Source organism: Meleagris gallopavo, chromosome 15, assembly GCF_905368555.1.
Source record: "Meleagris gallopavo chromosome 15, MGAL_WU_HG_1.1, whole genome shotgun sequence".
NCBI lineage: Eukaryota > Metazoa > Chordata > Aves > Galliformes > Phasianidae > Meleagris > Meleagris gallopavo.
Window position 1 is genome coordinate 9,293,595 of NC_139418.1, and position 144,179 is coordinate 9,437,773.

The following is a 144,179-nucleotide window of genomic DNA, read 5'->3' on the forward strand; positions in this document are numbered from 1 at the left end:
CTCATCTCTGTCGAGGGATGGAGAATCCTTGTGCATTTGTATGTGTCTTTATTTAATGAAGTAATTATGTGTGCTAACGACATTCTTCGAGAAACATCCTATCTAAAGTTTCCCACCATTCTTGCACTGGTAGTTTTCCCCCTTCCCTCCTCCTTTCCCTTATTAATTTATGAAGCAGCTAATTATGATCCCTCCAGGCTAAATAACTGTGCAGTTAGAGATGCACTAGATGAGTGGGTATGGCAAGGCAATGCAAAGCATTTTTCTCTTCGCCTATTACATGTATTGTTTTAGGTAATTAACATCCACTTTGTAGTGGCAACACAGACGCCTTGCTGTCTGTACAGCTTCTTGGCTCAGATCCTTTCAAATACTCCCTGGTACACTCCTTGCAAAACCATGTGAAGTGTTATATAATTCTCTAGGTTGAAAGGCAATTGTGTACATCCAGGTTATTAAAGGGATCTATATATATGTACAAAGCTAACATTTCAGGTACCCTTGGCTTATGGTCAGTGCAAATGACTAAAAACGTTCAATAAAACCTAGGGAGGCTTGCCCCCTTCCTCTTTTGCCTGTCCCTTCAGTAGTCTCAAGTTTATACCTAGGAATACTTAGGAAAATATTAACACAAGTGTTACGTGTTTCAGGTCAACACTGACAGCTTGCTCAGCTCTGGACGGTAAAAAAAAAGCCAAAGGCAGTCCTCATCTGCGAGACATTCCCTCTCCTAAAAACATAGGGACATAGAAACTAGCCCAAACTTGGAGTTTTAGCAGTGGGGCACCTTTGTGTTCTTGTAACTGCTCTTCCTAACCTTGATTTAGTTTGTTGGAAGGAGAGAACGTGGTGGATTAGCAGAATGGGAAAGGAAAGACATGAAGCCCAAGGATAGATAAAAAATGTGCTAAGCTGTGAAGACAGGGCCTGACAAAGTCAGGATAAAGACAGTTATGGAAGCATTAAGAAATCCAGCTATACTGTTGGCAGTGAACACTCAGGTACACTGGAATAAACAGTACTTGGGAAAGGAACAATCTGTGGGCACCTACCAAATAAGATTATTATTATTATCAATGGAGTTTGTGTACCTCTTTTGCCCTTACAGACTTTTCACAGTCCACTGCCTGGGACAATCAGTGCTGTCTCTAAGCTGAGTGAATACCCAGAAGTGCAATAAAAGGCCACAGTGAAAGAAGGTCTCTTTCTCCTTTGTGTTTGCACAAACATTCATTCTGCTGCTGTTTCATATCTGCACAGAAAGCCAGCAGCTCCTCTTGACTTTAATCTGATTTTGCGAGTTAGCAAAGAGAGGTAGAGACCAAAACTCAGGCCCAGAAAGATTTTACTAAGAGGACCAAACACAGTCTTTTTTTTTCATTTCCCTTTCCCTTCCAATCAATAGTGTGTGTCGATGTGGTTGCTCATAAAGTCAAGAATCAGATAGAGCTGTTTAGAGTGTGGGCTGGTGCTCTGCAACCTTAATTGCACAACTTTGCTCATGGCTGCTGACCTGCAGCACTCACAGTATTTGAGCTTGAGCAGGGCCATCCAGTTCCAGCACAGGATGCCAGCAGAGCCAACCAAGCTCACATGAGTGGAGGATCTTGCCCAGCAGGTAGAAGGACAGACAACACTGAGTCAGAGCAGAAACATGAGTCCCACTCCTAGATTGGACTTGAAAGTGGCTCTCTGATGCCCTCCATCCTTGCACAACATCTTCCTCTCCAGTTTGTCACCAGGGCATGAACTCTGTGTTTTGATTTGGATGAAAAAATGCTCATCAGCATTTTTCAGACTTGTGAGTATCATTTGCTACTCATCTCTGTAAGATAGAGATCCATCCCCTCCCACCAGATATGAAATTATTAATTGCTGCTGTAAATCAGCAGAGTGTGCTTTAAGCCAGCCTATATCCTGGGGAGCAGCTATGCAAACAAGATGGTTGATAAAAACAGAGGAAGAAATACATGTCAAGATGTGGAATGGAAAGATAAATACTTTTTTTGTAAAAAAAGAAATACAGTACTTGATGGGCAACCTCAAAGCATAACCTTTCTATTTTACTTTCGTGAGTGTAAATTGGAAATGTACTTGGTGAGAGTTTTTCCAAAGGCAGTAAAAGAATCAGTGGAAGGTATGAAAATAGGATATAATGAGCAGCCCCCAGGTAAAGTGTGTATGTAAGTGGGGAAACTCTGAGAAAGCCAAAACATGAAGACAGCATGAAGTTTTCAAGTCAAGATGCATCAGGTTGGGCAAGATGGAATAAAAGGTTTCCATAGAGATAGTTGAAAATGGGCTGTGCTGGTAACCAAGTGAGAATGAAGAAACAGGACAAAAAGGTGTAATACAAATAAGGATACTGGGGAGGGTCTGGAGGAATGGACCTCTGGGACAATTAGACCAGGAGGATGTGCAAGATGCAGCTGTGGGTCACAGGTTCCTGCAGTGCAGTGGGAGAACTGTGTAGGTCACTCCAAAAGTCATGTCTCCCGTTTATTTCCATGGGAACTACTACAAGTGTAAAGAGCACAATAACACTATTCGATAGAGCAAGTTCTCAGTTAGAAAAAAAACTTTTTTTTTTTAATAGTCACCACTATTATGCATTTTTGCCAGTGATGTGGCAACAAAATGCAACGGAATATTGGTGGGAACATTCAGCCTCACTGCCATCCCACCAACATCCATCTCTGACATCATGGGCCAACATCACAAAACAGGAGGCATTACTTTTGGAACTTCTCTCATACAGTGGAGAAACCAACGTAACTGCAGTCCATGCAGTGTTGCTCTAGCCAGTGCTATTAATAGTTATTCTCATTCATGAGCTTCAAATTCACTAACAAATTATTTTAGAAAAATATATCCTCTCCATCTGTTTTCCAGCTTCTTTACCAAAATTCTAATTTAAGACATTAACTAAAATGGAAAAAGATTTTCCTTTCATTAACTTTGAGTGTATCCAATTTGTGTTTCATGTGTTTCCATTTTTTTTTTTCTTCCTGAAGGGTTTGTTTTTCTGAAGCACAATGGAAACACCACACTTATTTCCTTTTTTTTTTGAAACCATTTCTGAGACTTAAGAAGGTGCACCTACATCTTATGAACCTGTCAATGACTCTGGCCACCTTCCAGGTCCCCTGGGGCAGGTATAAGGTAAGCAGTGGTATCTAGAAGAGGTACCATTATGATCTAGGCCTATTCAGACCTTAATTATATATCTTAGGACTGACACCTGACAGTAAATACAGAACATTCAAAAGCTCTCAGAAATGGATGCATCAGTTGCACGTTTATCCTTTTTAAAAAAACGTTTGTAGTTGTTCTTCTTAGAACTATCCAGTTCAAAATGGACATTTAGCAGCTTTTCATAAACACACTTTGTCCTGCTAATGATATACATGAAAGTGCTTTTCTGCACGTTTGATGTTCTGAGAGCTCTTGGTTTGGCAGGCACCCACTCTGGTTTGAGATATCTCTAAGCCACTAACAGCTGGAGGCAGAAAGCAAATCCTGAGGAAGAATCACCACGTGCTTGTCCTCTTCACTGGCCATGGTTGGAGACCAGCTTCTGGTCTAGGCAAACCTCTAGCTTCACCCAGTGCAGCTGTGCTTGTGTTTTCTGTGCCATACAGATCAACTACTGAAAAAACTGAGTGCAAAACAAAAGAACCGTAAGTGCTGAGTGATGACAACTTACCGAAGGCACTCATGTTTCTCTGCCAGTTGCAAGTAATGCAGCCATCCCAGTGCCATGCCTATAAAAGCATCTTACCAAAGTGATATACATTCCCTAGGCTCACAAACTGAAGCTCACAGATTAAAATTAATACTTTGAAGTGTTATGTAAAAAGCCCAGCGACTCTTTTCTGGAAGATGAAAAATAGCTTGGCACAAAGAAAAGAGGCAGCAATTGCCAAGTTAAATCAACATGCATAGGTAGCTTTGAAAATAATGCCTCCTATTTATTTCCATGGAAACTACAACAGATACAAAGAGCACAATAGCACTACTTGATAGAGAAGTTCTCAGCTACAAAACACTATTTTTCAACACAGTCACCACCACTAGCTGTGCATTTTTGCCAGTAATGAACAAGAGCTGTATGCCATGCATGTAAAAATTTGCACCAGTGGAGGTGACCCTCTGTTACTGTCCCCACTGCTGAAAAGCACCACCCGCCGCTTCACTGTGCTCACATCCACTGTTTGGTCTCCTTAGTTGTTCAGCAAGCATCAATGAATGTCAGAGGGTGCCATTTTTTCTTCATGGAGGAATTCAATTCCACTCTTTTGCTTCATACACACTTCCATTTCAGATGCCATGATGTCAGACATGGATGACATGTTGTCCCTCAGCTGCCATCTGCCACACAGCAACAAAATGTAACAGAACACTGGTGGAAAGGTTCAACCTCCACTGTCATCCACCAACATCTGCCTCTGACATCGTGGGCCAACAGAATAAAATAGGAGGCATTACTTTTGGAGCAGCCATTGAAATTTTAACCAGGACACAGCATAAATTATGCTGTTCTAGTCTGTTCTATAAAAACTATTCCTGTTTTACAAGAAAGCAGACACAATTCAATTGGCTGGATTTTTCCTGTATATTCTGAAATTTTATTTTATTTACTAATGTAAATGCATTCCCTTTCCAGACTCAGTCCAACATACATATTGATATAGGAGCAGCACTGCCTCTTTTCAATGGGTAATGATGATTTATGCAAAAAGCTTACTTTGTGGGAAAATGAAGCTTTGTAGGTTTACATTTCATGCATTTGTTCTTTTCATGTTATGAATAACTGCTGTTTCCTTGAACTAAGTTATTACTATGGGCATATGAGTATATTTTCCTAAAGGCCAAATCTGCTGCTATTGTCATTGTGCCATTAACATTAATGTGTCCTGAAGTCAGTGAAACTGTATAAACTTAGGCAGAGAGTTCCTCCAAAAATAAAAAGGAAAATAAGATAGCAATCTTTCATTTTGAAGCTCCTTTTGCTGTTTCTTCCATTTGGAGGGTGGTTTCTCTAATGAAGCTGATACGCATATTGTGTACCATTCTGTGAAATGCCAGCTGAAAACCATTTTTGTAGAATTAACATCTGCCTAGCACAGAAACTGCAGTATGTCTGAGATTAACTGGTTTTGGCAAGAATCTGTTGCTGAAATTATTTACAGTAAGGGAGCTGTACTGTAGTCACGCTGATGGTGTTCAGATTGGATCGTTCTTCACAGTTCTAATGTCCTACATTTCAGATGCATTGCTAAACTTCGTGTGACACCACTGAAACCCTCCAGAGTGTTTTGGAACTTGTATCCCCATGCCTTATTGCCAATAGAATACAGGGGATATTTTCTCAAGGCGTGAGAGGTGTTCACACTTGATTTATTGCATCCATACAACGCAATTGTAAAGACTGAACCTCCTCTCAAGCTGTGCTGAGCGCCTGCTGCAGCTACCTCCAAGTTTGCAGAAACCCATAGGAACTCAGCTATTTAGGGTTTTCAGAGTTTCACCTTCAAAGTTATTCAGTCCCAGTTTCCATGTCAATGAACTAACTCAGAAACTCTCCTCAGATTTGCAAGAATTTTGTCAGTTCTAGGGAAAGTTTCCCTGTCGCAGTGCAGTTTTTCAGTTGAATGGAATCTATGTGGCAATAGGGGAGGGCTTCACAATGAAAAATTCTTCCAAGGCTGTACTGTAGAGTACAAGCGGGAGGTTAGTCCCACGTATTTCCTCATCCTCACACACATACACAGGCAGCTCCTCGTAAAACGTGGCATAAGCCTCCTCCAAGCTCACACAGAGAACATGCTGGACAAAACAGCTTTTTATCTAAGCTCTGTGGGCCACGTAGGTGAAATAAAGTTGCCAAACACAAATTAATGTGTAATTATTTTTCTTGCCTGAATCACTTTCTTTCATGTGTCATAACATGCAGAGTAAATAGCACCACACCTTTTTACTTTAATTGTGGTAATCTGATCTCTCAGCCACAAGAAAGCCTTCCCTAATGCCTTCTTTAGAATGGACTTTCAAGGCAAAGTGAGAGCAGTAACTGTAATAATCACCTCTTCTTTTCTTTTGCTGTCAAAAGGCAGGGGGGGGGTTGTTAAACTAATCAGGAACCAGGACCACACGGCAAAAAATAAGTGCCCTAAAAGACAAGTGGAGGTAAGTGTTTGGCAGGTAATTTAAGGTAATGGTGGGATTTAAAATCCTTTCTTTCTGATTTGTGTGGTGACTAATTATTAATGTGGTAAGCATAAGACTCTCCAGTTTTATAGCAATACCATAATGGGAAATATGTTGTACCATTTATCTGCTAGAATCGTCTCAGAGTTTTGAAGAACAGAATCTAGTAGTGGAACGTGTCATCTTTGTTTGATCATCAAGAATCTTCTGGCCCCTGAGTATCATTATGACAAATAGAATTTCAGTAGCTGGGTTTGACCCATGTCTTGTGTTGGATCCTTGGAAAAGAAAGGAGATAGGGGTTTAGTTCGGAGCAGAAATTCCTTTTCTCCTTATTTCATATCACCTTCATTCCCTGATTAGCCGTAGTTCCGAAATAAGACCCTACATCCAAACCTCATCTTGTAAGAAAAGTAAGTCAGAGAGAACACCAAGAAGAGTTCCCTATCCAGTATCTCATACTGTTGAAGTGATAGAAAATCTTCCCAGAGATGCTGGTCTGTGCTGAGTTAGGTTCTAGATACTCACAGAGGTCTTAGGGGAGTCTGAGCATTTGTTATAGAAGTCAGTGCAGTCCTGACCCAGCACAGTGGAGGAGTTTGCCCAGGACAGCATTCAAGCTTTCATAGTGCTAGAGTGAAAGACCCTGCTGGCTGCTCTGTTAGCTCCAGAAAAATCATTTCTTTCTGCTGAGATAGAAAACAGTAGGGACAAGTAATCTGAGATGGTGGGCAATCATCCATCATTTGTGGCTAAGCAAAGTACATTGTGAGTCACCTCACGTTCTGGTGGTAAAGAGGAGAAACCTTGGACACTGGCTGGGGTGCCCAAGTAGATAACACAGGAGGGGAGAAGGGAGTAAGATGATGCAATCCACACACTCTCTTCAGTACACAGGAAAAAGCATTCACGCTTTTCAGTTAGCAGTATCGTTTGACATGGTTATTTCTAGGACAACCTAAAACTTCAAATCACATCAGCATCCTTCTGTACTAAACATAGGAGAAAGTCCTTCTCACATGGCTGTTGCATCATGTGAAGTGCTTTTAGTGTCTTCTTAGGGCCCACGGTATCCTGGACACCAAACAATCCCCCACATGATAGAAATGCAAAAAGGTCATAGATAGAGATTACAGACCCTCCTCTGTATTCCTTCATTTTGTAGCAGAGACACTGAGGTTTTTCTTTGCAGATCACAGAGATCTGGCAGAAACTTAGGCCATCCTTATGTGTGTTGTGTGTCCTTTCTCCTGGTAGCTCCCTGGTAGATTCATGCTGCCAGAGGTTTGGGTTGGCCTTCCACTTAGGTAAGAGTCTAATTACATACTTGCTGCTTTTGCTAGGTTTGTTGCTAACTAGTCATGCTGAAAGCTCTGCAAGTCATCACATGCTAATTCAAGTTAGTCTCTTGACATGTGTCTAGCATTATTTGTTCCCAGAATCCAAGAAGCAGCTCATTATCTCTTTCATCTGCACCATTCTTCCCCAGCAGAAGGCAATGTCCAGCAGTTATTTAATTAGAATTTTGTTGGGGAAAGCTCTGGAAAACCATGCCTTTTCACAACTCAGCACACTATGTCTAGAACCATGTACACCAATCTGTCCTACAGTATACCTGGGGATAAGCTAAGAATCAGTTCATATATCTTTATATAATTTCTACACCAACAACATTGTTGAAGTCACAAAGATCTTAGAAATCTTATCAAACTCTTTGATGTCAGATTTATCCAGTTTAGCAAGTGGTTTAACCAAACATCCTCATCACCCAATGCCAAAACATCCTCCTCATAGTCTAAACAAATTCTGCTAGCACAAATTAAAACATGACAAGGCCTTCTTCCCTGAATGGCAAAATAAGAGCCTTCTTCTCTGCTAGAGGTATTAGACCTAACATCCTGCTCCTGTTTCTGCTGAAGATCTCTCTATTAAAGATTACACTTCTTCCTCTATCAGTCACCAAAAGATCTCAAATTGTCAATAATCCCTATAGTAGATGCAATTGTCTGTGTTTTTTGTTCTCTACTGACAGCCAGGAAGGAAAAAAAGAAAGGACAAAAGAAAATATTCTGTATTATCCCAGATAAGGATTCTTACTCTTGCAGTCCCACGAATGAATTAGTGTTACCAGGCTTTGTACACGAGATGCAAGATAGCCATTCAGTTTATGTTCTGAGGACTTCATTGCTTATATAACATGCTTGCCAAATACCACTGGTTGTTTCTATCTACCCCCCAAAAAACACCCCAGAAGGTGTTGCAACAGGTCATATTTTATAGAATTTAAAATGGTAATGTTAGATGACTACAGATGGTGCTAATGCAGTATCAAACCCCACTGTGCTGGGTCTGGCTACTACAGTGTTTCTTTCCATTTTATGGGTGTAAAATCTACCCATGTAGCTGCACCCATTATGGGATGTTTTATAATAAGTGTCGCTTTCATCTAAACTAATCAAAGCCATTAGTGCACAGGAATCAGAGTATCTGGAGTGATGCCTCCACCTTTTATGTAAGAGCAGTCTGTTGTAGAATCAAGCAGGATGGATGCTGCATATAAACATTTAAGCGAATAAAAAACTGCAAGGAAAACAAAAGGAGTTATAAACTACTACCACCCAGAGGGCAGATGTAACTTTCACAAGGAAATTTTGTGTGCTTATTACACACTGTGCTGTGTATTGGGAAGAGTTGAGCTATTGAGCAAAAAATATTTAACTCAGAATTGCATCAACCTACAAAACATTTCTAAAGTTTGCTTCATTGCATGGGATCACTTCATTTTTTACACTGCGAGCCTGGAGTACATATTAGAGAGAGCTGAGCTTCACAAAAGGCACAATGGTCTGCTGCTTTTTATTGTTTTCTTAATGTTTAGAACCTCCACACCCTATCGGAGTGACATTAGAAGGGATGACAGTGATGTAATAAACAAATCGAACATCACTTGAAAGTAAATCTATTGTTGAACAAGTACATTCTCTGACCAGAAAAGAAGACCAAAGTCAACTCTGTCTCCAACCTGATGCTTTATTTCAGACCCATCTCTAAGATCAACAGTAGCAGCAAGAGTCGGAGAAATAAAAAACAAAGTGAAATAGAGAAGCACAAACAATATGCAGTACCTACATATTAAAAAGATTCTTTCTAAAGGGCATGCACTCAAGATTTCTATTATATGCCTAAGACCTTCTGGATTAGGGAGCCTGTATTTTTATTTTAAATTGAATATGTATAGAATATATATGATATGTATAAAATATATGGAATAATTTAAAATATATAAATATTTCTATCTTCATCCAGCCCAGGTGATTGAGATGCACATACTTCCTATGTATTATTCAAAGCCAGTGAAAATTTTGCCTTAATTGAAAATCTCTTGTATAAATGATACTGTTGGTTATTTTAAGTCATAAAGAAGCAGAGAAGTTTGTCTTCCTGGGTTAAGAGTGACAGACAATGTTCAGAACTAAGCTGCACCTAGACAGAGGATGATTGCAGCTCCTTTGCCTTTGAGGCTGCTGGGGCCAGCTGGATCCTCTTCCCCTGTGGCATTGTCATGAGGACAACATATGATAGAAGAATCAGACACACAGGCACAATTTGTGCATGGTGTAGTCAGGGAGAAGAGCCTCGATTCCCTCTGTCATAGTTTTTTTTTGCGGCTTTTCCAAAGTTCATAGCTCTGGGTGAGTGGTAAAAGCTGAGTGGCCCAGTATTTGAGATATTTTACCCCACCTGAAATAATCTGCTGATTGAGACTGCTGATCCCAGATAGGGACAGATAGATCCCTATCACCTGGAATCTAAAAATGTAGAAGTATTTCATTGTGGAAATTAAGGTTTTTCTTCTATTTACTATTCAAAATAAGATTTATTTAGTGCAGCTGGACTTCTTGTGTGCATGTGATGGTGATGAAATGTTGTTTTACCTCGCATGCATTGTTTGGAAGTTACAAGAATTAGATACATTTCAGTGATTTAAAGTGATGTCTCCAGATGGTTTTGCAATGCTCTTTACCTTACTCTGCCTGATGTTCCTAGACTTCCATAGCTACCAGGGCTGTTGGAGGATGACAGATCTGGTATCACACTACTCAAGGTTCTTCCTGTGAATTCTGTAAGGATGGTACAGTTGTAGACCATGTGTAGAGGATATTGTTTCTACATACAGATGATTTCCTTATGTGAATAAGGAGGAATTAGATCTTCCCTTTCTCTGATGAGAAATGGCGAGGGAATGAAAAAATGACCCCACCCATTACCAAATTCCTCCCTCACTTCCTAGGAACCTGAAACCATTTTCCAGAAGTCCTCCTCATGGCTGCCAAATCTCATTGATGTTTCTGTTGGGTAAGGATTTACTGCAGGCTCAAGACAGGCTCCTACCATAGTTTTTTCCACCCCACCCTTCCATTGTGCATACACATAACAAGGCAGTTATTCATGGTCTGAGCAGAAGATGAGATGGAAACTCTTGAAGCTGTAGATGGGATTCAGACAGGCTGGAGAATGTGGCTTAGGAAAGAAGTTGACCAAGACATAAACGTCTTGCAGAAATTGTTCAGCTGCCTGTTGTTCTGGTGGCTTATTTTTAGATTGGTGTGGTGCAGGATGCATTCTGCCATCCCAGTTTTCTCCAAGGATGGAAGATGAATTCTGCAGAGCAGAACAGTAGCTAATAAGCTGAACCTGAAGAAGTAACGCAGACATTGGCATAAACCATTTATGTGATTCTTCTGCAGCAAACAGATCATAAAGTCCAAACAAGCTAGGTGGAATGCTGAACAGCAGCAAAGCTCAACAAGTTATAACACCCAGGACAACTTGATGTGAGTCAGTTTGTGCACTTTTGTATCACATAGGAACAGGAAAATCTTTATGTATTAGACAAAATGAAATGTAATAAAGGGAAGTGAGGGAACAACATACAGCATTTAACCCCCCCATGGATCAAATACGGTGCAGAAATACACTTCAAAGCTGCGAGGTCAAATTTGGAATCTAGACAATCCCCAAATCCCCCCAGAATAACTCCTGAGAAAGTAGGTGAATCTCTTTGCAAGTCAGTAGTTCTAGAGGAAGAATGCTGGAGGTGAGGGCCAAGAACCTTGTTCTTGGATGGTGAAAGCCATGTATAGGATATATTTTCCATTCTTGTGCTTGTTATTACAGTTGGAACACAAGTCTGATTTTGTCTTTGATCTCAGCTGTGGCTTCCAGGTGCAGTAAGTATATAACAACAATGTCATCATCAGTCTCATGCCCCATGTGTTCTTGGGGTTATCATGTACCAATAGCAGCATTCCTCCTTCCATGTGGAAAGATCAGACTGGAGATTATCTGCCTCTCACTAATGCACAGACCTCTTTCGAGACTTTCAGTCCCACTGCTAAATCTTCTTGCAGTCTTTAATTTATCCCACCCTTCTTAGTAGGACAGGATTCCTAATTCAGGTATTGAAAGAACACTTGGCAACTTCTCCTATTTTTTTCCAGTTATCACACAAGGAGCCAAAGAGCAAGCTGAAAGCTATCTTCTTACACAAAGTCAAGTATGAGGAAGGCATGGTGCAGGAAAATGTGAGAGAGAACTCTGGGAATCAAATTAGGTTCTTTAATATAAGCACTTAACGGGAATCTGAGAGTAGGAATCGTAGCAAGTCTACAAATCACTTCCCTGAATACTGAAATTCAGGTGAAGATTCCCATCACGAATAATTTCAATACATATAAGGTATGTGGCTACACCCATCAGCCAGTTTTCTCTTCCTGCCTCTCAAAGTTATACCCATGATCCAATTTTTCAGTTTTAGATTTCCTGCATCTCACTTCTTGTTTTCTCACTTCTAGTTCTGAAGTAGCCATGCACTGAGCTCTGTGATAGAACCCAGGACAGAGAATGGCTGAATGGCCAGAGAAGGCTTTTGCAAGATCTGCATGTTTGACTGCTTATAGCAAGGCTTCAAATGTGAGTTCTAATTTCCATACCCAAATCTGGTTCTCCTATTTGGTCATCCTAGAAGGCAAGGCTTCTAGCTAAAGAAGCCTATCACATTCTTGTGCCTCTAATGGGAAGGAATCCTTTGACATAAGATTTTTTCAGGATCTGAAAGCTGGCTGAAGTTTGGTTTTGAAGAGGGAGGCATCATCTTCACTATCATCATGTAACACTTACTGAGATGAAGCACCTAAAGAGGAAATTTCCACACCTCCAATCTGTAATTTTCTAAGTTTATTTCATGGAACACAAGAATTGACTTCAGTTTTCTGTATGTCAGATATTGACACACTGACAAGGGGACCCATACAGCTTTGACCTTATCTGTTCTTCCAGACTTTGCCTTTCCCCAGTTTTCAACCTCTCCACTGGTGAGGATACTGTTTCCTTAAGGAACACTCCAGAGTCAATTCCTTCTGTTAAGTAGGACCTCTGTGATGAATGTAATATTATGCAATTAAATAAATTCAATGCTGCTCTGTCCTTCAAAGTTTGAAAGATGAGAAACTAATAACCAGAGGAAGATGGACATTGACTAGAAAGTTTTCATCATGTATTTACATACTGTATTCTTTGTGAGTCTTATGGAAGGAAAAGGTTATTTTAAAAGCCATGTAAATTAAGAAATTAAATTACAGTTCTGGGATGGGGAAGGCATTTTCTACAAAAGAAAAAGGCAAGAACTTCTTAGGATATTGAGTTCTAGCAAATTATTAGTTCTTGTTTCTCAGAGGTTATGCTGAGCTCTTGTTCTGACATTTTATCTTTACCTCAGTATGTGGGAATCCCTAAAATTAGGGAAATACAACTCTTGTTGCAAAGTATCTCAGACTTAAAGCTCTGCCTATATTCACACATTCACAGATGTCAATATCTCTGGTATACCTCAGGGACTTGCTCAAGTACCAATTGAATTCTACAGTGATCTCAGCCAAAGATCTGTCGCCATCAGCAATACTAAGATGTCACAGGAAAAGGACAGGAAATCCTACATAGCTCAATGCATTTTCATAATAAAATTATTATTCCCTTTAGAGATACCAGCTTTTTAACCATTATAGTGAAAAAGGCAAAGTGTCACAGTGAATTTAAATATCATAAAACTTAAGCAGGACAGTAAGGAAGATCCAGCAACCTGCATGGAAATTAAGGTCTTCCCTCAGCTCATTAACGTAAAGCCAGTATTTAGCTGTGTGCCTCCCATACCTATGCCTTTATAGATAAAGGATAAGGCTGATTCATGCTGGTCAGCTAACCCATCAGGACGTGCATCTGGGGTTATTCAACACTGTGGGTCAGGAAGGTGTGCAAGTAGCATCTCTTCTCTGTCAGTGGAGTAGATACACAGCCCAAAGGCAACACTATGCAATGCCCAACTAATTTGTCTTAAACACATCATCAGACTCCCACACTTTAAGTTCAGTCCTGGCTTTTCATCAGTGGTACCTGGATTGCTCAAGTCTTATTTAAAGACATACATTTAAAAGGAAAAGCCAGATCAAGCAGTTTTTTGGTTTTTTCATTTCAGGTTTGCTTCAACTCATTGGTCTCACTGGTGAGCCAGAGATATCCCCTTTCAAAGAGGAGCAAGATTGCTTCATTTATGCTTGCCTTTTTCGTATGCCTTCCCTTAGGTATCTGCTGTCAGGGACAGGATGCTGAGCTAAAGAGCTCCTTGGCCTGACCCTGTGTAGTTGACCTTTCTTAAGCCTGTTTATTACTTCACCTCTTTGCTGACCTCAGCTGGGGGTAAGTGGATCTTGTAGTAGGTTGACAGAAGTTCCTGCATAGGTGCCAAGAAGTCTAAGAAAAGAAGATAGGTGTGTTAATTTATTTTTGATACTTTTGGGTGGAGCCCTCCTACTCATGGCCAGCTGCCATTGGATCACAAACATACTATACTCTTGCTTCAGAGCCTCCTTTCCCCTCCCCCAGGTTTGGCTTGATATGATTCCCACTGCAAATGTCTTTGAAAATGTTCAAACTGTCACTGGTAGATGGAAAAGTAGATGCACAGCGTGTGACCTCTTTGTGAAGAAACTGTCTCTCCGCTACAACACACACTCAGATCTTGTTATTATTCTCTGTGGTGGTGCGTTTTTGTTTCTTTTTTTGGAAGTCATCCCTACAGACCATGTGATTAAATGTCTGATGTTTAAAGCTTCCATGAGCCTTTAAAGTCCTGTTTTGCAATTTGGGCTTTAGGCCTGGGAGGTCCACAGTTCAAATCTCAGCACATTCCTCACTGCTGTTTTTAATTATGATTTGATATGGACATTATTGCTGCAGGGATCTCTCTCACACTTCAGAACACACAGTTTACTAAAAGTCAAGAGACGCCAATCAAATTGGGTCCTAGTTCAAAAGAACAAGGCCTGTAGCGGCTTCATTTTCTGCCTGTAGAAGTATTTGGTTGATGTTTAGATGTGAAATACCTAGAGGAGGGGAAGAAAAATGAAAAAAAAATAAGGGTCAACCTAAAAACAAAAGTTTCTCAGTGGGGTGAAATACGCTTAGTCCTGGATCACCTAAGGAAGCATTTTACAAATGCAGTAGTCTGCCTCTCCTTGTCTCTCTCTCTCATATAACTGTAATATAAGACTGCATAATTGCACCTTCTTTTCTACAAGGCCTGCAGATTGAAACAGGAGCTAGCAAAATAATGGAAGAGAAAATAAGCTGCTTTGTTTAAATTTTGTGAGATTAATCAATTCTTAGTTTGATATATTCTCAGTTCATTTCCCCAGCTCTGAAAATAAATTCGGTAGTCTAAGGCCTGCTTTGAGCATTATCTTCCCGGAAGCTGATAGATGAAGCAGAGGTACTAGAAGAGCAGAGCTCTCAACAGACAAGTGACCAGCTCCAAACTCACGGCTTACACCAGGCCTGCTAAGTCTTAATTCTGGCTGGTTTGCAGTTATTTTCCTAAATCTCAAGATGGTATGCACATCTCCTTCCAAGTACTCTCTGATTTGAATACATAACACTAAACAAGTGGAAAAGGTGTCTTGATTTTGCACCCTGTTTTCTGCTTAACCTTGGTTTTCTTGGGAGTGGTTCTGAGACATCCCAGCTGAGAAAGAAAGTCCTTTTCACCAACGCATGCTGTCGGGTTGCTGATGACTTTGGCTGCAAGGCAGCTTTGATCAGGACCTCTACAGTGGGTTAGTATAACCACAAACACTTTAGTAAAACTGCTTTTTATTATGTAAACTATACCCATGGCTGCACTGAATTAAAACAATTTTCAGATGGGAGTCTTTCCATGAAGGGACCATTTCATTTCACTTTGCTTCTTTTCTGGTTTCCTGCATTAAAAAAGAGGGAGCCTGTACCATGGAAATTGCTTCAAATATTGCATATTCATTTTATGACCTGCTACTAGATCATGCTGGACCAGAATATTTTGCATCCATCAGGAAGCAAGATTTTTATTTGTCAAGCTTTCATTTAATGTTGCGGCTAGAAATAGCAAGAGGAGAAAGGGGACGAAATTTCTACTTTATAGTGGCCTGTCTTCAAATACATAGTGATCTTTAGGAGTTGGTTTTGTAAGATGAAAGAATGAGAATGTAACCTGTATCTAACACTGATGTTATGAAGAGAAAGTACTCAGGATAGGCAGACAACGAGCACAATGAAGAGGTAGGTAGACTAGACCATTCTGATTTTATTTAGTGTTAAGGTCAATTGGCCAGACAGTGGGAGAAACATTTTAGAATCATTAGACCAGCATATGAATAGCTGGATTTGCATGCTGTGGGATTACTCATTGTAATTTAAACAATATGTTTGCTTTCATTAGTCTTCACCTCTATGTTCATTTTAAGGGAAAGTGAAGCATTACAGAAAACCTGGTTAAAAAAAAAAAAATGGAAAAACTGTCAGGGATGTCAAAATGCCAATTTGGCCTCTTTCCTTACAAAAAGTATTTCAAAATCTGTTTTGGAGCTTTCAGGCCTAGAAAATTGTTCTCGTATTTGTTTATTTGGTTCTCATGTTTAGCATTCTAATTGAGGATGATGTGGGATTTTTATCGTGGCACGGCATTTAAATTATTAGAAACATTCTGTTTTCCCCTTGACGATGGAAAGGTAAGATTTAGGTTCCCAGCTTTCTGAGGTTCCTCTAATACCTATGTAGTCTTATTCTTTATCATATTCTTCATCATTACCGTTTTAAGAAGGCGTGGAGTAGCTGTCATTTGCTTCACTTCTTTATCTTTTTTATGGCCTTTATTTCTGTTTCTATGTAATTGACAGCTACTTTACCATCATAATCCAGAAACAGAACTGGAAGCACTCAGGACTGTGAGCTGCATAAACGTGGTAATTCTGCTTTATAGGGACTCATCTATGACTGTAAAGATATACACACAGTTGACTGCAAATTTTGGGATCTGAGACACAAGGAAATTTTCTTACTTGCGTTCTTCAGAAATTTTAGCAATGATAGATCATCATCTTAAATGGTCTTTCAATGTGCATTCTAACATGACAAATGCTTTATTTGAAGGTTAGACTGAACTGTAACCTAAGTCTCTGGAAACTGCACACAGAGTCATGTCATCATGGCTTGTCAGTAGCTGAAACACTAACAGGTGGGCACACGTTATCCCAGGAAGTCTCGGTCTGGAATGAGATCACCTGCCATACACACAGATTTATTTTTGCTTGAGATTCTCCACTCTCCTTACCTAGACTGTGCACTCCAATTGTGCCAGCTTTATAAGGCTAATCTTAATAGCCCTTCCAGCCACCTCAACAGCAAAATAAGAACAAAAGAGAAATACCTGACTTCAGTTAATTCCATTTTCTCTTCTAGTTTCTTATCCTCCTGTTCTAAGCTATGATGTGAGCCACAATAAAAACACTTACATTCTATCAAGGTATCTGTGCTCAGAATCATAATACTGTCATACTTTGCCAGTTTGCCAGCAAGATTTGCCAGACTTTCCAGGCTTCCAGCCTCAGATATCATCATATTAGCAAAGAGGAAATATCAGACATTGGAGAAATGTACTTACAGGAATTCAAGTATCCTTGTTTCTCAGCCAGCTTGTTGTTTTTATGAATGCTGATCTAGTTGCACTGAGCTACTAAAGCAAGTAATGGGCTGGGCATGCCATGACTTCCCAAAGCCACATGGTTACAGTTTTACTTCCCCACATAGGCTTGAACATTTCAAGTTCCAGCCAAAGTATGGGGTTTGTGAAGTCACTAAGACTGTGTCTCTTGCTGTTCTTTCTGTAACTAAAGCTTCTGAGGGATTTTTAGGGTCATTTATTTGTTTTTAAGGAAAATGTAATTTGCAGGTTAAGAAAGAGTGCAGGGGGTCAGGTCTCCTGGGTGTATTCTCAGCTCAGTTACCAACTTCTCCATGAGTATGAGTGTGATAGGAATTGCATTTAATGACTGTATATAGAGTCCTTTGAGATCTTGGATGAAGCAGGTAATTGATATGCAAAATATTCTTTTGAAGAAGAATATTTCCTCATACTTTCAGGCATGAGTAAGAAAAACATGAGAGAAGATGATGAAATTCTGGTCCTGCACTGCCAGCTCCAAATGCTCTTCAAGCTATGCTGGTAAAATTTCACACTCCTAGTGTGGCCATCCGTACGGGACCAAGCAGCACAGAAGAAGCATGTGCAGCTAGCCTCATCTACTGCAGCTTTCTGTCCCACTCAGGAGTCATAGATCTCAACATAGTTGGTATTTGCACCCATCACCCTTTCCTCACTATTACTTAGATTGTAATCCACCGCACATACCTCAGAACAGAATCTCTGTGTCAACAGAACACCTTTGCACAACACCCAGAAAATAATTTCCAAGGCCATTGATGTCAAGATGGGGAAACAGAAACCTAAAGAGATATTCACGGTCATGGATGTGTGCACCAGACAGAAGGGCTGACAAGAAGAGGTACTGATGCTACTATGCCATTACCAGCAGTGAGCCTACTGAGAGCAGATGAAGCATACCATAAGCAGTGAATGTCAATCTGCTTCTTTTTTTAATCATATTTTCTCAAAATCCATCAAAAGTCATCTTTCTCTTAGGGGACTGCTGGCAGTGCTACTCTCTTTTGACGCTATACTAGCATCTATTTTAACACATCGATGATGTGCTAGAAAAGATATGTCAAGCAGGCCTGCTCCCTGCATTTTTTTCCAGTCATAAAAGATGTTACATATTCTCAAAAACTAAATGAGTGTGATCCTTTCCTGCAGATGTCTTAAAAAAATTTACAAGCCTGCTGTGGCTTTCATCCCATGGTCTAGTGCTTATGCAGCTCTGGTGTACAAATTAATACAGCAGAAGGAAAAAAAATGTATCACTGAAGGACAAATGACAGTATTAGAACCTAGAGATACCCAGTTCTAGGTGAAAAAAAAACCCAAGCAACTGAAGCATGAAATGAAGCAAAATAACACAGCTGATTTTTATAACTTTGTTTATATATTCTGTGTGTATACTAAAGAAAAGGTTTCCTGGAATTGTGGGGTAAATCCATGGTAGTTTATTTGACTCAGAGCTATAGTGCTGGCCTAGTCACAGTAGGCATGTGTTTTCCATACATGAGCTCTTTTTATGATTAAATGTATTGAACATATGTAAAAGGAGTGTGGCAACATGAAGCATCTGAAGTTCAAATTATTAAGTAAGTGGTTGCTGGACAGGAATTCACTTTTACCCAATGTGTTTTAGGTGAGGACAGGAGGAAACAAAGCCATCCAGAGATATGACTGTTGAGAACCCAGGGCCATTGTGTAAAGAACAGAAGTTTGCAGCTAAGAAGAAAAAAAAAGGATCTGAAATAATTACATTGTTTTAATTTCTCCTTCTTCATAGGTCTTTTTTTTATGAACTCCATTTTTCCACATTCACATTTATAAAAGCATTATAATACCATTCATTCATGGAAAATCCCATTTAGTCTGTCTGTATTGTGCTGTCTAAAAATTCCTGGTGAATTTTTAGGTGACAATAAGATTTACAACAAAATGTTGACAACAAAAATGTTGCCTGAGAAAGAAGTAAAATCTTACTAAGGCCCTCATACACTGTAACCTGTTAGATATATTCTATTTCAACTTGGGTTTTTTTGACAGTTGTCACATGAGCTGCTTAACACCTTTACCACAAAGCAGGGATTAACCTGTAGTCAAGGAGATGCAGAAGGTTTCTGAGCCTCCCAATGCAGAAAAATAAAAAGCCAAGCAATCTACCACTGTCATACTTCACCTTTGTGTGATTTTATAAATGCAGGCAAGGGGGAAAGAATTACACTTTGCCCCCAGGTTCAGACTGATTGGTAAGAATCTCAGACACTTTAAGTAGGCGCCACAAATTGTGTAAGCTCTGACCTGCTGGCTCACTGCCTAGTTCACATGACAGAGATATCTGATGGTTTTGGCAAGGCAGATTGAGGTGGAAAGGTGCCTAGAAACCAATAGAAACAGAGCAACCATCCTACGGGTTTTGAAAGGGAGACAAACAGATATGTAGGGTGCTGTTCTGTACTCTCCACAGAAGAGGGAAGGAGTAGGTTTTTTATTGTAATAAATACAATTGACACCTTTCCTACCATACAGATGGGAAACAAAAGGAATACACTAATATTCTGAAGACAGAGAGCCTCTTCGATCCTCTGGGCAGTTTTAAATTAGTGTAATGAGTTTGAGTATGTAGGTAACCTAAAACAAAGTGACTCTACTCTTGCTATACAGTTGCTTAAATTGTGCAACATCTTGTCTCCCAGATTTTGGAGTCTGCAAAGCTTAACAGAGTAGAGCTTAACATGTAAAACCATTGTTTCTCTGCTGTGCCTTTCTGATTTTGATACTTTTTGCTTGCTTTGGGACATTAGGCTGTAAGAAAGGAAGAGGCAGGCATACTTGGTGGCTGCCAGGTGTGAGGCTGTCTCAGGATACAATGCAGTACGAAGCGAGAAAAAGTATCAGTTGTGTGCATGGGCCACTACTCATAAAATTTCTGCTCCCAAATAATCTTCTACTTTTTTTTCTGAGAGCCTCTGTCCCATGGTAGTCAGCTGTTCTCAAGACTGATCCTCAAAAAAGGAGTGTTATTGCAAATGCAAGGGTATGAGAAGAAAGATCCCTGAAGAACCTGTCTTCTGCGGTGACAAACTACCACTCTCATGCTTGAGGACAGAACAGCAGAGAGCAGAGAGGAAGAGAAACCCTTAAATCCAGAAAGGTGAAGGGAGAAAGAAAAGGAAAAAACTGCCATGAACACATTCCTCTTGCATGCCCTTTCTCAGCCTCTTCCTTTTGGCTCTCATGTTGATAACTTTGCACTGCTTTCTTCCAGATTTCTTCTTTGCTATGTTTCCTATGAGGCAATTGACTGGGAGTTTGGCTACTATTAGAAAATGAAAGACAGCAAGATAATTAGGAATCAGAATGTCAGAGAGGAAGAATTGTTTGCTGAGTGATATATTGATGAATAATTTTATATTAATGTTCTTGCACACACTGAGGTCATATTACTAACAAGAAGTTCATTCCAAAGCAGTTCAGAAAGAAGCTTTGTTCTAATTATGTTTGGATAGGTACATACTACAACTGAGTAGCATCAATCTATTTGTCATATGCTTGTCTGACTTCTACCACAAGAGTTTAGTTTTAAAATTCTGTTTCCTCCTGCCATATTTATTTAATTTATGTGTAAAATTTGTAAAATAGACCCAATAGAAAATGAATCCTTAAAGCATCTTACAAGATCTATAACAAAAAATATTCACCAATGGACTCCCCTCTGCTATTTGTATTTATACTGCTGTGGTGCCTGAGGCCCCAGCTGAGATCAAGGCCCCAGTGGTGGCCAGTGTACAACTAGATAATGAGAGACAGGTTTCCCCCACTGCCCCACAATAACAAAAAAAAAAAAAAAAAAAAAAAAAAAAAAAAAAAAAAATAGGCTGAGAAAAGATGGCTGAAGAAATAGATAGCAGAAAAGAGCCCACTTCTCCTATTTCTAATTCAAGGAGACCATTTAAGCATGTATCCAAAATATTATTTTGAGGTACCCATCAGGAAAGAGTCTTAGATGATCCTGACACAGGAGCTCTGACAGCCACAGGGCACAGAATCAGCAAGTTCCTAAGTCATATCTTTCCAGCCAAATGTCTGAAATTTGAGTTTGTGAACAAAAGCAGGTTCTTGCTTCTCTCAGCCACCGATTCGTAGTGAAAGCTGGTCCCGCTCCGAGTGAGACACTGTACACCAAAACTGTTGATCTTGCCTGTTGTGGCAATACATTGCATCAGACAAGAGCAGAAAGGTAACCTCCAGACTATCTTCAAGGACTATGAGGTCTGTAAAGCTCATGTTACTAACAAGACATCATTACTAATTTTTTCCACTGCTTAGTTTTGATTTAGAAAATCATTTGTAGACAATGATAATTCATCTACTTAAGTTCTTAAATAGAAACCCACAAATTATGCAACTGATTCTGTCATGCCTGAGACAACAAGACTGCCTTAAGATTTATCTCAAAAGATTATAACGTATAATTGGCAAAATATCAATTCCTTATTATTCCTATTCACTGGGGAAAACAAAACAAAACAAAAAAAGCTATGTTAAATTGGAGTAAAGGTCAACCACACATAACAGAAATTTAGTGTGATACCGATATTATTGCACATATTTTATCACAAAAGCAAATCTATTAAACTCCAAAAGGTCAAATTTAATATTCAATTTGCAGAAAATGAAAATATATATATTGCCTAGAAATTCCATTTAATTTCTGTAATTGGACTCTGCTCATTTTCAGAAAAAAAATTCATGTGAAATATATCATAAGTCATCATCAAATGTTGTTAACATTTGCTCTCAGTAGGACATTTGTACTGTCTAGAAGACTTCTCCTTTTACCAGGATAATCAGAGAAAGGAGTAGTCTTTCATGTGAGAGAAGACTCAAAGTGCTTTACTTCTATAATCAGAGTGAATCAAGCAAGAATTAGTGAGGAAGAGAATATAATTGTTCCTTATAAACATTGCAGTTTACAGAGAGGGAAGAGTAAATGTTGGAATAAAATAATAAGAAAAAATAGTAATAAATTGTCCATGAATGAACTTAGTTGTAAGTGTTCCTAGCTGTCAATGAAGTTACATTCCAAAAGAAACTTGTATTTGTAAAATGAAAGCTGCAAGCTTAACTACATTTACTACATTTAAGATAAAGATTGGTAAATTTATAGGATTAATTAAAGTATGGGGTTTTCTGTGACAGTAGTGACCTGAGCTAAATAACCTAGGAGATCTGTCTCCTTGTCCACAATATAGCTAGTACCTACAGCTGTTTTGCCAGAGAGCAAAGCAAGAATTCTGCTTTGTTAATAGCTGCCAAGGCTTCATAGCTTTTGAATTAGATGTTTTTTAAAAGAACATGGTCATTCAACTCTGTACAAATTAATACTTCATCATGACCGAGATCAATATGAAATGGCAGCCAGTCTGAGATGTGGAATTCATGTGGCATTCCCTGGGGAATTCTCTGTGTTTGCTGTTTTGGCAGCTTCTACCACAGAAGGAACTTTCAGTTACTAAGAAAAACATGGGGAAAAAAAATGACCATGAGGCCCATAAAATGAATTCAAATATAGCCCTTATATAAGATTCCCATGAATTTTAATTTAATGGAGAATGTCTATTTACTGTTTCAGGATGAGGAAAGTGAGATGCGGAAGGCAAAATGTATTGAAGAATCTATTCCTTCTTTATTTTAAGTTCCATAAGATGAACTATTTCCTTATAAGATTTTGGAAAATTAGTTCTGCCATCAAAAAGTGCAGCATTTACAGAGAGAAAGATTTAACATAAGAAAATTAACAAACCTGTGCACATATGAAACATTCAACAGTAAACATGCAACAGTGAAAAGCATTTTCAAGGCTTGGACCTTTAAGTGCATTTGACATTCATGAAGAATAGAGACCCAAGCTTCCCATGTGACTTTTTAAAACAGCTTTCAGTAAAGAACAAAAATAGCCTTTTGCGTTCTAGCTTTCTTACTGAATGATGACACGTTGTCGCCTTGCTGTTTTGTTTTTATTGTAAACTATAGCGGCCATCCCCCAGTCTTCTTAATTGGTCCTTACTGATTTCAAGAGGGATTTTTTTTCATTGCAAGCCCTACAGTGAAACATTCTGAAAAAGAGTAAAAGAGAATAAGTAAGATGAGCAAATTATGTCTGTTCTCAGATTATCCCGATGCCTTGCAGCCTATCCAGGATATTGAGAAGTACCCCATTCTTCCTGATAACTCTGAACATTACAACCATCTATGCACAATAGAGGGAGAAATCAAGTGAATAACCTTGTGAATAATGCTATTGACATCAACATGAAGATTGCATTTCTTTTTTTCTCTGCAAACCTTGCTACAACTATCGAGATGCTCTTCATTTTGTGGGGTGAGAGCTGTGCATGGCCATCCAGAACTTGGCTTGTATTTCACATTGCTGATGCCTCTGCTTTAATGCACCACCTACTGTGTCACTGAGCTACATCCACTGCTTGGTCTGCATAAATGTTCAGCAAACATCAATGAATGCCAATGGCTGCCGTTTCTTCTGTGTGGAGGAATTCAGTTCCAAAGCTTTGCTTCATATGCATTTCCATGTCAGATGCCATTGTGTCATATTCCTCCTCTGCTGCCATCTATCACACAGCAACAAAATGTAATGGAATATTGGCAGAAAGATTCATCTTCTACTGCCATACCAGCAATATCAGCCTCTGACATCATAGGCCAACATAACAAACTCAGAGGCATTATTTTCAGAGCAGCCCTCATGAAATTAGTGCTTTAGTATTAGTACTTAAAAGACCTAGAGCCAAAAAATAAAAAATAAAAGGGAGTGAGAGAGAGAGGAAAAAAAATGAAACGTATAGGTTTTTTGTGATATTATCATAGGTAAACGAAGAGTCAAAAGTAGCAATTTGAAGTTGCCAGTGTTAATTGTTGGGTGAGATGTGAGGTGTACAATAAACAGAGGAAAAAAAGCATTCAGTGTTCAATTAGCTGCACTTCATAGGTGTCTTTAGGACACTTGTCCCTAGGGTTTGACACGTTCACTTTCCAGGGATTATTCAGTCCTAGGCAAGTTGTAAAGTTTTGTCAACCTTTAATCTTGAACATGATATTGGATATTCTCTTACCAAACCCTCACGGTGCTAGGACTTTTTTAAAATCTAAATAATCTTCTAATCGTGAGGAAGAAACTTCATTTACCAAGAATGGTGACTTGAGGTCTAATAAATGTGGATGCATTCACTGTGACACTTTTCTATTTTCACTTGTTTGTTTTCTCAGTATTTGTTGGAGAACAGTACTTTTCCAGTCAACTGAAATTAATTCATGTGCTCAACAGTCAGTAGAAACGAAGAAAGAAACATAGACATATGAAGAGAAGGTACACATTTCTTTGGTAAAAAAGAAAACAAAAAAGACAAAGTATTAAGATTTGGGGTTTGACGTAGAAAACACTATGATAATTCCTGAGAGTATGTAAGTTTTTCAGTTTAAACAAATGTTTGTGCAAAAGCTGTTTCAATGCAGTGTGCGATAGTGTTGGGTGAGATAAATCACAGCGTACATATTGCAAAAGAAATCTTGTATCAAAAGTTCTCAAACATTTCCACTTGAGGAAATAGATTTTCTCATGGATAACACTTTTCATTCTTGATTGTAAAATAGCTGGTGTATCTAGGGTAATTTGCTTGTATATAATAAAAAGTGTAAACAGGAAACAATTGATGCTATTTTGCATTGTTTGTTAATTAAATTTAGCAGGGAGAAATTAGCAAAGGTCACTGAATGTGATCTTGAAACCTCAGAGAGGAACAGACATGGAGATACAACACCGTAGAAAGCAGTAAGAGCCCATAAGACAGGAAAACAGATAAGGCAAGTGAACATAATATAAGCAAATGAAGCACAGGATACCCCTTCTACTGGGTTAATAGTCTATAAGCAGAGATTGGTGGATCTAAAACATTTTTTCTTCTCTTCATCCTGAGTCAAGGGAGTAGCATTTAAGTAGCAAAGCCTTTTGTAGAGAGAAATGCCATTTGAGAAATTAAGTCTTTGAGTAACCCTAAGAGCTGGAATTTTACAGTACTGCAATTTTGCTTCAAGGGGTCTTAGCTTTTATTGAATGATCACTGGATAGGAGTAAAGTAAAATATAGTCTTGGCAAGAAAATGGGATAACGTAAGAGAAAAAGACAATGGAGCAGGAGTCCATGGCAAAAAATCAAAGAGAAGAGTTGTTACACTCATCAGACTGAAAGAAGTGAGGAAAAAAGCAGTAGCAGCGGGACATATCTGTGAAAATAGACTCGTCGTTTTTGTATTCTGTTATACTCAGTAAGTCATACTGGCAGTATTATAACAAAGTTTTTGTCTTGACAATTCATTTACCCACAGTGACATAAAAAATGAATACTGGCGCATTCCTTATTTCTTGGCTCGTATCTGACATTAACTAATTAATTAACTAATAAAATATCACTAATTGCAGAGACAGTGGTACAAGCCAAGGCTCTAGAATATTTATTTTGATAGCAGATAGCACTGCAAATCACTGCTGAGCACTAAGATTGGAGGGTAATCTGGTGTGTTTTGCAGACAGAAATGCTTGCCTGACAGAGCATCACATTAATGAGGCAAACTACGACTTTTGCACAGTGGAGAGATCAAGACGTAAATATCAGGGTGTAACCCTGCAGAGGAAAATCTTCTAAAGACTTGCTGAAAGATGTGGTATCAAATGAATTGCTTACTTCTTACAGACTGCTTTGATATTTATTGGTTCAAATTGCTCTACTGACTCACTCTTGCATAAGCTTTCATGCCCCATTTTAATCTTGACATTTTGGGAAGCCAATCTGAGGCAGCGTAATGACTAGGTTTACAAAGGATCAAAATGAAAAAGGAGAAGCTGGGCTGTAATAATTATAGTCTGTGCAAAAAAATACATGGAGAGAACAGAGTAGGAATGATCACGCAGCAATAAGCTGAGTGTTAACGCTAAGGTATTTAGAAAATAGAGCACCCACTTTGGGAAATCAGGCAGTACTTTGCTTGGATTTTACAGTACCAAATAGTTGCTTAGTATATATTTGTGCTGGGGGAGAGAGTGGAATGAGTCTTCTTTACACAATCTCTTGAAGTTGTGTAGCTATGTTGAGGGTCATCACTTGGGAAATAAACTCTATTCTCTCACTGTCTGAATTCAGGGTACATAGGAAGATAAAGGAAGATAAGAGGTACAAAATGTGCTGAAACCAACCTTACCCCTCCAAAACACACGATCCAGCTCTAGAGCTTTCACCTCTCTTTCTCATTGTTACAGCATGTCAAATATATTGCTAAAAAATCAAGAGTAATGAGTGATAACATGGGCAGCTGGTGAGCTTCAGCTAACTGCATTCTAGAGTAGTGGTGGTAAATGTGAGAAAGATATCTGTAAGATACTCAGGAAAATTCTGTCTTACTGCAGCTTGGGAAAATGTGTTTTGAGGTAAAACAAGGCAGTGTGAGGCCAGCTCTATTTTCATGTCTCCCACTTACCTCTATGATATTGTATCTCATCCTATCTCCATTCCCTGACAAATGAGTAGGGTGACAGCTGGGTTTAGAACAAAGTGCATCCAGCCTCGTTAAGACTGCAGGGCTAATAGTTTTCCTGTCGTAAACACTTTGAGTAGGGGAAAATACCAACATGCTTGCAATATTAGTAAACAAAAGATTCAAAGCAGACACTGAAGCCCACAAGGACAGTGATTCATTGCCTTGGGAATTCATGCCAATTTTAATTTTCACCTGAACAATAACCATAGTTGGTAGATTGACTGTAGCAGTCTGCAGCTCCCTCTCTGCCACTTCTGGTTTCATTGTCTGGACATGCATCTCAGAGCTGAAACAGTGAGAATGAAATCAGAAATAGCTGTGGTTAATCCATTCATTTAGAGAAAGATATGTGCTTTTGCACTCAGAACAAATGTGCCTTCTTGGGACTATTTGTACACTTTATTTTCCAGTGTGCTCGTTGGATCTTGGTTTCCATTATGCATGTCAAAATTTTTTTCTGTGTTTCCTAATATATATAAATTGTCCAGTGTTGTCTAACATACAAATGTACAGAGCTCACAGAAAGACTGGAGAGTCTGAGGCAATCTGAGAAGAAATGCAGACTGTTTTGTAAAGCCCATGCATCTGTCTAGAATAGATGCAGAAAGCTATTCCAGTAAACTGGGTTTTAGTTAATATTTCATTTTACGTGTGTGACTTATGAACGACATAATCTGGATTTTTTTTTTTTTTTGCAGAGAGAGGGACATTTTAAGCTGTTTCTTCCTATAATTTTTCTATACAATTCTAGGAGGGAATGTCCAAAGCTGGGGTAAAAGAATGCTGTTATGATGACATATATATATATATATATACCTCTTCATCTAGATAAAATTTTCAACAGCCCATGAAATAGGTATAATAATGCTTTTAGCTTTCCAAGTAAAACCTAGTGTCTAGTCACTGCTAGATCTGTTCTTCACAAATGCAGAAATATCTCGCAGCAGAATGAATCCAAAACACAGTCAGGTTGCTTGTTGTTTCTCATTATTTTGTGACTATAGAATCTGGTAACTTCTCTTTAAAATGTAGGCTACGAGAGCATTTAAGATTTGCTTTTCAGTTTTATATTTGTCTAAAACTGTTTTCTTGAAACAAATTATTTAGTGGCCAATTTTCAGGACAAGTAACTCATGTAGATTTATCAGGGAAGCAAATATTTCAGTACTCATCTTTGGAGAAGATTAAGATCTCTAAAAATGGAGATGAATAATAAATGGCTGATTATGATTTTGTTCCGTTTTAACAGAAATAGAGTACTATCTTCTCATTACTGCTGTTAGCTAGAAATAGCCACTTTAAATTTGCTTGAGCAGAATAGTAAGGCAGAAAAACATCAACTCACACCAAATCTGCTTTCACTTCTTTTGATATACACTACTGCACATCAAGATCAAATGTATTATGAATTTACATCAACTGTCAGAAAAGAAGGAAAATGTTACAACTCTCAGTACCAGATCTTGATGGTTCATAAAACACAAGTGAGAGATGTGATTCACCAAAAAGGGAACCATGTCACATGGTTATCGATTACACCCTGAATGGTTAAGAATTCTTCCTAGAAGTTCTTTGAGCATTAAATACCATTGACCTATATTTAATATACAATGATGTTGCTCTAGATCTAGGCTGGGCTTGATTTCTTTTCTTCCAGATGCTCTCACCTCCCTGCATACTCGTGATAAAACTGTTCTGATTTCTTTTTTAGATGCAGAATTCTGTCTCCACAGACAACAAAAGTAGGGTCTGTTGCAAGAAAAACTGAATCAAATTCTCCAGGAGTTTTTCAGTTAAATCAAGTTGTAGGATAGTCCATATCATAGGTGCAAATCTCTCTGTTCATTATAGGACAACAGACAGGGATACGGCAAAAGGTAAAACCAGGAATTATGTCTTTAAGGGCTCATTGTAATCTAATTTTATTGGTGGTACCCTCCCCAACATAATGAACTTTGATGAAATAATGAAGTAGTTGTGGCGCCTGTGAAACTGAGCAGGCAGCTCTGCCAGTTCAAGACCTCCCATGAACACAATCACCCGGGCAACAACTCTGGGCTGCAGTGAAGCCAGAAACTCTGGCAAGTCAGCTCTTCCATCTCTTAACTCCTTGCAATTCTGCTTTCTGAGACTTGGGAGAAGGAAAAAAAAAAAGAGAGAGGGAGAAAATGAAGAAGGAAAAAAAAAAAGATCATCCACTTATTTCTGTGGTTGAAGGATATAGCTTAAAAAAAAAATTCTGTCAGAATCCACTGAGTTGTTCAAAATGACTCCAAGTTCAGCAGCCAGCAAAGTTACAGAAACCATAAGGCTGGCTCTGCCACTGAGTAAGTTCAAATATCTAAGGAAATGAACACAAGGAAGACTTTAAATAGCAATATTTTTAATTCAGCAAGATTTCCACCCCCTGCTAGACTTGGAGAGAGTGCAACAGATGGTTACAGGGATCTGTAAATTTATCATTGTTATTTTTAAGAAGTTGGATCTGTGGAATACAAACATTTAATAATGGATATAATTAAATTCTTTGCTAGTTAGTTTGACTCGAGTCAGTTGGCATCGTAATGCCATTTCATTTACATAAAAAGTATAGTAATTGTGGTTCAGAGAACTTGATTTTACAGAGCTGGAACTACAGATGGAATAAAGATAGAAGAAATCAGAGTTAACAACACCCCTATGATCTCAGATAATGTCTCATATTTGGAGTTTAGGTATTCAAACTCTAATCTTTATAATCAAACTCAGGTCCAAATCAGCTAGAAACACAAGCATTTTCAGCATGACTAATGACTTTGGGAATTCCAATTTACAGATGATTAAATGATGATGTTTTCAAGTGACCTGATTTTGATAGTTGTTATTAAAGCAAGTCTGAAAATTAGACTCCCCTGGTGGTGGAAACCCCATGGCATCAATGAATTACATGAGATTTCTACCATCATGATGATGAACTTTTCTAAGAACTGATGACCACGTTTTTAATGAATACAAAGCTACCTTTGAAAACTTCACCTAAAGTTGATCCTGATGTTTAATCTGAAAATCATCTAACTGGTCTATCTCTACACACAAACAAACTCTTATTTTGGTTGAAACTATAGCTCCTCCCTGTTTGTTTTTTTTAAACAAACATTGACTTATTTTAAATCAATAAGGCTGATGGAAGCTGAATGTAATTGCTTATTGGTAGGAATTTTTATTTTGAAAGCAGCTTTCTTTAAGAGGCTGCCTCTCAGTGACTCTTGAGAGTAGACAAATATAAATTGGAGTAAAATCACAGACAGGCTTACTGGGACTGTTCAGCGTATCAATTCCCATTAGAGCTCCTCAGGTTCTGGGTCTTCCTGAGGCCACACAGTCTTGTGTTCATCGATAAACTTGAAAGCCGCTCCCACACAAAGGTTTGGAAGCCTTTCAAGGGATTAAATCATCCTTCTCCCACTCAGCAGAAGGTTCAGCTATATCAATGTGAGTACAACTACTTCTACGTGCGTTTACACAGGATTGTGTGTGAGTTAGGATACGGGTATCCAGGATTTGTCCCATTCTATGAAGTTACAAATTAGACCCAAGCTAACCAGACTGTTATGGATCTGGGACTAGTCATTACACTGATTTTGTGGTTACAGAGCAAGAGGTTGTGCCTTCTCCACTGTAAATCTCTGATTGCTCGTGAAGGCTTTTGGATGTTTGTGGCAATGGATTAGTGACTCAGTTTCTCATTGCCTGCATGTCAGAGAGGTCCATTTCCTAATTTTAGTGGGACAACTCAAATTGTCCATCCAAATTAAACTGCAAAATCAAGATGTGCAGCTATTGTGTAGGCTCTAAGCCAACGCTTGTCAGCAGTCAATAGAGGAGCGGATCCCAGATGTCTCTTTTACCTGAAGAAACTAAAAGTACATGATGCCCTTTTAATCTGGAAACAAAAGAGAACAAAGGCAAACAAATGGAGACCAAATTATCTAGCCTTGAGATCTGAATTTACTCCATATTGAACTTCTGGTACCTACTTAATGAGCCCATGCTGTTGCTCGCTAGTGAATGAGAACAAAGAAATGTGACTCATGCTGCCTTGTTACTGTTACATAATCTATACAAGTAATTTATTTTTATGGTTAATTACTGGATTAGTAAGGTATATTGGAAATGTAAGGAGATGTGGCAGAAGGAGTTACGGGAGATTCAAATGGTTGTCTGTAAAACTGTGCAAAATATCTGTCAGTATAACCTGCAGAAAAATCTACATAAAGCATGACTGCTTTCAGGGTTGGTCATTTGTATTAACACCTCAAAGTGCAGCTAGATTCCATTCAGCCTCAGTAGGCCTTTGTCCTTACATTAGACCTTTTTTTTTGCAGTGACATAACTCTCTTTATTTCACATCTGTGAATAACTTCTGCTCTTACCTGCTGGGGAAACCTGGAGTCAGTATTTGTTCCTTCTCACATGATTACACAGGGCCATTTCTATAGCCCCTCAAAATCCCTGCTGTATTAATCACCACAGAGCTGTGAGAATAAGGGATATAAATCTTCCTAACCACAGTCAAACTACTAGAGATTGGTTTACGTCATTTATAAAAAGGTAGAAATAATAATCATTCTGAAGTGTCTGGATGCATCTAACTATGTACTAGATATGCAAGTATGCATTTGAAGCTGCAAAAATCCTTCGGTCATGAAATGACCTAAATTGGGATTACATGCTGAGGCATCAGTCTAATATGAAATTACTCCCGTGTTTTTATTGTAATGACCAATTAAGGATCAGCACCTCAGAAACCTCAGGTAGCAGTTTTACATGAAATAAACATCGACCTTGAAAATGTGCCCCTTCTGAAATCCTAATGCTGATGTATTCTGAAAGGATCAGCCCATCACCATGGTGTTGGCAGGAGTGAGTTGTGTTTGGCTGCTGAGTGCCGATACATCCTCCGTGCCAAAGATTAGTTGTGAGCAGGGAAGTTGCTAGGAGCCAGGGGTAAACACAAATGTTCCCTGCTTTCCTTACAGCTCTGCTTCAAAGTCATGCAGTGCGCTCATGAATGTACCCAATGCTCCTCTTCCCTCCTTTAACAACATGTGGTACATGGGGCAAGGAGTCATATTGTGTTCTTTTGGGTCTTTTTAAAACAAATTTTTATTTAACCTCTGCTTTGACCCAGCACGTAAGTGTGTTGCCTAGATATGCTCCATTTCAGTTTATTTAACCAGAGTGTTTGCTTACTCAGTGACCACTGGAGGGGAACTACTGTTCTTATTAATTCCACAATGGGTATTTGTTGCTTCTTGTTTTCTGACATTTTCTTTATGACCCTAATTGCAGAGTTCTTGTTTTCAGATAATAAATGCACGTGTCTATTTGCTCAGGTATTATGCAATTGATCTCCAGCTATTAATTAAAGATCTAGACTCAATGTCTCTGAACCTGCCTCCGGATATTTGTCCTTATTGTGTCATACCTGGGGTGCACAAACAGGGAAACCACTCACAGCACTGCATGCACACTGCTCATTCTCTTTAATTACAAAGTCTGAATTCTGGAGCTTGCAAAGAAGGAATTATACAGAGCAAAGAATATTTTTCTGATGGGATTTTTATTCTTTCTTCTTCCCCTGCCAGCATTTCTCCCAAGATGCTGACCTGCAAGCATAATGAGATGTTTGTGTTGTTCTCAGCATTACAGACCAAAAGGGGGTTATTTTTTTCTTTACTGTTGCTGCTGTTAATTGCAGGACAAAATTCAGTTGACATTACGAAGAAGATGAAGATTTCATGGATGAAAAGAGAAATCTTTTTTTTTTTTGGTTGCTTTTTCCTCCCAAGAGCCCATTTAGGCAAATATGTTATATGATCCTGTGAACAAATTGTTACTTTTCCAGACTGCGCTGTTTTCTGTGTAAACACTTTAATGTAGCAGTGTACGAGAACAGCACTTTCAATCCAAAACTCATCAAAAATAGACCTTCCAGAACATTTGGAACTTGTTAGGCTCCAGAAGGAAAAAGGGAAGGAGAAACTGTGAAAAAAAGCTTTTCACCTTCTAACTGCTCTCTTTTTTATATTTCTTAATGTTCTAAAAACCCTACTGGAGAGCTATGAAGCTTTTCAGAGCTCAGAACAGCATGGGTCCCCAAATATAGCAGCGGCACAGCTGAGAGAGGCAGAAATTGTTTGCAGTCAATTTAGTAAGAAGTCATTACACTTGAAGAGAAAAGTTAATGAGCTTGGGAAGCCAGGATTTGGTAGCTACCCTTTTTATACACTTCCTGTTCCCCTTAGGAAAATCACCCAGCCTCTTTGTGACTCAGTTTCCTCGCCGCCAAATGAGAACAGCAACACTTTCTGACCTCACAGGGAGTGCGTCTGAGAAACAGTTGAATACCTAAAGGGAAGGTGCTAAAAAAAATAGATATTTTTAACACCAGCAGATGCAGCAAGTGTACCTCACTGCAGCAGATTTCCAGGTGAAGAGTCTTCTACTGGAAAAATACTGATTCAATGCCACCAAAATGTTTGAGGAAAATAAATATTTTTTAATATGTTAAAAAATAGCAGTGGATTTTGCTTTTGAGATACATCCAGACTGGATCTGTGCAGTTGAAAATTATTTTATCAGTTAAAAAAACCAGTCATGACAGTGTTGATCTTACCACAGCCAAGTTCTTCAGCGTTTTCATATTTGATGTTTCTACAACTTCTCTTTTGAAGTGCTGCTTCACAGGAAAAAAAAAAAGTTTAACATTTTTTCTTCTAGCCCTTGAAAAAAAAGGACCATTATTAACCCACAAAAAAAAAAAAAAAAAAGAATGAAGTTTTGGTTCTTATCTCTCTCAGTAGTCACAGCCACCCAAGGATGTGGAGCATTATCTGTACACAAGCTAAAATCCCTGGGAGTGCTGTCAGCAATCTCCAGTGAGCACATGTCAAAATAAGAGATTAGAATTGCTGGTTTGGTTGCAAGCTCAAAACACTCTTTTTTTTTTTTTTAATTTCATTTTATATTTTCATTCCCCAAACAAAATAAGTCTTTTGCCTCCAGAGCTGAAGTGTTACAGCTATCATCTCTTTATGCATTTGAGTTCTGAACTGTGGACGTCTCTGCCTGCTTCTTCTTATGTTAAAATGGGCTGCTGTAACCTCACTGTTTCGTACTAAGAAGATATGCAATCCTTGTGATACAGTATCATAACATTTTGGCATCATTTTATCCTGTGTAAGAAAATGAATGCTATGAGAACACTGGGATAATCTTTTGGCTTCACAGGTTGGCTGCCGCAGGCTCAACTTCTGAAGGTTTAAAAACTTTTATCCCAGTTCAGATAATATTGCCAAAACTTGGGTTGTCATCTATAGAAAATAATTGCTTGTCCAAGTCTTTACAGTCTCTATGCTAGTTTAATAACAAGTAATTAGTTGAATAAGTCCAATTAATGCCTTTGTACAGATCTGAGATTGGAGTAGGACTGTAGGTCAAGTTTCATTTTAAAATCCATTAGAATTTCTATCACTCCGTACACACCCAGGGCAAAGCTATTACGGGCTTTCCCATTAACACATATGATTCATTATTTGGACTTGGAGCCCAGATCTAACAATGTATGTATTTAAATCCCTAAAGCCTATCTAGAACAGTAGCATTCACTGTGATCTGGAGCTCCTTTTTTCACCTTTCCCTGACAGATGTGCTGGACTCAGGGATACCTGTGAATGATGGTGGAAAAAAAGTTACAGCACCTTTGTGCAAGTAGAACAGTGCCTTGAAACAATACGTGTGAATTGTACATTAGATTGTACTTCACAGAAGAACCATAAAGTTTCCATGGGTAAACTTCCCCACTGGATCCACACCTAACCAGTGCTGCGCTTTTCAACAAACTGTACTTCGGTTTCACGTACTACTGATGTTCATGCATTCTAATGGGTGACTGCTGCTCCTTGCTTTGACAAATTTCACTTCAGCTCTTGGCTCATGCTTCGACAGTGCACAAGCAGGGAGAGCAGCTTGTACAGCTTTCTCACTGAAAAGCAACATTTGCTTTTGAGATTAACGGGCTGAGCTAGGAAAATTTCACAGCCCTCCAGACAAAATGTTGTCAAGCCATTATAAGTACAAAAGGTTGTGTGCCTGTTTTGCAAGCCAGCTCATTTACTGAGTGTCATTAGGAGCTCATACACCTCCCTGTTGTGATGTTCTCATTATTAAATTATAGAGGGTATCGCAGTAATTTGAGATGTGGACTTTAAGTGTTATTTCTATTCTCTCTCACTCCACTTGATGGTCAGAGCTATCCATTCTTGTCACGCACAGACAAATTTCATCTGAAGTGGCTTTTCTGTGAATGGCTAGATTAATTGCTGTCTATCTTGAACCACTGTTATGTCTATTCAGATATTAAAAAGAAGTTTAAATTTGATTCTTTTTATTTTATTGGCACTCTGCACAAAGTTAAGAATCATAATCCCCGTGGGACTGGTCCTCAGTATGTCAGATGCAGATTCTGAAGATTTTGAGATGACAATAATAGTAAGAATGATAATTGTATGTCCCATTTCAAGCTACGGAGATTCAAAAAATAACCATCATAATTTTGGTTTGGGTATAATAAGAATTTTTTTTATGACTTCAAGATCAGTATGAAACAGAAATGTTATGCAAAATAATGTAAAGAAAAATGAGATGAAAAGATCAGCTCTAACTGTCAGAAAAAGTTCATTCAGCCCAAATCCAGCACCTTCAGAAAGCAGACAAAGGTACAGAGATATGCTTCTCTTGTTACATCCTCACAGCTTTCAGGACTAGGTGATACAAGGACTTTCTGGTCCAGAAAAGATAACTGGACTCTTAAGAGCTACTGATGGACTCAGCCTACCAAAAATGTGACTGTCTTTTAAACTCCTTTTTGCTTTTGGCCCCACAGCTCCTTAAAGCAGTACTTTCCAGAGTTTGCTGACATGTTTTGTGGGCAAGCACGTCAAACACGTTCGTTGATTTTTTGAAGATTGCTGCCTGCAGAGTTTAGAAATCATCCCCTGATTCTTATGCTGAACAAAGAGAAACACAGTTTATGTAAGGTAAACTGACAGCAATCATCTCAGTGGGTTATTATTGTTTGTGATGCATAATTTAAGAGCCAGATTTTCCAACAATTTATGGATGCAATTATACATCTAATTTGCACAGTTATTGCAGACACATATAATATCAGTTACTTGCATGTTCGGCTGGGCTAATGTAGGGCTGGAACGGCAATAATGATCCATGTGTACATTTTTCCAGGGGATTATGCCACATTTAGCATAATCTCTTCTAACAACAGTAAGTCAGCTCACTAATAGTTTCGCACCAGATGCAAACCATGTTGTTTTTCAAGGAACAAACAGCTATTATTGTCAATGGACATTGCGTTATAGAAGAAATCTTCTGACTTTGGAGCTTAGCAGAAATGCATACTGATTAAACAAAAATTAAACAGCATGGAAAGACATTCCTTTTAAAGTGTAGGTCACAGCATAGGTGCAACATCTGACTTTTTTGTTGAGGTTTTCAAGCTGACTCTCTGCCATATACAGAATGCATATATATCACATATATATGTATGTATAGTATGTATCTTCAACAAGTTTTTACACAGTGAGGGCTTTGGCAAATTGCATTAGAGACCACAGCCTCTGAAGTATGCAAAAGGCCGTGATGCTGGATAGGCTTGTAAATCCTTACTTGTCACGCACAACACAGTAAAAAAGAAGTGTTGCAATTTGTGCTGTAATCCTGCCCAAAGCCAAGCCAGTAATGGGGCCAAAGGTGTTTTTTTATAAAAATGTCCACAAAAATTCAGCCACTGAATCATTTTTGGGAAGATGCTTCAGGAGTTCAAGCTGAACTCAGCTGAGACCTTAGCTTGCCTACTGATCCATCATACAGTAGGAAATAAAGGACTTTGGAGATGAATGATCCCCCAATTGCTGAAGATAACTAATTGACCTAATGGCAAAAATAAAAGAAGAAACAAATAGAAAAGAGCAATTATAATACTGCAGTGACTTATCTTGTTGGTTAGACATACTACTTTACACAGATCAGCTGAACTGAATTCTTCATAAAAGAGACCAAACTGAAGTCTCTCCATTTAACTGGGTGTTACACTGATTTATGAGGAGAACCACATGAGTGGTCATCTATAAGAGTTTTTGTCTAGCTCCACAGTGGTAGCAGAATGATCACATCATGCAGTAAGATATAAATGACTCACTTCATTTCATGGTAAGATAAATACTGAAAGAAATAGAAGCTTTACAAATTTGAGGCATTCATAGGCATTCATTTTGACTTCATGGTCTGTAAAACCTTTAAAATAACTTTGAAGTGAGGTTATTTATAAAGAAAACTACAAACAAATTAAGTTAAATTTACAAGGTAATACACAATGGATATACAAATATCTGACCTGAATGAATGTTTGGCAAATGTAATTCAAATAACAAATGAATAGTATGGCACAAAAGGACATCGTCACAATTATGGAGCTTAAAAATAAGACTATTTTTTCCAAGCTTGTTTGCCTTCAAAGGTGTTTAAAACCTGATTCTTCTCCAGCATGTATTAGTGTCAATCAAAATCTGCTCAGGTCAATGGATTTACACAATTGCAAAATTAGTATAAGTGAGAGGACAATCAGAACTTTTGTATGCTACAAAAATCTCTCTTAATAGCAACAAAAACAGAGAAGAAGGAGGTAGGAGGTCCCTTTCCAAGACAGGCAGTGTAGACAAACAAGAAAAACCTGCTGAACTTGTAAATGAGGACTTGTAGGAGGTTCTGTAGCATTAATTTAGCCATTAATTCACTCCTTAAAAATTTCCTTTTTCCTATCTTCTACTTCATGTGATATTAAGCAGGATTTGGGTTACAAATTTAACATTACTTTGCAGAGATGTGCTTTCCATCATGACACCCAGAAAGAAGAAAGAACTTTAAAATTACATGCCTGTATGGCAGCAGTGCTTCTTGGGTTGTTTCTTGTGAAGCTGTGACAAAGTGTCCCTTCACTCTTGGGTCCCATTGGTGGCTGCCAAATCACAGACTACCTTCTGCAGAGTGCAGCTCTGACTCCACCACTGGAGACCTTGCTTGCCAGATGCATCTGGTTGCTGTGTGTGATGGATCCGGGGAAATGTGCCCTCAGGTAACGTATTCTCAGCTCTAGCCTCGTGTTAAAGGGCTGCCCCCACTTCCCATGCACTTCACATGCAGGCATGTTTTTACAATAGGACATCACTATTCTGTAATTGAACAAGGGAGTCATCAGGATTTCACCAACTCATAGTGACTGTTCGAGCATGTTGGTTCTCTCCTATCGCATTGACCAGTTTTAATGGACAATGCAAGTTGGTTCAGTGCATAGAAAATAGTGATGGAATATTCATAAAGCCTTTCTTTCATGTGACACTGGCTTGTAGATGTGTCAGAAGTGGACAATTCTCATAGTGGATCAGATATCCAGGTCATGGAAGCCACTAATAATTGGCACTTCTTTGTTGGAAGACCTAATAGAATCAAAGGAAAAAAAGAAAAAAATAAAGTGGAAATTCAGGAGTATGAGCTTATACTTCTCGCAGATGGATTTTCCCAGACAAAGAGAGTAAGTGTTTGGAGACAGAAGGTGACTTAAAAAATGCTTAATTAACTTTAAACTACCTTATACCATCATTTCTATAGAAAAGAGATTACACTTGCATCAGTAGATATTTAAAGCTTGTCAGGCAGAGAGGAAATATACTTATTAAGGAAAAAAGCTTTTGTTGATATAACTTCCTTAAAACCATTGGGACTTTGCCAGCAGATTAAGCCACAAATAATTTACCCAGAGAATATGGAGTCAGCAAGCTTTAGAACTGTGGGAACAGCAAATGCTGAGTAAGTCAGAAAGTTATAGAAAGATCAGAACGTTACAAATAAACAAAAATCAGTCTTTCAGATGATGACATTGAAAGGTCTTCCTTGAAATCCAGATTCTTCTGTCACTTTGAGGCACTGAAGCATTTGGGCAGTTAATTCTCCTTTTGGGGCTCACATTGCAGTATCTGGTCTATACACTGCTCTAGGAGGGGAGCAGAACTATCTGGTGTGAAAGTCACTTTCCAACTAATGGAAAAAACAAACCAGTTTTCCTATAGGAGATAGAGGCTGTGTGTGTGGAGGACAAGCAATAGCAGAGCAGTCCTGCCTAAGGGAATCTTCTTTATTCTGGCAGAGTATCTTTGCCAGCCCAGAACTGCCCTGGAGACAAATTTGTTCAAACTCTCTCTGTAACAGAGACTGTACTGTTTTTATGTTTTGCTCAGGGGAAAGGCAAGAGTTGCAGAAGACAAAACCATCCACCTAGGCAATGGCACTACCATTGCTCTCAGCATGACATCCTTTGTCCTCAGCCCCATGCACTTGTATGATCATGAACGGATCGAGAACAGATCAAGTCATGTTGTGATATTCAGTAACCACCAGTGTTAAAACCTGAGTTTTTGTCTAACTATTATGGGTGATTCCTTTTTTCCCTTCACATCCAAGAGACAATAGAAAGAGAAAATGTAGAATTCTCTGAGGTTAATTGTTTTTCAGATTTCGTTCCCTTCAAAGCTCTTCCAGGCTGTCTACCTTAGTTCAGTAGGGTGCTGACATCTTTCACCTTCTCCTGGTCTTGCTGACAAACAGCAGTAGGTAAGTTTGGAAACATCATCTCATCTATCAGACAGTTTCTCCTTTCATTTCTTAGCTTCTTGAGGCTTTAGAGGGGAATCCCACTTCCAGACAGCTCATAAAGTAATTTGTGACACAGGATGTCCCAGTTACTATATAGGAATGTTGAAAGCATTTTATTTTCTCCTCTTTGATTTTTATTGGTTGAACTCCTGGTCTTTTGTGAGTAATTACACCATTTGCTTTATGTCTTGCTTTTATAATGACTAATACAAAAATATATATGTGCAAGCAAATGGTATTATATTACTAAGTGATTAACAATGAACAATTAGGATTAATTAAGGCAATTATTTTAATAAATAAGAATTAGTAAAATATATCCATAAACAAAACTATGGCACACATTAAGCTTGGCTGATGCAGGCTAAAGAAGTAGAGTTGTGACAGTTGGGAACAGAGGCAAGGAGGAAACAGAGATGATTAAACAGGAATACCTATGTATATATAAAAGATTTAATTAGGGGTAAGGCAGGAGGGACGTATGCAGACAACCATGCCACTTGCAAGGGTAATGTATTTGATCTATTACCACTAGAAATGGGATTCATGCATAGTCATTCATATTTAACCTTCATTTTGTTACCGTGATACAAAGTCAGAAAAGTATTAAACTGTCTAATAAGCAAGGGAAAAAATATTCTTTTCCATCACTTTTTAGTAGCTCAGTTTTGAGAGCTGATCACAGCACCGAGATTAGAATGTATTCTTGAGGTTCAGATCCAGAAATTAAATTAAAGGTTTTCTAACCAAGTTTTACACCTGCAGCACTGAAACACTTTGACATTTCTGAATCAATTCTTGTCAGTGTTCATTAAGGAAGTTTTTTACTGTGTAGAGTTTTGGATGAGCTGAAGCAACTTATCTTGTGCTATTTTACAGTGTCCCAGATCTCCTGAACTGCCACTTCACCACAATACATTGGGTTACCATGCTGAAGGGTGGTTCTACTCGTGCGGCACCACAAGTAAGAGTTTTCCATGGGTTAATCTGTCCAATTAAATGGGTATGGTCTATTACTAGCCATTGTAAATCTTTGGCAAATTAAACATCAACAGAAAGATGCTAATAAAGCTGTAAAAGCAAAGAAGGTAAACTTCAAGATTTGATATGCTAGGTGGTGCCAACAGTTTTCTTTTGTAATAAAGTGTTTCAGTTCTCAAAGCAGGATCAAATCTCAGTAAAGTATTGCTATGAAGTTTATAATAAGAATGAATATAAGAGAAAGTATAAGGAGAAAATATAAGAGAAATTATAACAAAACACAGAAATCACAGAATCACAGAATCATAGAAACTCCAAGTTTGGAAAAGACCTACAAGATCATCCAGTCCAACCATCCACCTGTCACCAATAGTTCTCACTACACCATACCCCTGAACACAAAATCCTTGAACAAACAGACACTGAATGAAATGCCCAGGAATTTTGGGAAGACATTGTAGTGTCAAAAAATGGTCTGTCTAGTCACATGATATCAGCCAGTAAATAGTGTTTACTCTGGTGTAAAATGCAGTTAATTCTCTTTTGATTAGATGTACTGGCAATATAAAAATGTCACACTCTCCCTTTCTGCAGAACTCAGCTGCTGACTCAGCACTTGTTTGCTGTTGGGAAGAACTTCAAGTCTCAACCGACGCTCGTAAAACAACTTGGCTCCAGTAAAACATACTGCCTTTTTGTGGATGTTGAAGGTCAATAGAATGACATGAGTACACACATAGCTAAGAAACCAAAGCCCCCAGCAGAGATTTTCTCTGTCTGCATATTGTTGTATTTGAGGTCCTTGTCCTCTCCTTTGGCTGTGATTGAGGAACAACATTAAGAGCATGGTTAAGGACTTTCCTGAATTAGTGCCTAGATTCCCTTTTATGCAGTTAAATATTTTTATATTATCAAGATCTTCTCCAGTCTGTAATCAAGAGTGTGTCAAGGACGTAAAGAACTGAGCAAAATAGAAACCAGAATCATGCATCCAGTGTCCCTTGCCCAACCTGAATGCCTCCAGATTCTTTACAAACTAGCAAACTACATGCTTTGAAGAGTACAGTGATTCATTATAATAGAACTTAAAAGCAGAACTGTAGGGAAAAAAAACTTTACTTCAATCCAATCTTAGGGAGCTAAGAGGAACACAGTCCTTTTTTTTCTTCCCTATCTTTGAAGAACATCAAATTGATAGTTATCTCCCTCTTAGGAGAAACAGAATTAGAAGCACTTCAGTTCATAAATATCTTGCTCATTCTCTTCAAAGCTTCCTGAAAATACAGAGAGAAAGGAGTGTTCTCACTTTATAACTGCTTCAACAAGCCCAGGCCCCACAGTTTCACGTGCATCTTACAGCCATCGACGAGGGCAGTTACACTGATGGGTGACAGCTCTTGCTCTGTCTGCTGGTGGAGCAGAGCTCCTCCAGTCCGTTTTTTATCACGTTACAACCATTCAATCAAGCCACCATTTGATCACACACCACTGGCTTCTGTAACCAGGCTCTTGCATCACTTTCTTTCCACCAATAAAGAGGCTCCTGTCATGGTGTTACTTTGCCATGTGCAGCTTTGAAGGAAAGCAAAGGTGTAAAGGGAAGAAGGATATCTTGAGGTTTGCTGTTGGAGTTGGCTCTGTTGTATTTCACTATGTAAGCAAACATATGCATGATTTTCTCTTTAGGTTTTCAGGCAGAGCAGTTCAACAGGCAATTTCCTGTACTAAGTAGTGTTATAATTAGGATTGCCACTGGAATGAAACCCAGTGCTCCCATATTATTGTATTACACCATGTTAGCATTTAATTGTTACATCTGAGAGACGCACACCCACATTTTGAGTGGGTAACTTCTCATACCTTGCTTTTTTACATCCTGGCTTTAAATTCCCTTTATTATTCCTCTGTAAATGTGTTTATGTTTACATGTATAATGGTAGAGGACAACAGCAAATCATGACAGTCTCTTGTGATTATTGTCTGTACAAAGGCATTCACACATGCGTCTGAATCTTGGTTCAAGTGGAGCAGGAATGACAAAGAGAAAATGTTTGGATTTCATGATGAAGGGACACATGAAGCTTCAAGACCAGCTGTGCCAGTGCAGGAGTCCTCTCAGATTTCGCTCAGAAACATCTGTCAGATGAACCTGCCAGAGAACCACACCAAGTTTAAGGGATCAGACTTTCTGCTTCCACTTTGATGAAAAGTCACTTTGACATTGGTGGTACTATTCCTGACCACTGTATTATTCACGCTTTACATGGTTGGTCTTTAGGCTTGCAGAATAAAAAGGGGATGCTGGAGAGAATAAAAGCATGAACAGCCTGCAAACTACAGGAATGACGTGTCTTAGGAGCTGCTTGTCTGCATATCATTTCTGGTTGTAGGCAAGAGCCACTCAAGTTCATTAAGAGCGAACGGAAGTCCTTCAGCCCCAGATTCCTGTCATTTCATTTGAAGAGGAGGCCTCTGGCATGTAACCAGATATCTTCCGGGTTTTTCGGCTTGCTGATCTTTGCCTTCAGACTTCTGGCCAGTATTAATTTACATAGGCCTGAAACAAGCGTGGCGCTATCCGTCTTCTTGAGTTACATGCAGGGAACACCAATAAACTTCCTGATGTAACTAATGGAGGAAATTGGGAAGGAAGGAACAGTCTATCAATTATCAATTGGATAAAAGCTGCAGGAATTGGGCAAATTAAAGTATATGAAGCAAGTACTTCAATATTAAGAGCTGAGACTCGAGAAGGAACTGTGAGCTCCTGCACATTTCAACATACTGAGTATAAATGCATTTACAATGTGGCAGCAGAAGAGAAAAAGAAGAACAGAGGTGGAGAGCAAAAGGGCAAGAGAAAGCACTCTTTGGAAAGAAAAAAGAAAATGTCGATTTATTCCTAGATGGGAGAGATGCAGATCTGACACATTCCACAACATGTGGAATGAACAACTCTTAGTGAGCCACAGACTTCTTGTGCCATTTGTTTGCATTGCTGGGTATTTTTGGGAGTATTCTGATACCACCCCTATTTTGCTCTGATCCCCAATTAAATGAAAATTCAAAAATTATTCTGTGTAGTTTTTGTTGATTCCTGTGAGAACAGTGTCTCCATATTTCAGTAGTGAATCAGACTTTGGGAAGGAGCCTGAAAAAGAAACTGGAACGTTGCCGAGGAAGACAAAGCCACTCAACTGGGACATTCTGTGACTGATGCTCTATCACCATCTTCCAATCAACTTTTCTTTTACCTGTGGCTAAATCTGCTCTATTTCCAAAGATAAAATAATGCATCTCAAACACATTTATAAAGTTCTGCCTGCGGTCTTCAGTATGTGTTTATTATCCTTTGTGCAACCTATTTCTGCTTGTTTCCTAATCAGGAATAATAGCAATAATAATAGTAGTGATAATAGCAATTGTGTTTCCTAATGAATGAATAAGTTCTTTTTTCATATCCAGATTAATCCATAATATGAAAAAGACAGAAAAAGAAAGAAATCAGGAGAGCAAAACCACATGTTTTGCCTGCTAGACAATCCCACAGTATGCTTCTGTGAGGTCATGGGTTAGAAAAAAAACAGAGAAAGAAAAAACTAAAAATGTGACACACCCATACTTGGGTAATCCTTAAGCAAATGCCTAAAACTGAGCACGGTTAAGTCCTTTTGTGGAAGACAGGCTTCATGATGAGCTACTTGAGATTTGTTCTTTTCAGCTGTGGGAGTCAGAATCGGAAAAGTTGTTGATTGTTCAGCCTCCTTTTCCAAAGCAAGGAAAACACTGTTTATAAGAAACTTCAAAAGCCCCTGTCACAGATATCAAGTCTATATAATGTATGCCTTTGCCAAGTCAAATTAGGTTATTTTACTTGATATTAAGTTTGACAAGCAAAGAGCCTATGAAAACCAGAATCCCAACTGGGTGTGCCTCCCACAACTCACTCAGTTTTTTTGTGTTAAAATTCCTACAGTAGCTCTGTTCTTGACGCTCAGCTTATATTTCTGTCTCTATTTATCTTGTCTGGAAATGTACCTCATTATGTCCTAGACATCTTCTAATATTCAGATTCTTCAAGAATGTGAACAACACAAGTAGACTTTGTTTTGGCTAGCAAACCGGTCTTACCACATGCGGATGTCTCTGTGGTCTTTGGTTTCTATTTACCTCAACAGATTATAAATTCTATTATCATGCTAATTCGTAGGTCCACTGAGTATATCAGACTTGTGGGCTCTTCAGTGCTATAAAAATACCCTTCTGCTAAATAGTTTCCTGGCAGTGGCAATGACAAATCAATTTGGGTATTAACAGCCTTACATAATTAAGAAAAGTACTAATAACACGTTTCATTTTAAAAGAGCAGGACAGTCTTGCTGTGGACAGAGTGAGCATAAGAGATCTCATTCCGTACTGTTTATCCAAGAAGAACTTCCACTAACTTGTTACTGAGTACTGAGAACAGGATCAGGTCTTTGAGACATGCAGTAGCCCAAACTGCAGTGAACTATTCAGGCAGATATAATACAGCACTTTGCTGAACAAACCTACTTTAATTGCAGAATGACATTTCTATGAATTAGGTGGTTTGCACACAATCCCTACAAAATATTCAACTTATAAAACGGGCACCCACAAAGGATAACAATTTAAACATTGTCTAGTTCACTTTGATTCTGTGGTTTTTAAATGGAATATTTTTACAAATAATTTCCTTCATCTTGGACACAGTATTCCATAAATATACATGGAAATGTTGTACTTCTCTTTCTTCTCTGATGCCTGGTCCTCTCTCACCAAAAGTGTGTACATAGCCTAGTTGAAATACAGGTCTAATTTATTCTGACTTTGGTTTCTGCATAGCATAGGCACAGAGGCACTTATGCTAATGAGTGTTGGGGATGCTGCTCTATAATACTTTCATATTATCCAGCTTCCCAACACCTTCTAACATGCCAAAATTCTTACAGCACTCTCAAAATCTTTAGAGGAAGCTCTCAGCTGTTCTCTGGCTAATTATAGAGAGGACCCTTTCTCTAGCTTCCCAAGGAGATGTTTTTCCAGCCTCCTGTTTCCCTGTTAGCATTAGTTGTATCCAGACCAGGAGCTCTGACAGAGTGCATCATGGCATGGCCCATAGCTGAAGCTGACCTGCCTGTAGTCTGACAGTGTCCCTAAGGAAGATGAAACAGAAACCTCAGCAGCATGAAAGAATCAGCAACAAATAAACTCCATTTACTCTATTTTTGAATGAGACTCCAACTTTCTTTTTGGTGATAAGAAAACCATTTCTAGAAGAATAAGAAATAGACCCTTTCTTGAGAAGGAACCAGTCAAATCTTTCCTAAAATTACTTAGTAAAGAATGTCCTGTCAATCACAAGCTACACAAAATAACATGGGGCAATTCTGACTGCTCATTAAGCTTTGTCTTCTCCTTGGCTCAGCTATAGGTTTGGAAAGATTTAGCTTGATGATTTTACAGGTTCTTGCTGTTCCCATATCTGTCAGCTTCCTGACTAGAAAGGGCAAGTCCTCATCATTGCCAGCAGGCAAAATCAGAAGGATTATAAGTATTACAAGATCTGAACATTGGCCAAAATTTTTCCAAAAGACAGTCACTGTTATGTACTTCCCATCATCATCTCGGTAGCCCACTAAACTGACATTCCCTAACTTTACAGTTTAACACCGCTATTTCAGCATTTGTACTTCTGGTTTAGGTGGCAAGAAAAACTGAAACAGCATTTAAATGTATTTTTCAACAGAATAAAATATGAATCTGTGTGAAAATCTTTCCTAATCATACTATTAAGAAGTATTATTTCCCCTTTGCTGATAATTGTCTCAGTCTTCAAAAGGAGTCCCCGGCATGATGTGATCCCAGTGTTTTCAGAGGCACACAGTGGTAAAGAGTGAGATTGGAGGGGCTGGTAGAGTGGCATGTGGAAGCATGGGAGCATGCGAGCATTTATACTTGCAGCCCAGCAGAGCCATTTCCACTAGGCTGGCATAAAACAGCCCATGAGATCCTTAACTCATCCTACATACCAGTGTCTGTCAGTGGGCCAAAAGGAGCACTGGAATGGTGTAGAGGTGTCTTTTTGCCCCTGCTGTGCAATCATTCTGGCTTGATGTTGTTGGATGGCACATCTTAGTGCAATCTGGCAACTGCCTTAGAGCCAAGCTGGCACCAAGTATCTGCATTGCATCACAAAACCCAAAATAAGAGATCTTTACTTACCACAAAGGAGAAAATGGTGGAAAAACACTGTAGTAGAAATCCCATGCAAGTAAAAGCTTGCAGTTTTATAACCAAGCAGTAGGTCAGCATGTGTAAATTTAACTGTCGCAGTCTCATACAATTTAATCAGTCCACATAAAAAGTCTGAGAATGCCACTTTATTGACTACTCAGTAAATGCAGTGTGCATTACAGGAGAGAGTCTTGTCTTACATCCTGGGGATAATGTCACTGGTTTGGGATTCATAAATGAGGTCTGTACAGGAAGAGGGGATTATGCTGGCAATGCGAGAATTCACCACAAGAAATATTTACAAGCTATAAATCCAGTTGTTAATTTCAGGTTATCAAAACCAATCACTGTATCTCAGTTCTCAAACAACATCTGATCGTCATCATCATCACACCAGTAATCAGCCACTGCAGAATGAACATGCAGTGAAGCAGAATTTCCTTAACTGTATTGCGCTCGTTTCCTTCACTAAACATTGAATTGCAACCTCAATTAACAAGACATTTCTTCCTTAAGCTGGAGTGGGGGTAGGGGGGAAGAGGTCTTCAAGATGGCCATGGAAATATATGCACAGCTTGCAGGAAGCAGAAATGTGTTTGCAATTTGCAACAGGAGGGAAAATAAAAGGCTGAAAAGAGAGATTGATTCCAGTTTTCAGACTATTAAATCAATGTCAACTTATCAAATCCTTGTATTTCCTGGAATGAGAACAAAGGTAACTTAAATGAATATGCTTCCAGATTTGTGATCTGTTTACAGTTATATTGTGCACTTATTAACAGTATGACTATTCAACCACAATTAGAAAGACTATGTTGTTGGTTTTTTTTTTTAATTTCATGTGTAAATTTTGTACTTAGAAAAAAGTGATAAACAAAAATCAATCTCTACAGGAGCTGTTCAGACAAGTACACTTCAAGACTTTACTACCAACAGCTGTACTGAAATATTTATACAACCACACAGTATAAGCCGCCAGCTGTTCTAATCTCACATACCCTACAGCTCATACAGTGCATCGCAAGTTGTTCTGTAGTACCATCTCCCATCAGTTCTGAGACTGACTTTTATGTTCTATTTATCTATCTGTCTGTCATCACTGTGATTCCATTGTCTTCAAGTGGAGCTGTAATCAGTTTACCCAGATATGACAGCAGAGCATAACCCATAAAGCCCTGTGATGGGGAAAGACCTATTGGGTTGCAAAGATTGGTGTTTTCCTACATCAAAAATTTGCATATCATTACAATTAAAAAGAAAAAAAAAAACAGAAAACCCTTGTACAGATCTTTTATAACACAAGACATCTGCAATTTGGATCTGCTCCATTCTGAGTAGCAGCAGAGATACAGCCTCTGATCTTTTTTTCACATCTTCTTCTCACTCAGTCTTCTTTTCTGCATTCATACTGATCAGTTTTTATTGTCCCATGTGAGAGGATCTGTATGCATCCTTGGGGTTAGTAATCAACAGTGCTCTTGAGCTGTCATCCTGATGAAAGATTGACTGGGTTGAATAAACAGGTCAATCCTAAAATCAAGATTATCATTGAAAATCAGCTGTCAGAAGCCTTACTTAATTTATTCTGACTTCATATCACAAAAAGCAACAGGAATCCTTCTCGAAATCCCGGGACAGTTCTGACATAACTCCAGCAATGACAAAGACATTTTGGTCAATGGCTATGCATATTCCGTTTACAATGAAGTCAAGCGTGGTATGTCTTCACTAGTGTCCAACAAATCATAGCATGCTATTTATTCTTCTCAATCTCTTCTATGTGGAAAAGGACCCAACAGAGTGGATTCGGAGCTTTATGGAGCTGGTGAAAGAGATTCCACTGGATATCAGATAAAGGTCTTCACTGCTGGTTTTCCCACAGTTCTATACTCTTCATGTTTTGCTTCCTTTATGATGTCTGACAAACAAACAAGTCTCATAAAACAAGAGAGGAAAATGAAATGTCTGTATCTCTCAAGCTTTGCATTTTGATATCGTCTTTCACTTTCAAGAAACCCACGAAGTGCTGAAAAATTGATGCATTTGCTTTCTTTTTTGTTTGTTTGTTTCCTCAGAACTACCCTGTTCCTATTTCAAACTTCTAAGGAATTATGAAAAAATGAAAATCTGAATAATATTACTGCTGGCCATGAGTGCTTCATCTGTTTCACTCAACTGAAGTTCAGAAGCTCAATTGAATTTTAGATTCATTCAGTCTAATTGTGGTTGGAGATCTGCAAATCAAGGTCAAGTGCAAAAAAGATAGGAGTAGAGTTATAATCTTCTACATCGAATTAATAGATTGTACCCAGGAAACAGTAATAGATTATTTTGTCCAAGCGTTATGCATATGAATGATTGTATGATCTTTCACAAATAAGCCTAAAAAACAGGACAGAAAATGCTTCTGAAAATTTGGAATACCTCTGGAACTGTTCTGATCTCAAAGTCTTGCAGGGAAACAAATTCAAAGAAAATTAAAAGATCACAGTTGCTTATTTAGAGAGAAGATTAGTAGGAGAGGTACAGGAAAGTGTCTGAAAATGTTCACTGTTACATTTGGACAAACCAATGCTTCCACTCTGCACAATACCTGAGAAAACCCCGGGCAACACACAAGTGCAGAACCATTGAAAGAGGTCTTGGGCAGGTTTTAAGCCTTTGTCCTCAGTAATATATGATATAACGTTTGGATTTTTTGTTTTGTGTTGAGGGATATGGTTCAGTGAGAACTATTGGTGATAGGTGGATGGTTGGACTAGATGCTCTTGTAGGTCTTTTCCAACCTTGGTGATTCGGTGATTCTGTGATTCTGTGATGATGAAAAAAGAGCTGTCTGACTCAGTGGCAAGAACATCAGACTTAAGTGAATGGGAATCAAGCAGATAGTGGACAGGTGCAAACATGCTGTTCCTGAATGCAGAAGTCAGCCTCCAACCATTGGGATGTGAATGAGCCTTTCTGGGGAAGGAGGTTTCTTAGTGACTGCCTCCACTGCTGGGTTTCTCCTGCTTTCCTCTGAAGCAGATGGGAATGCTGTGATTATGGAAGTGTTCAATTCTTTACAGACTGCTGTTATTTCTGCAAAATCCTGAAGTACACGGCATGCTACAGACAACAGCGGTGCCTTTGTGTGTGGCAAAATGTGCCGAGGACATGGATGAACAGTCATGAGGAAGTAGGAGGACAAGTTTTGCAGCTGCTGATAAAGGAATTTCTTGAGAAGTGATGATTCAGGCTTCACAAGAATTGCCCTAATTGTGCAGAGATGCCCGTCTGGCTCTCTCCCTGCCTGTGCACAGCAACTGGGACAGGAAGAGACAGTTATACCATGAGATCAGCTCCTGCCTCCCCATGACTGCTCCACCCCATGTGATGTGCTGTTCTGAGAAGGTACCAACCATTAGAGGCAGGGACAGATCAGCAGGTGATGTTGCTTTTGGTTTTTTTTCCTTTTTTTTTAATGCTTTACTGTTGGTTCTGCTGGGATTTGAGCCAATAGGGAAGATTCACATGGCTTGAAGGCTGGTGCTGTCAGCCACCTGAAAATGAAACGAAATCATACAGAAATTGGGGTGAGAGGTCCTTCATCATGCTGACTTGTGCCTGGTACATGACAGCTGGATGGCTGGACTAGATGATCTTAGTGGTCTTCCTCAATCTTAACGATTCTATGATTCTGTGATCAGAGGAGATGTGCCAGGAGGACATCCAGCTGCCCTTTCTCACTGGTTTGTTTGCATAGATTCCATCCCTGGTAGCTGAGGAGAAAGAAGAGAGCAAGGCAGAGGACTGTGTGAATTCAGATGGCCCATGGGGGTGGAGAGGGAAGGGAAATGAAAGAATATTTAAAATAAACAAATTTACATCCCAGGAAGAGCTCTTCTCAAGAATCTGTGTAGAACTGCCTGCAATCAGTTAATCAGCATAATTGTCTCTAATTAGAGTCCAGAGGCACAACACAAACATGCCTGCTTTACAGAGAATTGGGTAGGGGTCTGGGGAGGGCAAAAAGGAAAAAGTTTCCAATGCTCTGTTAATGACAATCATAACTCTCCGCACAGCCAGGGAGTCTTCGACTCTAATTAGAACCATTCTTGCCGAAATGGAAGGCGACATGATTTGTGAAAAAGACACCCTCAGCATGTAATTTTCTATGTAACAAATCTAGAAAGATGGATGCTCTTTGATCTCAATTCTCCTGTTATTGCTGTTCACACTGGGAAGGGCGCTTTAATGAAACAATCTCAAGGTAATTTACCGCCTTTGAAGTCCTGAAATGTGCTGCCAACAAAATTTCTGGTTTAGTGGAGGCTGCTGCAGCAGTCACTCAGGGTTGCTTAATGGAGCACCAAAACTGGAACATCAAGACATCAAAGGTGAAGGTGCCATGTGATTAATAAACTAAGCTATTCATTTGTTTCTGCCTCAGAGGCAATCTGACAATTTATTGTCACTAGCTAATTTACACTTTGTGAGTACTTGCTCTTGATAGTTGTGCTGCCTATAGAACAAGATAAGTAATGTTTACATGAGGAGAGGAGGAGAAAAGACCCTTTTTAAATCTGAGGAAAGGAAGGGGAAAGGAGGGGCATTTTTGAAATCCACTGTGGGGGGCAGATCAGAGTGCGGAACTTTAGAGAACAGAAGCTTGACCAGAGAGACCCATTTCTGCATTTTTCTCTCCCCCCCTGCAGCCTCCTTGGACATCTCCTTGTTTACATCTTGTTGCCAGGAAACAAATCCCAATTAAAAGTGGATTGCAAGGCAGTGAAACAGCATTATGATGAGCGAAGAGTTACACCAATGCATTTCTATTTGATTTGATGGCTAAGTCAAGGGTTTTGATACTGGGCTGAAGAAGGTGGGTCATACAAATCTCTACTGATGTCTGGAGTGGCAGCCAGTCTGGCTTTTGAGGAGATTGAGCCCATCAGCTCCTTTCTTCAGATTAAAACCTATGGCATTCATTGCCTACTGAAAATGCCCTGTCACCGGCTCTTCACTGCCTTGAGAAAGCCTGCAGTGAAATGGAGCCGCACTGAAAAAAAAAAAAAAAAAAAAGTGGGGAAAAGATGCCTTCACAGAGAAAGTAAGAGCCTATTTGAGATAATGCAGAGTGATTGCTTTTGATTCTACCTCCTCTCCTAATGAGCCACACCTCTCATTCTAAACAGTTGAAAGCAATGGGCTTGTAGATTCATCTACACTCACCTATTCTCATGCAATACCAAGTGGAAGACAAAATATTTGTGTAAGAGTTCTGGGAGTGTAATTAGGATGTGGAGTTTGATAACACTGCCTGCAATAAGGAGGCGTTTGGGGGAACATGAAGTGGGAAGGCCTGAAGAACAGGGAGACATGGGATCGGTACCTCCCAGATTAGATCTGCAGTTGAACTCTCACTCCCTGTTCCTGAAAGATGCCCTTTCCCAGGTATGCCACTGCAGCAGAAGGGCAGCTGACTGCCAATCTGCCTTGCTCTAGGGCAGAGAAACAAGGGGCATCCGGTGGAAGGCACTGAACATCCTTATCTAGCCTGGGATATTAGAGCCTTCCAAAACCTCAGGCTACAGGGAGGTCATACACAAGGAATTCAGTTTGATGTGTGTGAAATGGCTAATGAATAGGACAGTTTTCATAAAATTTTTATCCTACTTCAGCCTTTCAGTCCTCTCTCAGGAATTGGAATGGTCAGATGCAAATTCAGTTGCGTTTTGCAAAATTAGGTTGGAAATCTCAGGTTGAAAAAAGCCCAGATTCTTACTAAGGTACGATTCTGAACATGCTGTTTTGTTGTGTTTCGAGCCCCTCCTTTGACACAAGCCAACATCCCCATAGCAGCTCATTTTCCAGAGCAACCACGTGCTGTCTGTAGAGTGTAAGAGCTGCGCAGTGGTGCATCCACAGGGATTCTGCCTAATGCTTGCACCCAGGTCAGACAAATAGTCCACAGTCCTTGAATACATACCAGCGTGCCTGAAAATGCTGTATCTTGGCTTGCTGCTGCAGGAGACAAGGCATTTGAGGATATCCTCCCACACCTAGGTCTGGAGCACAGAGGAGCAAGATAGACAGGTTACACAGGCAGAGTTAGGTGGTCTTGAATTTATAGCAAAAAATAATGTGCCAAACCAGTTTATTGGAAGATCTCCATATGCCAGGAGAGGATGTCACAACTACTAGCCAATATTAACCACATTAGGTGTGGGCACAAAACATATTTAGAGTCAACCTTTTCATGAACTGGTTACAAGCTCGGTTCACAGTGGAAGTGTGGGCTATTTTTGGTCCTTAGGCTGAGGCTAGAGATATGAGAGCTGCCTCTGATGGCATGTTGCTTTTCAGCTCTGGGTGGAAGGGGATGTTCAAAGGTATGTAAAACTAAGGAACAATAATAAAGAAATAAACTAAGGAATTGCTATCAAACCTGGGAGAGATATTGTTTCATGAGCTGTTGAAGCTGGAGGCAGTACCTTGGTTCTGGTTTTTGAACCCCTGACAATCTGCCTTCTCTAAACACCATCGTGCAAAGAACCCAGAGGAACCACAAACTCCAGCAAGGCAGAGAAGACTGATTATATATATATGGTTATATAGTTCTTTTTTCCTTTTTTCTTCCTCTCTCCCCCCGTCCCTTTTTTTTTTTTTTTTTTTTTTTTTTTTTTTTTTAAGAGGAAAAGGCTGCTCATTTCTTTGCTCCATGGGGGTTAGCATGTAGCATCCTGGCTCCTGTCACTAAGAAGCATGATAAGACTTCAAAGAGTACAGTGCAGGGCAGATACAGGCAGGCAACAAGAATGGGGCTAATAAGTAGCCTGTAAAAAAAAAATAAAATTACAAAACAACAAAACAAACCACCAAATAGAAAAAAAACTCTAATGAGCCACCCAGATCATATATGATATGATCATTTTCCATCTTAAATAGCCTCTTTTATTAGCAGGTTTAGAGGACCCCAGACAGCGGCAAAATATTATCGGAGGTCCATAGCCATGGGCATAGAGCAAGGAAAGTGAATTTGAAGACCTAGCTACATCTGGACTTTATCAGCTCTTTTCCTGGCTAGTATTACAGTAAACAATTATCTGTAGATCAGGAGACAGCAGGGACTTTAAAGACCCAAATTACAGAGAAAGGGAGAGAGAGAAGGAGAATACAAGAGATAAAAAGGAGTCTATGCATCTTATCGTACTAATGAAATCAACCTGACAATCATGGCAGGCTGCAAGGGTATTACACTGTCTGGTATTAAATGAGCAGTTACAACACAGGCTCCTGTATCAAACAGCAAATAGACACGAAAGAGAAGAAAAATGTACCGCTAGGTCAAGGCGAGTGATTTATAGGGAGCAGTTAGACAGCTGGTCAGTTTTAAGCCCTCCTCAAGCGTGCTGTCAGGATAACAACATATTCAAATACTTCGATTAGCATTTCAAGGGACGGGGAATGCTCTACCACTCAGAAAACCTCGGTGAGCCCTAAAACGCAATTAATGAGGAAACAGCAATTGCCCGCAGCTGTTATTCTGTTTATGTGCAGAGGAGCAATCACCTGTTGCAAAGGCAGCAATAATCCGGCCTGTTCTGTGGACACATTTGACTAATTTTGACTGTTTCAAACTGCGATGCTTTGCTCTCCTTGAACTTGCTGCAAAAAAAGCAGCTCTTGCAGTGACTGGAATCAGCATGAGCCAGATTTGGTCCCAAAAGGCTGTTTTTCAAAAGCACGGGAGGTAATAATTCCATGTTCCTCAATGGAACAGACGCAGTGAGGACTGTTAAGTCCTGCTGCATTTTTATAAGGGCTGGTGGAAACATTACCAGTTCTTATAAATTTCTTTTTTTTTTTTTTTTTTCCTTTTTCTTTTTCATCCATACAGTTTCAAGATCTTGTAAGATGGAGATAACAGCCAACTAATTCTACAACTGGAAAAAGGCATATGACACACAAACTGGGCTTTGGGAGCAGCACTGAAATAGTGCTGTTCAGAGATCCTTCTGAGGCACCGTGGGAATGGTGATCTCTGTATTATTTTTCATAAATATGGCTTCACAGTCCCTTACTGCTGCTGTATAAACTGGATAAGGAAACAGATTTTTTTAAATGTTGAAGCATGCCACTGATCCATAGGAAAGAAAAAAATGAGGGATCTCCATGAATACTTACCCTCTTCTGGAAAGTAGGGAGATTTTGCTATGAATCAGCTCCCAGAACTTGTGCTTGGCTTTGTTTTCAACTCTAGACAAATTTAATGAACAAGAAAAAGATGAGAAGCAGCCATTGTAAGCAACTTGTACAGAAAGCTAAAGGTAAGCAAAATTTTGGGCAGTTTTTACTGGTCTGAGGATGTAAAAGACACCTGAAGTTCTCCTGCACACCACTCAAAGTATGCATGTACCAAGACAGAAGCATGTTTCAGGGCTGAAACATGACTTTGGCTATTTTGCTTTGGCAAAATCCACTGCAGCAGGAAAAGCAAAGACAGTAAATTATTTGTTCCCATGGAGGACCTAGAAAGGATACCTTCTCAGGTACCCTCTCATCTAGACAAAGGAGCAGATAACCATTTTGGAAGCAGAACAATACAGTATAAATCATTAGCCAGAAGTTTATACTGAGCTTTGAAAAAATTGATTTGAACCTGAGAGTTATTCTTTCCTCTTGTCCATTTTTCTAGACTAAGATGGATCTCGATGGCTTTGGGAAGATAGCAAAGGCTGACATCTTCACCACTTCACCACGTTGAAGTGCAATCCCCATCACATGCTGAAGGCAGAGCAGTGCTCAGAGGTGTCTCTTGGGTTTAGGACAATTTCTTGAAGATGCTAGGCCGGTTTTTTGCCCCTGGAGCTGACAAATCTCAGGTCAGCTGAGGTACTTCGAGCAACTCTTTTTGCAGTACTTTTCCATTGATCCTCTGCCTAGGTGCATAGTTCTGATTTTGTCTGTGTCATGGGAAGATGTCATCTTGATCCCTCTGCAAGGCTTTCACATACGAACATTTTGTTTGAAGGGGAAGAGAAAGAAAAAAACGAGTGACAAAGAGCGGTTAATCAGTATTACTTGAGATATTTACATTCATGCTTGAAGATGAGCAACATGATATATTTCCATTCCCGTTCATGTGGCTAAAAACTTTTATGTAGTTGCTACAACTTACTGTTTAAAAATGAATAATGACACACTAAGGCTTCTTAATGGATATGAATTATCTAAAGAACAAAGGGTAAGATTCTCTGGTTATACTACTGGCTAATCTGTATGACTGTGGGGATGGATTCCCCTGAGCTCAAGGGACTTCTTTCAGGATAAGGAAAGTTGAAATATGTGATAACTATCCTTCCATCATGGGGCAGAAGGGATTGTGAGGGTGTATGTACTTGATGCAACATGACAGCACTGGGCAAGGCAAGGACACGGGAGAAAAGCAAGTGGGTGGAATCCTAGAATACATTTCCTTTGGAGGAGGTTTGTTTTGATAGTGCTGGCCCCACCCGCTTGGCCAAACTTCCTGGGCTAGCTTCCTACTCCATGTAAATCACGGAGAACGGAGGCTCATTCGTTTTATTGGGACTGGGTCTATTTATAGCATCTGAGGACTGCATCCAGTGTTTATGATGATGTAAGAGCATGAAACAGATATATCAGAAAGTTCTTTTTCCAGGCTTGTTTTTTTAAGTGCTCAACTGAATAGAACTCGTAAAGGATGATTAATAGTTAGTAAACAAGGACTGTTTTGTCTTACGTGGCAGAATGTTAGAAGTTATTTTGCACATTAGACAGCACCTGAATTACTTATTTTGTCTGCTAGTCAGGTCTCAGAAAAGTACTGCAAATGTTCTCTCCCCCTCTCTCTCTCTCTCTCTCTCTCCCCTTTAATGGTTTCCATCTCTATCTCCTTATTTTTCCCGAGGCAGTTATCAGTGCATTTTTTCAGATTTCCCAGGCAGATACATTATCTTGTGATACAGCCCATGGTTGTGAATGTCACAGCTTGCTGTTTGACGTGATGTCTCCCTAAGAAGATGCACCACCCTGGGGGGCAGGGGTGTGGTGAAGTGACTGTACCTTCCTCAGTAATCATATTTAAATAAAACAACTTAAAAGTATCTACATGATATCCTGTACTAAGCATCTTACCACAACCTTAAATGAAAGGCAGCGTAGCTCTTCCTTGTTCTTCATGGTTGTCCTTCGTGGCACATCCAGCAGGAATAACATATTGTCTGCCATTGGCCCTTTTCTTTAGTAAAAGTCCACCTAGCTGATTCTAAAGGCCACAAAAAGTTATTTTACTTTATTTTCCATTGATTATAGCCAAGTTTAGATTATTCTTCTGAAGAGGACTGATCCTAGGAGCAAATAAGGGCTGATCAATAGTCTTTGGACACTAAAAGCATAGTATGGCAGGAGGGTATACTTGAAGAAGATGGAAGAATAAATCTTGAGCACTTCTGTTCATTAGAAGTCCCATGACACTTTTCTCAAGATTAATAATTGCAGGCCTGGAAGAGGAGGGTTGACAGTTTAATCTGAAGCAACTTGCATTCTGCCTGCCACAATCCTCCTCAGTTTCACTTGGATTTGGTTCTGCCCTTCTTCACTTCCACTCCTGGAACATGGTCATAGGTTGCTAAACAGCTGATATGTTGCACCCCAAAGGTGAATGCATTCCAGCAACAAGTAAAGTGATCTCTTTGTAATGCCTGCCTACATGGATGAATGCTGGTTACTAGTAACATCAAGAGATTCTATGGGAGCAGAATGTGGTCCTTGATCTGTAAAGTATCACGCAAAGCCAGATCTAAAGATATCTCAAAGCCAGAACGTAAAATGCTCTGATATTTGTGTCAAGCCAGAGGAGTTTTCTAAAATCAAATGAAATATAATTTCAGCACTTTGAAGAGACAGAGAATAGATACACAGGTGGATAGATACGTAGATAGATAGATAGATAGATAGATAGATAGATAGATAGATGATAGATAGATAGATAGATGATAGATAGACAGACAGACAAACCGATAGATAAATATATTGATTACTAGAACTCTTTTTTGGGAAGGTTTTCCCAAACAACCATAATCTTACATAACCACTCCACAGAACCAGTAGGTATGTGTGGAGAAATTCTCCATTGTTTGGGAGCTGTGGGTTTCTATATACCAAAATACATCAGAGATGAAAAAGAACAGGGGAATTCACATCAGCGAAGGATGAGAATTGTTTTAGGATTCAGTGTGCAGAACTGCAATTTTGTTTGGTCAAAACAGCAAGACTGCTCAAAGTAAAAACTTCTTTCTTGTAGAGAAAATTAGTCTTAGGCTATAGCTCTGACTCATACCAAGCCAAAAACAACAACCTTAAGCAGTTACCCCTTATAGTGTGGTAATAGTAATGAGAGCCCCAGACTGAATATGAATGAGGGAGGGACGGATTAAGGGGGACAGAGCTCTTTGCCCTTGGCTTTCTGGGGGTGCAGGGCTGAGTAAGGGCAGACCAGGAGAAATTCCCTCACTTTTCCAATCAGATACTATATCAAAGCTTTAATATCCAGCCAAAGGGATCCTTTTTTAGGGCTAATGGTGGTCAAATCTGAACATGTTTTCAGTGTCAGTTCAACTTGAAAGAAACCTGCCAAAAGTCAAATACTTCAAACATTGGAAAAATTGCCATTTTCCTTGAGGTCTCCCATCCTCCCTTTAACTATTTTTTTCTCTAAACACAAAATTTGAGGGCTCTGACCTCAAAAAACACTTCACTGTAAGCAAAGTTCTTCTTGTGCCAACTGGATTTCAAATGCAACCTCCCCCCCCAACCCTAAAGGAAACTTTCAACTTAGATGTTCGAGTTTCATTTTAGAGGTTATTTGCACTGTTTCTGAAGCTTCTGGGAGTTCTTTATGTTACTTGCTTATCTCTTTGATCCATTGTTCCCAAATGAGTGATTCCATTTATTTCTGTTTTCAGCCTAAATTGCCTCACATCCCTTGTTTCCAGCCATATCTTTTGTTTTTACTTTTCCTCTTTGGTCTTCGGGGGGGTGAGGGGGAGAGAGAAACAACTTCAAGTTAAAAATGTACAATTATTTTGGTTTTGTAACATAAGGGAAGATGTGGAATGAACGAGGATTTGTGTATTTTACAGCTTTCTCTTCTTTTGCTGTTCAAAACTAGTTTGCATACCTTGAGGCCAGTTGTCTAAATCACAAGGGCTAACATTCTCAATGCCAAAAAAAGCCTTGTGCAAGGTGAAGCACAATTAAATAGTCTGAAAGAAGAACAATAATTTCCCTGATCTTTTTTTGTTTTATTTTGTTTTGTTTTGTTTTTTATTGCCAGCAGGTAAAAACCTCAACTTTATGTCTCATTTGAACTACAGAGGCTCTTAAGCTAAATGAAGAGTCAGCTTAATGGTTGATGTGAAACCATTTAAATAGTGTTTGGTAAAGTCATTTGTTCCTTTTGCATCTTTATCTTCAGTCTGACATGGGCTTAACCTTTGATCCTAATCCCTTTGTCACTCAGGTTCAGCTCTGATCTCAGAAAGTAAAAGTATTGGTGCTGTGTTATTTCAAGAGGGAAATAAAATCTCTGTTCTCTAAAGAAGAATACTGAGTTATTCTGCTACTGACAGTAGCAGACATAAAGCCATAACACTTATGGAGCATGGAAGATGTTTTCTTGGAGGAGTTCTTGAGGTTCTGCAGGAACCAGGTGTACATCAGGATTTGAGGTGCCTCTAACATCTCCTGAAGAAATCCACAAGGTTTGTGTGGCTTTGGAAAGCTGTTTCTTGTTTATTTATTCTTTCTTCTGAAGGCAGAAAACATCACTCCTGCACCTTGGAGGTTCTGAAGATTCTTAGGGCGAATTAGCCTCACTTAAATTTAGGTTCTTATATCAGGATCCCAGTTGCTTTTGTCTCTTCTTTATAGTCAAGGGAGAGAAGATACTTCCAGGGGGGATTTAGGCACATTGAAATTCTGCCATTCATCTCTGTAATCCTTTTTTCTTGCTTAAGCTGCCCAGTCGTCCTTTTCCTTGGATTTCTTGACATCATTTGTCCATCATGTGTGACCAGTCACCTGGCACTGAAAGTAAAATCCTGCATGGAACCACTGGTGTACAAAGTGAATGCATTATTAGCTAAGGAACTGTTTACCACAAGGTCTTCCTGGGGCCAGAAGCTTAGAAGGATTCAAAAAGGTATTGGATATTTGTATCACTAACAAGAATAGCCAGGTACAATAATAAAGATTAAAAAAATAAATAAGAATTTTGAGAGAGCTATGAATCTACATTCTTCAAGGCTTATCTGAACTTCTGACTAATGAGGGTTTGGATGAAATTTTGTGCAGTGGAAATTCTCTGGGATTTATGTTTTAACTCACTTAGGCACTTTTGAAATCCCACCCCCTGGCTTGCTGGACTTCTGATTGATCCAGGATGACATTTCCTATGAGCATATGTTTCCAATCATCATACAATGCACAAATTTGTAAAAAAAAAAAAAAAAGTTCCTGAATATTTCAGGAAAAAAAAAAAAAAAAAAAAAAACAACAACAAGAAAAGAAAACTTTTCCTAATAAATAGTAATTTGCCCAGGATGATTCCTTCCTTTAGTTCTTATGCCTCATACAGCCTTCCAGAAAAACCTTGGCCTTTGGTGTACCTCTACTAATAGTTCTTATTTTTCAGTTGGCACCAGAAACATCTTAGATCCTTTGGAGACTGGAGTGAAGGTGATGTGCGTACCTCGAAGAATTTCCTTTCTAGGGAATACAGAATTCAAAGCTAATTATGCTACAGGAAACATTAAGCATATTTCTTCAGATTTCCAATTGAGAGCATGTTTTGGGTTACAGTTTGTTATATATGCTTTTAATAACTGTTGTAGTCTGAAGAAGTGTAAAGTTTGGTCATCTCAGAACTGGAGTACAGATAATCATGGCTATCCTCCAAATCCTGATGCTGATGGAAGCGGTCCTTTCGTATGTTTTCAGTGCACAGTGAACTGCATCGTGGATAGTAAAGAAGCAGTGCCTCCAGCAGGGAGCTAGATAGACAGAGTGATAGGTACTGAGCTCAGCCTGGATTAAAGGATGCACAGGCTGTACAAAGAAAGTTATGCCAAAGAACTAAGTAGTACATGTGCTCAACACACACAAAATCTCTCCTCACCTAATATAAATAGATGAGTTAATCATAAGTTAGAAAGGGAAAAGTCTCAGAAGTCTAAGCAGCCCCTTGTTCACAGTTTCTTCTCTGTGCTTGGCGCGATCATAGAGCAGTGCTCTGTATAGAAAGGTCACACTATTATACATCCCACGAGTGTTACAATTATAGCATCCCTGGTAGCTTCTAGTCATTGCAAAATAATTGTTGGGAATTTTTATAGAAGTCTTTTGTGGTACTCTTTTTTTCCTCACTTCTTGATCTGTGGAGCTGACTCATGAAGCTGGAAGAGGAGATGAAGGAGCTAATTGCTGCGGGAACTTACATCACAAAGCTCTTGGGCTCAGCAGCTGAAGCTGGTTTCATTTCACTAAAACGGTAACACTGAAACTACTGTTTTGTCATTCTGCAGAGCAATGGCTGGATGGGCATTACCATGACCAGGAACAAACAAGTAGCAGCAGCAGCTGAAAGATAAAATGAACAGAAAGGCTCTCTGTGCTATACAGATTGCCTTTCAAAATTTACAAAATGTCTAAGAGGTCTTTTCTGTTTTCAAATAGCCACTTAATCTCTGCTGGCCTTTTAGTGTCTTGTATTTGATAATTTTAATTAAATTTCATAACTGACCATGCTGAAAAAGAGCTACCATGCATTACATTCTTCTTTCAGATCTGAGTCTACCCCAATTAAAAAATAATTCTGAAGTTGGATCTAATTCTAGAGTTGGGTAGTGAGACACTGGCACAGGCTGCCCAGGGAGGTTGTGGATGCCTCCTGTCTGGAAGCATTCCAGGCTAGGCTGGATGGGGCTGGTCTAGTGGAGATGTCCCTACCCATAGCAGGGGGTTGGCATTAGATGATCTTAAAGATCTCTTCCAACCTAAACCATTCTATGATTCTATGATCTTTAGGGATGACAAAGGGACCACATAATGACCTATTTGCGTCCTCACGTGCCTCATGTGTTTTCCCCTACCATATGCAAGGCATTTACCTAACTTCTTCAGTATCTTTCTCCCTATCCTGTTTCACAGAATGGCAGCATCCATTGTTCATTCCTTCATATGCTGATGTGACTCTTCCAGGTCAAGCTGGTTCCTACGTGCTAGGAAAATCATCTCTACTGTCTTGATTCCCTATGTTCTGAGTTTTGTTCTGCAGAGGTCTTTTGCGAAAGATTTGGAGGTATTACTGTCATCCTTTGATTTTAAAGGAAGCAAAATGTGTCACTGACACCAGTGAACTTATTTTAACACATGATTACAAGCACAGTGTGGAGTCGTGGAGTAGCACAAGAGGACATTTCCACCTTTCTAACAGAACACTTCATCACATCTTTGCCTCTGTTGGGCTCCCTGACACAACATGCATATGCCCTGCTGAGTGCTGAAAATCCTCTGCAAGTTTGCAGGCAAGTGAAGTAATGGGACACCTGCTCTAGGTCAGTCCCTGTGTGTTCTGCAGTTCCCAAGGGTGCTTACTCTAGTTCACTGCAAAACTGGGACCTATGGGGCTGCTGTAAAGAAGGTGTCTTTAACAAGACCCAGAGATGAGTCCAAGTTCTTCAGCATGGGGACCGTAGAGGAATCTGGATGGCCGCTGAGCTTTGAACATATGCTGCAGCAGTAAAACTACATGAAAACGCTACAACTACTCAGAAAGAAGATTGTAGAGAGATGGGGTCAGTGTCTTTTCCAGGCAACAGCAATAGTCTGGGAAGAAATGGCCTCAAATTGCACCAGGGTAGGTTCAGGTTGGATGTTAGGAAATAATTTTTCTCAGAAAGAGTGGCAAGGTATTAGAACAGACTGCCCAGTGGGGTGGTAGAGTCATCGTCCCTGAAGTTGTTCAAGAAGAGGGTAGATGTTGCACTGTGTGACATAGTCTAGTGGGCATTGTGGGAATGGGTTGGGAACTGGACTTGATCTCAGTGTTCTTTTCCAATCTTAATGATTCTGTGATTCTATTATTCTATGAAAAGCTGTTCTACCACAGAGTTGCCTCTCCCACAACTCAACTTGTGGAAAGGGAGCATTTCTGCTCAGGGAAGCAGAACATGTACTACAAATTGCATCATAAGCACTGCTTTTCTCAGAGAACATGCCTAATTGAACAGCAGTGCAATGAATCTCTAGTTCTTTACTGGTCCTGGCCGCTCACCCACACAGCCAGATGAATCAGTTCTTTTCCTGGCAGCTATGGGAGAATTAGAGGTGACAATAAGGTGAGAACACACTTCACTTAAGATGCGTTTTCTCTTCTACAGATCCCATATTTTATTCCCTCTTTTCTCTATACCAGCCTTCCCTATGGGTAGTACAGGCCATTACTGAGTAAAGCCAACCAGTGTTCTGAATATCATAAGGACTGGTTTGTTCTTAAGGTTTTAACCATAGGCTTTAGCTTGCCTATGGCTCCCTCATCTTGCATTAAAAAGCAACCTATGTAGTCAAAGAATTAAAAGTTCATAGGTCCCCTATTTTATTCTATTTTGATTTATGGTTCATGTTGATTCCATTTGCTGTCTACAACCTGTTAAATTACTCTAAGTAGGTGTGTGATAATACCTGACAGAGGCCAGGACTTGGCAAAGCATTCATTTAAAAAAATGCTGAGGCCAGTCCTACTTTTTAGCTCTAGAACTGGCAGGTGGGTGGATGCTAGTTAGGTCTTCATTATATTATTTTAATTCAATAATACCAAACACACTGTGGGCAGCAAGAAAGCATCCTTTTAAATGTTATCCATTGCAATAAACACATGTAGTTCAATAAATTGCTTCTGATGTTTTTCATTCCTATTAGGGGCCTGAGCTAATATCCCACGAAGCAATTGAAACCACTCCTCTCAACTTGAACATGCATCGGATATGGTCATGTTAATCAACTGTCCATCAGAATTATCTTTATCATGTTTATCATTCATTCCACTGTCAGAACGTGACTGCCTGTCCTGTACAAAGAAACAGGGCCAGCAGTTTCACTGGGGAAGCGAAAAAACAGCCTGTATTCAGCCTGCATTTACATCCATCATGGTTCCTCATACGGAACGAGCAACTTTTCCATTTTTAATTATGAAAGTATATGTATATTATTTAAATGTGTTGTCCTGTCCCAGTTTTCTTGCTTCAGCACACAAAGGATAGATTGGTCTATAGAGAGGCAATATTCAATAATCTGGGCAAAGGAGAAGGAAGGAATGCAGTAGCACTGGTACTCAGAATCTATGTAAATTAAGCTAAAATAAATAAATTGTTAATATATTGGACTATGATGAAAGAAGTCATAAGAGAGAATTAGGTCATACACGAAATGAAAAACACATGTATGTTTGTGTTTTAAGTGTGACACTCTTATGGTACAATTCTGATAATCCTCCAGAGGATGATCGAGGGGCCAGAGCCAAGCTTCTGAAACCTGAACACCATCATATATTACCTTGCTCAACTGACCACTTTGCAGTGGGCTAGAGCAGAAACCCACATCCCAAACTTCATCCCAACACATCTCTGAGACCCTAGTCTCTTTCTAAACTTTCTGCTTCTTATTTGAAACCTTTACATTTCTGGAACTTCGACTTCACTTTCTTCCTTTTCCCTGATGTTCTGTAAAGAGGAACTGGATAATTTTATAATCACTGAACACTTGTGTTGCTACTCAGGCATGGGCGGTTTCAAAGGTAAAGCTTTCATGTTGTAAGCTGGTATTTCCCTGGGGAGAGAAGAATGTTGCCTGTTTGATGCAATATTATACATTTTGTTTGCACTCATTAGAGCCTAATGGGTATTGGATTTTTACTTCTCTTTTATTTGATTTCTCTGGTATCACCTGTGATTATATAATGAAATCCCCTGCCCAGGGAAGTGGTGGAATCATTGTTGCTGGAGGTTTTCAAGAAAAAGGTATGTCACACTGAGAGACATAGTTTAGTGGGCATGATGGTGATGGGCTGATGCTTGGACTAGATAATCTTAGTGGTCTCTTCCAGCCTTACTGATTCTATGATTCCATCATTCATAGCAGACATCCTTGTTGCATAGAAATTGTTGGATTTCTCCCAGGATGAGGAAGGACTGGTATTTCTAAAATTCATGTTGGCAAAAGGGGGTTTGAAACTGTAATTCATATGTCCAACGGGTTCAGAAATTATTTCTAAGCCCATTAATATATCTCTGACTGTTACAGACAGAGTCTTAACATGTTGGGTAGGGCAACCTGACTCTTAATGCCATGTCTCCATTTTAAATGAATACAAATCACATCAGAAATTACCACCAGATCCCTGCATCTGTCAGTGCCAAAGCAAGCTCAAGAGGCAAACAGAGCCCTCCTGAGCCCCAACCAATACTGCTTATGTCATTTCACACCACGCTTCCTAGTGCCATGTGTACCCCTGGGCATTCTGGACCCTTCTTGATGACAATTGAAAGCTTTCATTGCTTCTAGTGGAAGTGAGCTCCGATCCCACTCCTATAAAATGCAGTTGGTTGTCATAAGTGGACTGCTAGTCTGAACCGGTATACCAAATCCCACGTTAGCTTAAAAAACATTAAAATGATAACTTCATCTCGAGTTACTTTCCTATTCATCTATAGAATTTCTCAATTATGTATGACTAATTTTGCACAAAGTCATTATTTGGAGCAATTTGTCTAAGTATGAGAGGCAACACCTTCAACCTTCCTGCATGGTGGGTGGGGAAAATGTCATAATCAGTTCTGCTTTGGCATGAGTTATTAAGCGGTCACAGGAGTTCAAAGGAGAGAAATAATGAACAGGTAAGTCATTACATGCAAAAATTCTTCTTCTATATTATCAAAATACAAATTAATTACAGATAAGATCAGATGAATTTTCTTTAATGTCAGTTTTTTCCCAGAGATGGTAATGAAAGCGTACAGTATGTGGGAGGAGAGGAGTGGAGATGTATGGAAGGGATGTTTTATTAATGTTGGCTTGATTTCACTGGGAAGACGTTGCCTGTGAAAGCAGTAAAGGAATCAGGAAAGGCTCTGGGACATGCAAATAAAATCATTTTTATTGCACTTAGTGTGCTAACTCATGCATGATCTCATTCAGACTCTCAAAGCAATCATAAAACTATCTCCATGCAACAATTACTCCATCAGCCAATGCAATCAGCCGGTAGGGCAGCTGGCAGCCCTTGCCACAAGATCCTCCTGAATTCATTAACTTGTGGTCGGATATCTTCTCAAGGTTTCCATTCTCTATCTTAAAGGGAATGACCGTAACTAAAGTGAACATGTGACTCATCACAGCCAAGAGAGAGAAGAGCCCACCCCGCTCCCCTCCCCCCTTACATGCAATACTAATATTCACATGACAACAAACATTTTCAAAATAATAGTCCTATATACTTAAGATTAATCAGAGCGGGCGCCATCCAACTTGCAAAGGTAGCAATTTTCCTTCATTAAAGCCAAATCAGGAGAGAGAACTTCAGGATTCCTTAGGGCTAATTACAAGGTGTTAATAATAACAATATAATGGCAGCAATTTTCTAGCTTTGCCCAAACCTATAATCTGCCCTGAGTGCCTTATAGGATTGTCTCTGAGTTTATATAAAGTCAAGTGTTAGCTCAAAAAATGTTTTAAGTAATTTAATTTTTACATCATGTCTCTCCTCAGTCTGTTTGCAGCAATGTGGTAATTATTAGTGGAGAGCTTTTTGTTGGAGATGTGGACAAGTAGCAGCACGACAGCTCCCAACAGCTCCAAACAGCCTTCTCCCATCACAACCGAGTTTCTTGGGCCCCTCCTGCCCACAGCGGAAGGCAGAGAGGTAACTGATTACAGGAGAGCTGGAGACAAACAACAAACAGACAAACGTACAAATTATTTTCACATCCACCTCCTAATTGCTTGCTAAAAGCCCTCTAGGACTCAATGATCAAACGCAGCATATTGCTAGAGCAGGGATGAGTCACCTGTCAAAAATTTTCAACTGCAATAGCAAATCAACAGCCGGGCCACAGTGAGGGATGTTTGAAATACAAGAGAGAACTGAGCGGCCGCTCCAGGGTGAATGCCAGCTGTCCCAGGAACAGAGCTCACCCACATCTGGAGGGTTTTCAGGGTCAGGTCATCATCCTGAGCACCTTGTAGGCTCACATCACAAATGTGAGAAAGAGCCAGCGTGATCCAAGGCTGAAGCAGAGATCTGAATTGCTCATTAATCCCTTGTCAGATTTTGAAATGGTCCCACTATTGATCTGGGTGTTGTTCTTAGCCTCGTGGTAATCATTTGCCTTAATGATGTAACAGCACAGTGTAAGGTAATCTGGAGAACCTTGATACGTAAACTGGAGGCATCAGAGACCTTGCTCTAAAGGAGAAAAATGTCATAATATATTTGTCTTTTTTTTTTTTCAAGATATATTGTGTTTACCTACACTCTGTCACATTTTAGCCCGCAGCAAAATGATTTATGAACAAATTATAACCTACTTCACAGCTGACAAGTTAATTCTCACTGAAAAATAAGAAGGAATTATGACAACACTGAAGAATGTTAACATGTTACGTACTCTAATTGAATAAAAGACGCCTTACAGTGCAAGCCTGTATTCATTTCAGTGCTTCCTAAAGGCTGAAAAACTTTGAATATATATATATTACAAAAATGAGAGTCAAATTTCTGTGAGTTGGGAAACTTTTCCACTTCAGACCTTCCAAATCTAACTGTGGAATCTCATGCAAACAGTTCTGCCTAGAAAATTTCTGGTAGCTCTTAGGTGACAAATAGTGGATGGTTTTCAGGTGAAAACTGGGGAAAAAAAAAAAAAGAGAGAAACAAACAAAGGAGCCAAAATAACCCACTGAAAGTATTTTGCTCCACAATAGAGGGAGGGAGGGTTAAGAGAAATGTGTGGTTTATGTATGAGAAGGAAATATCTTAATTTTTCTGCTCCCCAGGCTCACCTGTTTAGGAAAGGGAGGGACAACATGGTCGAAAGGGGTTAAACTCAGGGCTGGAGTGAAGTCAGGTGAGTTCAAGTGGTGGTTCTTTATCTCATATGATGACCCTGAGAGAAACAAACAGTTCTTCATTTCTCGGCTACATCTGCTTCATCTTTTCAAAAGCCCCACCAGCACTTATTCAAGAGTACTGCATACTTTGATGTCTAAAGATGAAAAGCGGTTTTTGAGGTAAGAAATCACAGATTAGTTCTAATCTAGAAGAATCAGTGCCTACTAATGATGAGTTATTTAATTCCATATGAGTCATTTTTTTCTTCTTTTTTTTGGTTGGTTTTAGTAGACAGTTATCAGGTCAAATGGTGCTAGGTGAAAAAATTAAGAGTATTCCTTTTGAATAAACTGAGTAAAAATGACTTATTTTTCTGCTTAAAAAATTAGTACAGATCAGGATCCGCTTTTTCTTGCTCATAGTCAGATGCAATCCCAGCACTAAGTAAACCAAGCACTTCACACCCATTCACTAAAGTAAATTTATTCTGATTTATCTTATATACTTGTCAAAAGCTGTGCCAAGATGTATAAACAAACCGTTTTCTTGGATTGTTTCAAGCTAATCATATTAACATATTTGCTTTATTAGTTTTGAGGAGTTTCCAAGTGAAAATGATTGAAGTAGGGTCCAAAACCAGCTTTGTTTCTTTGCCAGTTCTGGTGCTAATATGTGCCTCATTGGACTTCTACTGTCCATGTCCATTTGCTTGTGTTTTTGTAGAGGAGGCTTTCATCAGCAGCTCATCATCCATTTATTTCTGCAAAATGCCGTGCTTAACTGGCCCATTATTTAAAACAACAGGAAAATGTGACATTGGGTCTGCAGAAGGTGGTGCTCTCTGATGAGCTAGATGAGCTTGGGGGATTTGCAGATCAAAAAAGAAGCTTTCCCATAAACATACAGGAAATGTGCTGTACAGTTAGGACAACGTGTTCAGCAGATCCCAGAGGAAGAAAATATGCCACTAAAGACTGAAAAATTCCATGCCATAACCATGTGCTTTATCAACATTCCATAGAAGGAAAATGCTAGCCCAGGGGGGGTTGTCCATCAAGGCAAAACTCACAGCTTTGCCCTTGAGCAAAAGCTGAATGGGCAAAGGGTAAGGAGGAAAAAGTAGAAGTTACTGTGACAAAGGTATCTTTTATTCTGCTGCTCAGGCAGTTTCAAGCCATTTGAAAATGTGAGCTTATCTTCTTCCTTGGGGTATTCTGAGCCTTCCCACAATTGAATTTGTTGCAATTTATGGAGTAAGAGCATCAAGCAAGCCTTGGTTACAGAGCCCATGGTTTGGGATGAAAAACATCTAAAAGATCCGTTGGCTTCATGATGCAAGTCATGGCTTGTAGCAAAAACAGTTTTAATTATGGTGAAACACTGAAGATGAAATTCAGAGAGTTAAAAAGAGTACAGTTCTCTTGCTGGAGCTCTACTAAGGATGGGGGAAAACAAACAAGACATATCTATGAAGGCATGAGTCCATCTGTGCAGACTTGAGGCACTGTGCAGTTGCTACCAACCTTTTGATTTAGCTACTGATTTATCTCCAGGTGCTTTTCTGAGGGTTTCAGTTATCACTTGCCTGGTTCTACAGCTACAGTTGCTGTTGCCCCATACGAGGATGTGGCTCTGCCTGGGTAACCATCAGACCAGCAGCGAGATCCTGAAGGTGCTCTGGCTCCTGGTATCTCACTGTGGTGAATGCTGTAGGGAAAGCCCCTTTGAGCCTTATGAGTCCCTGACACAGCCACATTTGAAAAATATTAACAAGAGCCTTAAAAGCGTGAATTCAATGACCTGTCCTTCCCTTGCCGTCCCCTACATCTGTGCCTCCCCTCTTTCTGTACATCAATTTCCTATTCTGTTCTCATGGAGGTGACTGAGATTAAAGGTTTACTGTGGCTGATTATTCAGGAAAGTCCCACTTTCTAAATCTGGTTCTAATTAAAAGGGGGTGGGAGGAAATACGGGAAAAAAAACCAGCCCTCCTTACTGTACACGCAGGCAGCCTAATCCATCCTCCTGACTTTCATAGGCATGAGTTTCTATCATAGAATTAATAAACTATTTTCTGAGGTTTATGTTTCTTAACCCTCTTCACCCCGGAGATTTTTGCGGATGTGAGCTGTAGATGTCACTTCCAGAAAAGATGGGCATCTGACTTGAGCCTGGACATCAGTTTATTTATGAGGGAGGGGGCCAGGAGTTCAACCCTTGTGTTCGTAACGGGGCTAAGCAAACAGCTCCAACCCAGCTCTAAGCCATTCCAAATAGACTGAGGAGCTGGTAACCCAACTCCCAACCATTGCTGGAGTTCACGTTTAGGTTGTGATTTTACTCCATTCCCAAATGTCACTTTATCCCTGCTTTTCAGGAGCTTATTTTCAAGGATTTATGAAATGTGAGATGACAACCCAGTGCAATAATGTTGTGGAGATTTTGCCCTTAACTCACCTTAGAAAATACTCCGCACGAATGGTATGGATGTAGCTTCCAAGAGCAGTCTTATTTCCCTTAGGAAAAAGAAAATCTGAGCTGTGTGCCATTAAAATGAAAAACTTGAAGAGAGTGGGAGGGTGCTGAGCAGGGCATTAATCAGATATGGTTAAAAAAAAAAAAAAAAAAAAAAAAAAAGAAAGAAAGAAAGGAAAAGGAACAAAATGAAAAAGAAATGAATTTGCAGGAGAAGAGAATAGTTCTCCCAGCATTTGCTTATAAGTTACACAGCTGACAGCTTCCTCCACACAATTTCTCTTTACTGTAGGGGCAGAAAGTTCCCATTACTTCCCTTTTGTCTGTGTTATCATTATTAATATTTGTTACTAATAATACAGGACAAATCAAACTGCATATTTGGATTCTCTCAGCCACAGGAAGAGAGATTACTATGGCTTCTGTAATGCAAATATTGTAGACTTCTGATCAGTGCTAAGTCAAAGTCATTACTCATCTCTATGTTACTTTATTTAGAAGTGGTCTGGTTTAATGAAGCGTTTAGAAAAACAAATGACAATAAAGCAGTTTCTACCTCCAAATTTCCAGCTGCCCTCCCACAGCATTTTTACAGCACATTGCCCATTTTAACCTCTGCATCATGACTGCTGATCGCAGTGTTACCATGCGACCCTCCAGTGAGAACAGAGAAGGTTCCCACATCTGTGGCTGTTAATAGAAGAAACAAATCAAAATCAATAAGTGATGGAAGAAAGAAATACTATTACGGGCACCTGTGTTTATACTTTTCCAAAGTAATACTCTCTTTTCCTAACTCATTTACAAGATCTAATGGCCCAAAATAAAGCACAGTCCTATGAGCTGCTAAATTTAAAGAAATTGGGGAATTTTCAAGGAACAGTTGATTACAGCTGCATTCCCAGAGAAGCCCATTTCATAGATTCTCATATTTTTCCACTAACCCAAATATGTGACATCCACCAGTGCTGCCCCTCTGTAGATTACCTGCAAACCTCTGAAGTCCAGTGGCTCTGGGTAACAAGCTACCAGTTAACGGAAGCACTTTTTGCCAAGGATTATTCTACACCTTCTCTGAATCTGTCACAGAGCTTTGCAAAGTGCTTTATAAAGAATGAGAAAGGGGAGCAGGTGAGGATTACCTGCAGCCACTCTGTCCTGTAGCAAACCCATACAGTGCTCAAAACATGGTGGCCTGTGTGAATGGAAAAGCAAAAGTAGCTGCTCAGCAGAGAAAATGAAATAAAATCCAATCTAATATTATATCCTTCCCAGCAAACAGAGAAATAGAAGAAGAGGATGCAGGTGGGTCTTCTGGTCACTTGGATATCTACTTTCTGGATGCAGCAGAAATGGAAGGGTGAAGAAGGTGCCAAAGATCTGTGATCTTTGGGCAATAGCTCCTCTTCAGAACAGACAGTAACAGCTTGAGATAGATGAGTTTTCAGAAATATGAATATCCTAAATCTGGGGCAAACAAATTTTTAAAGAAATCAGCCCTAATCACGCATGCAGGGTCTCCTCTCTCCTTGGCAGCCAGCACACATGCAGCAAGTTGATTCTTCCTGGCTTCTTCAGGCAGCAGGTGAAGTGCTGGAGCAGCAGCCACCAGAGGCAGCAGGGATGCCTGGATGCCGGATGATATCCTGTGCCACAAGAAATACCCATAGGAACCCTGTGCAGTGAAGAGTGGCTGCGACCAGGAGGGAAGCCTTCAGTTAACAGACTTCATTATGGAAATCCAGGATCTTAACACTGGGTATTAAAAAATATATATTTTAAAAAGAAAAATGTGCTAATATAAATTATCACTGAAGCCAATGCATGGGAGCATAGAGTGCAAACACTGTCCAAATCTTTCTGATTTGATGGCAGAAAAAAAGAGAGAGAGAGAGAAAAAAAAAAAAGCTATCAATGATATCTGCATATTGGTTTCACATGTTTGTATGATTGATGCTTTGTGTATACATAGTGGACATTCCCTGTTGGCAGATGTATAGAAAAAAACTTCTCTTATTAAAATTTCTTAAATTTTAACTTCTTAGGAGTATTGTACAGCCTCTATTTCAAGAGGGTGAAGGCATCAGTGCATCAGAGTTGGTGGTTGCATTAAACTGCATTGGACAGTTTCATACAAAAACAATCCTTGGGATGTTTCTACACCACATATGTTTGCGTAAATATCTGCATGTATTTATAACCCACCTCTTCTCATAAAGATACAAAGCTATCTCCCTGGTGATTTACATCCTGTATCTGTAATCTGTTGCAAGGTCAAAGCAACCGAGCCGAGGTCTGTGGAGCTCCTCCAGATTTACACTGCTCTAATAAAGATCAAAATCTGTCTCTGAATATTACCCTTCCTATTCACAAGCATATTTTTATGTTTGTGTTATCTTCTGCCTTGTTACATTCCTGAAGAGTTTTTCTGCTAACATACTTGGACTACAATATTTAATCATTCAACCTTGGCCCTTTTTCAGAGGAGGAGAGCTGACAGCTGGGTTAAATTACAAAAATGACAGTATTATATGACTAGCAGCATCAGTATCTAAATAATCTGAGTATCAGCCACTGCTGAACATCTAATTACATTAATGAAATCTTACAAAAGTTCCACTTCATTCAAATATTTTTCTGTAAAACTAAGAAGGTAAATTATTCAGAGGTCTGGAGGGAACCAGTTCTATCTGCAAACTGCACTTCCAACAGTAGCGTCAGTCTGAATATACGAGATGAATGTGGCATTATCCTTCAAATAATTGATTAAAAAAAAAAAGAAAGGCAAAATCTTAATGGCCAGTTCTTTATGTATAAAAAGACATCTTTTTGTTTTATTTTGTTTTTATTAGTGGTGATGCAGAGGTTGATTCTTCAAGTGCCTTGTTAGGAAATACAATTTGGAAACTTTCTGCAATACTGTTTCTGCAAGTGTGAACGATAACAATCGCATAACACTGGTCCAAAAAGGAGAGAAGTAGTCAAAATCGAGATCTTAGATATCCTCACCAGTAAATCTGTTATCAATGATATCTGAGCAGTAGAGGTGTCAGCACCAAGGCACGCAGAAAACTGTTTTCAGTGGCAGGTTGAGTTCCTCTCCCATCCACGCATCCATTGCACCATTTAATTCAATCTGGGGGAAAAAAAAAAGCATAAAATATTGTGCTTATACTGCACCTTGATTTATAGTTCTTGGAGAGGTTTTAAAGAAAAAAAATAAGCAAATGAGCTGCCATGGATTACTAAAGAATATTCTGTTCTGTCTCAGAACAGGATGATCCTTCAAGGTGAACTTTGTGTTTGCGTTCTGTCAATCTGTACATAAGTAAGTTAAATAATGTTAGTTCCAGCCTTAACCCCTTTCATCAGCAATATTGTAGCCATACCTTAGCCCATGTAATTTTCTTCAGTGAGGATGTTTACACTTTGAAACGTCTACTATCAATGCCAGCTGGCTTGAAATGTAGAAATTACAAAAGAAGGAGGAAAAAAAAAAGATTTAAAAAAAATAAAGGAGAATTCCAGAAAATAAATAAATAAATAAATGCTGAATGACCTCAGGGATTTAATTTTAAAAAAAAAGAGGGGGGGGGAAACAAGTTGATCAGTACAGCTTGATAGAGTTCTGCAGCCAAAGTCGCTGGATCATCACAGGCTAATGTTCACAGAGACACAAAGAACTGAAAATGTTATCTCTCTTTTAGCTGTAATCTCTGATTAGAACGTTTAATCAATTAGCATTGCTGTTGTCAAAACTTGCTCCCAACAAAGGATGAGAAAAGCTGCCGGAGGGCGATCGCAACGGCTGGCCAACTCCGAACCGTGCAGTGAGGTGGGAGACGCGTCCCTGCAAGAAACGTCATGTTTTACCTGGGTGCAACACCGAGCACTGTGTCCTGAGATGATAATGCTTTTCTGGTGTCATCCATCTCAGAAGCATTAGCAGAATATCAACAACCCCTCAAAGAAGCGTATTTTCTCTTCCATTTTCAGAATGCAGGGGATTTTTTATCTTTAGGAAGCGTTTGTAGGCCAACTGTGAAAAAGTTGCTGCGTGTTTTCCTTCCTCTATGAGCCACCTGGGGCTCAGTCTCTTGCAGTTGGTCATTATTGGAATTCCAACAAAAATGACACAAATTCTTTTCTTTTCTTTTTTTTTTTTTTTTTTCTGTGAGGTTTGTTATCTCTCTCATTAACCCGACCTTTGTGTTGCAGAGTTCTCTGAGGTCTCGAACAAGAACAGGATCTCATTGTGTTAAGTACTGTACAAACATATAATAGCTAGTATAAACAGGCAGGGGATTGGGCAACAAAGAGCTGAAGGAAGAAAATACAATGGTTTCCATGTCATACATGACAACCTCAGCCCCAAGAGAGGCTGTATGACTTACTTAAAGCTGGGGACAATGTCCATGGTTTAAAAATTCACCCATGTTTCCTGTGTGAATGTATGCAGCTCTAACCACAAAATTACCTTTCCTTTCCACCTACATATCTGCTTATGAATGCAGCTCTCGTCGTGCAACCCAAAGCGCAGTGTGGTTTATAGTCTCTGGCCCTCCGTCAAAGCCCTCCTCGAGCCATCCACTGCCATGTTTGTACAACTGCTGTACCAAACGAATACCCCGTGTCCCTCCTTTGAGCCGTTGCTTTATCTGCACCGTGGACATAGCTTCAATGTGGTGTAATCCTGGTAGCCGGCCAGATGGGAGTATTAACGACAAGTATTTCTTCACAAGAAATTCAAATGTAGGTCACAGCAAACAAATGTGTTTGAATGGGGATTGTTTATTTGGAGACAGAGAGGCGTTCTGTGCATTTTGAGAAGGCTTTAGGTGAGTCTCCTCCGTGGTGAGTGGTTATAGAAAGTCACTCACCATTTTGGGATGAGGGAGAAGGCATGTTCTTGGCCTCAGACTGCCAAGCAGCACTTGGTACACCGTAACCCCCAGAGCAAAGGAAAGACAGACCCAGGGATTGTTCTCATGTCAGAGCTGTAGAGCAGTGAGATTTAATGTGTTGGCTTTTTTAATGAGTTGCAGAAAGAAGTGGACAGTGAGGTGATGAAATTTCCTGAAGTGCTGACAGACTGAGGCGTTCTTACTTAGTTATGGGAAATGCTGGAATATGCATGTTAATTGGTATGACTGTTTAGGGTTGTATTCAAGCGTGCAGCATTCTTGGAAAGAACCATATTGGTTTCATGTGTAACCTTTTTGATGTGGTCTTCATTCCTGAGCCACGACTCTGTCTCTTATGGATTGGAGAAGACAAACAACCATGGAGAATGCAGCAAGGGCAATGCTAGGGAGGCCCAGGATGCATTATGAGGGCTCTAAGGAGAGCTCTTGTAGGAGGTCCCAGAGAAAACGGGAGCAGGGGCAACTTCACTGAACCTCTCACCACATGGAGCTGGCAGATCTCGTGCTGCTCTCTGCATACAGAACCCAGTGTTCGTTCCCAAAATTACAGCCTAAAAGCTATGCGTAGAGATACGCTTTATTTTCTCCCAACATATCTCTCAGCTCAAAAAAAAAAAAAAAAAAAAAAAATTAAAGACAATTGTATATCTGTCAGCAAGCAAGATAGTATGAAACACCAGCACCATGCTTCTGGGTATTGCAGTGCAATGGCACAACCGAGAGCCAGAGCTCCGGCGTGGATGGGAGAAAGCCTAGAGAGATTAAATGAAAGATCGGCTGCGCAGTAGCACTCCCCAAATGCACTTGAAAAAAGGACAGCCGCGCAAAATGAACCAGAACATGACTGATTTACACAGGCTGCAGAGAGAGCAGCGGGGTCAGTCAGCCATTCAGAACTCCTCCCAACAACAGTCTGTGAAAAGGCTGGTGGGGTCCTGAGGAATTTCCAAAAGTCTGAGACCATACATAACCAAAATATTCCTTAGAACGAATGGGGGAATTCACACCAGAATGCACACGAGAAAAAAAGATTTATTGGTTACTATTTACCTTTTCGTGTGTCAGTCTTTTCTTTTCTTTTCTTTTCTTTTCTTTTCTTTTCTTTTCTTTTTTCTTTTCTTTTCTTTTCTTTTCTTTTCTTTTCTTTTCTTTTCTTTCCTTTCTTTCTTTCCTTTCCTTTCCTTTCATTTTATTTTATTTTATTTTTTTCTTTTCTTTTCTTTTCTTTTCTTTTCTTTTCTTTTCTTTTCTTTTCTTTTCTTTTCTTTTTCTTTTCTTTTCTTTTTCTTTTTTTCTTTTCTTTTTTCTTTTCTTTCTTTTCTTTCTTTTCTTTCTTTTCTTTTCTTTTCTTTTCTTTTCTTTTCTTTTCTTTTCTTTTCTTTTCTTTTTCTTTTCTTTTCTTTTCTTTTCTTTTCTTTTCTTTTCTTTTCTTTTCTTTTCTTTTTTCTTTTCTTTTTCTTCCCTTCCCCTCCCTTCCCTTCCCTTCCCTTTTGTGATTACTTAATTCAACTACAGTCCTCCAAATTCCATTTGCAAATATCCAAATATCTCAACATCCAAATAAGCAGCCCTGCAGATTTAAGGTATTTTTGAACTAATTCCAAACTGAATGTTGGGATTTCTCAAACTTCCTCAGAATTAGGAACCCAGAGCACTTTTCAGGGGTGACTCATCTTTGATTTTTTTCAGATTTCTGTGTCAGACAAATAAACTACCCCTGAAAATTCACTGTGGCTCCATCCTTGTTTTATTTTGTGACTGAATCTGTGTCAATCTTTATTTACTGACACATAACAAAGTTTGAAGGACTGAAGTAATAAACTAAATTAGAGTTTTTCTGTCATCAGAGCTGACAGTGGAATAATAAAAGGGCCATATTCAAACCTCAGTCCCGTGCTTTACTCATTTCTCTAATAGCCCAGAGGTTGTTATGCTAGAAAAGGGTGTAATAAGGACGCATTGTCCCAGACATTGTGTTTCCTAACGTTTTGTTAACTGGACACATTTTTGTGGGTTAATAACCTCACTTGTTTTCTGTTGCTTACATTCAATTGCAAAATCAGCTGAGAGGAAAAAAAATTGCAAGGAAAGACAAGAATAAAAGCCAAGAAAACCTTCTGTGGAAGTGTAGGTGTTTGGACATGAGAGCCTTTTGGCAACGTCAGATGTTGCTTTTTCTCTGTATTTTTTTTTTCCCTGGGTGTTTAAAGAAAAGCAATTACCTCTGTGATGACACTTAATATGCCAAAATTCAGCCTCGGGCAGTTTTTTATGGCTGTGTTATAAACTCCAGAAACTCCGGAGCACATTGGATCCACTGAAAGATGTTGCAGTGCAGCAGTGCTGACAGGAAACCTGTGGTTGTGTTGGCATCTGAAAATTATTGAAAAAAAGACAAAAAAGTGAGCAAAAAAAATGAACAAACAAAAAAAAACCCAGTAGTTTAGGGGGGTGGAAATACTGCATCATTGGTGGGGGAAATATAATAAATGAGCTGAGATTCTTTGCCTTTTTGAAGCTTATATTTAAATTTCAGTGCAGATTTTCCCGTGTTGCTGTTTCTTTGAATAGCAAACATGACCTTCTTCAAGGGCATGGAAGAAGAAAGGGGAATGCTGAAATAGTGCCTTGAGTTTGCATACCCTGAGCAGTTGTGGAGTTTATTCCTCTTGCTGTTGTGCTCAGGTTGGGATCAGGGCCTTTATTCTGTGTGCCCCCATCCTCCTTGAGAAGATGTGATCCACCTCAGGGATGGACTCCACCTCAATCTTGGCTGAGAGACCACTGGAAAAATAGAAGTGGTTTTGTCACAAATGTATAGTATCAGAAGTTTTTACATATATTTTTATCTATATATACATACTTGAGATTTAAATGAATTCATTCATGTTACTAACAATTCAAGAAAAGCAAATAAAAGAGCCAAAGTCTGATACAAGGGGGATACTGAGGACTTCTCCTGTGTTCTAGCACCTGCCTCATTCTGGGTTGTAAACCAGAAAAGGGGAATCATTGTGCAAAATTGAGACAAGAAGAGAAATTCCTGGTCATGACCCCGATTTTCCCATGTTTGCTCTCTACAGGTCTTGATCAATATTTTCCCTGGTATTTCAGTAAGTGTAAACTGCCATTCTAAGAACCCACAAGTTGCAACATTAAGTAGTGTTTTCAGATATGCTTATGTTGTTTATTTTAAGGATATGTCTAAATGGATCCTTCTAATTGCTTCATGGAAAAACAAGTTTACTTTATGGTTTGAGGGTGTAAGGCTGGGTATCATATTACTCCTGTATTTGTATAGGAGTGACTATTCAAATGCTTGTGATAAGCTACTGAACCTGAAGAGCTGCAATTAGATGTTTCCAGAAGCTTGTGCCATCCGTCAGCATGAGTGTAAAGACACCACAATGCACTGCTTGGAAATGTTCAGAGATCTTTGTTAGAATAATGGCCCTTTCAACCAGCATCACATTGTCTTTTTTTTCCTTTTCCCCCAAAAAATATTTCAGTGCTTTGATATCACTCTTCACTAAAAGTATTTGGGAAATCGTATTGCATGTTTCACTTTTTTTTTTTTTTTTAAGAAATAAAAAAGAAAAAGAATGTGTGCTTAAACGTTGCGTCTATTCCGTCTCTATAGGGGAACAGATGAAGATAATCTAATTTTAAAAAAAGAACAGACTCAGCCAAGTGATTAACATGGGCACTGACTGATGGTGTTGATAAAAGAAATGCCAAATCCAAAATGAAAGTTTGTTTTCAGCATCTCCAGCATTTAAAAAAGAAAGAAGAAACTCTCCTTCCTCAATGCCTCATCAAGGTGTTCTCCCAGCAGCACAAATGATGGTGCTATTCAAACTTGCAAACGAAATCCAGGGAGATCCTTTCGGCACTTTGGTATAAAGCCATTATGCTGGCGATTAACCCATTAATTTTCAAATGTGTACGCTGTCAAATATGACAAAACAAACGAGAGGAGGATGAAAGCAAAGTTACCAATTACGGTGCTGCACAAAGGAGTACAACCCGAGTGTAAGTGGCAGAGCTTTCTCTTCGCTTGAGGTGAGCGCTGCCCAAGCGGCACCGAGCAATTGGCCGCCTATGATGCAAGTCAAGTGCCACTCCTGCAAACTGTGCACAGAGCTCTGCTGGCTCAAAGCACTCCCGAGTGGCAAAACTGAATCAACCGACTTCAATGGAAGCGTACATTTGACTGGATATTGCATTTCCTTGGACTTCAAATGCAAATTGCAATGAACTGAGACAGATCTAGCTTTGGATGTGGGAAATGTGATTCAAAAGTCGTCCAGTGAAATGGAAGTCAGGGCTCCAGAGCTTAGTTTCTGTTTCAACCACTGATTTATATAAGTAAGCTTAGCCAGTAATCTTTTTATGCTCTTGTCTTTGTGTTAAGCAGCTTCTAATTTAAGTCAGAATAATTTAAGCAGTGATTTGAGATCTCAGCAGATTTGAGATTCTGTTCTGAGCAGCTGCAATAGGTGCGTGTATTACACACGTTATCTTATGCACACTTTAAAAAATGTTTGGGATCAGACCTCAATGGTTTGTTGTTATTGTTTGATAAAGACATAACTCAGCAAATATAAAGACAGTTTGCTTGGAGGTAACCAAGGAAACCTGGGCACATTCATCTTTGAGTCACCAGTTACAGTGAGCACCATAAAGCATTTGCCGAGGGTGAAAAACTATTTACAAAACACCACTCCAGAGATATCACAGATACATTACTTGGGATAGCCAGAGAAAATTTCAGGGCTGAAAAAGCTATCATCTGCCATCTCTCTTTAAAAATAAATATATATAGTGTTTTGAACTTCTACTTGGTGATTTCAGAGCAGTCCGAAAATGTCAGTGGAGCAACAGCAGACCGAAAACTACAAAAATAAATAAATAAAGAACTGGGGAAAAAAATCTTTAAGCTATTGCTAACAACTGCACTCGAGAAAACAGAATTTCAATCTTTTGGTTTTTTCCTCCTTCTTTTTTGTCTCCGTTCCTTTCGCTTGGACTGTGGAAGTGAAAACATTGCTGCTATTTGCATTTCTACTTTTTCATTCTTGGCACAAGAGAATTTGGGAGATGGGGGGAACTTTAATTATGTACGATAATTCTTTTAACTGTAAAGCTTAATATCTCCCTGTTTATACTTTCTTACATTCTTGATTTAAAAAAAATAATAATGAAATAAAAGCTGTTTGTTTGTTTTACAAAATCCAAATTTGGCCTGAACAAGCCCATAGCATAGGCAGTTAATAAAATTACTCAGTATTTATGCTTATCCCTAAAGACTGCACGGAGCAAGCAGGAAAACACACACATGAAGGAGTGTCTGCCTCTGTCAAGCCAACGCTGGATGAGCTCATGTTTCTCCTACCTTTTTATGTTGTTGTTGGAAGACTTTACCTAAAAGAGAGAGAGAGAGAAGGAGAGAAGACAGAAGCTGGAGAGGAAATTCTATTCTTTCCTCATCTCTGTAGGGTTGTGCTGGTGTCATCCCTCTGCCTCCCATGGTGGACAACCTGCATCACTGAAAGGTAGCAGCCAGCTTACAGCTCAACAGAGGGACTCAAATAAACAACAGAAGAGAAAAGTGGGATTGGGTTGGAAGCCTAGGAAGTGACCCTTCTGCCCAACAGATGTTAAGGCAGCCCCTGCAGTGGAAGTCAGAGAATTATAGAATCATTATGGCTGGAAAAGACCTCTAAGATCATCAGGTCCAGCCTCGACCCACCCCCACCATGCCCACTGACCACATCCCTCAGTGCCACATTTCCACAATTCTTGAACACCTCCAGAGACAGTAACCCAACCACCCACTGCACAATCAGTGCCTCTGCATCACCACTCTTTCTGAGGATAAATTTTCCTAATACCTGTCCTGCATGAGCTGGGAAAAGAGGCTGCAAGGAGGGCAGGGTGGAACGAGCAGATGCTTCTACTGGGAGAAAGGCACCAGCAAGGTGAGATGGGAGCTCACATCCCCACTCACACCCAGGCACCGCTCCAGCGTCTGCTGAACTGAGCCCAGGGCTGGAGGCAGCATTTCAAGGCTGTGTGGAGGCAACAGAGGTAAGCAGGGAGACAGCCTGCTCCCTGCCATGGGCTGCTTGGAAGGAATCCTGAATGAGGTTGAAGGCAAAACTGCCCTCCTTCCAGGTGTGGTGCTGCTGCTCCCACCGTCCCATTCCTCCATCTCCCTTTGCTCATCTGCAGACACAGGGCCAGGTTGGGGAGAGGCAGCTGTAATGCTGCAGTGCAGCTCTGCATGCAGGACCATGCTGCAGCCAAGGGAGCAGAACATGCTCAGAGCAGAGAACTGAGCAAGGGACAGTAAATGCCACCTCATGCAAGCATTCTTCCACATGGACATTTACAACCTTCTGCTAACCTGCTTTTCTTCCCATGCCAGGGATGATGCAAAACTGAGAATGGGCACTTTGATTTCTCTAGGAACCCTTTGGCTCAAGCAATGCCTGTAGTGATGTTCTGCATTTGAGGCCAGGCAGCGGTGGGAACAGTGAACGTAAATCGAGAGCACCTCTGCCCTGTGATCTGCTCTGTGCTGTTTGTAGCTGCAGAAGCTGCTTTTCTTGGCATTCAACACCTTGAGACAGAACGCTCTCCATTTTCCAGAGGGGAAATACATCTCCCACAGAACTTGATTTTACACACTGGCTTTGTTGCTAGTGAAGAAAAGCAAAGGAATAATCACCAACGTTAATGTTACACTTTGAATTAAATGTTGCTATGGAGAAAATCTTCTAGTGTTTCCCAGAAGGCATCATCAGCTTCCATATTTATTGGGTTTAATCTGCCTTTTGCATTATTCTCTTTGAGTTCTACCACTCCAATAATAACTCTAATCATAGCATTAGCAGTTACCTCCAAGGTTTCCTGACAGATTTTCCTCTGTTGCTGACTGGTAGCTGTTCACAATCAGAGGTTTTCCCTCTTTTCCCACAATCATGGATATCCTTCATCTTGTCCTGCTTGAAACATGATTTAAAAAAACCTCAAACTCTTACTGAATAAACAAGAATTTGTACAAGTGAATGATGCGTTTACACAGAGAAAAGGTGTACGGTTTAGAGCACAAATGGAAGCACTGATGAGACAGAGAGTACTTCCCCTTTCCGATGTCCTTTACAGTTGCGTAGAGATGATTTGCAAATTTAGCATGAACTGGTCATGCTCCAGTACATCTGGTGGGAATTTTGGGTCATGAGAAGCCTTTGTTAACACAGTAGACCTGGGCTGATTAGGCTGGGTCTGATTAAAATGGAGTTAGGTCACATTGGATGTGGCTTTGTTGGACCCACACCAGTAACACTGGAGAAGCAGCGTTAACATGGTAAGAACTGCCCCAGTGCAGAGCAAGGATGGGGAAAATGTTCTCATTGATGTTGGTTCAAGATTTATCCCTTTGCAGCCTAGAAAACTGTTAATATAATTTTAAGATTATTTTCTTGGCATGCACAGATCTGGTTTTTGCTGTGCTGTGCTCACCCCTCCTCCTCCTCCTGTGTATGGCTCTGGAATCCCAACTGCCGCAGATCCAAGCCTTGCCGAGGCTGTTATCTGCTGTGGCCCAAATGAAAATTCATTGCTCAGATGCTCCTGCATGTTGGAGCTCTGGTTGCTATCTTAGTCTCTGTGTTGTGGTTGAGAACCATCTGGAGTAAATCAAATGAAATAAAACCTCTATTAACTGAACCTTAAATATCCAAAGCTCAGTGTTATCACAGTCAAACACCCTGACACTGCAAAAATGTCTTCACTTGGTACAAAGCTCAGTTTCCTGTGCTTCTTCACCATTGTCACTAATGAAATAGAGACTGAACTGTTTGACTGCATACCCCAAAGTGTTTGGAGCCACAGGGTTATGTAGCACTATTGTGGAGGAAACCCATGCCAAACCACTGGCATGGATCAGGGTCCAGCTGCAAACCAAATCCTTAAAAAATGAGAGCATCTCTGGTCATAGCAGTCTTGGTAGCACCAATTTGCAAGTAAAAATAAAAGCAAAAATAAAAACCCACAAGTGTTGAACAAAATTCTGATTTGATTGGAGGGCAACAGGGATTTTTTGAAGATGAGGAACTATGGGGAGCTGATACCCAAGGAACACTGATACAAATTGGGATTCTATACTCACAAGGAAATATAGAGATTCAATAAAAAGCACACAAAACCCAACTGCTGCATGAGACAAAACCTCATATAACAGACTACAGTGGCCTAATGTCACTGCAAGTGCTCCCTCCCCAAAATCTCTGTTTGCAAGCAGCCACCTCTGGCTAGACAAAAAGATGATTTCTTTTTTTAGATATAGAGATATAAATGAAGTTATTTAAAACATACTCCGTAAGTGAATAGCCAGAAGGATTGGTTATATTGGAAGGAGGATTATTCCCCAAAATGGAATGATGGAAACAGCACAGTCTGGGATATTTCAAGCTAGTTAACATGAGCAGCAATACATGTATGGAATCAGGGAAAGCTGCACTAGCAGGGACTGAAGATTGTAAACTGATTGACTTCATGGTGCTTCTCTGATTTCTCATAGGCTGTGCAAAATAAAGCTGTTAAAAAATGTTGCATGGATTTGATTTCATCACTTGCTAAAAGAAAACAGTTCGGACATCTGTTATATTCTAAAATGTCATTTGGTTTGGTTATTAGAATTTCATTATGTGTGTAAAAAAAAAAATACATATATATATATGTATATATATATACAAATAGAAATTGTTGCCCTCTTTAAGAAGTCTTGGAGTCGATACAGTCTGCAGACGAATTGGGAGCACCTAAATAAATTGTAGGGACATTTCAGGGACCGTGATGACGTTTTCTGCAGAGCTAATATTATTTCGAAATGCAGTCAGAGTAATTATGAACCCCGTGAAAGAACCCTGAATGTAATTAAAGGAAAGCGGGGTGGGGAGGGGGGGGGAAAGTCGGTAACCTTGGAGGGCTGGCAGGAATCCGGAGCGGAATGCGCTCGCACCAGGTCCGCTGCCCATCCTGAGCCGGGAATGCGCCGGACGCGGGCTGGAAGAGCACGGGGAGGTTTTTTAGCACTCCGCAGTCTCTCGTAGGGAACCCCGTGGGTTTGGCAGCACCCGGAGCTGCGCTCCCACCCGGCATTGCGGGAGCGGCTGCGGCGGTGCGGGGGAGCAGAGCGCCCGTCCTGCCCGGAGCATCCCTCGTCCTGCTCCGTCTGCAGAGCTCAGCCTAGCCCGGACAGCCCGCTGCAACCCAGTAGCCTTTATTCTACCGAGGGAAAAAATAAAAAAGGTTCTTAATCGTTTTACATGTCTTTTTTTTTCCTTCCCCCCAAACCCCCCCCCTCCTTTTTTTTTTTTTTTAACTGTTGGAGATTTAAATTTCTTTAAAGAAACGCGTTTTTCTTTTTTTTCTTTTTCTTTTTTTTCTTTTTCTTTTTTTTTTTTTTTTTTCTTTTGTAGAAGAAATCATCCAGGTGATCTCAGAGTCGGGCGCTCTCGTTGTCAGTTTGTAGCAAATGTAAGTCTGTAAATCCAAAGCGATTTATTGATTGGTTTATTATATCAAGCTGGGTAATCAAAAAAGGATGGGGCAACCACGGGAGGCAAAAAGTGCATCACAAAGCTGCCGTAACTCAGCGGACTCAGGATACATTTGGAAAATAAAGACGGGAATCCGTGTGGAAAAAAAAAATAGACAGCAGATAATAATAATTCGAGGCTTCCAGAGAATTTTGGGTATGTCCACACGCTGCGAATGTATGGCAGAAATAGTAGGATTTTTATAGGAGCTCCGTTTGAGCACGGGATAATTCAGCCTTTATTCCTACTCCCATTTCCTTTGTGTTTCCTATATTGGTGGAGGGAAAAGGGATGTGTCTGAAAACTGACAAATAAAAGTAAAATAGGCTTATGTAAATGAGCTCGGCTTCTAGTTTATTTGGGGAGATGGCTGCACTCCGGAAATTTCTGGGAATAATCGGATGTTCGAATCTAAACCAGTGCAGGATCTCTTAGTTTATAACTCTCTACAAATTACTTTCCTCTCTGGGATAAATCTTTTTGATATATTCATAACCCAAACCAGCAGGAAGGTGTGTGCGATAGCTACGATTCCAGGCAGCAAGTTCGATGGAAACTGTTCGAGAACTGAAAAAATAGAGCTCCATTAAAAATAGTAAAAGAAAATAAAAGAAAGAAAAAAGAAGAAAAAAAGAAAAAGGTGGAGAAGAGGGGGAATAAAAGGAAGAAAAAAAACCCACAGAAGTCTTAGACCGTATTTGTTCACACTTCTTCTCATTTTTTAGGAGAAAAAAAGAGAGAGAGAGAAAGAATCCTGGAGGTTCGGGCGCAGCTCCGGCCCCGACGGGGCGGAGGTTGGTCCGGCAGGGCTCACTCCCCTGCACTTGGCTGGGGCAGATCCAAAGGGTTTCGTGCGCTTTATTTTTCGGTCAAGGATTTGGGGCGTCCCTCTAAGACGGCTCTGGCCGGGCTCGGCTCCCAGCAGAGCGGAGCCAGCAGGTGCCCAAGGGTTCTCTCCCCGCTGCCAGATTCTGCTCTCTCGGGAAACGACGGCTGCAGCCGCTTCGAGGGGAGAAGGGTTCGGCCGGGGGCCTCACACACCCCGCATCTCCGCAGTTCTCCTCTTCTTGGCCTCGAGTCACTTCTAAAAACAGAACCTCCGTCCGATCCTCTTTTGATCGCGAGATTTCCGCATGTAAATATAACCTCGCAAACAGAGTTTTTCTCCCCCGAACCTTTCCCGTGTGTTTATTTAAGAAGTTATTACCTCAGGAAAAAAAAAAAAAAAATCGTTTTCAGTCCTTAAGGCAAAGCAGTTAAGTGTTCTGAGAGGGGAGACATCTGATCTCCCCCAGCTATCCCTTGTCTCTTACCAAACAGAAGATAAATATCTGATCGCAGGTAAAATACCTGCGCAGGGAGAGGGAGAAGGAGAGAACAACCCTCGGCGAGTGAGAAAGGAGACGCCGATATTATGCAATAATCATGGTTCATTGTACACTCACTGTCTTAACGAGTGGATGACACCAGTGCGATAAATAGGAACCATTGTCGGGTGACACAGAGGACAATTATAACGCGTGATTGCACTCACTGCCTATTTCCAGAACCGAATATAGCGCAACTTTGCTTCACCGCATCCACCTTCACCGTGCAACAGGAGCCGGTCTCGGTGTGCCGACCAGAGCCCTCTCCGGCCCTGGGATGTGTCGTTCCCCCCCACACCCCCCGTCGGGGTTGGCCAAAGGATGCTCAGGGGAAACACCGCTTGGAAAGCGATCCGGAGCATACAGCTGGGCTCCGCCGTCAGCCCAAAGAGCTTCACGAACAGACCAAAAGACTAGAAAGAAGGATATGAACGGAAGGGTCCGTAACTGAATACGATCCCTCAGAAACTCTGATGTTTAGATTGTTTTAACCCTTTCTAGAGTCTGGAAATGAAGTATTATAAAATCTATTACCGCAATGCCTCCCTCTTGGCCACAAGGTCTCATGTGGAGTAAAGCGCTGAGACAAAAATCTCACCGAATCGGCCACTTTATTACCTCGGCGTACGCCTCGTTTCGGGGTAATACTTAAGCTTGATGCGTGCACTAATTCTATTGACTTGTATAGATTTCTAGTCAAATCGGAAGTCCTTTCTTCCTTTCCTAAAGGGTTTCCACACGCCAGCATCAAGCTGGCTAGTTAATAATAAATAAATAAAGATAGATAAAAATGCTCCCATCTTTAGAAAATGGTTTATTAAACAAATCGATTATAAAATGCCTTTGAAATTGTCCCTCCCGAAGAATAAACCCGCTCCCCTCTGCCCGCGGGCAGCGGATGAAGGACACGGGTTGGTGCTTGACTGAGGCATCACATGGGGCATCATCCGTGTGATGATCCGAATCGTTTCCTTTACACAGATAAGAAGGAGAACTCCTTGGTGAAATAGAACAGCCACCTCCCCCTCCGCCTCCCCGAGCCGCCGACACCGGCTCTCACGGACTAACTGGGCGGCGGCACTTCGTTGTGGGGATGCCGCTCACGGCCCTTCGGAGACACCAGCGAGGATGCTGCGGCGGTGCCTGCCCGTCGCCTCCCTCCGCCCCCGGGCTGGGAGAGGCAAGAGGAGGTGGGCCGGGGGCAGCCTGGAGCCCGGGGGCAGAGGGGGAGGCGGGAGGCGGAGCTGCCCGGGACGGGCCGTCGCTGTTGCTGCCGCTGGAGCCGGTCAAACTGCACAGCCACTTCCCCCAGGAGCTTCCCTTTCATCTCCCCGCTCCTGGCGCCTGCAAAACAGCCTCAGTTTGTCTGCAACGTCTCTCCTCCCCCTGCCCTCCCTCCCTCCCCGTCCCTCTCCAGCTGAGAGCCCCAGGACGGGGCGCGCAGAAGCAGCCTCGACGGACAGAGGCGGGAGGTTGGGGGCGCGGGGGGCTCTAGGGGCATCCTTGGGATCCGTACTCGCTGAGACAGCTTCTGAGGGCTGCCGGGAGATGGGGGATACGCGGGAGTTGGGACAGGGTGACTGCTCCGGAGGCAGCTCCCATGAAGCCCCGACGGCTGTGTCCGGGACCGCCCTCCCCAGGAACGCGGTGGACACTCACGGGACAGCCCTCGGAACCTCGGTTCCCCGGCACGGGTGAAATCCCTGCTGATCTGAGGTCGCTCTGAAGTCCTGGATCGGGGAAAAGACTTAATTAATTGTCATCGAACCTCTGTGTTTTCGAGGCTGCCGACCCGGCATTCAGTATCGCGTGGGGTTTCTTTCTCCTGTGTTTAACTGATCGGAGGATGAGGGAGGGGAGGGGTGAGGGAGGAGAGAAACTTCCAAGTTCAGACTTTAAACGGAAAAGTTTCTGAGCTCAGTATAGGTTGACGCTGAAGGAAGGCAAACGCCATAAGCAAGACCTGCCACACTGTAGTACCAAACGCCCCTGTGGCACCCCAAGGCCAACCAAACCAGACTGGCAGAGCTGACTTCTGTCCCATGCTTCTCGACGCCGGGAGAAGTTTGCCCCTCTGTTCCCCTCCTTCTTCCACCTTTTTGAAAGATGACAGCTCAGAGAGGGCTCTCAAACTCCATGGGGACAATGTCCAGGCCACAGCCATACAGCACGGGAGCTGCACCCATGGGATATGAGCCCCAGCTCGGTGTCACCATGACCTGCCCTCCTGCGAGCTCTCCTTCCCCAGGCGCCCTTCCAGCAGGCATTGACTTTGGGAGCTTGGTATAATTATCAGTAGCATTTTCAGCAGTCCCACAATGGCTTTCTGAGGACGGTGCATTGTTCTTGACACACACGCATTGTTCCTGCGTGTCTATCAATTCTCATTTACTTGTCACGGTGCAGGAAGCATGGAGAAGGGAAAGGAAGGTGGGGGGTGGAGGGGTGCTGAAAGAGGAAAGAGGGACAGACTCACCCCGCAGCAAGAGAGCTTGCAGAGCCAGGGCACTGCAGTCCCGCATCTCTCTGTGAGTACCTCCCAGCAAAGAGAGACTTTCTGGGGAAGGAGATGAGAGAAAATGGGGTTAAGAAGAGGAGTGAATGAGGAATCAGCTTGTGGGAGCAACTGTTACTTTCAATCTCAGAGAAAAGCCCAAATCGGGGCTGCGTTGCCTAAAATACAACCTGACTCAGTCTGGTTAGCTGGTGTAGTGAAAGGCATCACATCTCTTTGCATATCACCCCTGGCTTTAATCCTTGTCCCATCGAGGTCTGCAGTAACACTGCTAGCAATAAATAACGAGTGTGCAAACCCTACTATTAGTCGCACTGAAGAGTGGGGTTTTGTAACACGGCTCCTCGTACACAACCCCCACACTCCTTCCCACGCCACAATTGCCTGATCCGGTCCCAGTTTGTTGTGCATGACACCTGGAGAGGTGCTGTCAGAGCTGGATGAAGAGAGCTGCGAGGGGTCAAGAGGATCCCTGGGCCCAGCACAGCACACTCATTACATTCTCTCCTTCTGGGTGCTCCCTGGCCTGGCCTGGGTGGAGGAGCGTGGGCAGAAGAAAATTCCAACCGGCCCAGTTCTCCTCCCCAAAATCAGCTCCCTAACGGCCCTCAGGGAAAAGTCATAAATGCCCTACAGAGAGAGCAGGACGTTGTGATTTGTGTTAGTGGGGCTGGGGATGTCCCGGACCGGCAGAAAGATTGGGAATCTCAAGTGAGAACAAGGTTCGCTGGTGGAATCCTGGTCGGTTTATGCAGGACATAAACCAAAACGGTGCAGCAGCACAGATCTGAAGCCCACACGGACCGAATCTGCAACCATGTCTGAATCTCCCCTGGAGTCGGGGCACAGAGCGCAGAGCGGAGTGCACAGCCCCACACATGAGAAGATGCATTGCCACCTCCCCAACACACTTTGTTATGCTTTTGTTTTGCTTTGGTGTTGGGTTTTTTTAGAGCTTCGTTTATAAGTAACACAAAAGCAGCTCCCAAACTGCGTTTCCTGGACATTTTAAAAAAACAAAAAGATAAAAGAAAAGGAACAACAGAGAAAGTTGCAGGCACAGGATGAAATAACGCCCGGTGTAAGATTAAAATAATTATGAAAAGAATAATACGCATTTGCTTTTATCCGCGTGGTAATTAGAAACGCTTTTAAAAGGATGCTCTTTAGTCATACCGCTGGTAGGAAGTCAAAAAGTGAGAGAAATGCTTTCACAGTGCTAGTTTGATATACCTCTTAATTAAGGACTGCGTGCTCCTAATTTATTAAAGTTCATCTATTCATCACGTGTGTAATTGACGCTGGAAAAAATAATAATAATAATAATTACAGATCTAACCTCTGCAGAGTGTTTTCTGCCCAACTCGGGTCCCGCTGCCGAAGAAACACAACCGAAACCCTTTTGCGGATGAAAAATGCGCCGAGTGGGCTCTCCGCGAGGGTGCTGCACTGAGTGAGGGATCGGCACCCCGCCGCCCCCACCTCTCCTTCCCCCCCAGTGTGACCCCGGAGAAATTCCCCGTTCCGGGAGGGCGGCGAGACCCTACGGGGCGGGGGTTGGGGGGAGTAGAGGGGGGGGTGCGGCCGAGGGACAGAGGGGACCGGGAGGGGCCGGGCCGGCGGCGAGAGGAGGCAGTGCTGCGATCTTCTAAAGTTTCCTCTTCGCCTAATCATCAGCCTTAATTACCGCGGCGGCTCTTTTCTTGCTTCGGTATGATTATAGCCCTGGACGGCTCCTTAATGGCACGGCTCCGCTCGCTGCCCGTGTCATTAACTCGTAATTCATTTTAGAGGGGACCGGGGTGGGAGGGGGGGGGGGAAGGGGGAACACCCCAAACAAAATAAGCCTCGAAAAAATAGAAAGAAAGAAAGAAAGAAAGAAAGAAAGAAAGGCAGGGGGGGGGGGAAAAATAGTGTGTGCCCTCCCTCCCGCTTCCGAGCCAATGACATGAGTCACCCCGCGACGTCAGGCAGCAGCGGCGGCTCTGATTGGTCCGTGGGGCGTTTACTCCACTTCCCAAAGGAGGAAAGAGCCGGGGAGCCCCCAGAGGGGGGAAAAGAGGGGGGCGGCTCCGCAGCGCCTCACTCGCGCAGTCCCCGCGCAGGGCCGGGCAGAGGCGCAGCGCAGCTCCCCGGGCGGCCCCGCTCCAGCCCCGCTCCGCACTCGCGATGGCTTCTCCTTCCAAAGCGAAGGAGGTTTTCTCCTCCGACGAGGAGGGCCCGGCGGCCGGCGCCGAGGAGCACCACAAAGTCAAGGTGTCCAGCTTGCCGTTCAGCGTGGAAGCCCTCATGTCCGACAAGAAACCTCCCAAAGAGCTGCCGCTGGCCGCGGCGGGGGGCAGCGCCGACGGGGCGACCGTGGGTACCTCTAGGAACCTGCTGCTGCCGGGCCACGGCTCCCGGGACGCGCACAGCCCTCCCGGGGCTCTTACAAAAACCTTCGACACCGCTTCGGTCAAATCGGAGAATTCGGAGGACGGCACGTCCTGGATCCAGGAGGCCGGGAGATACTCCCCTCCGCCAAGTGAGTGGCCGGGGAGCGGCGGGGCGGCGGAGGGCAGCGCGGGGCCGGGGAGAGCAGAGAGGAGGCACCGCTCCGAGCCCGGGTGACTGCGAGCCCCGGGCACGGGATGCTCAGGGCACGTTGGATAGCCGCATTTATACATATACTCAGATATGTGCGTGTGTGTGTTCACAGTTACGCCTGTTTAGTTTTTGCATGTTGCCTGTGTGTTTACACCTTTACCTGTGTATAGAAATATCCAATGCTTTTAAGCCGTACAATGATTAGGAGCTCCCTTTCCCTATGTACAGCTTACCAACTGCCAGTTAATACCTTTATGTTACCGCGTTACACTGGGGAGTGGAATTTCTCCTTCTCACAAAGCGACCTCCTTGCTCTTTCTAACTTTGTGCACTGTCTGTGCGCTCTGTCCCACCGATGTTCTTCCCTCTCTCTCTCTGCATGCAGGCTGTCAAAGTCCCGAGCTGGGCCTAACCTCGTTCCCATTCCACCCCCCTCCCCCCTCCCCATCCAAGCTCTCCCCATTGCCTCGGGGACTCCCAGTGACAGCTGACAGGTCACTTTTTAAACCTCTTTGCTGTCCGATCCGCGCTCCTCTGCTGAACTATTTCGGTGAGATCCCCTCCGTCCACCTTTTTTCTCTTAAATTTTAATTGCTTTAAAAATAATAGCAATAATCTCCTCGCCAAAACTAGCATCACGAAAGGGTGAAAAACGTATCCCGGCAGTGCCAGACTCTGCCTTCCTATTGCCATGAGCCTTTGTGGGCAGACACCTGTATTAGCAGATCGAGCTGTGCCGACTCGTGCGGTGTAAACCAAATCCTCTGCTTTCTTAAAGTGAATGATTTCACCAAACTGAACAGCTTGGTTAGAGCAAATTCATGGAGAATTTGCTACCATAACTTATCATTGCAAGGAAGTTTAGTGCTATTACTCCTCTGTTTTGGGGAGAGTCGCTTTGGTTTGGCTTTCGGCCACTTCGTTTACTTTGCCATTACCCCGAATTGATTTGATTTCTAACTTGCTGAGATGGATGGGAGGAGAACAGGCCACCCCTGTCAGTGCTCTGTGGCTCTGGGTTGTGATTTTCACGTACTCTCAAGTCCTCTGGAAACGTGTGAAAAGATGTGGGTGCCTCGGCTCAACCCCCCTCCTCTAACAAGGCCAGGCCTCATCTCTCAGTTACTGTTCTTCTACTTCGAAATTCCACCTCTTTCTCTATTCAAATCGGCAGTTTTCGGGATCTGGAAAATACCCTTGTAAAGAACTTCAGTGTGTAGAATGTCCAGTGATTTCCAGGGGAATTTGAGGCAACAACGACCGGGGATGGGATCGGCAGCTCGGGAAGGTCCTTCAGCCTCGGTCCTCTTCCTCACTGCCCGCTCCGGCTCTCGGCCCCGTCGGAGCTGCCGGGACAATGCGGGACATGAGCGGTGCTCCCATCCCGTCTGTCCGCTGAGCGCTTTGACGTCGGGACTATTAAAGCTGCGAGGGGAAGAGCTGCAATGTTAGATTGTGAGCAGAACGTAGAGGAAAGCAGGTGATGGTTTTTGTCCGCCGTTGGCCAGAAAACGGACGATAAACGGGAGAGAAATAAATAAATACAAAGCGAAACAAATGACAGCAGCGAGCGCTGTAGGATGGGCACGGGGTAATCATCATTGCAGGCTCCGCCGAGGCGACCTCCGGGCTTCTTATCGGAGTTTGGCAGTCATCTGCGGGGCGGTAGGAGAAAAAGCTGTGAGCGTTTGGGTGTATTCCGAGAGAAATATTTCTCTGGGATTTAGTTTAAAAGCGCCTTACGGCACTTTGCCGAGCGCAGCCCCAGTCGGGACGGGCCGGGGGAGCTGACAGCCGGGAAAGGCGCTGCGGCAGCGGCCGTCCGTGTAAACCTCATCCCTACGGACAGAGCTTCGGCTCCGAGTCTTTGCAGATCTTCGAGATAAGGAATCGGTCTCGTTTTGAAAAAGGAGAGTGGAACGGCGGGGTAACCAGTAACGAATTAGGGAAGTTTTAGCAGTGCGCCCGTTTGTAGCTTCATTATTAAAACGGTCCCGTGTGATCGTAAGGCGGCGTTTGGCAACTTGTTTTCCAAGAAGGATTTATTTGCTGTGTTCAGTATCTGGAAGAAGTGTAGGAAGATGCATTTCGCTACATATATATTTTTTATTAATCTGTTTTCTCTCTCCCCATTCTGAACACTCTCCTCGTGAGATTTATTTTATTTTATTTTATTTTATTTTTTTGCTTGCAAGTTATGCGCTGAAACAGCATCGTGGTCTGATGCTGAAATGAAAAAGAAAAATGAAAAGGGTTCAGAAAATATGCAGTGAAAGCAATGGCAACTGTGTGAACCAGGCACTACAGCACATATGAAATTTTTGCTGGTGCTTAAGTGCTGACAGTGCATCATTTTCTGTATTAAACTGGAGTTTGTGGTTTCTTGTGGGTTCTGAGAGTGATTTGGAACACAGTCAAATTGCAGAGCTCTTCACACCAGGGTTACACGTCTTACTCATTTTTTAGAATTATGAGTGAGATGTAAAATGAATTGAAAGACAGCTCAGCAATGTGCCAACTCGGGAACAAGTGCCCAGCCTGGCTGGGGTTATAAGGAAAGCACAAAATGTACCAGATTTCCTGATTTGTATTGGCTACAGATGCTGCTGTTGTGTGAGGCAAATACAGCAAATGTCACAAGAACGAGCACTGAATGAGAAGTGTGGCATTTTCTTCTTGTATGATATTTTCTGAAGAAAACAGAAAATACGTCTTGAGGGGAAAAAAAGTTAAGTAGAAGGGAAATCTATTCTTGATTTCAATGAGAGAAGAAATTGGAATAATAATGTTCGGTTATCTGAAGCACAACAATTATCAGACTCTGTTCTTCAGCTGTCAGGTTGAGCTCCGGCAGGGCTGATGTGTTGCTCTTGGCAAAATCCTGGTGCAGGCTTCTCTCACACCATGGTGCTTTTGTGAATCTCCTGCTTTCACCTGTATGTTTGTCCTGTGCTGTGCTGGGGTTAGTCCTGCAGTTCTGCTGCTACTAAGACGGCTATTTTGTGCAGACCTCTCTGATCCTAAAGTGATCTACTGCGTATCTCTAAATCCTTCACACTCTGTTTGCCTACAAGCTAACTCTTTAGAATCAAGGAGCCAAAATTTCAAGACATCTGCTGAAGTACTGCAGTATAAGTTGGTCTAGCAAGAGATTTGCAGTGACATTTGTGAAAGATCCCCTGTTCTGAGGGTGTCACCTGATGGGACATCCTCTGGCACAGTTCCTCCCTGAGCCATCTCAAGCACCACGTGTCTGTGCAGAGCACCCAGGTCTCCCCGCTTTGTGATAACTGGCCTTTCCCTTCCTTGCAGGACACCTGAGCCCTACAGCCTGCACCCTGAGGAAGCACAAGACGAATCGGAAGCCCCGCACCCCATTCACCACTTCCCAGCTGCTGGCCCTGGAGCGCAAGTTCCGCCAGAAGCAGTACCTGTCCATCGCCGAGCGAGCCGAATTCTCCAGCTCCCTCAACCTCACAGAGACCCAAGTCAAAATCTGGTTCCAAAATCGGAGGGCCAAGGCCAAGAGACTGCAGGAGGCTGAGCTAGAGAAGCTCAAAATGGCAGCGAAACCCATGTTGCCGTCGGGGTTCAGCCTCCCTTTCCCCATCAACTCCCCCATCCAGGCCGCCTCACTGTACGGAACATCCTACCCTTTTCACAGACCTGTGCTTCCTATCCCGCCCGTTGGACTCTATGCTACTCCTGTCGGATATAGCATGTACCACTTATCCTAAGAAGATCAGAAAGGCACAGTGACAGCGAGACAGACTTGCTGGTGGATCTCATCCAGCCCCAAGAATGCAGTACCCAACCGGTGCTGGCCGTTCTTTCTGCACGCTTCTATCTGCCATCCCGAGTTCGTGTTAGCAAAGCAAGGCATCCTGTATGCAACAGGCTGGGTGTCTTCTGAGAGCGCTCTGAGCGCTCACAGTCTGATCCTCAAAGTGTTTTAAAAAAAAAAAAAAAAAGTAAAAATGATAAAAAAAAAAGAAATTGAGCAATTGTAGGGTTTTTATACGGTGCATGTAAAATTAGCGTAAGAAGGAACGGGTGAAAAAAACAAGCTTGCCTTACAGAGGCAGAGATCTCCCAACAGCTTCCTGATGGGGCCCAAGCTGTGTTCAAAGTAAAAGGGTACGTACCCTAAATACACACTCTCAAGTGTCATCATTTAATATAGGGGCAAGGGGAGGGAAATAAAAAGCTATAATCAAGGTGGGTTGGGGGGTTTTGTTTTCTTCTGTTGCTGTCGTTTAAAGAAAGCAGAGCCCTTAGATACAGACACAGTGTAAATAGAAACTAGAACCAGTAGAGTCCGAGTGAAGTTCAGAGCCAGCAAGTTCCTGCATTTCTAAGAGTGAGGAAAGCTTTTCACATCCCACACCTCCGCAGATCTTTTGCAACAAGATGAGGGCCCCTAAATGCGTAGAGTAAAGCAAGGGCTTTACCCACCAGTGGCTCTTGTAATGCCTTTATGTGTGTAAATCGCTTCAGCGTTTTTAAAGCACTGTGAGGAGAGAAGAGGTGCAAGGCAGGCTGCTCTTTATCTCTTCCGATTGGCGTGCATAGAGTTTTGTTTTTTTCTTACAGCCAGGTAATCTTGGCTCTGCAATGCTTCTTGAAAACCAGGAGGGAGGGAAGTTTCTGGGGAAAGAAGATGTGGGTTGTTTCCAGTGGTGGTGAGCATGGGTTGTCGAACTCTTCTGCGGAGATGTTTGGGGTTTTTTATTAGTATCTGCAACAGTCTGTATTAAATAGAAGAATCCCTCGAGTCTTCCTCTCCTCCCCTTGCCAAGGATGCCAACTGAAGTGACTCATGCTTCAAGCCCTTCTAAAGAGAGGTCCAGGTATCAAAACCAGACAATGCTACTGTGGGATGGTGGGGTGCCAAGAGACTGTGTAAGCTCTCTGTCCCCATGGGAGCTTCCCAAGTGCTGGCAGTGTCATCGTCCCCGGTCTTCTCCTTGTAACTATTGTATTATGTGTATTACTCTTGCTAAACTTTGTGAGAAAATTACTCTGAAGGTTGTGGAGCACTGAAGGCAGAGCTTCTCCTGGATTTATTTTCTTAGTATGTTGATAAGAAACCCTCCTCTGCCCCACTTCCCCTCCCAAAAAATAGGAAAAAAGGAAAAAAAAAAAAAAAAAAAAAAGGCCTAAAATTTTTAAACAGCCACAAAGTTTTACTGTTCTTGGTTTGTTTTGACCCAGGCACTCTCACTGCCCGGGACCCACTGTAGATGAATTTCCCATCTCCCTTCCCTTTACCCCCAACCTTTCATTATAGGAAAGTCCCTTTGAAAGGGATACCTTGTACAATTTTATATATTTTATTGAAGATTTATTATTTCTTATCTCTTATTTCGAATTAAATTAAAAAAGAAAAAACAAGTTTAATTACGTGTGGGTCTGTGAGTGTTTGGAGTTCTTTAAAAGGTAACGTCTCTCCGTGTGTGTTTTGCACTGCTGGGTCAAGTTCAAAGGAATGTTTAGGTTGCCTTTGTGATTATTTCCCCTTCTGAATCTGAAGTGAAGCCAAATTTGCTGCACATGAAGGTGAATTGCAAGTCAACAATTCAAAGTCGAGAGCCAAACCTTTTATGAGGTTTCCTTGTTTTTAACAACCCCTTTTAGGCGCCTCTGTTCTTTACAGCATCATATTCTGGGGATGTTTCCCTCACTTCTCTTAGCTCACAGGCCCTTCTCTGTTGCTCAGGCCTCTCCCCTCACCTCAAATCCATCTTTGGTGTGGCTGGTTTGTGCCCCAGCCATAGTTGGGAATCATGGTTGAGGGGTCTTTGGTACAGGTCAGACCTGGCAGGGACCCTGCAGTACTCTGGCACAAGGCTGTTGAAGGGCTCCTGTGTGCCGTCGACCTGTTCATTTGTTTTGGGGCAGCCTCGGAGAGCAGGTGCCTGACCTCGGCCCTCTCTATCAAAGAGAACAGGAGTTTGTTCCGATGAGAGAGATCTCCACGAGGCTACTTTACCACGGCACAGCAAAGTCTAATGTCTGCCCTTACTGTAGGATTATTCGGATTAGGAGTCACCTCCGCTATCCCAGCTGGCGAGAAAGCTGCGTTCGCCTCTATTGGAACAGCCGGGTTGATGAAATAGGGATGCGTGGATGAAAGCATCCCCGTGCCCAGCGCCCATCCCGGCCGTGCTCCGCTCTCTGCCTCGGAGCCCCGCTCTGTGCCCGAGCCCTCCTCGCTCCGTGCGGGACGGGGCTGCGGCTCAGCACGGGGACGGGAGGAACGGGGCAGCTCCTTCCGAGCGGCGCTGCGGCTCTCGAGGCGATCCTTCCCATCTCAGCCCGATTCGGACACAGACCCTTCCTGTTTTGCAACTGGACGGAATAAAGCTGGGGGGAACCCAATCTCCACGCTGACATTGCAAGCCAGCGTTTACTGTCTCGTGAAACCAGAGACAACTTCTCCTTTCTCGGGTTCCCTGTTTCCGAGGCATTATCCCCTCACTCCGGGGCAGAGAAGCCTCCTCTCCCCTCTCCCTCCCCTTGCGATCGTCCCGAGCTTTTTCTCCAGCAGTATTTTTTAACCTTCGGTATAAATCAGCTGTGTCAGGGATTACAGCTAAATCTTTTCGCTGGAAACTCTTTGAGCGCAGGAGCTTTGTGCGTGTTATGATAGATCCTTAAATGGATACAGATTTATTGCAGAACACAAGGGTGTTGAAGGAAAAGCTTCCAGAACTCGGTTACAACCTTCGCTATGGGAAAGGCAGGACGGATCCGTGACACCTTCCCCGAGCTCGCGGATGGCATGACAGTTCACCCTGCGCCCATTATTAACTTGTTCCAATTAAAGCCTTCAGAAAGGCCGAGTTAATTGAGTATTATATTTTATTAGGAGGGAGGTGTCAAGCTTTACTCATGAGACTTCATCATCGGCCTAATGGGAGCTGCCCCGCAGGCAGATCTGTAACTGAATAAATTACAGCGAGGCAGGGAAATCAGAATGCTACCATTAAACGCGATGCACTTACTGAAATTCCTCCTCCACTTTCGCAAGAGGCTGGGGAGGTGTGGCTTTAATTAGTTATTTTAATGCAAAGTTAAATTGTTCCCAAAGTATTTTCTGACACAAAGCAGATGCGATGATTAGAAGTTGAGTGAGACTGAAAGGAGTTGGCATCTGTTCCAGGTACATCTATATATTTTAAATTTCCAATAGAAAGTGAAAAATAATTAGAGCAATAAATAATAAACATTAAAAACAACGCGATAAATTATCCCGATCCTTAAAATCCCGACTTGCTGAACGGCGGCTCAGGGCAGCCGGGCACAGCTCGGCTCTCCCGGGACCTTAATTCACGAGCTATGGATCTGTTGACATAAACAGTTAGGAATGGGCTCTCTGACTCGCTCCGGCCAAGCGTTCATTACAGAGAGCCACGGGCGCTCGGAGCCTGCATTTCATGTTGTCACATCGCCTTGTCAAAGCCCGGAATTCCTGCATTTTATGGGGAAGGAGGAACGCTCGGTGACTGCGGCGCGTCTGCGAGCCGGCGTGCCAGAAAGCGCCGAGTTTGATCTCCGCCGGGAGCCGCGCTGCGAGGCCGGGGGCGGCGGGCACCGAGAGCGGCGGCGCCGACGGGAGAAGCCCGGGCCGGGGAGGAGCCGCCCCCGGCTGAGCACCCACGGGAGGGTCGGTGAGGGAACGGCCACCCGCTCCGGGGGACTCGGGGTACGGCCGGGGGCCGGGTGTGCGGCTGAGGTGCCGCTGCCCACCGAGGTCCGCCCGGCTCCTGTGCGGTCCGCTGCGCCGGGGATTGACGCGCACCCGCGTAACGTAGGGGTGCGCGCACATACGTCTCCGCATCGGTGATGTGTGCGCTGCGTATTGCCGAATACCGTCCGCCAGTCTCTGCGCACGAATCCCGTAGGCGCTGCATGGGAATGCCCGTTCGCGCACGCATGGTGCGCTGCGGGATTTTGCGGGGTGAGTGCGGGACACGAAGGGAGGAGCAGGGGAGCACATGCAGGGCAGGAGAGAGGGGAATGCAAAAGGTGAGCCATCCCCAGAGAGCACCCGATTACCCTCTGCCGTCCCCGGGGTCGCAGAAAGAGAACCTCAGCTCCGCCCCGCCCCCGTGCAACCGGGGGGGAGCGCACGGAGATGCGGGTCACACCGACCCCAAGGCTGCTCAGGCAGCGTATCGTTGTGTTTTTCCAGATCACGTTTCCCCCCTCTATTCATCCCCAGCTCAGTTTCACCGCCGTTCAACTCATATTTACTTCTTAAAAATAATAATTAAAAAAAAAATTAAAAAGTCGTTAAACGAGACAAAAGAAAACAAAAACAAAACAACCCGAACCGCCCGGGGGCTGCGCACTTCTCTCGTGCTTACGGTCAATGACCACCACCGGGGATTTTTCAAAGAAGGGTCACGTCTCGAAGTCACGCCGCGCTCGGCAGCGCCCGCATTCTTTGCGTCTCTCGCGGAATAACAGCAAAGCGGCATTGGACTTCTCCCTGCCGGAGCACGGAGGATGTTTTTCCACTGAAGTGCGTTAAGAGCACCGCACAGTTCATCCCCGCACTGGGAAAGACAGGAACGCGGTCCGCACTCCTTTTCGGTGTCGGACACAACCGTGGAAAGAGAGTGCGTTTGGGGTCTTTTTTTTTTGTTAGAGAGTTTTTTGGGTTTGGTTTGGAGTCCCTCAGCCCCTCGATGCGTGTTTCCCACCGTAATCCATAAGGCATTTGGCGGGTGCTACCATTCGCACGAAAGGGATAAAAATCTTTCCATCCATTATATTTCAGTCTTTTAACACCAGAGCAATTCTGTCCCTGCTGTTTTAGTGGAAATACCGGTCTATAAAGCTGCAACTGCAGTATATTTTAAAATGCTACCAATTTTTTTAAAGGGGATTGGAATAATTCTGCTTCGCTCGGAAGGAAAAGTCTCAAGCAGTGTTTGTGCGATTAATGTTTTATAACACTGTTCGAGGAAATGAAAAACATTCTGTGACAGTCTCACCGTAAAGGCGGGTCTCCTTCTGTTGGCAAAATGATCTGTGTACGTATTTCTTGGATTGCCTTGTTTTGAATAAGCGAGAATCTCGTAAAGAAAAAAAACCCGCGTTCCTTAAAAGTATGCTCTACCCGTTTTATTAAAGCGATTGTGCCAACGTTCAGCTCCAAGTTTGTTTTAAGTAGGAATATTTTCCCAGACGTGTAATGGATTGCTTGCAAACAGAATTCTTTGCTTTTTAATGACCTATAATGGCCAATTCATTTCAACTGCGCTTATCAAGGTGCTGCGTTAAATAACAAACCGGTTCTTGAAAACAAAAAAGTCATAATGAAAAATAAGCAGTCAGAATAATCTCCCATCTCCGAGCCAAAAAAATGCAATAAAATTAATTTAAGACTGTCAAAACATCAAAGCTGAGAAAAGGAGCTGCTAAAATAATGTCTCTTGATAAGGAAATAATAAAAACACACCAAAAAATGTCTACTCAATAAACTCCACTGGATTTGGGGGTCTGTGCTATATTTTATTTGGTGATGAAAGCACTTTGATGTCACTGTATTCCAAACAATTATTATTATAATTTTAAACAACCTGGTGTTTTCCATTACTAACGGCTTACGCTTTGAAGTTACACCTCATAATTTCTTAAATTAAATAAATCATTTTAAGTTTGCACTGGGAGCCTTTTAATAGCAGAGAAAGGAATATCATTATCTTATTGAGAGGCAATTGCAGTGGCTCCAGTTTGGCTGTAGCTGGGGGCAAAGTGGTGCACTATAACAGACATACTTTATTAGCCTCCCATAACTCTTGAAAGAACATTTTTATATTTTCTTTGATTCCCCCCCTCCCCCTCTTGTTTTAAAGCTGTCCCAACCTTTAATTACTGCCTAATATGAAAAGCATTATTTTTTAATGCTGTGTAATTTACCAGAGGCAATAGGCCAAGTTAACAATTGTTTATTAGGGTTGCTGTTTCACACAGGGCAAAGAATGCTGTTCCAAACCCAACTTTTCATGGGTGGTTGCACTAATTAATACAGTGTCTGAGACTCCTAGGGGGTTTTTAATATTAAAGCCTATGGGGCGGAACGGTTTTTAGAAGTCCAGCTCCTGCTGACGTCCTCCTCCCCTCCCAAGTGATTTCTATTGCTTTCAAGCCGGTTTGATCCGAGGGAAAAGTCGGCGGGTAGGAGGGGAGCGCCCTCAGAGCAGCCCCGCCGGGGGTGGCACCCCGTGTCCCGCACCCCATGTCCCGAGTCCCGCACCCCATGTCCCGTGTCCCGCACCCCATGTGAGTCCTGCACTCCGCTCCCCGTCGAGGCTGCGGTGCCCGCCCCATCCCGGGGCGCAGATCCGTGGGGTCCGCGCTGTCCCCCCCCGCACCTCCAACATTTCACCCTCTCGTCCCCCTTACATTTCTCTCATCAGTCACCTTCGCTGTAATTTAGGACGAGGCGGGCGGTGCCGGCTCGTACCGCCGATCCCCGAGGGCTGGCACAGCGGAACGAGAGCTGCCCGCACCCCATGTTGCCAAAGAGAAAACGACTCGACTTCCACGTCCGCGTGTCTGCGGGTGGGTGTTTCTCCGTAGCTGCTTCCGAAAGCCTCATCGGGCTCATTCATTTCAACTTCACGGAGAACGATCGTTGCGCCGTCTCGGCCGGCTGAGTAGCTGGGAGCAGAGCTGCGAGACCGCTGTCGGAGCGGTGACTCGAACCTCGGAGCATCCCCGACCCCACATCCCTGACCCCACATCCCCGGAGCGGCCCAACTCCGCAGCGCCCGGCGGTGTCATTTCCCCCGGCTGCGGTGCAGGGGACGCTGCGGGCAGTGACACCCCGCTCCGCTCCCCCCGAAGGGAGACACGGGACATCCATCAGCTTGATAAATGGGGGTTACTCACTCCTGTTCTTCCTGCCAGTTTATTTTCTTAAACTACCGGGCAAAAAGTGTAATGTCGGAGCAGACAAACACACTAACAAACAGACGACAGCTTTATGGATGGAGCCCAGCTCCGAGGGCTGAGGGGTGTTAAAACCAGAGCACCGCTGCCTTTTCCCAATCTGGCCTCAGCTCGGATCGTCTTAGCTTCTGAAATAAATGAACAAACAAACAAATAAATAAAATCCTCGGGTGAGTTTTAAAGGAAGAGACATTTACGGATTTGTTTTATGGGCTGACCATTCTCCCTGCTCCCCTCTCTGTTAGCTCAGCTCCTTTGCTATTTTTCATGTTGGACCCATGCGTTTCTCCTCTAAGCCTTTCTCCTTTTTGATGTAGCGAGTCAATTGAAGAATGTTGGTCTCGGTTATCAATCACCCAGCTGGGGCTTAAAGGGCTCGGGCTAATCAGATTTAATTGCTCATGTAGCGCCACTCCTGCCCTGGGCCACGACCGACTTGCTCAATTAAACCCCAAATACCTGCAATCAATAAATAAGGAATGACAACACGTTTAAGGGATTTATCCAGCAAAGGAATTGAACTGGAAACAGATTACAACCGAAAAAGGCTCTTTTATAATTAAATGTACACCTCTTACACACGGAAAAGCTGTGTTAAAAATATAATTAAAAAGGAATAAAAAAGAAGATGATGAAGCAAAAGAAAGGAAAGAAACTGCTTTGAAAATGGTATATACAAAACCAATTTGCAACTAACACCAAAAAAATACTACTTTGGTCCATCCAGGCATGCTCCCAGAGTCTAGAATTTCTGCATTGGCAGCTGCTATCTTTTCTTAGGATTAGGGTTGTAAAACTGTGCCTACAGTAGATTTGCTGTCAGTGTTCAAAGAAAGAACAGCAATGGAGAGGAGTGTGGAGGTAGGTAGATGCTGGGTGAATCTGAGCACTGTGTTCCTGCTCCACAGTCAGGTTGGATGTGGCAAAGCTTCTGACTGGCAGAGTTGTGCTCCTCTCCCAGCTTGAGTTAGCAGCCCATAGTGTTCAGATGGTTCCCTGCACTATTTTGGTTAAGCAATCCTGCCAAACTAGGCTGGAATTCAGCTGGGACCATGGAGAGATGTTGTTCTTTATCTCTGGTGCCAGGTTGCCAAGGTTGGAGCTGGTGTCCCCTCTGCACCTGGCTCAGGGTTTCAGCCGGGTGGAGATGCTCCTTCTGGGGAATCCTTCTCCCCCTGCACGCCCATCCACCAACCAGCTCAGCTCTGAGCTTTACTCCACTTAAACATGCCCGCTAATCACTCTGCAAGCCATCATCTTTTGCATTAAGTGTAGAAGGGCTGTTGGCATGATACTTGGGTCTCATGCTGGTTTCCCATGGCTCCCACTGGTTGCAGACTAGTTGGACCCTAATGTGAGCCTGCCTGCGATCATGCCACTCTAATGCCACTTCTGCTCCATTTGGTGGCTGTCCTGTAAGACAATCTTTGTGGGAAGTAAAGGTAAAAATCATCATAGAAGTCAGGGTGTTGATTAAAAAATAAAATCCTCAGCTGTCAAGGGAGTATTTCTGTAAAGGCTTCTGTTTGTTTGTTCCTTAGCTTGGTTTCCTAAGGAAGCTGGGATTATATGATCAAACTGTTACAGCCTTTTGAACTCCTGGGCCAACTCCAATCAAAATTGACAAGGGGGCAGAGGTCTCAGAAATAATCAGGTTGCTGTGAATTTCACAAAAATAGACGGCTGGATAGAAGAGAGAGAGATCTTGTTAAATCCCACTAAGGCTGTAACCAGAGCTTTGCTCTTAAAAAACACCAGAGAAGCTAAATGAGAGTGCAACATTGCAAATATCCCATCAGCTTCTACCTCAGATATGAGAGACAGCAGCTATGAGACCCAATTACCAAATAGGCTTCGTGTGTTTTGCTGTTTGAGGAAATGTTCATTGGTTGTATTCATCTTTCTTTGCCACTTTCTGGACCAAACTGCCCTCTGACTTGGAAAGCTGCAGAACATCAAAGGGCAGATCTAGGCACCAGCAGAGTCTCTGGGACAGTTCCCAAACTGTGGTTAACAGCATCATCCAGGGCAGCAAGCTGCAGAGACACCTCCCAGGGCTGCATGGAGGAAGCGTGAGGCTTGGCAGCGGCACAGGAGCCCAGCAGATGAGTGGTCCGGGTGTCTGTACAGCAGGGGCTTTGCCTTCGTTGTTGTCTGTGTCATCTCCTTCAATCAGTCCATCCTCATCGTGTTTCTAGCAGATGGATCCAAATCCTGGCAAGCAGCAAGGAGGGGAGAAAGACTGAGAATTCCCAGCTACTTTGATGAGTTTCAAGGCGGGCTGTTGACCTTTTAAAAGTAGTAAAACAGATCAGGGGACAAATAAGCAGTTTTATTTAGGCTGTGAAATTTGAGCTGATAGCTTTGCCTTTAAGAAGGCATCTTTGTTTCTTGCACTCTCAATCCAGCCTGTAAAGCAGTTCTATTAAATCACTTTTAATACAATTAATACTTAGCTGAATGCTATGTGGTGCTTGCTTTTGAAGTTGGAATGTGCCACCATGCTTTCATGCTTAGGGTGATGATGCCAGTAAGAAGGCGGGTGGTATGGTAGACAGGCAAATAGACCCATTCAAGGGAGAGACTTGACTTCTTAGCCCAGAGAGAGCACGATTCATAACTCAGCAGCAAAGGACAGCAGCCAGTCATTCCTTCTACACAGCTACAAAAGCAATGAGACCTTCCCTGGCAAGCCAAGTGCAGAATGAGACATTTCCTCCTTGCTGATGCCAAGTCAAACTGGGCCAGTTTAGAATAGGTCAGCTAGCCAGCTTGCCAGTTCATGGTTGTCTCAGAATCTGAGCTGTCATTTATAAAAATCAAAGCATGTGAACTTCTGTTACCATTGAAAATAGTCCCAGCACTGACCATTCTAAAAATTAATATAATCCAAACAAGATTTAAAAGATTTTCTGAGCCTATAGAAAAACTGGATCCTACAGTTCCCTGTGGAGGGAGAGTTAATTTACTCTTTGTCACTGGAGTGTTAACTCTTAAGCCTAAGGAAGACAGTCAAGCTAGCAAGTGTACTGCTGCCCATAGGTGTTCAACATTTGAAGAGTCTCACTGAATGACATCTATCTTTAGCATCACACATAGACAAAGTGGGGATAAATTAAAGGAAAACTTAGGGAAAATAGAACAAGGGAAAATAAATATGACCGGATTCCTTCCAGAGCACACAGCTGCCTACGCATACTCCAGCTAATCCTTTCTGGCAGATTTCCTTTTTTTTCCCCAGATCTGGCCATTTCCCTTCTTTTAAGACTTTTTGCTGTTTTAGGTGAAGGGAGAAGGGAACAAAAAGGAATGAAAACGGGATGTCATGAAAGTCTGCTGTATACAGTGCATGGAAAGAGATACAGGAAATACCACACAATGTCAGCTAAAGGAACGTTAAATAGTGGCTTCTCTAGGCCTTAAAACTGGAGTGGGAACTGGTTTCTGAAGGAATAGCAAAGGCAGCGGATCAAATCACATAGGATGGAATGGAATCCCCAGTTAATTTAAGATGGAAAAATGCCCCTATATGTCTGGAATAGTCAATCTGTACAATACTTACATTCTCTCTTCTGAGCCATGTACCAGAGTTTTTAAACATATTAGAATTAGTGTTGGTGGATTCTAACTTGAACTTCACACATGTTCACATTTGATGCAGTAAGGCCCAGTACTCCCTCTAATTTTGATCTTAAGTAGGGAACAGTGTGAATCATAGATCTTCAATATGCCAGTTCTATGTACTGCCATCTTTCTCTGCAAGATTATGCGTGAGGCAGGAGACAAGGAGCTGTCCGTAAAGTGATTTTCCATCAAATAATCATAGAATTGTAGATTGGTTTGAGTTGTAAGGGACTTTTAAAGGCCATCTGGTTCGATTCCCCTGCAATGAACAGAGACACTGACAGCTCCATCAGTGTCCAGAGCATCTCCAGCCCTGATCTTGGATGTCTGCAGGGATGGGATATCCACCAATTCTCTGGGTAACCAATCTGTGTCACTGCTTCTCTATATTTACCGTAAAAAAATCTTATGTCCAATCTAAATCTCCCCTTTTTTAGTTCAACATTAAGGGATGTGATTTACTTCTGGGAGCTGGAATTTAGTTTTACACTTCTGACCTCTAGAACAGAAGGCAGATTCACTTCACAATCCCCGCTGACTTGCTCAAACCTATGTAGTCAAGAAGTACATTACTGCACAGAGGCAGAAACATGGGCTTTATTTGCACTATGGTCTTAGTCTCACTCTTACTCTCACTGCTCCCTTGATAGCATCCAGGCTCTGTGTGATGGAAGTGATTTAAGACGTTACTGCCTCCAGCTGTCTGCCTCACCCCACTCCCAAAAGCTGGCAGAAGGCACTGTGTGTCTGTGCTTTGGCTGTTCCAGTTCATGGTCTGGCTTATTAACTTAAACAGTTGGGAAGACCAAAAGTTGATCACGCATTGCCTCTAGGAAGGAAAGCACCGAAGGGAGAATTCAGTTGTCTCCTTTGGTGTTTTAACAGAATAGGTTTGTGTGTATGTTTGCTTTGCTCTTTGTAAATTAAAGTATGTTAATCTTGGGAAAAGCAACAGTAATTTTCACTACTGCAGATCTGCAAGTAGTGCCACTGGGCTTGCTTCTTTGTCATATCATGAGAGCATAAGAATCACCCGGGGCTGCTAAGCTTGCACTGGCACGGTAACTTTGTACATTCCCTGGGCTCATGTGATTGAGTTTTAGTGTTGGACTGGAAGCTTGGACGTAACCTGTACCAGCTAAGGAGATATGTCAGAAATGACCAATAGATCACTGATTTTTCTTTGCCTTTGCCAGAAGAACAGTCTCACGGCTCAGATTTCTTATGGACTGAAATGTAAGACACCATCACTCAGGTGATAATTTGTTGTAGAAAGGAAGGATTATCTCCTTTTTCTAGAAGGCAGCTCAGATACAGAAAGAATAAGATAGTCTGGTCACATGGAAATCTCTGTCAGAGACCCATGAGTTAAATCCTTGCTAGGCTAAAGCCTTCAGTGGCCAAACAGGGAACGTTAGTGTGCCAGTTCCTGCATTCTCTTAAATGGGAAAAAAAACCTCACATTTTCGCTTTCGTTTCATTTTCACAGAGATTTAATAGCTGAGAAGTTTTGTAAGCCATCACATTAATTAGAGTTTGTTGGTTATACTGTAATGTGCACCAGCATCACACTAAACACCAATCGTCCAAACAAAAATCAGTCTATTTCATAACTCATAAATTCTTTTTGGTGTCAGATGAGAGCTATCTATTTAGGGATTCAGTCTACTTCTGCCCAAAGTCAGTGGCAAAGCTATTAATAATGGCAGGATCAAGTCAGTTCACTAATTTGCCAAATTCCCCATCATTAGTGTGAATTAATGAGATCCTACTGAAGCTGCCTTTTGGCTGTGGGTGAAATGGAACATGCCTGGCAGCACATCAGCATTATAGGGAGGCTGGGGAGGAGCAGGGGTGATTTGGGGGGAGGGAGATGAGCAAATGGAAGACCCTTAATGCAGTCCAGATGGAAAAATTTGACCCTGACTTCACCAGTCAGGCAATGGCCATAGCCAGTCTGCTTCCTAGTGAGGGGAAATAATAAAGAGGCTCAAGTAGCAGATGAGGAGGCAGCTCAGATAAAATAAGACAGCTATTCATTTTGCCCCCAAAATGATCTTTTCCCCAAAACTACAGTGACAATGCTCAAAGTGGATGCCTGTCCTCGCTTTCATGTCCAGCCTCATCCATAACTAAAACGATAACAAAAAAAAAAAAAAAAAAAAAAAAAAAAAAAAAAAAAAAAAAAAAAATCATGAAGAAACCTGCTTCTTTGAGATTTTCAGTGCCAAGAGAGTCATATGGAGTTTGGAGTTTGGAGAAACATACAAAGAGACGTCAAATGAAAGTTAATTGAACTTGGCTGCCATCACCAGCTACAACACATCACTTTAACTTTAGCAGATCCTGCCAAACCCAACAAGAAGATACTGCTGCTCTGTTCCTTGTGATGGTGATGGCGGTTTAGCTGTCCATGAGTCACAGGGATGATAGCTATTAGTTGAAAAGGATATGTGAGGAGGAAAGGACGTTCTTGTCTGACGCATGTGTCTGCTTCTGGTGCCATCACAGAGACAATGCCAGGCTAATGGTTGAGTATGATCTTTTAATGGTGGCAGCCACAACAGCCTCGTGAAATTAATTGGTAAGTGAGAATATTTGCATGTCTTTATTTGTTCTATTTGTACTGGCTACAAAGCCAAATGCACACACTTCTGTTTGGGGCAGCCAGGCAGCTTGGCAGTAATAGCTCAAATTAAAGACATAAAGTACATTAAAAAAAAAAAAAAAAGTTTTGTTTCTTTTTGTGGTATAACAACAGCAACACAGTAGCTTTGATAACATCACTGTTGTGTTCAAAAATGGCCTTGGGAGAAATGCATGCGAGCAGGTTGTTCTGAGACTGGAGCTCAGAACTACTCAGAAAAATCCCAGTGGTTATTTTTCCAAACTCTGTTGGCCAGGCATTTACCACGTTTCAGACTTCTGACCAGAAATCTCCTCCTGAGCCATACCTTACATCAAACCAACCTCCAGCTGTGTGGGAACCGCGGGCTCCCTGAGTGGTGGATACGGAGACGACCTTTGCAGTCTCTGAAGGTAGCTCAGCCCTCTCCTCAGTTACCATTAGTGACATTAGAGCTGTGGCTGTAGTGAGCTGAAAGGGAAACGGCACATCGGAATACCTCATGATGGCAAAAAAAAATCCTCATAAATAATGGACTGTCATAATCTCCTTCTAACTGAATACTGACTGTCTGTCCTGTGCTCAGCAAGAGCAAGCCTTGATAAAAACAATCCAGATCCTGCCCTTTCTCTTCCAAAAAGCAAAAGCATCAGATCTTCAAAAACTTTGCGTATCCCCTTATATCCCCAGTATAAGTGGTGTGCTGAGTCTTAAGTGAATACATTCTTCTCCACTTGTTCCATAATATGTAGCATTAATTACCTCATAGTAAAAGAGCAGAGCAGGAAGAGATACATGACTGCAACCTCACCTATTATCTCACCTATGATTTTAAGGATCTAATTTGTGCATCTGTGTCTGTAGTCCCACAGTGTTGGTCAAACCTCTCACAGCAGAGAGAAAATAAGGTATGATAATTTTATCTGAATTTTAGAAGGGATCATTAAGTGTCCTCCACTTGAAACAAAGCCTCTGCAGGCAGCGTAGTCCATCACTCACAGAGATAAGAAATGCTTCCCATATAGAAACCATTTACTTTGTAGTTCACTTCTGATGGGCAGTTTGGTGAAAGGTACTTTCCAACATGCAGTTAAAGTGATACATTGAAAAGATAAGCTGTTCATTAAACCCAGCACCTCATGTTGTTCTGCAAACACATATTTAACCAGGAAATGCTACTGTAGGTTCTTACTGCTTTTTTTTTCCCTCTGACATCTAGAAAATGTTATGATTCATCATCATTAACAAAAGTGCCTGCAAATTACAGTCCAACCACGACAGCACAGAACAGGGACTCAGGGAAGTGAATACACCAAAGAACTGTGCAAACATTTTCTTGTTCAAATGTTCAAAGAACATTTTTGCAAACATCTACTCTTGCTTGTTGCTGACTCCCTTTCATTTTTTGGTACAATATGAGCTTTCTTTAAAAGGAAGAAAAGCTTTTGTGCTGAAGCTATAGGGCACTCCATATGCCATAACAAAGTTACCAACTTGCTAGGAAGGGCTAAAGGGGGGACCAACCATTGCAGCGCACTGTAGCAGAGTTTTGAACTTGCAAGCATGTACATAGAAGGCCAGAATTTACTTCTGCTCTTTTCAAATGTTGTGAGCTTGCCTACATAAGGAAGCAATGAAGCACAAGAGCTAATTCATACATGCAGGATTTTGCAAGCTTTTTTCTTTCGGTACCATTTTCAAATTCATGGGAACCCCACCCCTCTTTCTCCGAACAGAGAGGTTCAGCTGCCAGATTGGGATTCTGGGGCAACCTGACCAAATTCTTTGTGTATGCCAAGACAGAGATGCTCAGTCTTGCCCTCCAGTACACAAAATTAAGCAAGTAAGCAATGACACAATGAGATGATATGGTACATTTAGGGAGGTGCTGGTAGAGAAGGTAGCACTTTTCAAATTATTCCAACTCAAAATCTTGTCCCAGGTTATGATGGAGAGCCACACTGTCCCACAAGATAAACCAGGCGCTCTGCTCTGCCAGGGAAGCAGGTTGCATGATAGTCCATCTTTTTAGGATGTGTGAACCACTGTCTCTTGGCAGAAAACTGACTTCATGACATAAATACCCTTACCCTTAATGGGAGGTATTGCTGCTGTGTATCCCCCAGCGGAGGGCTGGGATTCTCCATAACCAATATGCAAGAGGAGAAAAATGAGTGTATGGGCTCTCATTAGAAGCAAGGATGGGCCTTGACCCTCAAACATTGAAATAGCTCTGATCCATGTTTTTCACTCTTTCTTATAACTCCTTGAGGTATTCATAGCAGATTTTCTTTTTTTCTTTTCTTTTTTTGGTGGGTAATTCAGTCTTTTCATCTCTCCTTCTCTAAGAACAGTGATGCCACATTTTGTAAAGAGGAAATATTGATCTGATTGTGACAACTGTGACTTCACTCTTGCTTGAGCCCATATGCTGAGGCTGCTGTTCAGGGTTTCAACTCAAAATTGGACATTTTATAGATAACTTAATATTTAGGAAGCTCCATATTTTTCAAGTTGCTAGGAGCAAAAGCATACTTGCAGAAAGCATACCCCTCAGGAAGAATCAAGTTTTAGCCTTGTCCAATAAGCTTCTTTGTGAGGCTTTCGATTCTGTTGGTTCCTGTTGAGCCTGAAATACTTGAATTAGCAAAGCAAAACAAAGCCTTTCTGAGCATATTTCAGCATTTCCATTTCTATTTCATATTAAAGTAGGGATGTGTGGAGACAGAACAAATATGGGAAATGAGCAAGAAGAAATTAAAAATAAACAAACAAAAACAAACAAACAAAAAAAATCCACTAAAAAAATCTTATGGAACCTTTAAGAGGTATTTAGTTCCAATTCTGGCTAAAGATGGCTCCAGCCCAAACATTACATACAGACTGCTCTGAATGAGGTTTTCATAAATCAGACCTTGGCTTGAGATCTGTATTTCACAGCTGCCCTGGGTTATGTGTAGCTTCTATCAGAGGCCAAAACAAGAACCCAAGCTCTGAACAACCCCTGGCTGTTGGGAAATTGTGCAAGGTCAGGTGAAGACCTTTGTTTTGTGGCCCCAGTCAGGATCTCTCAGGATTGCTCAGGATAACGAGATGAAGGTCCACAATCAGTCACTACTTCATCCTACCTGATTCACCTATTTTCTTAATAATAACAGCAAAAAGAAAACATGTTATGAAAAAAGCCCTTCACTTGTGCTTCTCAGTCATTAATGCTTGTGTCTAGAGAACAATCCAGAGAACCACCAGTTCTGTATGACTTTCTTGCTAAGAATGAATCCCGTGTAAAGACATTATGTTTGCATATGTCTTATATATATTTTTTTTTCTGCTTGAGTTTTAAACCTTTAAGGAAATGCAGATCTGGAGAAACATATTACATCACATTTGGGTTGCATTTAAGCCAGCTACAATTCCCCACAAGCACAACCCTGCATGAGATAGCAGCAATGGAAAGGCTAGTGCAGAGCCCACTGCTAACTTTTATGGGAAATAATTCGCCCTTTAGAAAATGGGATTAGCAGTGCAAGGCCCAGAATTAGAGAGATACATGTGAAATCATAGTGTTAGTGGCAAGCAAAACCCCTTTCATTCATTTGTGGTTCTGAAAATCTGATGAGGCAGTTTAGGAAAGCTGTCTGGTACAAGACCAGAGCTTGTGAAGCTAAGGTGGTGGAAGCACTCTTGGAGACAGGGGGAAAGGAAGAGAAGGGAACAAAATCTGGTTTCCCAGTGGAATCTTGCTGCCTCATGATTTGGCCGACAGTTTGACCAAAGGGCTGAGAAATGGGGAGCACAGGTGAGGAGGACAGAAGAGAGAGGACTCCCAGTTTCCTCCTGGAAGATATTTGCACTGCTTTACCCCAATTTCCCTTATTTTTCCAGCTACCAATATAGCCCCTATTACTGCATCTTTCTCTACTCACTGGGATTTTGTGTAAGAACTTCATTCTTCACCACAGTCCATCAGAAGTCCCACCAGTTGCTAAGACACAGAGATGAAGCACTTAAGGAGCAATGAAGAAGCAAAAGAACAGACTAGAAATCAAAAGACTCCCTTCAGTTTCAATAAGCCATTAGCTTTCATGTCAGTTAAGGCATTAGGTAGAGTATCAACAGCACCTGAGCTGGAGGAGATGTAATGTTATTCACAATATTTATTAAATTGTTGCTTAATCTCTTTAAAACTCTTTCCTTGTCTGTTCAACTTAGGAAAAACTTAAAACTTTGTCTCCATAAAATATCAGCAGAAGGTGGTAAGTGTGCTTACTCTTGGTCACCTATATCATACCTTCAATCCATTTACATTATGGGCCAAGTCTGCTCCTGCCTGTTTGCATTTGTAATCGATTCTGGGAGATATTAATCATAGGCGTGTGTGATAATGTTTAGACATCTCTTTGATTCAGGGATGCTATTAAGGAATTAGGCTGTAATAAGATAAGAGTTTTTCTCTGCAATTAATTGCTCCTGAGGTTTTGCAATCCATGATTAAGTAGTGGCACAAAAATCACTCTGACTTTAAAAAACAAACAAACAAATAAATGAAAAAGCAAAAAAGAAGAAAAACAGAGAAAAAAACCCTAGTCCAGTATCTGCAGTTATGCCCCTCATGACCTTCATTCACAGTCTACATGTTGATGACTAATTAGTTCTCTTTTGTATGTACAAGTTGTGAAACTAACACTCCAAGTCCATTTCAGTTTCTGAGTGTTACTGCTGGAGCTCGTAAAAGATATGATCAAAAGTGGATAAGGTAACTAGCAGGACTCTGCCTCCTGGAAGTTAATTAGATCTCCCTCTGAGTTGTACTTCAACAGCAACAGAAGAATGACTTGACTAACTACTAGCACTGGTCCTATTGTGATTAGAATCAGAATCTGTGACAAGATCAGAATTACCTGATCCTATGCAAATTCACCATAACTTTGGACTCATGTTTTTATCAGAAGACATACTTGTAGGTCTGGGAATTTCTAGTTTCTTAAAAGCCGTGATTAAAGATGTTTGGGCTGAATCCATTTTTCAGTAGAAATCTGGGCGAAGAGAAACGCAGAAGAAAACATGTGTGAATCTTCAGGATGAGCTTTAGTTTGGAGATAATCTCAAAGAATAGGACTGGTTAGTGCTCTGCTTTTTAGTGAGAGGTAAAATAAAACTCTCGTTCAGGTGCATTTAGTTGTTTAATATTTTTTTTTGATGTTTATGGTGTGAAAGAATTAAATGCATTGAGACAAGCTGGTTCTAATTCGTGCAATTATTTTTCACTTACCCCAAACTCCTCCCAGTTATGTAAAGCAACTGTTCAGACTGGAAAGTCTTCGTGGACATGAGCTTGCAGAAACACTAGAAACAAAATTAATATTAGTTTTCTCATCTTCTGTGCTGATTCTTATATGATGTTGCTGTCACTGACGAACTATTGTATTATACCCCAGAAATAACTGCAGCCCAGGAAGAAATAATTTATTATTGCAATTATGTTTTTTCAGCATTCATTGAGATCAAATCTTAGCATGTAGTAAATTCAGTTATTCTTGTTATGAGAAACGATCTTGCATTTTGAAATTGCTCCTCCTTTCTTCTGGGGATATGGCCACAAGGTAACTCTACCTGCTCCTACCACTAGATTAAGGACAGTGGAGAAAAAGGAGCAAAACAGAGGTTTTCAAATTCCATGCTGATGTCTGGCTGCCAAGAGAGCCTGCCGTGCTCAATTCAAGGGATAATCCATGACCATCATTCTATTTCAATAATTGCAGAACATTAATGACTGTGTTTCCTTATTACAGAGCTCAAAATAAGAGCATTGGCATTCCGATTTAGCAGAGAATTTTTAAAGCCTTAGCCCAAGGATTGTAAGAGGAATGGATTTTTTTTTTTTTAATTAACTTTGCATTCAAAACTTCTGTTAAACCATCTGTTCTCATGCAAGGGGGTAAGGGAGGGGGAAGCTAGCCACAGATTTTCATCAGCGAGCTGTTAAATTAGTCCCTTTACTTCACAGGGCTTGTTTTATTCAATCTGCCTTTATTAAGAACACAGGTTTGATTCTGCAAGGAACAAATTCTTCTGGTTCTTTAAGGAAAATGGTTTTAAGCAGGGTTTTATTAGGTTGCATTACTGGATAAGCGATACAACATGTTACCAGCGTGAATCATCTGATTTAGAGTGACAAGAAAGGAACTTAAAAAATACCCAGAGCCATAACATTGGCAGGCGAGGCTAACAGGGCCAGATTTGATCTGCTTTTGCAAAGTTTTTCTGCTGCAATTGGTAGTAACAGTCTAGGGCTTTTAGATATTTTGACTAAGTCTCATTGCCGTACCTAAATTAAGGAGCAGAGAAATTAGGGCCAGACTGCAAGTCTTCTAAGCAGACTGAATAGTAGCAGTGAAGTCAGCAGGGCTGCTGATGGAATGAAGCATGATCTGGGAGGAGGTCTAGCACTGTTTCATCCTGAGAGGAAAAAGGCATGCATAGGTCATCTTGCCTTCACAGCTGGCAGAGATCCTTACAGCATGATCATTTTCCTCCCTGCCTCAGTCCAGCTCCTGTGAATGCCTTTGCCTGTGAGCAAACCTGGGCATTCACAAATCTCTGACTTCAGCCAGACCAGGTGAGTGCAACACACCTGAGAGGCACAAATGATGATCTTCAGTTTATTTTCATTTTCTGAATTTAGATTCATTTTTCCTGTTTATTCAAGTTTTTATCTGAGTGAGCAGACATGCAGAGGAATAGAGAATATTCATAGAAACAGAAATGTGATTTCTCAATGAGAAATGACAAAGAAACCTGACATTGAGCCACATACTGAGCTACCACAAACTATACATCTCCCTACTAACCAAGAGCACCTCTTGCACTAAGGTTAGAATGAAGGTGAATTTGTAGATCTGCAAGTTCAAAGATATCTCAGGTAACCACTAAGAGAAATTGAATACTGAAAATCTCGTAACAACAAATAATAGTTTCATTTGCCAAATTTGATAGCTTCCAGTCTAAAAAAAGTATGTCTCTCACAATCACGACAACAAATCTCAATTAGTGATAGGCTCTAGCCCAGAATTAGTTTCTTTCCATTAGTAAGGTCTTGAAAGTGAAATGAATTTTTAACCCTGAACCAAAGTTCTGAAAGAAGTCCTGAAAAAATTTACTGATGTTGCTGAAATGAAATTCCAAGGTAAGTTTCTGGGATATAGTAGACCTCTCTATTAAATTCTCAAGCTATGCCCAAAACTGCATCCAATCCTGCCATTCCGCAGCAGGGTTAGTTTAAGTCTTCTGACCAAACTCTGAGCTCTGAAAGCAGAAAGATTCTTCCCTGGAGCTCAATTTATAGTGTATATATACATAAACATTTGGAGAATTCACTGGATATTTTGGTTCAAATTAAATCCAGTTTAGCACTTCTCAAATCCTGCGTTTTGCATTCCTGTTGAGAAATAAGCACCCTTAAAGTGAACCTTCCACACTGATTTTTGCAGTCAAAACAGAGTTCCCTGTAGTAAAATGCAGATGGGAGAATCAGCACCTGACTTAGATACATTAATGGTTCCTGCAGCATTCAGGTCAGATTGGCAAATAAACCAAGCAAGTGGTCAGGCTCCAGAACAGAAAATATTCCTACATTCATAAATAAAATAGAAGTTTTAGCTCAGTCTTTCAGAATATTCACAGCTCTTGTCTGTTTCAGTGCTATGGACATGGCATGCGTATGTTCATATGTAAGACTGAATAAGAAGGAAAAACATAAAAAGAGGAAAATTGCTGGAGAATTCTTTTTTGCTCTCCATAAGGTCTAGATGTCCTTTCTGAGGTCAGTTTTCTTAGTATGCAGTAAACTGCTGCCTCAGTTTCATGACTAACCATCCAGTTTTCCTTTTTGGTTGGGTGCTTAGTCATTCAGCCTGACTCTTCTGCATCCTTTCCCTTGGAGGGAGCAGAAGAATCACATTACTACATGATGCAGTCCGTCTGTGCCAACAGGGCAGGAGTGGCTTGGGAATGACAGTCCTCCTTTGCACACTGTTATTAAAGAAATGATGACTACTAATTCTGAGAAGTCCTGGACACTTGACCACGCTTGGAAATGAACCTCCACCAATTTTCTTCAGAGTGTGTTTGACCATTTCGGCATAGAGAAAAATCCTTAGTGCAGCAGAATTTAGCATCTTCAGTCTGAAATGGCAGGTTTGACTGGAATGTTTGTTTTGGTAGTTTCAGGGGTTTCAGGGGTTTCAGAGAATTTGATGAGGCAGGGATTCTGTGTAGGACCACAAATCCATTCACACATTGCTCCACTGCCCTCTTTCTCTGGCCCATCCATATTCAGACCAATATCTTATTACAATATGTAATAATGAAGGCTATGAAACCACAGATTTTTTTAAAGCATCCATTTACATGGAATTTGAACCTTGCTACAAATAAACCATAAAAATGACATTAATAAACACCGGAAAGCAGTAATGATGTGTTACTGCCATAGGAGGGCCAGTTAAACAAGTTAAAGGCTGACACAGTTTTCCAGATGCGGTGTTGCACAATGTGCTTGTTTACCTGGATCCTTCACTCTTTCCCTTTCCCTCCTCAGACACACAGACAGGCACCAGGTGTGAATGCTGAACTCAGAAAAGTCAAACTGTGGATTCCATGTAAGTTATGATCTCTCTCCTTTACAGTTTAACATCTGTAAAAGTCAATTTCCAACCACAATATTTTTTAATTCTACTTATTCTTCCATTATAGATCTCATTCCTGTATCTTTCCCATGAATCACGACAGAGTAAAATAAGCCATTCCCGCCATGACATGACCAATCCACCCAGAGGTCCCCTTGTTACTCCTCCCACAGAGTCATTATTTTCCATTTTTCCTTTGGAAGCTTTGTCTTCATTTTTGGTGATAACTTCTACTTTCTATTTGTAGAATATGATCCAATACTGAAGTTTAGAAATAATTTTAGAAACACAGAAGGAATTAGAAATAAATGTTAGGATTCCTGAAGAGGACAAAAGCAGGGCTAGGATTTATGATCCGATACTTTTTACTAGTCTTGATTCCAGTGGTGTCAGCTATTGTCGTTCCTTTCTCTATGAATCAGCTGTTCAGATGAGAGACTCTAATTTGGTCATGTTTAGATAGTAAATTCCTCAGGGTGCTAAAACAATACATCTGGATCCACGTTAAGTAAAAGTTCAACATATTATTGAAAACTAAAATCTAAACACTTTCTTTTTTAAGAAAGTTCTTTCTCCCTGCTAGGAGAAGCAATGGAAATACTGAATGATGCTTCATGAGTGAAAAAAAAAACACATTAGTTCACAGGCAATGGACTTTCAGAAGCTGTCATATCATAAGTTTATAGAATCATTAAATCACTAAGGTTGGAAAAGATCTCTAAGACCACCAGGACCAACCCCAACCCATCCCACCATGCCCATTGACCACGTCCCTTAGTGCCACATCTTCACAGTTATTAAACACCTCCAAGGATGGTGATTCCACCACTTCCTTGAGTAGTCTGTTCCAATACTTCACTACTCTTTCCGAAAAGAAATTTTTCCTAATGTGATGAGACAGCTCCTTGGAGAACCTCAAATAAATTCAGATCCATCCATACTTTCATATCATGCCAGTTTTGGTGAAATGATAATTTGAAAAAGTATAATGATATTTTAACAGATCAGATACGCATATTAAATTGAACTAATTGTAGTGAGGAATTTTGACCCATATCCTTTGAAGTCCTGTAAAAAATACACTGGGTGTGCCCATTCCATTTGCACAGGGCAAGTTCAAGAGTCCTGAAAATTCTATCACTACTATTTCATTATTTTCTTGTAGCCACCAACTTATTTTATTTTATTTTATTTTATTTTATTTTATTTTATTTTTCCAGAATCAGGCAGTTAACTCACACAAGAGGTGGGGATCCAAATAATGAGTTTTTTTCTGACTTGTGTACTGATGATTGCTTGAATCCAAGTGTTCCTTTTTACTGATTGCAATTCTGCTTCTTATTTTCTGCCAGTGACATCTACAGATTTTGAGATGGACATAAGATCAGCATGTCTGCTCAGAGATTAGTTTATTATTAATTTGTTTGCTGGTTAGTACTCCAGAAGATTTCCTCTAATGTTAAAGTGCATAAGAATATACCAGATCTTACAAGGTACATTTGGTAGCTGAGTGACAAACATTAGCCTTCCCTGTGAAACCTCAACACAAATGTACTAAAAATATGAGTGATCCTCTGCTCAGCATCCACATCTCTGTGTAAAAAAATGGGCAGGAAGCATAAAGAGGAAGAAGAGCAACAGGATCTACAGTGTGTCTGTAGCGTGACTGATTCCCTTTTTGTGGATTTAAAAGACAATTTAATTTGTCAATCATTTGAACAGTTACTATGTTCTCCGCTTTCTTAGAAGGTAGTCACTGACTGTCAGAGCAGTACTATGCCATTTAATTTCTGTGCACATCTTCCCTGTGTCAGTTACCTTTGGATCTTTATTTCTTGCCTTCGGTAGTCCTTCTCCTTAATCTTAGGAACAAAAAACAATTTCCATCCCATAAAGTGAGTTGCTGCTATGGAGGAGGCTGGATGCAGGGAAGGAGAGCACATCAATTCATTGCTTTTGTTGGATTGTACTTGACCATATCACCATTTAGCTTGATTTGTTAACACTGGAGTTACGGAGAAAAGAGAGACTTGGGCTGAGACTTAGCTCACACTTTTATCAGTAGAGTACTGGAATTGTGAACACAAACCACTAGTACTATATGAGAACACGCTCTGTTCCAGTTAAAGAGAAAGGCTGTATCACCTTCCCCATTTCCACTTGTTAAAAAGTCCATGAACTTTGCTCCTCCCATTTACTTCTTCACATTTCTTGTCTCCATTCCCCTAGGGTCCTAGCTTCTACTGACTGACCTTTACAAATGTAACAACAATAATTATCCTATAATTAGACACTCTAAGTCACGTTGTTGCTAAAGCTGTTGGTGTGGGAAGGAAGCAAGCAGTGCTTAAGGTAAGAGCTGAAGTCTTCTTCATTGTCACACCAGAGGTATTTGTGCCAAGTCGCTGGCATTTCATTAGGTGGTTGTTGGGGTTCCCTTCTAATTGCATCTCATAAGTTAGTGATTGCTGTTCATGACTCAGTGGTTGTCCATCCCAGGTCAAAGAGATAGAGAGCAAAGTACATGCGGGGTTTCATCAGATTTCAAGTTCATGCCACTATTTTTGTCACTGACAAACCACCCAAACTCATTGTGCTGGTGCTCTGCCATCCATGTGACTTTAGTGGTGCACTTCAGTCTTCTGGTTTTCACCCAGAGCTCACAATGCAAAAGATTCTGGTAAGTGGCAAATACATACAGTTTATGTGAAAACCAGGTGCCTAGCAAATCTTTCTTGGCACTAATAATACCTCTGAAACCATAATTCTAATTGTACCATCAAAACAGGTGAGACATGGAGATGTTCTTGCAGAACTGTCCCAGCTATGACAAGGTTTGCAAGTGCAGCTCTGGATTAAAGACACAGATTGCATCTGATCCGTCTTTCCCAACATGGCCACCCACTCCCTGGCTGCTTCTTCCTGAATTTGCCTTGTAAAAAACGTTTCTTTCTTCTTCCCCTAGCTTAGTCTTCCCTGGGCACGGGACATCAAGGGGTGTTTGCAGAAATTCACAAGATGGAATATCTCTGATTTTCTTGCCTTGTTGTCCACATTTCAGTGTCGTGCTGCTTAGATTGGTTATCCAAACCTCACAGTAAAAATGTTATTAATAAAATCACGCATTCATATAATATTCTGCCCCAGTACCAAATTTCTCCTGGCTCTTACTTACGCACTATTGATAAGCATCAGGCAAAAGAAGGGTCTCTGGGTTAAAGCTATATTGCTTTGAATTTCCCTTCTATGCTTAACATCAGACGCCACCAACACATCTTGAACTGATTTAAGGCCCTGGGGTGTTACTCAGTGCCATTCAAAACACAGCAAGCCACTTTCCATGTGCTAGGGCCACTAGGGCTCGTTAGAATGGCATTTTTAATAAAACTTAAGTGTAACTACAACATTTTGCGGCTCCACTCTCCAGATAAACCACTACGTACGTCATTCCCTGCTTCACCTCCCCATTTACACACCCACCAGACTTTTGACCAGCCAGCCAAATTCATTATGGGTTTAAATCCATTGCAATCAATAACATTCCTTCTGCTTGACACTTATTGCAGGCAAAATTTTCCATAAGGTTGTTTGCGTGTGTCTTTTTTTAACCTCCCATAACAAATGAGGTCTTGAAACAAAGCCCTGCGTGCTGTTATTCAGGTAAGGAAATGCAAGAACATTAAAAACACTGTTTTCAGATGCAGATGTTCCATGTTACAATTGTTTTCTCGTCCAGAAATGGCTGAGTAGTTAATAATGCCTGAACATTTTCCTTTTCCTTGACCAAAACAGAAAAAAATACACTTATTCAGTGCAACATCTAGTAGGAAAAAACATTTTCTGTTTTCACAAGAGAATTCTGCCCATTACAGAGGGGTTGGAACTACGTGATCTTTGAAGTCCCTTCCAACCCTCGGCCATTCTGTGTTTCTATGATTTTATGAACTGTACTGATGGATTAACTCGTGATCTGTGCTACTGGCTGATAAATCTGAATCTGAATTCTGAAATGGTCATCCTCATCTTGCACAGACAATGACACTCAGCTAAGTCAGAGAAGGATTTCTTGGGATCTTCCCCTTGGGAATTGGAACAGAACCGGAAAGGAATTACTGGAGCTAGAGGTGAAGATGCTGGAGGAGGGGCTTCAGCATCCTTCTTTCCAGCAGAAAGTTTTCTAGTTTTGGTTTTAGGGATGGTAAAGCTCTGCATCTGCTCTGCACATTCGCAGATGATGTCCCAAGTTTGTTTTGCTTCTGCTTTCTGTTTTCCGGTCTTGTTATTATACTCTATGTGACACAAATGGGACAGAAGTATCAATACAAAGATTCCCTAGTTGTGAATCACTATGAGCCCTGTGGGATTCAGATAAATAGACTGAGTCACATTTTCTTCACCTCTCTAGATTCCCATTTCATATACACTTCACAGCCCTCAGATAAATAATAAAATACTGCTGTTTCCAAGTGGTTTTATCCTAATGAGGAAGGACTTACATTAAGGCTTTTTTTTTCATACAAACCACTGTTTTATGCTTCCTAACGTACTTCACCATCAGCAGCACCTGGCACATTCTGTATAGTTTTGTTATTCTGGAAATTTTGTGTACAGACAGCTGCATATATAAAGCCTCTAGCAGGGTTTTAAGTATTACAGCAATAAATATATGACTGGTTTTGTCAGTCCATCACAATGCCTTCTGCTCTTCCAGAGCTGATGGGGAAAGGAGCAGCAAACTCGTGGCAGAATGTGCATGGAGTCAGCAGCCAGCACCATGGCTTCCAGCTTACACAGTTACCATGCGATGCTGTTTAATACCAGACCAATGAGGTGAATAAAACCTACAAAAGTTTATGGCGTGTAAATTACTGTTGCACCCTGCCCTCTACCTCTGCACTGAACTGCCTGCACCAGAGATGTATAAATGAAAACAGTCCCTTTCCATGCAACAGCAGGAGTTCCAGAGAGTGGAGAAATCACTGGGCAGTTGTAGTGGGATGGGATGTAGGAAAACATGTTCCAGCCAGTTCTGGCTGTTGACATCCCATCCCATCCCATCCCATCCCATCCCATCCCATCCCATCCCATCCCATCCCATCCCATCCCATCCCATCCCATCCCATCTCTCAAACACCTTTTGAAAAAGTCTGTACTGCCTGGGTGAATGATATGGGTTTCCTCCGAACCTTCAGCATTGAAAGCCATGACAGAGAGGAACACTGCAGCCTTGGAGAAGAAGAAAGAAAGCAAAGAAGTAAAAAGCAGCAGAAAACAGCTAATTTAGGGCTTTTAGCAGAGGATAAGGATGAGGAACCGCAGCTTACTTTGGAGGAGGGCTCTGTCAGAGGCTCTGCATCACAAGGATTGCTGTTTTGCCTCTTCTCAGGTTTCAAAAATGTCATTGTTGTGTAATCTGAATAGCTTCTGGCCGTTTTGTATCTTACATGTTTGAGAAGACTGGAAAATTCTGTTTCGGAGTATCTAAAACTACCAAGGAAACATACCACTGTAGACAGGCATCTACAATTCAGCTCAACACATGAGGAGAACTGGCAGCTGCCCTGTTATCTTTGGAGCCATTGCAGAGTCTGTCAAACTGAAAATACAGCAAAACATTTTGAGTAAACGCTGAAACTTTTATGATCTCTTGGGCAAAAAAGAAGTTTCAGATAGTGTAATCTGATGAGTGTGGTGCAGATGAAGAGATAGACAATGCCTGTTAGAAGATGCATATGCATGTTGTAAAACGAGAGGATGTATCTGGCTCCATGCTTACAATAAGATCTGAGAGCATAAATTCCTTTAACCATTCAAAATCTTGTTGCTCTGTGTAGGACTTCAGCACCTTTCTGAAGCATACATGTTTGGAAAAGATACGTCTTTCCAAAAGCTGGGATAAGCACTTGGTGATCAGTGTGCTTTTAGGAGATAATCAGCTTTGGTAAAGTCATTTCTCTTCCTGTGCCTCAGTTTCCCCATCAGTTTCCACTTCAGTTCAGGTGAAATCATTTGCATGACAAAGTGCTTCAGAATTGAAAGTACATTCTATCTAGGACAAAATTTTGTTGTTCTTGTATTTTCAGGTACATAATGGACCACAGCAAGTTCAATGAAATTTTCCAAGGTGTTACTCAAAAATAGTTAAATAAATATAAAAAATAACTCAGGAACATCCAGGGCGTATGTTTCAAAAGTGAACTAATACATAGTTCTAGCAAACAGCAACCTTTGCTAACACTTGCTGTTGTGTGCATTTCAAGAGCTGCAGATAAGGCTGATGCTGCTGAGTCCAAGGGAATTGTAAATGCTCAGCATCTTTTAGGATCAGACCCTCCCCTTCCAGCAAAGGAAAGGAGCAGCTCTCAGCACCACATCAATCCCCCCAATTCAGCTTCATGGTGTCTGTATGCAAGTGCACAGCTCATAGTCGATCAGTTGTTCACCTGGAACTGGGCAAAGACAGAGAAACAAGTTAAAGGTCACCTCCAAATCTCTCATTTTCTCCCCCAGAACCCATGGGTTTCTCTTAAGCCTTTCAGTGAATTGTGCTGGTTCTGCGCTCTGCTGCCACTCTGGCTGCATTTCACTGATGAGCAAAGAGGTTCTCATGTAGATACTTTGCACAAGCAATTAGTAAAGTAATTGGGTGTTCTTTAGGATGAAAGGTATAATGCATGCACACAGGATTATTCACCATTTTCATTACATACCATATCCGGGAAGCTGCAGGAATGTGATGCATCTAGACACTTCACGGTGAGGTAACTTTGAATGACCTGCTTTTCTTCGTTTACATTTGACTCAGTGTCATTTGAATACTGTGCTTTATGTGTGATATTGCCTTATTGCTTTTACAACATCCAGAAGACTAGAAGAGCCAGCAGGTCTCTGCCCTCAAGAGTTTGTTTTATCTGGGAGAAAATGAGTGGAAGGTAATACACAATAGGGAGGAGATGGGTGGAGAGCCTGAGATGGTTGGACTGCAGTATAATCATTATTATTAAAGCCCTTATGGATATCATGGGAGAAATTAGTCTTAGGTAAGGATTTGAATGGAATGAGACTAGCTGCTTAGCAGGGCAGAACTGGGAGGCTGTTTAAGCAGAGAAGGGTGGTGTAGGGAAAAGACTGGGTTTACATATATGTATGTGTATATATATATGTATATATTTATATATATACATGCATATGTGTGTATATATATGTATGTATATGTATGGGTATGTACATTTAATATACCAGGTTATATAGAAGATGTTATCACCCCGACAAGTCAGTAAAGATAGAACTGAATTGATATAACACCTTCCTTTTGGAAGCATCCTATCACTTCTCCTTTTTTTAAGGCTGCTCAAGAACTGCTCATGTTTTCAGGGGAACTCAGTCTGATCTGCGGGAAAAAGGTGGCAGATGCTAGATATGCATAGACACCATGTTTTGACAATATGCCGCTCAGATAGTTGTGTTTCAGGACACATGGAGGTTGTCTGTATGGTGGAAAGTGAGTACACTTTTGGCTATCTGGATTAGATGGCATCCTCCTCTTGAAAAGTGCCGGTTAAAATTACTGTGCTACTGAGCTGCTGAGTCTTCTGCCAGGGGAGCACACAACAGCCAACACTAAAGCTCTCTCTTGTGGTCATGATATGCAAATACATGGACTTTATTAGAGGCAAACGTGGTTCAAAAACTACTTCAGCAAAACAAAAAGCTCGTGAGGAGTTGAGAAATCATGTCTTAATTTTATGTTTAACTGCAGTGACAATTTCTACTCCTACTTCTAAAGAGAGAATGTTTATCATGGAAATTATAGGCATCTATTACTCTTCCAACATTCAATCTGTTACTTGAGGAACTCCTTCCTTCTGAATGAGAGGTCATATTTTTCAAATCTATTCCTGAATTATTTAAAGAGCCTGTTCAGGGGCTTATAACCACAACCCAATGTAGTTGTAAGAGCGGTTTTTCTCTTGCTGGCTTTGATTTTCACTGCTGAAATCGTGCTTGTGTGCCGAACCTCTGTGGCCACGAGGGCCAGGAGAGCCTGGGAACAACAGAAAGTGCAGCATAAGATAATAAATATGGAAAACAACTGGACACCCATTAGTTGTGCAGGAGGAGAACCTGTTCCCTGCAGATGAAAGCTGACTCATGTAACATTTTTCTGACAGTGAGCACTGTCTCTGCTGATTAAGAAGTTGTCTGATCAGATAGTGAAAGTCTCAGCAAGTTGCTGTGTCATCTCCTGGTGGTGCTGAAGTTTTGTGCTGCTGGGAATCCAGGCTCCTCCAAATTCCTTTATTCTGGCACCAAAGTGGATTTGCCTTTGGTCTTTCCTTGGCCAAAGGGGAGCTGTGAATGAAACATTACAAACAAATCTGGATTAGTTTAGAGATGCTCCCTCAATGCTTCCAGGTGGACAGGAGCCACGGAGCAGAGCATCCTGCTGCTTGGTGTTGTCAGAGTTGAAAGTACCAAGCTGCCACTGGCACAAAGGCTATTGGCCATGCCATGGTGAGAAATGTCCCACTCAGAGAATGTCTGCTTCAAGCACGGGCTTTTCCTCCTGGTGATAAGGAAAACAAGAAGGGAAAAATTTCTGAGGGACTGAGTGTAGAGAGGATGTTGGAGACATGGGACAAGAGAGTGGGTAAGGTGCAAAGAAAAGTGTCACTGGAGATAGATTTGGGGTGAGGGTTGAGCACTGGAGTCAAAGGATGGGGGGGGGGGAAGCAAAGGATGCTGTTCTCCGGCTATCATACAGAAACAGATCACACCATCCAAGCATGCTCACCTCTGTCTTTGTGCATCCACACCCAGTGGCTGCAGATCCCTACCTCTGCAAATGTCCCCCCTGATGTCATGGACCTGTGTCAGAACTGCATCCCAAACAGCAAAGACCAATCTGTCCCTCTGAGATCTTTCATATTTTTCTTCTGTGTAATACAAAATACAGCTTCCACCTTTACAATACATTCACATGCAGGTCTCTTTTCCTTTCTGAATGCATAATGGATTACATGAAATTACATTAAAATTATGAAACCTGCAGCTGAAACAGAAAAGCAACTTTGTGGGAACTTTGGAAGCTCCTTGTCTTTTGTGGAGCTCAGAAAAAATATATATTTTTTCAAAATTCAAAAAGTCCTTTGAAATGTTCCTGTCATTTGAAGTTCTGAGGACTTACCACTTCATCCTCCCTTATCCTGCTTTGTTCTTCCACACCACAGAATGGATGGTGCTCAGATTATTTCCCTTTTTCTGTTTAATGTTTAGTGGATGTTCCAAATTTGATCAATTTTGGAAAGTTAGACAAGTAAACAAAATCATAGAATCATTAAGGTTGGAAAAGACCACTAGCATCATCCTGTCCAAACACTAATCCATTCCTACCATGCCCACTAAAATGGACTAAATAAAATGTGAAAAGAGGAGAGGAGAGGAGAGGAGAGGAGAGGAGAGGAGAGGAGAGGAGAGGAGAGGAGAGGAGAGGAGAAGGAGAGGAGAGGAGAGGAGAGGAGAGGAGAGGAGAGGAGAGGAGAGGAGAAAGAAAGAAAAGAAAAGAAAAGAAAAGAAAAGAAAAGAAAAGAAAAGAAAAGAAAAGAAAAGAAAAGAAAAGAAAAGAAAAGAAAAGAAAAGAAAAGAAAAGAAAAGAAAAAAAAAAGAAAAGAAAAAGAAAAAGAAAAAGAAAAAGAAAAAGAAAAAGAAAAAGAAAAAGAAAAAGTCAATTTTCTTTCCCGACATTGAAAATGCCAACACTTTGAAAGTTCGATTTCAATATTTTTTCATGTTCTGTGGTTATTTCAGTTGTTTTTCAGAGGATCATCTCAAGTATTCCAAGTGGACATCTTCAACTTACTCTAATTATATGAACTATGAAGGGGTCACTTGTACACTGGCAGATTTTCTAATACAAATTCAGGACTTGAAGCAAGATGTCAGGGTCAGGTTGTGCTCTGCCTTCCTGCAAAGCTGCTTATTAAAAGTCATTTGATTTTGAATGAGGCTTTTATTTTCCCAATTGCTTTAAAATAAACAATAATTTTTACTCAACAATTACAAAATAGCAATTCAAAACGACTGGAAGAACAAGTCTGTTGGATGAATCTGGTCATAGCTGTGATTGTTTTGAATCATTCCTTCTTTGGTAGAAAGGAACGATTCAAGAGATTGACATGCGTGCAAGGCTTCATCCTCTGAATCACTGACTCCCTTTAAAGGCAACTAACAGCTAAATTGCATTGGGGAGTGCTTATTAAAGGTGAGGAAGCTTTCAGCCTCTGCCAGGACTGGATCCTTTGTCTTGTGAAGGTCCAAAACGCAGCGGAGGTGATTGAGAACAACTCAATACGAGAAGCATGATAGCAAGGTTAAGAAAACAAAGCTAACAGGCATGCAAAAGGAAGACTGGGAATGCTGCTGACTTCTTGAAAAATTAAGGCACAATGAAGTGCTTCCTTGATTACATTTCTTTAGAAGTTAATTTACCAAAACATTCAGTTAAGAAAAGAGCAGCTTGGGTTCAGAGCAGCTGAAGGGCTGCAGAAATAAATCTGCTGAAAAGCTTCAAAACTGCACTCATCGTGATCAAGGAGAAAGGGGCAGATTTACTTGCTTTCATGGGGGAGCGTGTCCTATCCCTGCAGTATGGCAGGGGGAATCACATGGATCTGCCTTCTATTCAGTTTCTTGAATCTACAAAAGCATACTCTCAAAAAGAAACCCCAGCCAACCAAATGAAAAAACACCTCAAAATGAAAGACAGCAAGGAAAACCAGAAATCGAAACATCTCATTATAATAAAGCCAATTATTTTCTATTTGTACGCATGCCTTTATATCGTTGCATAGAGCATTTTTTGTTCACCATAGCAGATAATCTCAAACCACAGAAGTCTGATTTTTATACAACACAATTGATAAATTCATTAAAATCTGAAGTTGCTTTTAAGCTTTCCCAAGTCCTACTCTATAATTGTCCTGGTGTTGTTTTAATGTGGAGCAGAAAATGGAGACGACTATGAATTACAGAGTTAACAATAGAGTTTACAAAGAGATCTTTACAGCTCTTATTAAGGTATGTACGCAGCCACATATATGTGAGGATATAGGAAAAAACTTGATTTTCCTTTTTTGTCCTATAACACCCCATCAATGACTCACATGTGTCCATGGACTGCTGCCCTTGCTCAGAAAAAATGTGTATTTTGTATTGAAAAATATGCCCTTGTGTTTAGCCAGGAATAAAAGAAACAGCAAACAAGCAGTCCCAAAGCTGGGGACAGGTGATTTAAATTTACCAGTAACACTGTCTTCATAACTGTTGACTTTTGAAAGTATGAGAGGAATGAAAGGGAACATTTCCTTGGTTTCATTCCCTGGTGTCATTCCTCATCAAAATGTAATTGAAGCGCTGCGTTTTGTACTGTTGCTTTGCAGGTTGCCTGTGTTTAAAGGTATACTGTCACATAAAATCAAACAATGCTTTACCTCTGCAATGAATAACACTTCCAACTACTAAAACTGATTGTTAAAACGTCGTGTTAGTCCATTCCATAAATCACCAGCAAAATCCTGACCTTACCGAAATCAATGGAGATTTGCCATTAGCTCCCGTGGGGCCAGAATTTAGCCTCCAGCCTTGATAAATATCCAGATGGAACAATATCTCCAATTACTTTCTTAGGTTGGACAAGTGCATTCCTCACTCCCTGCACTCATTGTGCCTCACATCTTGGCTGCTGGGTCAGTCTGATGAGCTGCCAAGAGGCACAGATACATCAGTGCGAGGAGTTTCATCCTGCAAACACTTCAGAGCTTTAGCACTGGGACGATCCCATTGGAGAGGCAGATTTTTCATAAGTGACATAGCTGTGGCTGAGGTTATAACCCATTTTACACCCATGTGTCAGATATAGAAACAAAGCACAAAATGTTTTCTCTTTTCATTAGCTTGGGGAGTGAGTAATAAGCTCAGTTCTTATTTACACTGCCTTAGACAATGAGGGGAAAATATTTTGCTCTTTGTTTTTGCCCAAATCATTCTAATTGCCCTCTGGAAAGTCCACTTAATAAAAGGAAAACACATTTGAAAGCATAGCTGGGAAGTTCATCACTTAAAGATTGAAAAAGCAGCATTTGTTCCTCTAATCAAGCTTTCCAAGATGATGTGTTCACTACAGGACACTTACTCATGCTTCATCTAATTTAGATTTAAATACCTATTGTGTCTACTTAATGCCATTATTTAAAAATTAGAAATGAGTCTGAGACAAACTCTCAGATCTTACCTCCCCACAGCTCTGGCAACTTCTGGCCCAAACTCAGTAGTTTATACTCCATTGCATACAAGTTTAGAAGGGGGACCAGGAAAAGGAGAAAGCTGAATGCCATATCAAGGGATCTGCTGGGATTCCTGCAGGTACGCGAGGCAGAAGTGTTCCCCCTGAAATGCTTTTTGACACGAGTCTGCAGGCTTATTTCATTGCTGTCTCAAAGCCTGGAATCAAACACAGAGTGTATCGGATGTCTCCAGCAGCAACTAAACTCATGCACTCTTGTAAATCTCCCTCGTAATCCCCCTGCTGCTGACACTTTATTAGCCAGGCATTCCGGGCTGTGCTTTACTGGGGCACCTCTAAGTGATTGCAGATGGAATTGCTGTGCTAGGGTTCAGATGTGCTACCAAATAGCTGTCTTCATATTTTCCATGCTCCGCCTCATCTGTCGGGTTGGTTTTAACTGTGTTGTGCTCAGAACTCTGCCCACCTCAAACGAGGAGCTGTAGAACTGGACGCCTAAGCAGAACCCAGGTATTTTCATTGCTGTGCAGACTCTCCTTCCTGCTGTCCGGGGAAAATCGTCAAGCTGAAAAATCAGTGCACTGAAAGGCCAACAATAAATGTTGAGCAGGCTGAGGAGGTGTGTCAGTCTTCAAGGGCACACCAGGGGTGAGAAACTGGGAGTTGTGCGGAGTTGCCCAGAGCAGCAGAGGTAAGAGGTGATGAATCCACACCACATACATCTGTATGTACTCTCTCACTCAATAGCTCTCATTAGTGCGCAGGCACTAGTTAACCTAGAGGATGTTTCTGGATTAACAGTTCCTCCTAATGCCATGATAGCATACATTGCATCCAGACCTTAACTGGCATATAATATCCAGTCACAGTCTCAGCTTCAATGTGCTCCATGCTTCCAACTCTGGGCTACCCTCTGGCCGGAGGGTAAATTACAGTTTCCCAACACCACTCCTAGAATATCCTCTGTCTAGTTAACTATCCAGTCTCAACCCAAGCATCTCCAGAGTGCCTACATGGAAGGATACAAAAAATCGACTTCTTTATACCTCTGTGTGTTTCAGTATGGATCCTTCAATAGACACATTTCAGATGAAAACAGGACAGAGGTCTGGGCTGCCCAACTGGTCTTTACTGCAAACCCATCATAATGACCATAAGATCCACAGCAATCTCACATATTTCTTAACAAACTGGAGTCAGCACTACCCACAGTGTTTTTTCTCTTCTAGAGAAAAAACCAAACTAAAGCTCTCCTCTCCTCTCCTCTCCTCTCCTCTCCTCTCCTCTCCTCTCCTCTCCTCTCCTCTCCTCTCCTCTCCTCTCCTCTCCTCTCCTCTCCTCTCCTCTCCTCTCCTCTCCTTCCTCTCCTCTCCTCTCCTCTCCTCTCCTCTCCTCTCCTCTCCTCTCTCTTCTCCTCTCCTTTTTCTTTTTTGCAACATAGTATATGTTTAATCCATATGTGATGGTTTTACTCATATAAGGCAATGAGAATTCCAGAATTAACAGCTATTTGTGAGTAACAGTCTTTTGGATTAAAGTTGGAGAAGGAATGCTGGTTAAAGGAAGGAGTGTTAGAAATTTACCAGAAATGGGCATACATTCCAAGTAGTATCCAGGGAGTCTGTTGTCCCAACTGTAGAATATTCAGCATATAAATTGCTTTGAAATGGATTTTTAAATCAAGGCACAGCACCTGTATATTTTAAACCATTAGTTTAACTAATTTCTTTGCCTGAGAAATGCATGCTGTGGTCATTAAAAGGCTCATAATTGTCTAGTGAAATGGGAACTACTGGTTTTATATCAGCTGTTTTACAGAAGCTTTGATTTCTCTGGTTAAATTGAGTATAATAAAGACAACAAGCCTGTGACAGTTAAATTGTGTCACCTGTGTTTCCAGATGGGGCGCAGTATGGAAAGTCTTGCTCTTCTTGACTATTAGTTTAGCTCTATTAACCCTCACTGCCTGGAGTAAGAGGGTGCCTATCAGACAACAAGGGAAATTGCACTTATGATTCATGCTTTTTCCATCCATGCAAACAAGCCCTTCTAAGCTGCTTTACTCCATAAACTGGACTGCACAAGTAATATGATGAAAAGCATCATAATTTATATCCTGAAGAACATATGTCTTCCATATTGAAATGTTAGCAAGTCCCAGATTTTGGTTAAAAGGTTCGGCCAAGTTCGGCATATGTGCTATTGTGGTTAATATGAATTTGTTCTCTACATATGGGCAGCAGTCTGATCTCACATCTTGTTCTCAACAAGACTTACTGTATTATCATGGTTGACTAAACACACATAAATTAAACATGCAGCCAGTAGTGGCTCTTTTACTAGAAGAACATTGTTGTTCGTGTGTTATTACAGACAGATTTTTAAAAGAAATCAGCTCCCAGCTAGAGTCCAGAAGAAGCAGCCTGATTTTTAAAGAAAGTTGACATCTTACATGCTGAGCTCCTGAAAATTTGGCCAGGACTATGATTCTACTCCACCACTCGCATGACTATAGCTCATGGTATTATATTGATCATGAGATCTTCTGACATTTCCTATTACCCTGTGCTTTTCTTGATGTGAAGACATATTTCTTCAGATGGAAAAGGAAAAAAGCATTCTCCAGTGTTGCAGGAAATTGAGAAGCTGGTGGTATCTCCTTATCTGTTCCTATATGCTGCATACTTTTGATCTCTGTTACAAAAGAATGTAAATAGGAATTTTCTGGATTGTGAGCTGTGTATTTCATAGCTTCCAGTGTATGAGAAGCTGCTGTCCACAGAACGGATCATCTCTATTTTAATGGACTCCAACAGTTGTCAGTGACGCTATTCCTGTAGATGAAAAGGTACAGAAAATGAGCAGAAAACTTAGATGTACTTTTTTCCTATTGCAAAATTCTAGGCTATGGTGTCTTTGATATCCCCTTTTGGAAGCAGATCATTTTCAGTAGGGAGCAAAGCTGCCCATGTAGCGAGCATTTCTGAGGAATGTACCACTGCAAAACGTATTTTTCCATGCCATTAACATATGGTTATGCTAAAAAAAGAATACAGATACCTTATTTAGGTTGATACAGGAGTTGTAAGGTCTGCTAAAATAAATGCCTCTCACACTGACTTACTGCACTGTTTAGGTCAGTGTGAGAGGCATTTATTTTAGCAGACCTTACAACTATCACGTCAGTAAAAAGAACTTTGCTATTTGCTGTGCCGAAGAAAAATGGCAACGTAATGTTATTAATATTTGTAGGCTAAAGGAAGACTATTCAGATCACTAAAAATTGGTCAACTCTTCACAACATATGTTTGTGCATAATGTTACACTTGTGTCTACACACGGAAGGTATGAATGTGGGCAGTGCAAAGTTAAAAACAATAACATCAATTTTGCTTAGGTGAATTTGAAACTTCGGGGGTGCGGGTGGGTGTCCATATTTCACGTAATTGAGCTCTGGTCCTGCAAGATATTATAAACAGGTCAACAGCATAATGGATCTTAATAAGTACGTTTCCTTAAGATTTTCCATAATTGTTTTTGGATCTACTTTTGCTCTATGTCAGCACAAAATGAGACAAGAAGATTTAAGTCCTTCTGTACCTGGGAAACAGATGTAAAATTGGTTTGCTTATTTATGCAAGTTTTAATCAACGATTTCAGACCAGGGGAACGCTCTCCAAAGCTCATCATCTGCAACGTCAGCAGGTCAGAAAGTGCCATGTTCCAAAGGAAGCAACTCAGAATTGGAGTATGGAGAAATTATTTTCACTTTTTTTTTGAGACCTTCCTCCACATTTCCTGCTTTTCTTTTCCCTTGTGGATTCTGTTGAGAAGCATTGGGTAATGCCTAACCTAAATGTTGCTTTAGTCACACACCACTAGTCACCCAGAAACCATAGAATGTTATTAAACTGCAGTCATTTCTCCTTGGGTTCCATCAATTATCAAGACTAATGGTAGAAGGGTTCAGCCAAGGTTAGAGCACGTATATGTCTCAGGGCCATGGGGAGCTCTGTATCATTGCTGTGAGCCAACATAGAAGGCACTGAGAGTTTGACTGTTTCTGGGGCCATAAATTGAGGAAACATGTAAGTTCTAGTGATTCCTAACTCTCCCTGTAGTAACAGGGAGGGAAGGAGGAGAATCACCAACTAACATTAGCAAAACACTTCTCAGAGCAGCTCAACAGCAATTTCTCTAATCTAGAGAAATCTAAGTGGAAGCTTATGGCTGAAACAGTGCATTTTGTCCTTATTTAAATGCTCATCATCTCTTGCAGTGTTCTCTTCCGTGTGTTTCTCTTCCAATCACTGTCACGGCTCTTAAATTTGTCAGTGTTCCAGATCCACAGACAATCCCTGAGAAAGAGAAGGACCTGGGAGAGCAGGGGCTGAATGAAAACAAGTTGAGAGCAGCATGGCAGTCTTGTGTCATGACCCTTTCCAGCTTTGTTCTTCTACCACCTCCACATCCAGGGCTCTGCTGAAGATCTGGTTTTGGTCACAAACGTCAAACCCATTCCCATACTGCTTTGAAAAGGAAAAGGACTTCTTTAACAACCTCAGGTATGCACCCTCAATGTATTAATTTTGCTGCAAATGGTGTGAATTCACAGTTAATACAGAATTTGACTGTAAACTGCACTTGAAGATTTACACAGATGGTTTCAGTGTCAACCAGGTACACACTTACCCATAAATGCAGCCTGATTCTGTCAGTCCCTCTTTGGCCATAGTCTTGCTTGTACCAGATGACTAAGTAAAATATGTGGTGAGGTTGCACAGATTCTGAATGTGAAGGAAACAAATACCAATCTTAAGGTCATTGGGGGCTGCCTAATACTAAAATGAGAAAATGGAAATATAATTAAAGCAAAGGTTATGAAAAGCAATTTCATAACATCCTTTCATTTGACAATAAAAAATATGTTTAGTATTTGTTCAAAGTCCAGAATTCAAACTAGCTCAACATGAAGATGTATTTGTAGAAAATGGCCAATCTCATCCAGTCTCGAAATTCATGAATTCCAGAGGATTTCCCACATCAGCTGCATGTTAAAACCTTTCCCAGCTGTTATAAGTTTGTTCATTTTCCAAAGTTATTAAAGGATACGCCCCTGCTAATAACTCTCAGATCATGGTGAGACGCAAAAGGTTTATATATTTCAACAGAATGCTATTTTGCATTTACAGTTCTGTAGATGAGAATGGCTTGTTATTTCCCATGAGGCCAACCAGTGCTAGCAAGAATAAAAAAGGTGATAACTTAAAAGTGTTCTTTGAAAAATTGTCCAGAATTTCAAACCATGAACAAAAGATGCATGCTAACTTAAAATAAGTTGAACTAAGTAAAATGTGATTTAAAACCTTAAGCCAAATCCAGTAAACTTGTTATGCCTTTTTGATTTGGCTGCAGTGACTTTAACTGAATCAGAACAACAAGGAAAATAAAGAAACCACAAAAATGAACACAGCGAGTGCAGCAAGAAGATCCTTAGCATCTTGTTTCCAGTTACAGGCAGATGCCAGTTCATCGGCCAGCCCAAAATACTCCAGACATTAAAAAAGCAACAATCATTATGGGCATGGCTGTTAGAACACTCCGAATTCTGTTTTTTTTATACAGAGGATTGTCTGTCTAAAAATAGGTGTATCCAACCGTGAATAAATCCTTTTTCCATAATTTGGTGAAAAAACAAAAGTGTTTTTCAGTTTGCAAAAAAAATACTGGGTTGGTTGATTTTTGTTTTGGCCTTTGAAGTGGTTTAACTTTTTTTCTAAGTTTTTAAAAACTGTTTCCAAAAACTATTTGTCCAACTCCACTCAAGTTGTTATTGTGTGCAAACCATCTTTTTTTTTTTCTTTTAACAGAGCTACTATTCAATAAAACATTCTTGAAAGTTCTACTGCAGACTTTCAAAATCACCCAAACATCCTTTAGTTCATTTAACTACCTCTCTATTGAATTGTACGCTCTTATTTTCTTCTGTGGTGACCAATGAAACAATTATTTCTACTCATTGCAAATATATAATATATTTTTCTTAAAATGGAAAAACTTTGATCTTCTCAGTTGTGTGATCTTGTGATACTCTTTTCTCTTATCCAGAGCTCTGAAGATGTATGGAACTATCTCCATAAAATTATAATTATTTCATATCTCTGGGCTACAACTATCCACTTAGTTTATGCAATTCCTTCTGATTTTATCTGTGTTAGTGCTTGGCACTTCTGCAAATTAGCAGAGTGTGTGTTGTATCCCCAAAGAGGAGGGACATAATGGATGATAACATATTTTAAAAGTTTGGTTTAGAGAAATTATTTTGCTCAGAGGAAATCAGCAGCAGTGGCACGAGTAGAATCAGTTTTCTGGAACAATATCCAACTGCTTTCATCCAAAAGACTGTCCTTTCTTCAACACTTCGCCTCATTCACTACAGAGCTTCCACAATTTCAGCAAATGAAGTAGAGATCTTTCAGACAACTTTTTGCTTTGATTTTCAGTCCTGATGAAACCCCAGAGCAATTCCTGTGCATCAATAAGGCAAGCATCCCATGACCTTGCATATACAATACATATGCACAGAGAGCAGATCAAAAATCTTCTGCCAAAAGTAACACACTTTTTCCTAATTTTCAGTGTTTGAATTTGCAGCCTTAATAACCTTTTAATGGGGGAGGGGGGGAGGGGTGGGGTAGAGAGAATTGGTTTTGTTTGGCTAATTTCCCAGGTAAACTGAAAATGTATGAAAAGCAGAGTTCTGTTCATTACAGTGGGAGGATATACATCAGGCACTACCACGTGAGCCAACAGCATATCTGAGAGATGTAGGATCCAAGAACCCTTTGCATGGCCCTTGACTAGCAGGAGAAGAGACAATTCTCAGCTTCCAGAGTTTTGTTGGGAGTAGAGACCTGGACCCCGCTAAGCTCACAGGGAGGGAGTGAAGGAGAGCCATGGTATTCCTAGTGGGAATAAACTCATTGCTCTGTTCCCTCAAACCTGTCCCTTCATCAGTTTAAATCACAAGATTATGTAAGTGTGTTTATCCAAAAGATGGGTAACGGTCAGTGAGTCAGCTAATTAGCTCCATAATTGCAGAGACACACGCTCTGCTGTGTTACAGTAGTAGCAGCAACGTAGCCATGATGGTCTAAAGACATAAGAGGAATTGCAGCTGATGCAATTGAAATAATCTTTCATACGCACTTAAACGAGAAGCTAGTCTGTCCAGGAACTGTTCCAGTTGACTTAAAGTTTCAGAAGTAATCTTGATTGTGGCCAGAATGCTCAGCATCATATAATAGATCTCTGAATATCTGATTACTGGTTTATTCTGGTTAGAGTTTAATCTGTGACTCAGAGTTTGTATTTTAACTGGAGGCACAACCCAGTAGCTACCATAAGTCCTTTATTGGCCTTTTCTGTAATACATTTGATGTGTTTTCACCCTGTGGCCCCCAGGACATGGGTTGGCTTTTGTCCAAACTATATCTGGACCATGGTGTGTGCTGTCCCTTAGTCTACCTGTCTCCTTGCCACTGTTGTTTACTCAAAATTAACACAGATAGGAAGCAACATACACGCAGTATGAATGCCCATGGGATGAAAACCCCTTGAGAAGCAGAGGGAACATCAGTGTAGAAAATCCTACAAGGACAAGAGGTAATGGCTTTAAGTTGTATCAGGGGAGGTTTAGTTTGATTATTATGGGAAAATTCTTCTCAGAAGAGTTGGTGAAGAATTGGGACAGGCTGCCCATGGAGGTGGTGGAGTCGCCTTCCCTGGAGGTTTTCCAGAAAAGGGCAGATGTCAGGGCTGAGTGACACTGAGTGACGTGATTTGGTGGTATGATGATGATGGGTTGACGGTTAGGCCAGATGATCTTACTGGTCTTTCCAAACTTAATGATTCTATGATTCTACGAACCCATTACTTCCCAGAGCCAAGACCTTGCTCCTCCAATCCTCCAATGCAAAGTAGGAATATGCATGGTTTAATGGTATTTACTCTCAGAACTAGTTTTTAACTCACTTGGAACTGGGTTACTGGTTTGGTTTCTAAACTGCTACCAAAAAAAAAAACAACCCTCCACCTGGATACCAGACTGACACTTGAAATGAATTAGTTGGAGGATGTTAAAAAATCAAGAATTTAGGAAGAGTTGCAAATAGTTGCTCACAGAACCACAGTATGTTGTTCTGCTGTCAAACTAACAGACTGAAACAGGATCAATGAATATATATGTCAGTAGAATCATGCCAGTTCAAATGATGTGTTCTTTACATAGATCTCTGAATGCAAACAGGCTAATGGAGCAAGGGGCCATGTAAAATGAGAGAATAATACAGGATTACTGAAATAAGCACTATAACTGCAGAGCCCTGAGGAAACAGAGCTAATACACTCCATCTAAACTCTCCCATAAATAGTTTGGGTAATTAGAGGCTTAAATTTATTGAAAACAATGAAAAATGTCATAATTATTTTTACGTATTTTTGTTTCTTTCACAGGTAGAAAATGATCCCAGCAATTTGGTGTTCAGTTAGCAGGGCACATTTTGCATTGCTGTTCAACCACTGTGCCATTCTGAGCAAGAAATGCTTCAGGGAAACCCTATTGAACTGGTCTGTTCTTTTCCTTTTTAAATCTTGTAGCAATTAGCAAACATTTCATGGACTATTTAGGTAAAATAACGTAACTTGGAAAATGGTGCCCAGTTCTGAAAGGCTGTGAAATATTTCCTTGTTACAAATGGGAAGATTTTTTTTACAAATGAGAGATGTCCTACCAGCTGGAATAAAAGCAACCCCAATTCAGAAGAAGGTTTGATTCTCAATTATTTTTCCCCAAAACAGAGTAGAAACTGCTACTAGTAAAAACCTCTATTAGAAGCCCCTGTGATGCTCATTGCACAGCGGGGGGAAAAATCAGAAGGAACACAATGACTATTCTTTTACCTGAGTTGATGAAGGTGGAACCAGCAAACAAGAACTGATGAAGGCAGACATCCAAAGCCTGAGGCAGAACTGGGGCAGCTCAGCCACACGAGACATGGTCGTATTTCAAAATAGGCCAGTACAGCATAAACCTGTTTATGAAATGCAGGTGGAGTCTAATTCCAAGTTTGTGGTTTCAGCTTTAAAACTCATTATGTTTTGGTTCTGCACTCCTTGGAGACCAACTGACTCCTTGTACATTATTGTCAAGATGCTCAGATCAAATAGAGGGCTGAAGTTTACAGCTCCAATGTTTTGATAGCAAAGCATGTGTATAAGATAATTCTTCTCTCTGGAAGCTGTCATCATCCTGCAACAGAGAACATGTAAATGGTTGGCTTTCAGGTCTCAATAGATGGCCTGCCACATTCACCTGACATTTTACGACTTTGTCTTCTGTAGGAGTGTGTGGTTTGCAAGGAAGGATCTGACTAGAAAAAAGCAACCAAAGATTGGATGTGACAGCAAAACTAAATAAATGCTGATAGATTAATGAATGGTTTTGAGGAAATCCAGCAGCATTTCAGATTCATCCCTGTATGAGTCATTTCTTCCTGGATATCTCTCGTGACATTATGCTAAGAAGACTGCAGTGTCCCTTGGTCACTCAAGATGTTGAGCTTACAAAGTACTTCCCTAATTGTATAAAGAGGATAGGAGGAAGGCTGCATAGGACTCACTTTCTTCAGCAGGAAAGAGGGGACTGGATTTAGCTGGATGTGCTGTGGTCTTTTCTGCTCTATTCAGGCTGTTGAGGGAGTAAAGGAATTTTTCTGTGAGCCTTCTCATCTCCAAGCTAAACAAGCCCAGTTCCTTCAACTTCTCTTCACAGGAGAGGTGCTCCAGCCCTCTAAGCATCTTTGTGGCCTCATCTGAACACACTCCAACAGTTCCACTTTTTTCATGTGCTGCTGCCACCCCTCTGTTGATGCTTCTCAGGATGCCATTGGCCTTCCACACTGCAAACATACTCTGCTGGTTCATGTCCAGCTTTTTGTCCACCAGAACCCCCCAAGTCCTTCTCCATAGGGCTGCTCTCAATTAGTTTTTCTACCAGTTTGTATACTTAACTGTGAGTGCCCCAACCCAACTGCAACGCCTTGCACTTTCCCTTGTTGGACCTCATCAGGTTCACATGGTTCCACTTTTTGAGCATATCCAGATCGCTCTGGATGGCATCCCTTCCTTCTGTTGTGCCAATTGCACCACTCAGCTTGGTGTCATAAGAAAATTTGCTGAGGGTACAGTTGATTACACTGTGCCATTGAAAAGATGCTGAAGAGCACCAGTCCCAAGACAGACCAGCTTTCACCTGGATATAGAGCTACAGACCACAACCCGCTGGCTGCAACCATCCAACCAATACTTTATCCACTGAACAGTCCAGCCTTCAAAACCATCTCTCTTCAATATAGAGAAAAGGATGTGTCTCAGGACAGTGTCAAAGGAAGAACTGTTCTGCCTGCAGGCCTAGGTTTTGTTCAAGATAAATGAGTCAGCCATGATGTTCACCTTCAGTTCGTCACTTGACTATGATGCTATAGAATAATAAATGCAGCTCTCGCATAGCTCAGGAGAGGTAAAATTGAGATCAGTTGAATACACTGCACAGCTTAGTCAAAAGGTTCCTCCTGGGCTACTTACTGCTGAGTTGGAATAACTATAGTATGGTACAGCGAAGTAAACCTTTTTCATTTATTTTTGGATATGAGCCTTTTACTCCAAGTTTCCCACCTGCGTTTATGTTGCTATTCACTAGCAAAACTAATCCAGAGCAGTATAACAAAAGCAATATGTGAACTACAGAACATCAGGAATGTTCATCCTGGAATAGAGTAACCCCTATCCCCAGGGGCAGAGAGGTGTTTGTAGGAAAAAAATAAATGCTCCCATCTGATTTGGTACTACATTAAGAAAAAAGGCTGTTTGCCACTAGAGGGTGTATCGACTGCAAAACTGTTACTGGAAACACTAGGATTTTGTTTAGAAGCTGATCTTCTTTGTTCTGAAATTAATTTATGCAGCCTCAATTATCTGATGTTTCGTTTTATAGGCAATTAAGTTCTCAGCATCGTTCAGCCCACCTGAACCAGCCCATGGTGGGTGGCTTTGTCAACAACAGGTAATTTATTTTGGCTGTTCCAATTTTGCTTGCTTGTTGTTTAAGGCAGTTTGCAAAGCCCCAGGCAAAGTAAGATTATTTAAATGTACAAGATAGGAGTGTTTGCAGTATGCATTTGTGGCATCAGAGCCATGGCGTCTCAGCTGCCTTTTCTCCTTTGTTGGTGGGAAGAGATAAGGAGAAGCAGCCAACAGTTGGGGGTGAACAAGGAAAGCAAGGATGGCTGAACTCAACCCAGAACAAAGCAGTCTGGGAATGTTGCCCAGGTTAAGGAACAGGCAAGCAGGATATGAAAATTCAGCTTCTTACGATGTTTTGTGTCTCCAGTGGGAAATAATAATAAGGGCTTCTTTGTCAAATAATCATGAATCATAGAACCATTACGATTGGAAAAGACTGCTAAGATCGCCAAGTCCAACCCCAGCCCGTCTCCACCGTGCTCACTAACCGAGCTCCCCAGTGCCACATCTCAACAGTTCTTGAACACCTTCAGGAACAGTGACTGCACCACCACCCTGAGCAGTCTGTTCGAATGCAATACTACTCTAAGAATAATGTTTTCCTAATATCCAACCCGAACCTCCTCTGGCATAACTTAAAGCCGTTACCTCTCATCATACTATTAGTTACCTAGCGATACATAATGCTACCATAAGCTCTGCTGGAAATTCAGCCTGAAGAAGCTGGAGGAGCTGTACTGGTGATTGCTGAGTGTCTCCAGCCCCTTGTGAAAGAGGTGTTTTGTTTCAGGTGGGTGTGGGCCAGGTATCTTATCATACATTTAGGTCTCAGAAACTGAGTTCCTTTCAGGGTGGCATGTTTCTCCTCATATGAGAAATGGTTATTAGAGCATGGCGGATTGAAAGCTAACAGGAAAGTTTACATTCAGGAAGACTTACAAAGCCATTTCTAGTTATATACGAGATGTGAAGTCTTGCAGTTGAATATGCTTAATCTAGTTCCCTGCTATTTTAAGCTGTCATGTTAAATAATCCTGTTCATAAAACAACCAGAGCTCCATTTGATTCTGTATACTGTGCTTCATCCAAAAACCCAAAGATAGGCTACAAATTTAGCCAGAAGGGTGAAACAGTTCTGGGTTGATCCCACTATTCCTCTTGCTCTCCTAGACCGGAAAAGAAAAAAGAAAAAAAAAGAAAAGAAAAGAAAAGAAAAGAAAAGAAAAGAAAAGAAAAGAAAAGAAAAGAAAAGAAAAGAAAAAGAAAAGAAAAGAAAAGAAAAGAAAAGAAAAAGAAAGAAAAGAAAAGAAAAGAAAAGAAAAGAAAAGAAAAGAAAAGGAAAGAAAAGAAAAGAAAAGAAAAGAAAGGAAGAAAAAAAAAGAAAAAAAGAAAAAAAAAAAAAGAAAGAAAAAAAGAAAAAGATTTACTAATTCACTAAGGACACCGTAGAGCTCTTTAAAGAACAATATGAGGGATTTATGTTGTAAATGTGATCAGCCCCATACCTAAATCTTAATTCTTTCCCCTTCCAACCCACTGCGCAATGAGTTGTGCTCTTCTTTGGGAACTGCAGCTAGTACAGAATTTGCTTGATATTCTGTCAGCTTCTCCCCCTGTGCACAGCAAATGAGGAGCACGTTCAGGTGGGAGGACAGTAAGTCTGTACACACACCCTTCTGGCTTCTGCTGCAAGTGCTGGAAACAGAGGGAGTTGGCTTTGGAACTGCTGATGTAGATACTGGTGGGTGCATCCTGTGTCTTTTGTTCTTTTTGATGAGCAGCCTCAGATCTGATATTCTGTAAATTCTGGAGATGCCTGTGTCTCGTGCAGGGCCCTGGCATTGACCACTCCCCATCTAAACCTTTCTGAGTTGTCCAAGTGGAGCTCTGCACACACAAGTAGGGGTTGCAGTGGGCAGAGTACAGTGGCACTGCTCTGGTTGGCTGTGAAAAAATGATCTCAAAAGAGAGATTTTTAATACTTTAGGAACACAAATGAAAGTGAAGAGAGTGTGCTGATGTCCCAGAGAGGGTAGAAAATGTCCTACAGTTCTGCTTTATGGGCAAATCTTCAATCAGTGGTGTGTTTTTCCGATGCAATGATTTTACATCTGGAAGGTTTTTACCTGCTCTAGTTGTTAGCCATGAGCTGCATTTAAGGATCCATCCCCAGAGATGCTTAGTTTCTGCCTGGTAGTGGGATGCTGAAATTCCAGTTGTGCTCCTCTTCTGTTTGGGTTTTTAAATAGATGCAGTAGGGCAATTTCACTGCTCTCACAAGCAGGTAGGACCCTCAGCTCCTCTTGTAAAGACTACTCTGTTAGAGCCGAAATTCAGCAGTAGATGGCACCATCAGGACTGCAAAATGGGCTCTAAACACTATCACAGTGCCTTAAAATTCCTCAAATGCTTCACAGAATATGCAGACAACCAAATAAAAAGACCAGCACCAGCTACTGGCAGTGGTCAATCACACACCCTGGAAATGGTGCCCGTTCCAGCAAAGCACAGCTTTGCACGGGGAAGCAGAGGATATGGAAAACATGACAGTACTCTGAGTATAAACAGAGGGTTTGTGTGGATGGTTGTGCTCCAGGGAGACTTCAGCCACAAAGCAAACATGGGCACTGGATTCATGAGCAAGTTTGCATAAGTGCATGTAGAAGTGTACATGCATGCAGAAAAAGTTTGCTAAGATAATCAGGGTCCAGTATTGGTCACTAACTGCTGGTAACTCACTGCAAACTGGACTCAGAATGAGGCTGCCCACCACTCTGCAGTGGACTCCAGGCTGGGATAACATTGTGTGGGGAGAAGTTCTCTTACTGTATTTTCTAGCAAAGCATCAGAATTATATTTCTGTCTCAAATGCTGAAGAGGGCTGGTATTGCATAGTTCAGGTCTGTGGCCATAGTGAACAAAGAGAAACCATAGGTTAATATACTATGGAACTATGGTGGGATTTTTTTTTTTCCTGCAAGAACATGCCATAGAATTAACTAGTCAGGGGAAAAAAAATAATAATAATAGAGAGAGAAAAAATAGGGCAGAAATAAACCAAGCAGTTTGTGTTTTCATAGATTCATAGACTCATTCAGGTTGGAAGAGACCTCTAAGAACATGTAGTTCACTACAGCCATCATCCACCACATGGTCCCACTGACTACGACCCTGGTGCCACATCCCCGTGTTTCTTGAACACTTCCAGAGATGCGGACTGCGATAGCTCCCTGGGCAGCCTATTCCAGAGAGTCACCACTCTTTCTGAGAATAATTTTTTCCTAATATCCAATCTGAACCTCCCCTGGTGCAACTTGAGACCATTCCCTTGTCCTATTCACGATACA

At 41.2% G+C, this 144,179-nt stretch overlaps 2 protein-coding genes and 3 long non-coding RNA genes across 9 annotated transcripts; 2 read left to right on the forward strand and 3 right to left on the reverse strand.

The window, feature by feature from the left end:
• Window positions 1-30,042: 30,042 nt before the first annotated feature.
• Window positions 30,043-43,712, forward strand: LOC146543330 (uncharacterized). Its single transcript, XR_014886646.1, has 3 exons — window positions 30,043-30,363; window positions 40,537-40,621; window positions 41,233-43,712. It is a non-coding gene; the product is annotated as an uncharacterized LOC146543330 (long non-coding RNA).
• Window positions 43,713-65,950: 22,238 nt separating this feature from the next.
• LOC146543331 (uncharacterized) lies at window positions 65,951-74,815 on the reverse strand. 2 transcript variants are annotated; one of them, XR_014886554.1, is made up of 5 exons: window positions 74,417-74,815; window positions 73,553-73,679; window positions 70,526-70,584; window positions 68,020-68,123; window positions 65,951-66,899 (listed from the first exon to the last, which is right to left on the reverse strand). It is a non-coding gene; the product is annotated as an uncharacterized LOC146543331 (long non-coding RNA). The 2 variants fall into 2 exon arrangements; XR_014886553.1 differs by lacking the exon at window positions 70,526-70,584.
• Window positions 74,816-76,957: 2,142 nt separating this feature from the next.
• On the reverse strand, window positions 76,958-84,832 carry LOC146543332 (uncharacterized). Its single transcript, XR_014886555.1, has 4 exons — window positions 84,455-84,832; window positions 82,372-82,475; window positions 78,111-78,252; window positions 76,958-77,841 (listed from the first exon to the last, which is right to left on the reverse strand). It is a non-coding gene; the product is annotated as an uncharacterized LOC146543332 (long non-coding RNA).
• Window positions 84,833-87,184: 2,352 nt separating this feature from the next.
• On the reverse strand, window positions 87,185-90,757 carry LOC146543333 (uncharacterized). 4 transcript variants are annotated; one of them, XM_085236575.1, is made up of 6 exons: window positions 90,298-90,755; window positions 88,920-89,000; window positions 88,103-88,173; window positions 87,960-87,981; window positions 87,512-87,787; window positions 87,185-87,414 (listed from the first exon to the last, which is right to left on the reverse strand). In XM_085236575.1, the coding sequence occupies exons 2-6, from the start codon at window positions 88,963-88,965 to the stop codon at window positions 87,200-87,202; spliced, it is 630 nt and encodes a 209-aa protein (XP_085092701.1). In that variant the 5' UTR covers window positions 88,966-89,000; window positions 90,298-90,755; the 3' UTR covers window positions 87,185-87,199. The 4 variants fall into 4 exon arrangements, with proteins under 4 accessions (XP_085092701.1, XP_085092698.1, XP_085092699.1 ...); XM_085236572.1 differs by lacking the exon at window positions 87,960-87,981 and having other exon boundaries at window positions 90,298-90,756; XM_085236573.1 differs by lacking the exons at window positions 87,960-87,981; window positions 88,920-89,000 and having other exon boundaries at window positions 90,298-90,757.
• Window positions 90,758-90,987: 230 nt separating this feature from the next.
• Window positions 90,988-96,944, forward strand: MSX2 (msh homeobox 2). Its single transcript, XM_031555654.2, has 2 exons — window positions 90,988-91,482; window positions 94,857-96,944. The coding sequence occupies exons 1-2, from the start codon at window positions 91,128-91,130 to the stop codon at window positions 95,279-95,281; spliced, it is 780 nt and encodes a 259-aa protein (XP_031411514.2). The 5' UTR covers window positions 90,988-91,127; the 3' UTR covers window positions 95,282-96,944.
• The last annotated feature ends 47,235 nt before the right edge of the window (window positions 96,945-144,179 follow it).

Bases quoted from the DNA above. Each gene is read 5' to 3' on its own strand.
- LOC146543333 (XM_085236572.1), bottom strand. From the start codon at position 90,632: ATGATTAGGCGAAGAGGAAACTTTAGAAGATCGCAGCACTGCCTCCTC. The intron at 88,174-88,919 runs GTGAGTCTGTCC...TCCCCGATCCAG, and splicing joins GCAAGCTCTCTTGCTGCGGG to GACTTCAGAGCGACCTCAGA. The intron at 87,415-87,511 runs GTTAGTCCGTGA...ATCTGTGTAAAG, and splicing joins CAACGAAGTGCCGCCGCCCA to GAAACGATTCGGATCATCAC.
- MSX2 (XM_031555654.2), top strand. From the start codon at position 91,128: ATGGCTTCTCCTTCCAAAGCGAAGGAGGTTTTCTCCTCCGACGAGGAG. The intron at 91,483-94,856 runs GTGAGTGGCCGG...CCTTCCTTGCAG, and splicing joins GAGATACTCCCCTCCGCCAA to GACACCTGAGCCCTACAGCC.